The following is a 144,179-nucleotide window of genomic DNA, read 5'->3' on the forward strand; positions in this document are numbered from 1 at the left end:
ATCGGACAAAAATTGTGAGATTGGTGCACCATTTTACTAAAAATCGGACGCAGCTATATATAGGAGCTATATCTAAATTTGAATCTATTCCAACCAAAATTTGCATACATTAGTTGGGACCTAATTCAGTACTCTGTACAAAATTTGGCTTCAAGCGAACCAATTTTGCGAGTTTGGTGCACTATTTACATTAAATCAGACGAAACTATACATAGGAGCTATATCTAAATCTGAACAAATTTACTCCAATTTCAATAGGGTTCGTCCTTGGGCAAAAAAAGTGACATGTGCCAAATTTCATCCACATCGGATCATAAATGCGACCTGTACTTTGTTCACGGTCCTAATTAAAGACTTTTAAGTATTATAGATACACATGAAAACTACAAATTCTCCCCTTACCAATAGTAAAAGTTTCACGTCAATACATGCATTCATTGCTGAGCTACAGCTATTTAAAGTTTACTTTGTGTCAAAATATAGCGGCTACACGATTCTGTTTGCCTATTACCTGAAATTGAATAAATTAAGAAATTGCATGTTCACAAAAACAGATAAATGCGAGGATAGGTAGGTGTGTTACCATATTAGTCAGTACTTAAATTGTGTGGTTTCATGTTATTTTTCAAATTCTAAGCATATTTTTAGGCGTTACATGAAAACCATACCGCACACAAATTTGTAATGGACATCTTATTTCAATGTATGCATGTAAAAGTATGCTCATATTTGTAAACTAAATGTGAAACACACGATGAAACGAACGATCTGGCAACAATTAATTACTGACTTCTTCTTTTGCTTTTTAAAACTTGGAATTTCTTCATTTTTATTTTTTTATGGTAATAGGCAAACAGAATCGCTAGCAGCTATATTTTGACACAACATCAACTTCAAATGGTTATATCTTAGTAATGAATGCATGCATTGGCATGCAATTTTCACTATATGTTAGGAGAGAATTTGTAGTTTTTATGTGTTTAGATATTAAAACATTAATAAAATTAATAATTAACAAAATTAATTAGTTTTAAGAAACTGCCTATAAATTGCGAGATATTTGTGTTTCAAGAAAAAAATTAAATTAGATTGCTGTTGAAGTTTAGACTTAAAGAATTTAATTTGTTTTGGTGCAAAAATAAGGAGAATTGAGGGAATATGGAGGACATAAAGAACAAATGCTGCGGTAGAAGTCCAAGTACTATACGTCATGAGACGTTGTAAAATGTCAATACAATTTATGAAAAAATAATAATATATTTTAGATGTCCCTCTAAAATATATGGGGTCCTCAATATGTTTTTAACAGCAAGAAGTAAACCTAACCATAAAGTATATGTGCATGTTCTTTTTTAGAACAAAATTGTATGTCGATTTAGACATGTCCGCCTGTTTATGCGTCCGTCCGTCCGCCCGTCTGTTCGTCCGTCTAGAGCTATCAATGTTTTAGATAGAGATTTGAAATTTTGTACTGATATTGGTAGGATTTTTGTCATTTAAAATGAGATATATGGGTGCAGGTTTTGTAGTAGCTCCCAAAAACGAGTTCCGTGCAATTGTAAGTATTTTGAGGAATGATACATCATTTCCAGCCGAAACACTTTAATTTGTTTTTTTTTTTTTTTGGAGGATGGCATCTATCTGTGCATTTCATTTGTTACCGAAATTTGCCTTCAAAAGGGTTGTAATTTACTTTTTCTTGTGACCTATGGGCTACAAAATATCCTTGGAAAACATAGTCGAGATAGTCGAAGGACTTTTTAGCTTATTTTATATATTAAAAAGTAAATCTAATTATACATATTATACACATACTATTATTTTTATAAAAATATATTTTGTTCTTTTTGTTTACTCTTTTAATTTTAATATTCTGGTTCGATTAGACCAGCTTATTTATCCTGATTCTTCCAATACTTTAATGTCAGTTTAAGTGTTCACATTATCGAGAGTTCACTGTATATGTTTTTTTCAAAAAGTTGATCAGCTTTGGAAAGGTTTCAGATGAGGTTGTCCTATTGACCCCATCTTAGAATTTAATGTAGGGGGATGTACTAGGATTGGACCGATAAGTTCGGAAGAAAATATATATAGGAGCTATATCTAAATCTGAACCGATATTACGAAATTTAACACGCATCGTTCTAGACTTAATTCAGTACGCTATGCCAAATTTCGTGCAAATCGTAGGGTATATAGGGACTTTGGTGCAACATTTACCTAAAATCGGACGAAAATATATATAGGAGCTATATCTAAATCTGAACCGATATCACGAAATTTAACACGCATCGTTCTAGACTTAATTCAGTACGCTATGCCAAATTTCGTGCAAATCGTAGGGTATATAAGGACTTTGGTGCAACATTTACCTAAAATCGGACGAAAATATATATGGGAAATATATCTAAATCTGAACCGATTATCACGAAGTTTAACACACATTGTTCTAGACTTAATTCAGCTCGTTATGGCAAATTTTGTGCAAATCGAAGGGTATATAGGGACTTTGGTGCACCATTTACATAAAATCGGACGAAAATATATATGGGAGCTATATCTAAAACTGAACCGATTTTCACGAAGTTTAACACACATTGTTCTAGACTTAATTCAGTACGTTATGCCAAATTTTGTGCAAATCGAAGGGTACATAAGGACTTTGGTGCACCAATTCGTGCAAATCGGACGAAAATATATATGGGAGCTATATCGAAATCTGAACTGATTTTCACGAAACTTAACACACATCACTATGGACTTAATTCAGTACGCTATGCTAAATTTCGTGGAAATCAAAAGATATATAGGGGCTTTGGTACATCATTTACATAACATCGGTCGAAAATATATATGGGAGCATATCATAATCTGAACCGATTTTTAATAGGGTTCGTCCTTGGGCCAAATAAGTGACCTATGCCAAATTTCATCCAATTCGGATCATAAATGCGACCTGTACTTTGTTTACAATTTAACATGGACAGACGGACGAACGGACATGCATAAAGGAACCATGGGTCTATCTCGTTTCCTTTTGCCTTTTACAAACATATGAATAAAGACATAATACCCTGTACCACTATGAAGCATTGAAAAAGTATTCTTTAAAAAATCCACGCCTTCTATAGAACCTTGAAAAAATATTCTTTAAAAAATCAACGCCTTCTATAGAACATTGAAAAAATATTCTTTAAAAAATCCACGCCTTCTATAGAACATTGAAAAAATATTCTATAAAAAATCCACGCCTTCTATAGAACATTGAAAAAATATTCTTTAAAAAAATCCACGCCTTCTATAGAACATTGAAAAAATATTCTTTAAAAAAATTCACGCCTTCTATAGAACATTGAAAAAATATTCTTTAAAATATCAACGCCTTCTATAGAACATTGAAAAAATATTCTTTAAAAAATCAACGCCTTCTATAGAACATTGAAAAAATATTCTTTAAAAAATTCACGCCTTCTATAGAACATTGAAAAAATATTCTTTAAAAAAATCCACGCCTTCTATAGAACATTGAAAAAATATTCTTTAAAAAATCCACGCCTTCTATAGAACATTGAAAAAAAATTCTTTAAAAAATCCACGCCTTCTATAGAACATTGAAAAAATATTCTTTAAAAAAATCCACGCCTTCTATAGAACATTGAAAAAATATACTTTAAAAAATCCACGCCTTCTATAGAACATTGAAAAAATATACTTTAAAAAATCCACGCCTTCTATAGAACATTGAAAAAATATTCTTTAAAAAATCCACGCCTTCTATAGAACATTGAAAAAATATTCTTTAAAAAATCCACGCCTTCTATAGAACCTAGGGAAAATATTCTTTAAAAAATCCACGCCTTCTATAGAACCTAGGGAAAATATTCTTTAAAAAATCCACGCCTTCTATAGAACCTAGGGAAAATATTCTTTAAAAAATCCACGCCTTCTATAGAACCTTCTGTGGAGCATTAAAAATATTCTTTAGAAAATCCACGTCTTCTGTGGAGCATTAAAAATATTCTTTAGAAAATCCACGCCTTCTATGGAGCATTAAAAATATTCTTTAGAAAATCCACGCCTTCTATAAACATTTTTAAAAATATTCTTCCAGAAAATCCACGCCTTGTTGAAGAAATCTTCCCTCTGCCAAGTTTCTCACTTCAGCCTTCATTCTACATCATCCATCGAATTTTTCTTCCTTTATAATTTTGAAATAAAACACCTTGTCACAATTTTTTTTCTAACAATTGTTTTCATACATTTATTTGTTTGTTTTTTTTCTTGTTTTATAATGAAGTTATTGTTATTTTGTTTTACAAATTTTATTCCATAATTTACATATACATATATTTATATATACTCATTTACATATGAGTATGAAGGGGACCTTTACTTGACTTATAAATTACATAAAAACATTTATATTTAATAATAATTATTATTATTACTAATAGTTATTAATATAGTTGGTATTTTATATATATATTAAATATTATTGGTAATTGGTTCACAATGAGAAAATATTTATTTACATAAATAATAAAAAAGGGTGTAGTTTTTTATATACAAAAAAATAAAGTTTATTTAACAAATATTATTAACAATTACATTATATATTTATTTTGTTTTCATTTTATATATATATACTTTTGTGTGGTTATATAAAAATAAATACCTTTGGATTAATAATGAGAATAATGTTTGTAGTTGTTTGTTGTTTTTTTTTATTATTTAAGTTATAACAAAAAAAGGAGTTGTTGTTTTAGTTTTATTTTTCATTATATTGATGTTTATACAATTCGTCACTTTGTAGTATTTGAGGAGCCAACATGGGAACATTCAACATTCCCAGCCCTGGCTTTAAAGCTTAGGCTCAATTTTGTTGCTGTGAGCTTTAATAGGAAATTTGTAATACCAAATTTCAAAATTAGTTTTTTGCATTCTAATTCCTGTTAGGAAAACCTAACAGGAATACAAAATCCGATCAGTTACATTGTTCCCTTTGCATTATAACCACAAAGGGTATTTGGGATTTTTAGAAAATATATCTAGGGAAACACTCCCTACTTTAGTAACACACACATTTTCTCCAATTCCTAGATTTTTCATTTCCATGACTTCCCTTTTACAGATGTGCCAAAATTTCAATTTGTTCCCTTGAACCACTTTGTGTCACCTCTAAATTTGTGGAATTTTGACATTCCACTGTATTCGTATTGGTGTCAATTTCATTTTGTGGTGTAATGGTTACAATTGTCACCAAATCATCCTTCTTGTCGCCACCCGAAGAAGATTCTCTCTTTGTAATAATACAATTTTGATCCAATTGTAGGGAATTACGTTTCTCTTCTGACTGGGATTTGGACTGGCCATTAATTGTGGTTGTTGTTGCTGATGTTGTTATGGTATTATTTGCCGATGAAGTACCCAATCTTGCCTGTACCGTTCTCTGTTGCAAGGTGTTATATTCCGACAGCTGTTCCACACTCAACGGCTCGGGTATATCTTCATTGGCCAGCAAACGTCCCGATGGTTCTGTTTCAATGCTACGCTCACTGCTTATAGTACCAGGTGTGGTATTACGTGAACGATAACTGGGTGGAAAACTGTATTCTGAACCGCCAATGCTGCTTTCCGCACGTCCTGTTGTGCCAATGCCACCTGCACCGCGTATGGTAGAGGTTAAGGGGGCTCTGTAAAGAGAACGAGAGAGGGAGGAAAATAAATATCATTAGTGTCAGTTTTGTTTTGTTGATTTTTTTGGGGGGTTTCTTAACTTAATTTGCATATTTTATGTAAATTTATTTTTTAAACTTTTGTATATACAGATGTATGAGTCAGTACGTGTGTGTGCATGTGTTTAAAAGGATATTTGACAAAGAGCTAACTGTTTTTTTGCATATCTGGTTAGTATGGGTATGTGGTGAATATTTAATTTGCTTTGACACATTTTTCCACTCTAATTTACATATTGATTGATTATATATTGTTTTAGCAGTGATTTGGATAAATTCATAGGGTTGCCAAATAGCCAAAATAAGGAAAAAACAAAACTTGAAATACTAATTTCTTTTAAAATGGCACCCAGAATTTAAATATTTTAAACGTATCAATTGGAGTATTCAATTCAGGTTTCCAGAGTGAAAATATCTCTTTGAAGATTTGTTTTGTAATTACAGGCCCATTTTTTTGATAAGGGGTATGATATTTTTAGAGCCTTATTCAATACATTCTGATGGCTCTACAATTTTCAAGAAAATTGGCTGTTTGTTCTTATTTGTGTTTATGCTTGGTTCGATTTTTTTTTGGATCCTCGAAGTGCAAGTTTATTGGAGGTTAGTTTTCTTACTTTTTCCTTACAATTTAATTTTTTTAGTTTTTGGTCGAAAAAAATTAACAACCCTGAATGAGGGTATGTTTGGGAGTGTTGAATTGATTTTTTGCATATTTTTGATAATGACAGAGTGATTGATTGGCGTGTGTGTGGTAATATATAAAGATATTTAAATTTTTTTCTAGTCGCGATTTTATTATTTATCTGCGCATGAACATAAATTTTACAAAATGACAAGAAAACATCAGTAAGGAAAGTAGTAAAGTCCTAACAGACGTCGCGTTTTTGTTATATATCTATATCTGAACCGATTTCAGAAAAACTTGCTATAGACTAATTTATAGTAATTAAGTAGGTTGTGTCAATCGCCGCAGCTATGGATCTTTTCACGAAGCTTAGCAACATCATTGTAGACTTAATTCAGTACCCTATACAAAAATTCGTGCAAATCGAAAAATATATAGGGACTTTGCTGCATCAATTACATAAAATCGGACGAAAATATATATGGAAGATATAACTAAATCTGAACCGATTTTCACGAAACTTAGCACACATCATTCTAGGCTTAATTCAGTACGCTATGCAAAAATTCGTGCAAATGAAAAGATTTCCAGGGACTTTTGTGCACCATATACCTAAAATCGGGCGAAACTATATATGGGAGCTATATCAAAATCTGATCCGATTTTCACGAAACTTTGCACACATCATTCTAGACTTAATTCAGTACGCTACGCCAAAATTTGTGCATATCAAAAAATTTCCAGGGACTTTAGTGGACTATTTACCTAAAATCGGACGAAACTATATATAGGAACTATATCTAAATCTGATCCGATTTTCTCGAAACCCGGCACACATCATTCTGGCCCTAATTCAGTACTCTGTGCCAAATTTCGTGCAAATCGAAAGGCATATAGGCACCATTTGCCTTAAATCGGACGAGACTATATATGGGAGCTGTATCTAAATCTAATCCGATTTTCTCGAAACTTAACACACATCATTCTAGACTTAATTCAGTACTCTGTGCCAATTTTTGTGGAAATCGAAAGATATATAGGGACTTTGGTACACCATTTACCATAAATCGGGCGAAAATATATATGGGAACTATATCTAAATCTGAACCGATTGTTCCCATTTTCAATAGGGTTCGTCCTTGGGCCAATTAAGTGACCTGTGCCAAATTTCATCCAAATCGGATCATAAATGCGACCTGTACTTTGTTCACAAAAATACATGGACGTAAATCGACTCAGAAAGTGATTCTATGTATATTCTCAAAAAGAAACCATGTGTCTATCTCGTTTCCTTTAGCCTGTTACAAACATATGCACAAAGACATAATACCCTTTATTACATTGTGGTGAAGGGTATAAATATACTAAAAATAGAGTAAATTGCCCTTCAGTGATACCGACAGATATATACCCTCAACGATAAATACCATCTGCCAACATTATACAGGCATTATTTAAATATTAGGTTGGGGAAAAAGAAATCCATTAGGCCGGTCGTCAAAAATGTCGATAAGATCGGAGAAATTATCGAAGTTCACCGACATGTTAGCAGTCGTAACATCTTCCAGGAGCTAAAAATTGACCATAAAACAGTTTTAAACCATTTACACATAGCTGAATTCAAAAAGAAGCTCGATGTTTGGTTGCCACACCAACTAACAGAAAAAATAGGATGGATCGAATTTCCATCTGCGAAGCCTTGGTCAAACGGAATGAGATAGACCCATTTCTTAAACGGATGATGACTGGAGAAGAGAAATGTATCACATACGATAACGCTGTAAGAAAACGATCGTGGTCGAAGAGCGGTGAAGTACCTCAAACGGTGGCCAAACCAGGATTAACGGCCAGGACGGTGCTGCTATGCATTTGGTGGGGATTATTTATTATGAGTTGCTTTCATATAGCCAAACGCTAAATTATGTCAACAACTGGATCGTTTGAAGATAGCAATTGACCAGAATTGGCCAATAGGAGAGGTGCCGTGTTCCAACAGGACAACCCTAGGCCACACACATCTACAGTGACTCGCCAGAAACTTCAGGAGCTTGGTTGCGAACTTTTAATGCATCCGCAATACAGTCCGGACTTGACACCAAGCGATTGTCATCTTTTCCTTGCATTGCAAAATTTCTTTTATGATAAAAATTGGTATCTAGGGAGGATTGTGAAAACCGACTATTAGAGTCTTTTGCAAATAGAGTGCAGGACTTCTATGAGAGAGGTATTATGAAGTTACCTTTAAAATATCAACAAATCATACAACAAAACGGTGCATATTTGGCCCAAATCGGACATTCCGAAGCATGTTAAATAAAGTCATATAGTTCATATAAAAATAGTGGATTATTTCTTCGCCAACCTAATATTACGATGAGCAAACTTTACATATTCCGTTCGTTTCAAATAGGATTTACAATGTTTCGAAATGTTTTCCTTTGTGGATATAATCTATGTTCGGAACAAATATTACGTTATGTAAAGTTGGAATAAAATCGGTTACTCCCTGAGGGAGATGTCGGGCGCACCATACGGCCAGACAGAGAGACATTTGTAAAACGACTGCAAATTGTAGGAAACGGATTTGGTCCAAAGAAACATGGGGTCTAAAACCAATATTTCGATGATTGATGTTCTTTGTAGTAGCAAAGTGTATGTACCATCATTGCCAATAAGGCTAAGGCTAAATACTTAAAATCGATTGGGATATATTTATGTGTGTGCTAAGATGTGCCTTAAGCTCTGAGAAAAGTATGTAACAATGTCCAGACACTTAGTTTGGAAAATTGTTCTAGGATCCTTAACATATCGAAAATATAGCGGAGCCTTTTGTATGGGGGCTATTTCAAGAAATTGACATATTTTAAACATTTTCTTCTAAAATTTTTTTCCAGGATTCCAGAGTTACAGCCACATCGATGCGAAAATGCAAAGAATCTAACTTTTCGAATCTTAAAAAATTTGTCTTTAATTGTTTTTGTTAACTCTTCAAAACCCTGAAACGAAGAATTACAGCCACTTTGGGAGCCAAATGCGCCTAACACCTTCAAAATAAGAGAAATTTGTCTGTTAGTACCTTTTTTATGTTCTGAGCAGATTAAGTACCAAAATCCAGACACTCAGGTTGGAAAATTTTTCTAGCATACCAAAAATGTAGCAATACCTTCATATGGGGACTATTTGAAAATATAGACCTATTATTACAGTTATATGGTTGATATTCCCACGTACAAGAGTTGCAATATCAACATCCTTGCAGTTGTAGCAATGCGTATTCAAAAGGTAATAGGTTTCCGACAAATATTTCGAGGTGTAGGAAAGTATAACATCGAGCGAAAAAATAATGCATTCCTGTTAGTGCTCACTGAAAATCGTTGAAATTTGAAATCTCGAAATTGAACCCTTCCTATATCCTCAGTATTTTTTCTATTTTCTATAAAAACATCTAGTGAAGTGTTATTTTCGAAAAACTAGGCAAAGTGTATTTAAAAAAAACCCCTTTTTATCATTAAAATATTCTCCTATTATTGAAATCATCCTAATTGTCTGCCAGTAAACTTGAATACCTTACCATTCCCATCACATTAAACGCAGACATCTAATATTAAAAACCAACAAATAAATTCAATATTCTCCCCATTATTAATTCATTGTTCAGACAACTCTTATCGCATTCATTAGCCAACCTTTTCTAATTGAAATTTCTTACAATTCAACAACTGGCTAATTGTTCACAAAACTCTTTGCCGGCTGCAAGTGGCTGCTACAAGTATTCTTGTTCGAAACCTTTATTGGTTTTGAAAAGTTTTATTTATTTTCTTTAATAGGAAGAAGATTTACGGAGAACATAAAGATGGTTGCTGCCTTGTGGTTGTTTGTAGTAGTGTTACAAGTACTTCATCTTATCCTTAGACGATTAATATGAGGCTCATTTAACAGATAATTGCCACTTTGATCTTTCCTTCTGTCGTTTCTTTTTCCACCGAAAAAAATGCAAATGGTAATTAGGCCCAAACGGAACCATGGAAATTTTTGTTTGTTATGTTTGCTGGGGTACCATGGTAGCCAAGATTTTAAGATTCCTATTTTTTCCTTTTCATCTTCCACTTTGCCAGCAATTCCCTAAGAAGATTTTTTTGTTTGTTAAACATATAGACACAATTTCAACAAATGAGGCTGTTCGCTATTTAGTCTGTGATAACAGGAAGACGAAAAATAAAGATGTCGAAGATGCTGAAAGCCGTTTGACTTGATTCTGCCAAACTTTGTGTGTTTGGTTTCCTTGTCAAAATGTCTTAATTTTTTTGTTTTCCTTGAAGTTGTTGTTGTTGCTGGGGTATTGTATAATTTTTAAGGATAATTAGAGTTTAAAATACATTGTTCGCTCGCCTGCTCGCCCAACTATGAAAGTCAAATGACTTGTAATGAGTAGCATCTTTTTTTGGTGTCTGCCGTATTTTGTAGGCTAATTAAGTTGTACTTAGTGCAGCTCATTAACTATGGAAACGAGGAAATTGAATATTCTTAATGAGAGGAGGGCATCGCATAACAACAAGTTACAATTTCAAAGAACGAAATTTTACTGTGTCAGAAATTGTTGGGTGATATTTAATTTAAAATTTATATTTGGGGCAGTGTAACGAATAACATTTTTAAATTGATCTCCGGATAAAAGGGCGGAATATCAATTTTCTTAGGTTTAAGAAAGAAACAAGAAGGGATATTTTTCTATGTTGGATGATAGAGACTTTGGAGATATAAAAGGCATGTTTTAAAAAAATGTTTTCAATAAGCCAGGTAGTCTTCCCAATCCCTATACGACCAAAAGTCAGAGTGAAGTTAGGGGTTTTAGAAACAAGTAAAATGACGTCCAACTTTTCACTATTCGTACAAAATACCTTTGCACTATGCTATTGTAAATTGTCTGCTAATAGTCGCTTAAGCTTTGATAATATTATGTATCCAGATCCAGACACTCTGCTTAGAAAACTGATCTAGGCACCTTAACATATCGAAAATAAAGCGGATCTTTTGTATGGACACTATTTAAAGATATGGATCTATATTAAACATTTTCTGGGAAGAAGTTTTTATTCACCAGGAATCCGGAATTGCAGCCACTTCGGTAGATAACTAACTTAGGTTAGAAACCCGTACGAGGAATCTTAAAATACCAAAGAATGGGGTATAATTTTCATATGGGAACTATTTAAAAATATAGACTTGTTATCAAAATTTTCTGGGAAGAAATTTTTTTATTTGCCAGGAATCCGGAATTACTGTCACTTCATTAAGAAAATGCTAAAACACTAACATTAGAAATGCCGGAAAAATTATATGGGAGCTATATTTTTAATCTTCCTGTTCATCCTTTAAACTCCGAAAATTGGCGTTTATATGGACCCATATTGAAAATTAGGTTTTGAAGAAACAAGAAGGTGGTATTTTTCCAAGTGGGATGCTAGAGACTCTGAAGATGTAAAAAGGCTTTTTCGTAGGTAGTTTTATACATTTAAATATGTCAGGTAGTCTCCCCAATCAAATCGTGGCGTTATCCTATCTCGGGATTATACAGTGTAGGACCAAAAAGTCAGGATGGAGTCAGAAATGTGAAATATTATGGGCTGCAATAAATAATGCCCGCAACGTTTTTGTTTAGATTTTTTGACTGATATTTGGTACACGTATTCCTCAGTGGTTAAGAATAACACATTTTCAGCCACATTGAGAACAAACGAGGGCAGGCTGGGGTTTTCGTTCAGAAACTTATGTTGCATTTTTCTAAAATTGACACATTTTTCTCAGAGTATTCTTATTTATTATTATTTTCTCATAACATTCTTTGTTGATCCAGAAAGATCCTCTTTGCAGGAACTAATGATCTACAAAGGCCCGGAGACCGATGAAAACTGAGAGAAAACACTTTACATCGACGTCGTTCTGCTTTAGTTTCCACGTCATAATCATATAGCAATGTTTAGCAGCAAGTTAAGACGTGAAAATCTGTTGAATTTAAAAAAAGTTGTGCAAAGATCGATGATGGACGAAATGGCGCCCAATCAAAACAACTACCAAACATTAAATCAAATTGAAAAGCCTACATTGTCACAAAACAAGGGATCGAATACACACAATCAGTGATAATTCAATTCAATTCGCCACAATTTGAACATAACTATTCCGCCGGTAGATATTAATCTAAGCTCCGTACTGATTAAAATATATGACAATTTTTGTATATCCGGCACCATAGTGGGGTTTTTGGTAGGGAAAAAACTTCTTCTTGCCTGAAAATTTTCAATATAGGAGTACAAAATCGTCCTACCAAAACTTGTCAGTAGTGGTCCAATTTTTAAATTAGGTCCCATATTGCAACACATTTTTCTACAAAATTGGTGGTAATCGGGTATTTTGGATTCTCGTTGGGTAGAAAATGTCCCTACCCCTATTATAAATATTCGATTAAGTTTCGGGATAGTCCCTATTCGATTAACTTTCGGGATAGTCCTTATAAAACGGTGCCGCCCATTATTCTCTATTTTGAGGATTTTGGGAAAGTTTTTCAACCGAATTATTTTCGATTATTTGTTGTGAATGAGAGGAAATTTCTTCTAACAAAAATTAATATCGGTCCCTCCATAATGAGGGGTACCATTTCACCCTATTGGATATAATTATATATTTTTTTCAGTTCTCAAATAGTTTTCCTACCAAAAACTACCCGATGGTGCGAAATGATAAAAGTCATATTTTGCCTTCTTTAAATATGGGATGGGTAGATGATTAAGGGGGCCACCTGCGTACGTCCATGGTTCTATGTGCATTTTCCAAGCGAACTGATTATATTTTAGCGTGTCGAATTGGATCTAATTGGCGGCTAGACGGGTTTTTCACTGAAAATGTTCAATATAAGTCGGTAGACCCCATACAAGGATCACGCTGCATTTATGGTATACCCAAGGTCGTATTTTCGATACTGAGTGCCTGTAATGTAATATTTCATTTCCTGCTGGCATCAATTTATTTTTGCATCCCGATTGATATTAGGAATTTTGAATGTTTACCACAAGGCGGAAGTCAAACAAATTTGAAACCGGCCGAACCCTATGACCATTTGACTTGGTAGGTAAAAAACTTTATCACGAACAATTTTAGGTATTAGTATAGCCTACATATTCCCGGTATTTTGAAGGTTGTAACCTCATTTTCCAATCGAATAGTCTGTAATTTGGCATCCTGGGTTTTGGTATGTAAAAAAATGTCAGTATTCACGGCACCATTCGACTATTAGTATTTAAAATACCAAATACGCAGTTTCCAATCGATGTAGCAGCAATTAGACATTCCGGCTTATTATTAAAAAATATTTAATATAGGACCCTGTTTATTTATATGGGGTAGGGAAATTTATGTGGGGTAGGTGTCAACCCCATATAAATTTCCCAATAGATTTAAAATATTTTAAATGCCCACCTCTTGATGAAGGGTAATAAAAGCTATTACGTACTTCGAATAAATTTGAAGCTTAGTATATTCTGTGAACAAATTCTCCAAGCTGACAGCATAACATTAGTGTTCAAACCATAAAACATATTTACAAACATGCCAAATTCCAATTAATTCTGGAACATATTCATTTGTTCCAGAACTAATGGCAATGACATTGCAGCAAATTAAAGTGAAAGCATCAAATTTATTCCACATTCACGTTCCTTTTAAGCGAAACTTAAAAGTCATTTATATCCGACCCTTTCCTCCGCCGAAGTTTCAAGATTCATTTCATAAATTATCACCAAGAATATGGTACAGAAATGTTCGGGATTTATCTGATGGGTGGGGAGGTGGCTGGGTGCCTTGGTTTCGATGGAAACCATAAAACTTCAAAAGTCTGCGAAAATGAATATCGTTGGAATGTTATTGCCACTACGATGACTATTCTGCATACGTACATACATACATACACATACCTATTTTTGGCTATTGCCCTGGAATTGGTGGCGTAAACCATAAATAATATCACAACAACAGCAATGGAAAATGAATGCGAAAGGCAAAAGTCTTTGGGAGAAATGAATTGTGGTTATGTTTGTCGGTGGGTTTTTGGTTCCGCAGCAAAAGCAGCAGCATTCCTGATGTTGTTATTTAGGGTAGGTGTAAATTTATAGCATTTTCTCTGGCAATGAGGACGACTACTACTGACGGTGGGTGGTATATGCTGAACAATTTAACCACCCATATCGAACTGTAACCAAATCCCAACAATAATAACAAACTTTACAATTTTTTCTGCAAAACAATATTAACACCACAGCAGCCACAGTCTACAAAGTTCAAAAACAACAACAAACTTTGTTTTTTTTTTTTTGTTTTATTGTTGCTGTATGTTTTTCCTCGCCCTCTGTCTGCAAAATGTCTGTCCATTTTCGAGACTTTCTGAATTTTTGCTGTAATTTCTTTAACCTTCACAGCATGGAATTTTATTGTATCTTGATTTCAATATTACTTCTTTACACACACCTTTGAAAACTTTTCACTCTTACTTCTTTTGGTACACAAGAAGAAGAAGCATGAGCAGAAGTAGGATGGTGGTGGACGATATCATTTATTGTGGTTCCAAGTGCTACGTTTTCACTGTAATTTTGTTTATGGCAAAAGTTGTCACAATTCAACATTCAGCAAAATGAAACCGCTAAGCCAATTCAACATCTGTGTCGGGTTAAGATGACAGGCATGATTTGCAAAAAAATCTTAAAATTATATGCGTTTAGGAAAAAGTTTTATGGCGGGGGATTTTTAGTAATATACATCTGTCTGTTCTTTAGACTGACTGTCTGTGGTAGTTATTCGGAGGTAATATGGAATTTAATTTTTATTTTGTATGGAAGTGAACATTGTCGATTTAAGTTAACCTTCACTTAAGATTCGAGTTGAATTAATGCTTTATAAATTAACTACGATTCTGTAATTAAATATTATTATTGGTTAAAAATAGTTATTATACCCTACACAACTATGTTGTCAGGTATTATAGCTTTGTGCAGCCCCAAGATTTTGTAACGCCGCCAAATTGAGGTCCTAAGCCCAACTTTAAGTATACCAATCATCATATCTCGACTAGATGAGTAGAACTAGACATGTGTGTCTGTCAGTCCTTACGTCCATTATAGTTATGGACCAATCGTAACGAAATTTTGCATATATGACGGAGGAGGATAGGTTCTGGTCAAAAATATCCCTATTGTTATTGGGTAATGATCCCTTAAAATTTTGGGGATGAAATGGACCAACAACTTTCTTTTGGTCTGTTTTTCTGGACGCTCTAGAGCCCACAATTATAACCCCAAACTCTACCAAATTTTACACAGAGAGAGGGGATGGCCATTGAATAAGAATGCCAGTTTTGATGAAGACCGGTTTAGCGGTCCAAATGGGCCCAGACTTTTGTGTGAAAAGAGACAAAATTTGTATTCTATGGTGTGTATATTTACTCCTGAAAAACATAGACCCGAGAAGTTGACAGTATATCCACGAGTAGTGGCTGACCTTTAAATTGATACCAATTATGCTGTATGTATGTACTCCGATGTGGAAGTTTTACTTAAATAGTTACAGGGGTCTACGTATTCTGATATTGTTTAGTATTACTATTACCCCACTAGAAGGTGTAAATGTCGCGCTGATCGCTTGGAAATTTTACACGAAGTTGCGGTTGTGGTCAAGGATGGCACCTATAATTTTCGTTGATGTTGAGATAATATTTAGAGGGTGCCGATTCCGATTTTCTAGTCGCTGTGGAGACCATTGGCCATATGGATAACATCAGATATTTTATGCGGTGAAGGGGATCTGACCAAATACTTAGAACGACTGTTTAAATGATGATCAATTCATATTCTGAGGGTCAATCAAAGCCTAAAGTGACCAAATATTGCCATTCAGTGGTAGTTGTGTAGGGTTTTCCGCTCGACTTGACATTCTTGATATTATAATACTTGGCATTGAATCGGTGGAAAGAAACCGACATGCAGAAAATTCGGTTAAAACTTAATAAAAAGGGGCGGAACCATTCAAGTCTGATAAATATTAAAAATATTCAAAATACTGGGACCTTTACATGGAGCCGAAAATTCGGTAAAAAAAAAATCCGAAAATTAGTTCGTACCTTTATATGGACATATATAGCTAATTTTCCTCCTATACTTGCAATGGGAAAACCTTCAAAATACTTGTAATGGGTGCTACGCTTATATAGGGGCTATGTCAATTTATGTATATATGTAGGGTAGACTTCAATAAATCTTGAACCCTCAAGAACATCAATCTATAAGAAGACCTCCAGCTCTTCTATAAGAATACCTCCAGACCCTCTATAAGAATAAATCCAGCTCTTTTATAGGAAGACCTCCAGCTAAGAGGATCTCCAGCTCTGCTATAAAAAGACCTCCAGCTCTGCTATAATAAGACATCTAGCTCTGCTATAAGAAGACCTCCAGCTCTGCTATAATAAGACCTACAGCTCTTCCATAGGAAGACATCCAAAACTTCTATAGGAAGACCTCCATCTCTTCTATAGGAAGACCTCCAACTATTCTATAGGAAGACCTCCAACTCTTCTATAGGAAGACCTCCAACTTTTCTATAGGAAGACCTCCAGCTCTTCTATAGGAAGACCTCCAACTCTTCAGCTCTTCTATAGGAAGATCTCCAGCTCTTCTATAGGAAGACCTCCAGCTCTTCTATAAGAAGACCTTCAGCTCTTCTATAAGACCGTGTCACTAAATGCATGGCTTTATACATTCCAGTACAATTTTGGATTTAACGGCTATTAGGCATTATCTTTCGACTAATCGTTTAATCGACTTTTTGTATTGAAAAATCTAAAAAGTTCAAGTCGACTTTTGATCTTTGCAAAGTCGAATTTTAAAGATCGACTTTATTAATAATCTCAAAGCTCAAATTGCTCAAAAATTACTCATTGTAGAATTTTATTTTAGTCGATTTAGACAAAGAGAGAAATCGAAAAGCCTAAAAATTAATTTTTTGGTCAGCGACAAAAATCGAAAAGTCGTCTACATATCCCTAGTTTGGAGACTATGATAACTTGAATCTCGGCCTGTATGAACGTATTATCTGACAGGCGAAGTTACATTTCCGTTTTCATTTCTTCAATCAAAAAATACATTCCCGACTTTCCTGCTAGCCGGTAGCCATCTGTGAAACAACATTTGCCAGATCACATTTGTGCTAGGGTTTCGCTATCCCATGAGTCACTGTCCGTGGCAAGGGTTCTTTAGTTCACGCACAAACTAGTTCAATGGAAATATTCACTTAAAATAGCGAGTGAACCAGTTCAACCTACACAGACAATTTGGCTCGATCAAGAACACCGTCATCGAGCAAACTACATGAATATCGGCCTGGATATAATGACTTATAATTTTATTCTTCTAAACCTATATACAGATTTTGCCAAAGTTAAAATTAAATTGTGTAGTTTTACAAAAGAAAGTTACTCCCTCCCCCCTAATACCAATAATGCAATTTAAGCACATTCCTGGCTCATAGCGTCAAAATCAACACACACGCAAATATCCTGTAGACTTGTTTTCTCCACAAATGGCACGTCTGGGCATTTCAACACAATACATGTCTTTATTATGACAAAATAATATGCGTCATTATAATACCCAAAGCCAGTATGTCCAACAACATTTGATTGATTGTGCACCTAATGACCCTGGCAAATTTTGCAAAGCCACCCAGACAGCCGGCCACCCCAAAACAACACAATTGCTCTAAATTACGTTGTTTGTTTTATTAGAGAGCAGTGCCAAATTTAAACTGACCACATACAGCAGGCAGCTATTTTCTAAAGGCACTTTGTTGTCGGCTGCGGCTGCGGCTTCGTCGTCGTCATTGTCGTTGTCCTGGTCGGTGGTTAGGATATTTTATTGCTAACATTTAAAATGAATTTATCCTTACCTTAGCAAACTTCCGGCATGTGAACGATAAGTGGGAGGCGGTGAACTGCCACGAACTACGCCATTTTGGCGATCTCGATCCAAAAGTAGTAGTCTACGATAAAAGAACAAAAGAAAATTTGTTGGTATGTAAGAACAGAAAAAATAACATACAAAAACAATTTGTGTAAATTAATTGCCATTTTCTATAAAACATTTTTTTTTGGATTTTTTAACAACAACAATAATAGCAGTACTATTGTTGTAATAGCAACAACAACAAAAAATCAGCAAATAACCACAAAGACACCACTCACCGAACGTCTAAAGGAAACTCTATAATAAATGACACAAGGACATGCAATCATTAACAATAGCTGCAGCAAATTTCCTTCTTCGTCTTTCTTCTACTTCTTGCCGCTGCCAAAAACAAATGACCGACAATGAGAGAAGGAGCCACAGAAAAATCGTTTCGATTAAATTGGTTTTAAGGAGAGAGGGAGAGAAACCTCGATGTAACGGTCGAAGGAACGGCAACAATTGCTTTACAAAATCCATACAATAGGAGGACATCCTCTTCGTCTACGGTAAGCTTTTGTTGGTCAAATGACATGCAATCCACTTTTGGTGGAGGGGGAAAAAAGTACCTCCTTCTCGGGATTTGTTCGAAATTTACGCACTAGGATAAAAGAGCAGACGATGAACACACACATCTCCACCTTTGGTCGTTTTCCATGTGTTAGTAAATGTATTGAAATCCTTTTTAAAACCACATTATGTGGTTAGCCACATTTTATGGTGTAAAAAGTCCTGCTACTACTTTGTAGTTATATCATTTGCTGCTGTTCCTGTTCTTGCTATTATTTTCGGTTTTTTGTTGTTGTTTTGTTGCAAAGAGAGTTTAAGTTTAATGTCATTAAGCTGTCGACTTGGCAAGAGCCGAATACTCAATGGCAAAACTTTTGTCTACTACTAACCTTAAACGATATTCTTGCATACTGGCCTGATATGAAGGAGGCGGTGGCCTATGTTGAAACTCGGGATAGAGTAGACCTTGTGGTGCACCACCACCTCGACTACAGGGCCGTCGACCACATCTGCCCAAATCGACACTGGAGCCCAAACCAAGACAAGGCGGTCCACCGGGAGCAGTCATACGCCAGGCAGCACCACTAACTGTCACCAGGACCACACCAACACCTGCAAATAGACAAAAGGAAATATGAAACGGAGTTTTAAAAGGGGAATTTTGAATCATAGGCTTAAGTTAAGAGTTTTGCATAGGCCTAATTAGAGATTTGTTTTTTCTGTAATTGAAAAGAAGAATATTTTTTGAGGGATTTGTTATTGTTAGTTAACGGTTTGGGAAATTAGTATGACAAATATGGGGTTTGATACACAAGGGTCTATTAAATATAGTTTCTTCCGATTAACAACTAGGGATAAATAAATCGACTTTCGACCAATCAATTAATCGACTTTTTATATTTAAAAGTCTAAAAGTTCAAGTCGATTTTTTTTATTTTTAATGCAATCGAAAAGTTGAATAGTTCAAGATCGACTTTCGATCTTCTTCATAAATACTTGGCCCAAAAATTACATATTCCGGAAAAATAAAAAATTAATTATAAAAAAATTAAATTTTTAGTCGATTTTGCATTTATTTAAAAAAAACTATTGCAGAGTCAAAATAAAAAGCCGTCGTGGGCCTTTATAGAAAAGGGTTTACAACTTGAAAAGTTGTCGAGGTTTATATCGAAAGAGGCAGCAGGGAACGAAGCTTAATCCGGATCGCTACAACCAGCAATTCCTTCTTCCTACGTCTTCAGTTATTTGTAATACCAACAGCAGTACTGGAGCAGTAGCAGAATATATCCAAACGTTGCAGACTTTAAGAATTTAAGTATATGGAATTTGTATATCAGTTTAAATTTGTAAATAAAGCGAATTATTCTGATTTTGAAAGCTAAAACTAATTTTTTTTCTTCTGATGCATACCAGAATTATTTGCAGGAGGATAACTGCTTATATACGCTGATGACATCATTTGAGCAATATGAGGTCATAGCTTCCATGTTGAGAGATGACTAGAAAGTCCATAACTAGAAAATCACATGCAAAATCCGTTATAATCGGTTTTTTTTAGATAGGATCAATTAATCTAGGTATTAACCGATTATAAGTGCAAGTAGAAGTAATCTGGTATCAAATAGTGATGGTATAGAAGATACTTCAGAGATGACGGTATAAATTGCCAAGATTATGTCAGAATAGCAATTAATCGGCTGCAGAATAATAAAGCACCAGGTGTCTATGGATTACCAGCCGACTTGGGACTGGCAGTAAATGGCGAGAAGATCAAGCTGATGGTATCAACGCGCAACACGTCCAGTAGACTTGGATAAACTGTGGAACCTGAAAACTACAGCTTTGATCGATTTTATATACCTCAGTACAGCCATTAACAAAACTAATAACATCAGTTTTGAAATACGGAGAAAAATAGATGATACTATGGATGATACTATGGTCTGAGTAAGCAATTCAAAAACAAGGCCACATCTAGCCACACCAAACTCACACTCTACAAGACGACGATACTATCCGTGATTTTGTATGGATCTGAAGAATGTGTACTTGCGCAAGCATATGAGGCAGTCCTTGAAATGTTTTAGAAAAAAATTCTCCGAAAGATCTATGGCCGATCTCCATCGACGCTGAATATAGGCGTCGAATAAACCATGAGTTGTACCATCTATTCTCGGACAGACGTATCAAGCTGCAGCGACAACGCTGACTGGGTCATGTTGTGAGAATCGATCAGGATGCCCCAGCTCAAAAGGCATATAAAAGCGAGCCAACTAATGGCTCACGCAGAGAGGAAAGGCCAAGTGGAAGACAACATTTCGAAACATGGCCCTTCAAATTGGAAGAGGTGCACACAAGACCGGCGCGCCTGGAAATCGGTTTATGGAACAAATTTTCTGTCAGAAGTAGCTAAGTAAGTAAGAAATAATCTAAACTAATTTTTAGGAGAAGATCAATTTTTGGATAACAGATTTCTTTATGTTGAAATAAGATCTTAAATTCAAAGGAGCTACATAAACCGGCATTTTATACCGAGAAATTCTTCCTCCCAATTTCCTTATGTTGTACAATTTTTTCAAATACCTTCATTGCCATGTAATGATGTTCCATTCTTTCCTTGACATAAAATGTGTATGGGCGACATGAAAAATGTCTGGTAAATATTTTTTTGTTGGTGTGCATTCGCTTAATTTGTTTGACAATTGTTGAAATTTTTTGCGGGTAAATATTTTTTTCCCACGTTGTCAGGTTATACATCATACATACATCATAAAACGTTGTCAGGTTATACATGACAATCCAGAAGAATTTGTACATTAAACATAATAGATAGCAATCTTAAACAAATTGCGTGAGGGTCAAATTTAATGGTCGAGATGTGCTCTTAACGTTTAAAAAACAATTTTTGGATAGTAATTTGTTGAGTTAGTTTTTGATATAGTAATAATATTGAGTCCGTATAAAATAAACTTAGTTATTATAAAAAGGGTCCAACCCTAATTTAAGTATTTTTGTGGACCTAGACAGATTTCAAAACGATTTCGCAATGAATGAGTATTTTGTGGTTAAAAAGAGTAACACATCCCTTGACAAATGTTTTTAATACTTTCAAAGATTCGTTTGTCTTGGGGAAGGAAAGAAATGTGAATGGCGCCCAACATTTGATCGCTCAGAACCTTTTCTTTATAGTTATTAAATATGTAGATTTCACAATGGTGGTGTGTAAAATAAACCTACTTATTATGTATTGGGCGCCATTTACTCATTTTTTAGGACTATGTTTTTATAATTAAAATATCGAAATTCAGTAAAAATGTAGTTGGTCATGAAACCCTTTATGTTTGTCTGTAAATTATTTCCTATAAAATAAAAAGTATATTTATAGTATATTGCTGTGACCTTAACAGCATTCACATAAAATAATACCTAAAATTACACTCAACGTAAATTCCATTATACGAAAGACAAACTATTCGAACATTGTACACTTCCAAGCAATAAAAGTAGTTATTTATTATCTCAGTTGGATGATTTACAGAGTACGCATTTGAAAATAAATTTGAATGGCCTTCAGTTAAGATTGACAAAAATTTAAAACATTGAACGTTATAAATCCCAAAAAAACCAACACACACATTTTAGCCTTTTGAAAATACACATCAACTTTCGATGACAACAAAAAATGTATTTTCTTCTGACAAACCTTACATATACACATTCCACATATTTTATAAGCCACGACACATAAGACCTTCCCTTAACAGTCAGTTTTGGAAAAAAATACAGAGTGTCACATAAAAGTCAAAACTCTTCCCCGGAAGCTTGCAATTTTCCTTTCTAAACAATTTCCTGTTAGGTTTTAGGATAAACTGAAGAAAGAGAAAGAAAAAAAAGAACGAAAACTAACACTAAGAAATTCACAACCACAACAAAGAAGAAAAAATCGATATACAAACATGAATATATGTAGTTTATGCAGGGCAGGATTTATGTCATGAACTCCTGCCAGCCAGCCAGGTGATGACAAGAAAATATTATAGAAGAAATGGAAGTAACGAAAAAAAAAATTCAAAACCATTTGCCTGAAACTCAATACATTATATTTTTCCCATAACCCTCAAACAGTCAGTTGTTGTTGCTGTTATTCATTCATCTTTGGCTAACAACATTGGAGTTCAAAGTCATTTTAAATGTTGTCATGTTATCGTTGCTGTCGTTTTTTGTTGGATTTTTTTTATGTCGGTTGCTGCTGTTTTTGTATGAAAAAAATGGGAGTGTATGAAAAAAAGAGGAAATGCTTGCTGAAAAACATAAAACAAGGGCCATAGTTAATGGACTGCACAACTTCTGTTATTAGTCGATCGTTAGCCAAAAGGTAGACAAGGGCGTTTGTTTTTTTCCATGTTGTATGGTAAATGCAATTTTTGTTGTTGTTTTTTTTTCACTTTATAAACAAGGCAAATTGTGCTTGTTAAATGGGAAGTACAGGAAAAAATATTTGGGTATTATATTAAAACGGTTTTAAAAATATATCTGCATAGACGTCGACAAAATGATTTTAATTCAAAAATTTACTACAATATATTTTCAGTTCCGAATTTCTGTCATAAATTTATTGAGCAATTTGACAATCCGGATTCCGTAGGTTAAAAAACTTCTTCACAGAATATTTTCAATGTTGTAACATTGCCCCCACATATACGTATCCTGTCCTAGTCCAAGGCAGATTTTCGACCGATTTGACCTTGATTAAACATTTCGGGTTTTCAGAGAATAACAGACTTTTTTGACAGCACATTTTTTTGATATAACAGCCACACAACCTGAGTGACTGGAATAAAAAAATCGTTTTTTAAGGATAAAAAACCTCCTGGCAAAGCATTGACAACATGGTATATTTTTATACACTTCACCACACTGTGGTACAGGGTATTATGTCTTTGTGCATAAGTTTGTAACATGCAAAAATAATCGAGATAGACCCATGGTTCCTTTTGAGAATATGCATAGAATCACTTTCTGAGTCGATTTATGCATGTCCGTCCGTCCGTCTGTCCGTCTGTTGGTGTTAAATTGTAAACAAAGTACAGGTCGCATTTATGATCCGAATTGGATGAAATTTGGCACAGCTCACTCACTCTTGGAAAAAATCGGTTCAGATTTATATATAGCTCCCATATATATTTTCGTCCGATTTAAGGTAAATTGTGTACCAATATGCCTATATATCTATCGATTTGCACGAAAATTTGCACAGCGTACTAAATTAAGTCTAGAATGATGTGTGAAAAGTTTCGTGAAAATCGGTTCAGATTTAGATATATCTCCCATATTAAGCTTCGCCCGATTTTAGGTAAATAGTGCACGAAAATCCCTGAAAATCTTTTGATTTGCACGAAATTTAGCACAGCGTAATGAATAAGGTCTAGAATGATGTCTACCAAGTTTCGTGAAAATCGGTTCAGATTTAGATATAGCTCCCATATATATCTTCGTCCGATTTAAGGTAACTTGTGTACAAAAGTCCCTATATATCATTCGATTTGCATTTTGGCATATCGTACTGAATTAAGTGTAGAATGATGTGTGCAAAGTTTCGTGAAAATCGGTTCAGATTTAGATATACCTCCAATATATATCTTCGCCCGATTTTATGTAACTAGTGCACCAAAGTCCCTATATACCTTTCGATTTCCATGAATTTTGGTATAGGGTACTGAATTAAGTCTAAACTGTTGTTGCTAAGCTTCGTGAAAAGATCCATATCTACGCCGATTGACACAACGTACTGATATAATATAAATTAGTCTCTGGCAAGTTTCCCCGAAATCGGTTCTGATATAGATATATAACAAAAACGTGTCGTCTGTTAGGATACATATGTAGAATATATACAAAGTGGTGAAGAGTATCATATAGTCGCCCAGTCCGACTTTACTACTTTCCTTCCTTCAAGGTATGTCAGTTAGCACATCTGAAATATTTCATATTTCGGAACGAATCCTAAGCTCTCTCTATCTTTTGGGGTCAACATTGGCTCTTAAAGGGTTAATTTTTTATTTTTATATCCCATTTTCTTTAAAATGTTTTTATTTAATTTTCTTCAGAACATTTCCAAATATTCTAGGATATATTTTTTATTCATTACTTTTTAAATAATATATCAACTCCGAAGGGACTTAATATATACTTCAACATTAATAAAAAAATAAACCGACAAACACATTCTCCCAATTCCCATATGTAGTATATATACATATTTTTATAAAATACCTTCATTGTCATGTAATGATGTTTCTCTCGCTGACATAATCTTGTCTCTGGGCGACATGAAAAATGTCGTGTGAATATTTGTTTTTTGTTGGTGCTGTGCATTCGCTTAATTTGTTTGACAATTGTTGAAATATTTTGGTTTGCAGGCAAATGTACAAATGTTTTTTCCCAGAGAAGTATTTTTTTTACTTTCACACAAGTCATCAGGTTGTACATGATGAACTACAAGAATTTGTACATTAAATATAATAGGTGTGTAAGGGTCGAAGGGAGAGAAGGCAAAAAATTGACAAAAGTAATAAACCAAGCAGAAAGGAGATATAATTTGATAAATAGCTATATGTATCAGAAAGTTTGCCAATATTTATATACCCTTGCATTAATATCTCAAGATCATAAATGTAGTTAAACTTGACCGGAGCGAAATTTTTATATAATCCAGCTCACCACAAAAGGAAATTTTGTTTAGAAAATGCGAATAAAATTCTGAAAATACCGAAAATCGGGCTAGACTTTTATATAGGTGCTATATCACATATGGACCTATAATGATTATTATTTGCGCAGATTGATACCAACCTCCATAACCACGAACTGCCAAATTAGAAGCTCAATCTCAATTAGAATCTTTTTTCGTTATATATATACGTCACCAAATACAGAAAATTTTAAATGTTGGTAATATTTTAGAACCTGTAGCAATAATGATTATTTTCTGCGCAGATATATGTCAGGCTCCAAAACACCGAAATGCTATATTATAAGGTTCTAGGTTGGAAAATGCTGGTAAGCCCCCAAAAAAAAAAAAACGAAAATTGTGAGGAACCTTTATATGGGGACTATGTTAAAACATTGACCTATAGTAATCCTTTTTTGGAAATATGTTGACAAGCTTCAAGTCCACGAAATACCATTCCGGTTGGAAACAACCCCCTCAAAATACCGAAAATTGAGCCGAACTTTTATATGGGGTCTATGTCAAAAAGATGGACACATCCGTCTCTGTTATGAACACATGTTAAATTTTTTTCGATCTGGTAGCTTGTTCATATAGAAACAGGTGTTCAAAAAAGACGTATCCGCAATTTGTTTCCCGAACAAAATGCTAAATTAGAGCTGTTTAGAGGTGAATACCGGCACTGTTATAAGGGAGCTGTACAAAAAATAGACCGATATACCCCATTTGTAATACCAAACATCCAATTTAAATTCAATCGTTGTCGACTGATCGTGATTGTCGTTTAAAAACGCTCATTCCGTTTAAAAATATTGCAGCTATCTTTTAACAGATCCTGGGAGGATTCTTTCAACAGCATACATTCGATAAAAAGGTCTGATTGCATTGGTCCCTTTGCAACCGCTAAAAAGTTTTGTCTAGATGTATGCAAATAATTATAAAAAAATTGGGCTTTCGGAGTTATTCACAGATGACGAATCACTGATCTATACGTATTAGATCGAAACAAAATAGCAATCGACCGTGTATACCTTCAAAGGCGTGCCAGATCCAACAAAAGTTATCCATAAATGAAGTAAGAGCGACTTTTCTGTTTGATCAATGCCGTGCGGTCAATTCTGAGAGGTAAGTCGCAATTTGTTGGCCTGAAGTTTTCGAAAAAAAATTAGGAGAATGAACCAGGGTCTATAGTCTTTGGGTGACCAGTCTCGAACTATTTAGGGTTCTTCTTGTAATAGCTTTGGCTATGAAACTGACCGAAGGTAATGGTAGCACGGGTGTCAGGGCCCCTCGGTCTGCGAATCTAGCCCGGTAGTTGGTGTTGGCCCTTCGGGAAGCATCGTAGAACTTCGGTTCGACGTGGAGTTGCATTACAACCAGGTGCCTGACCCATAGAAATGCAGGAGTTTTAGCTGGGGTCCACCTCTCATCCAAGGATGTTAGCGTGTCCAAATAGGCGTGATCGCTTGATACCTGCATTTTGGTGTGGGGCGTTGATTGGCGCTTTGTATTAACTGGTGCTTACAGCATTCTGGTGTAGTGTTTAAGATAGCAAGATAGGTACCTACGTACTCAAAGAATCTCTGTACACCATGACAATACAACCCTTCACACTCCCCGTAAGAGTTCACAGCCCCTTTTTGATTGGTCATAACGTAGAATTTATGGGTCATTCGCCTTACAGCAATGATTTGGCGCCCGATGATTTTTTTTTAACTCCGGCACATCAAGGAAAAATATGTTGTAAACAATTAATCAACGTCGTCAGTCTGTCAATTTTGAATCGTACGCCGCAATTTGTAGGCTTCATTTTTTCGGAGAAATTCGAAAAACGAACTAGAGGATATTCTGGACCAGTTATAACGTGGATTTGATGGGACATTGGCGACCAATGAAGTCTTCTTATTCCGACACATCAAGAACAAATGGGTGGTCGACAATTTTCGTCGGCAGGAAATTTTTTTTAAAAACTTTAACAAATCAGGTTTTAGGTACCTTAATTAGTTTATATGATCATCTCCGAGAACTAAAGGCGTTGTCGGTGACCATAACTGGAACGTCATGGAACATTTCAAAGCGATCAGCGCTATATTACACCCTCTAGTGTGGTAATGGATTACTAAATAATATATGAATACATAAGCACCTGTAAATATTTAAGTGTAACTCCCACATCTGAGTACATATGACCATATAATTGGCATCAATTTAAAGGTCAACCAATCCTCTTGGATATGCTATCAACTTCTCGGGTCTATATCCTTCAGGGTATAGAATACAAATTTTGTAATTTTTCACACAAAAGTCAGGGTCCAGTTGACCCGCTAAATATAGACCGATGTTTATCAAAACAGGTATACTTATTCTTTGGCCCGATCTCCTTCTCCGTGCAAAAATTTTGTTTGCAAGTCATAATTGCGGCCTCCGGAACCAGAAAAACCGACAAAAATAAAGTTTCTGGTCATTTCATCCCCTAAACATTAACCAATCTTTACCAAAAACAATAGGGGTCTTCATTGAAATTTCTACATGCAAAATTTGTGAAATTTAATAATTATTTTTATTTTTATTTCACCCTTTTTTCATTCGAGAGATACCTGAATTTTAAAGCTTTTATTTTTAATACATTATTACGAAATTAAAAAATAAGATTTTAATATCAATGATATAAATATGTATCTCTTTGTTGTATGGTAACAACATAATTGTCCTTTAGCTGATGTTTTTCATATAAACATGGCAACTATTGGCAACAAAATCAGCAGCTACTCTATGTGAACACAATTTTTAACTTGTAATTGCAAAAACCACAAAAAGTTACAAACACACACACATCTATAGCATGTCCAATATAAAACTTTAAATACAATATATGAAAGTAATTTCATGCGGACAACTATAACGAATGTGTTAGCAAACAAACATGCACACACACACGTCCACACCTTTAAATATGAATCCTTGTTTAAAGCTCTGATATAATATATACTTATGTATATACATGTATGTATATCTGTATACGATATTTATGCATGTACATGGTTATTATGCATCATTTAGCTTGAGAATGACGGTCAGTTTAAGTGACATTGTGTGTTATGTCAATATGTTAATATAAATGTATGCCGTTACATGTGTAAATAAGTTTAACTACTATATTACGGGGACAGGTAGTAGTGGTTGTAATATGTGTGTGTTCTTCATATCTGTCTGTTGTGTATATGTACAGAGAATGTTTGTTATGTTGTTTTTTTTTTGCCAACAGCGTAATTAAGTGGGTACTTAATGGCTGGAAAAAACAACAACAACATGCTGAAAAAAGGTAAAAGTACTTTTTTCTACTCCTGTGTATGTGTATTTTAATATTTATTACCAAACAACTTTACACATTTCGCGGGGAGGGTGTGTGCGTGTGATTCTGCTTTCACATTAACATATACAGGCAATCACAACTACACGCAAACACTCATTAAACAAAACAAACATGCAAACAATTATACTCTTGCTGAAATGTTCCTCCAAGCTGACATGTCGAGCAAAAAAAACCTTAACATGTTAACATAATTACAATTTCACGTAAAAAATAAGAAGTCAGCTCCGACCACTACAGTGTCGCACAGAGAGTGATAATACATATTAAAAAATTATAATAATGTAAATAAATATGTTAAGCATTAACAAGTAGTAAAAATTATATAATTTTCAAGACGTTTGGTGACAATTTCTATTTTTAAATAATTTTCGAATGAAAAAAATTCTCAATGCACTGAGGAGATACCTGAAGTGCAGGAATAAAATAATCCGCTTTTGGAAGTTGAAAAAACAATGATTTGTGTCGATGTGTGAGAAATCTGTTTGCTAGGGTATACAAGATTTGTAGTTTCTTGTTCGTTTTTCGAATTTTTGTGAACAAAACAAAGTATTTGTGTATATCAAAATTATTTGGAAAATACATATGCGAATTTTGTAATACAAAAACTAGTCACAAACGAGTGGAAATTCGGCGGTTATTTGCAATGAACGGTGATTACGTTTTTTTAGGCACAAATAATGGTAACTTAAAGCGAAGTAGGAAAATAGTTGTGGTATCAATGAAATGTTTACATTTTTTTGGGAAAAATAATATCTTTCTCAAAATTATAAGAATTTTAAATAGTATTCAAAGCAAGGTACATGTACAATATCGAAAAAATTAACTATAAATGAAATTATGAAAAAAATCATTACATTTTTATCAGTCTATTTGGAAAATGTTGGGCAATAGGTTTTGTTCTAGGTTTTCATTTGGCGTCGTAACCAAAATTTATCTCGGAACGATTTTTCGAATTCTGAATATACATATGTCATATAGCGATCTCTCGTTATTAATTCACTCCTGGCATGTTCTGGCCCGATTTTCGCCATTGAACGAGGGTCGGCCACGATAAACCCAATCATGAACAGATGGTACTTTATCGCCACTAAGAAATTTAAATTCAGTGCATCGGTGCCGTGATAACCTACGTCGAAAGTTGTGAAGGCACAAAATGTTTGCCAACTCGATTTTAGAAATCTTTAAAGCACGGTAGTTAGTAAGCAACGTTTATGTTAAAAAATATCAGACTGAAATTTCGGAGTGTTGACAAAATGTAGTCCAGAAATATATATGGTAGTGTTTCTATAGAAAAAAATCTTGATCTGGATGTTTTTTATAAAAACATCCAGAGGAGTTCTGAGGATATTTTTGTAAACAAATGTTCTCAGATGTCTCAGAGTTTTATTTATAAAAAAGAGTCCTCATGGGCTGTGGGAAATGTTTTCTATACATAAGGGAATCCTAAGAATGCTGACAATTTTTACACCCTTCACCACACAGGGTATTATGTCTTTGTGCATATGGTTGTAACAGGCAAAAGGAAACGAGATAGACACATGGTTCCTTTTGAGAATATGCATAGAATCACTTTTTAAGTCGATCTATCTACGTCTGTCCATGTTAAATTGTAAACAAAGTATAGGTCGCATTTTTGATTCGAATTGGATGAAATTTGGCACAGCTCATTTATTTGGCCAAGGACGAACCCTATTGAAATTTAGACATTGCTCCCATATATATTTTCGTCCAATTTTATGTAAATAGTACACCAAAGTCCCTTTATATCCTTCAATTTACTCGAAATTTGGCATAGCGTACTGAATTGAATCTAGAATGATGAGTGGTGAGTTTCGTGAAAATCGGTTCAGATTTAGATATAGCTCTCATATTTTCGTCCGCTTTAAGGTAAATAGTGCACCAAGGTCCTATATATCCTTCGTGAAAATTGGTTCAGATTCAGATATAGCTCCCATATATATTTTCGTCCGATTTTATGAAAATGGTGCATCAAAATCCTTTAAATCCTTCGATTTGCACGCAATTTGGCATAGCGTACTGAATTGAGCCTGGAATGATGTGTGCTAAGTTTCGGGAAAATCGATTCAGATTTAGATATAGCTCCCATATATATTTTCCTCCTATTTAATGTAAATGGTAGACCAAAGTCTATATATATCTTTCAATTTGCACGAAATTTGGCATACCGTAATTAATTAGGTCTAGAATGATATGTGTGTTCAGTTTCCTGAAAATCGGTGCAGATTTAGATATAGCTCCCATATATATTTTCTTTCGTTTTGTTGAAATCGGTTCAGATTTAGCTATAGTTCCTATATATTGTTTCGTCCGAGTTTAAGTAAAGGGTGCACCAAACACCCAAAGTTAGGCAGATTAACACAACATTTTGCACAATGTACTAAAGTTAATATAAACTAGCATGTGGAAAGTATATATTTTCTGCCGATTTTATGTAAATGATGCACAAAGAACTCAAAATGTGGCCGATATGCTGTGATAAATTTCGATGAAATCGGCTTAAATTTCAATATGGCTTAAATAAATATTTTCGTTCGATTTTAAGTAAATGGTGCAATAAACTCCTCATGTGTATCAGATATATATCCATATAATCAACGAGTTTCCGATGGATATTTGCTGGATGGATCGATTTGATTAACATAATTTTGTCCCGTTGTAACAAAAATTTCTATATCTGACCAAATGAAAATTTTAGTATAGGTTCCACAATGACATGTGTATGGTTCCAATTTAATTGTACTGGTCCTTCAAAAATGTGACGTCTGTTAGGATTCATCTGTTGAATATACCCAAAGTGGTGAAGGGTATCATATAGTTGGCCCCGTCCAACTACTTTACTACTTTCTTTGGTGGTTCTTTATAGAAAAAGTTTTCAGAGGTTTGAGTATTTTTATATAAAATTGAGTTCGCGTAGGCCTGAGGATCTTTGTTCTATAGACAAAAAAATAGTCATCAAAAAACTTTATAACTAATAAAAATTTACTTAATTTCAAAATTTTCGTTTCCTTGATAGTATGTTCCCAACCATTTTAAATTTAAACCATAGTCTACTAATTTTTGCCAAATCATTTATATTAAAACCCATTTTCATAATAATAATACGTTTTGTTTCAACATCCAACCATTATTACAATTTTCATTATTATAGTTATTGTTATGACAATAGACGTCGACGAACGAAAAAAAAGAAGACAAATATAAAGAACGACATTTAACAATGGACTTATTGTTCGAATGGCAAAATGAACCAATTTGATGGTGGGCGTATTAAAACTAAAAACAGAAAAAAAACTCTTTTTGAATCTTCTACCACATGGCTTTCTTTGCTATAAATCTCGACTTCATAAACTACTCCCCGGCATTGTGACATATGTTTGTTTGTTTTTACGATGGCATTGATCTTTTTATGTCTTTTATCCAAACGGACTTTCTCTTTCACTGATTGTGTTTTTTTTTTCTTTTTTTATATTTCAACTAAAAGTGAAATATTTAGGCTCCCAATGATTCATCATCGATTGTTTGTTTGATTGCTTTTCGACGAATATTTTTGGCTTAACGTCTTAAAGATCGGTCATTCATTCATTTATGTCTTGATTCTTTTTTCTTCAGCTGTTAAGCTTTATAGATGATCATTTGTGTGTGTGTGTGTGTTTGTGTTTTTTTATTAAGTTGAAAGTTAATTTTTTAAGATTCTGCGTTTACTTTCTTCTTAAATTGCCTTTTATATTGATTTGGTTGAATTATGATTTTTTTTTTATTTGGCGAATGGTGAAATGTTTTGCCTGAGGAAAATTTTTTCATAAATCAAAAGTGATGAAAGAAATGTCTGGTCAGGAAATTTTGATGGAGTAGGGTAAGGCTAACTTAGTTTTGATTGGTGGATTCCTGAATTATTTAAAAGTGGACTAAACTCCAAGGGTTATACAAAACTATACATGTGGGTTCGGAATAATAGAAATATCCAAAAAATAAAAATATTTTGGCAAATAAGCTATGTTTTAAAAATTATAAGCCCGTATTTTAATCTAAGTTAAAGAATAAACATAAAAAAATTGCCCAATTAAGGAATAATTCAGAATATTTTATTTGCGAATTAGTAGAATAAAATAAGTATATTTTGCCCAAGAGGACTATACAAATTTATTTCCCTACTTATATTTTAAGTATCAAAAAATTAAGCTTAATATAGTCCCCCACTGCGAATTACCCACAATTACTCTAGCCATGGTCAAAAGTGACACACAAACACTTATTTCACATTTCACACCTCGATTTTTTTCTCCAAATGATTAAAAATACATTTAAAGCCAAACATTTCATGGCTTTGATGTGGTGTTACAACAATTATGCTTTAAAATTACAAGACAAGGCTTATTATCTTTATTAGCTAAAAAACACAGCTAAATAAAAATTACAATAACAGTTGACCAACTTTTTTTCCCACAAAAATTACTTAAAAGCGTCTGCCGATGAGGTGAGAAATTTTGGCCGTTCGAAATAGTACAATGCTCTTCCAACCGTTAGTTACCTACCACAACAATAGTTGAAGACACTGGTTAATGTCTCCGACGTTATGACCATTGCAGATGTTGTTATTTAATTTGGGTCAATATTTACTTTGGTTTGGTCAACACAAAGCAACATGGCATAATACATAATTAGACCAACAATTTTTATGGCAAAGAAAAATATTTAGTTTAAGGTAATTTAAGTGTGTAACCAACAAGACGGACTAAAATAAATAATAAAGGGTTATTATATACGTAATAAATATTTTAATTTTTTTTAGGGGAAAAAAAAACGATTTCTTATCGAAGAAAAATGTTCATTGAACTGACGAAATCCTCAAAGGACTGATGAATTTTTTTTCTGTATTTTTTCTATAGAAAAATATTCATCAGAGAACTGAGGATTTGTTTCTATAGAAAAAACAATCCTCAGAATACTGAGTACTCAGAGTACTGAAGAAGTTTTTTTCTATAGAAAAAACAATCCTCAGAGTATTGAGGATTTTTTTCTATGGAAAAACAATCCTCAGAGTACTGAGGAATTTTTTTCTATAATAAAAAACAATCCTCGGAGTACTGAGGAATTTTTTTCTATAGAAAAAAAATCCTCAGAGCGCTGAGGAATATTTTTGTACAGAAAAAACAATCCTCAGTGAACTAAGGAATTTTTTCTATAGAAAAAACAATCCTCAGAGTACTGAGGAATTTTTTCTATAGAAAAAACAATCCTCAGAGAACTGAGGATTTTTTTTTATAGAAAAAACAATCCTCAGAGTACTGAGGATTTTTTTTTATAGAATAAACAATCCTCAGAGTACTGAGGAATTTTTTTCTATAGAAAAAAACAATCCTCAGTGTACTGAGGAATTTTTTTCGGTAGAAAAAACAATCCTCAGAGTACTGAGGAATTTTTTTCTATAATAAAAAACAATCCTCAGAGTACTGAGGAATTTTTTTCTATAATAAAAAACAATCCTCAGAGTACTGAGGAATTTGTTTCTATTCTATAGAAAAAATATTTTCTTTCTATAGAAAAAAAATCCTCAGTGTACTGAGGAATCCTCAGTGAACTAAGAAATTTTTTTCTATAGAAAATAGAGTCCTCAGTGGGCTGAGGATTTTTTTTCAATAGAAAAAACAATCCTCAGAGTACTGTGGAATTTTTTTTATAGAAAATCCTTAGAGTACTGAGATTTTTTTTGTAGAAAATCCTCAGAGTTCTGAGGAATTTTTTCTATAGAAAAAACAATCCTCAGAGTACTGGGGAATGTTTATCTATAGAAAAAAACAATCCTCAGAGTACTGAGGAATTGCTTTCTATAGAAACAAGAGACCTAAGTACTCTGAGGAATTTTTTTCTTCATAATTTTCATTTTAATACCCCTTTAAATTTATTGGATTCAAAGCAGCCAGCCAGTCAGAAAAAAAATTAAATAAACATTAAAAATGTTGAATAAATGCCAAAAACTATAAACAAATTTATTTTTATTATGACAAGGGAGACGAAATAGTGTCATCACAGCCATCACCATTGTCATAAATATGGCGGCAATGTAATAAATTAATTGTCATCCCTAATGATGTGCCACAATTTACACAATGACATGGTTTGAATTGGACAACAATTGCAATTGTGCGGAATTTTGATGATGTAATTGTAATTTGGTTGGGTTATAGTTTGCAAAAATAAAACAGAAATATAGAAAATATAACACCTACCAATCATTAGCAATGCCGCTGTAAAATGTGAACTGGGTGGTCCGGCTAAACCGGTGGCACCCAATGCAGCACCGCCCAAAGCACAAGCTACACCGCCTAGGGCGACCACAGCTATTAAGGCACGTAGCGGAGGACCGGCAAACCATTGACCGCAGCAACCTTTTCCCGAACGTTCAGAGGGTGATCTGGAAGAAATAGAGGGATATTTGATTATTAATACAAATTTAATAAATTTTGAGTTTTTTTAAATATATATAAAAAATTGATAGGAGCAGATGCGAAGTTTACGATACTAATTCTGCTTTTGTAGAAGTAATTATTCATAAAATATAGAAAATAATATTAGTATATATACCTTAGCATATACCCATAAATGTTTTTACCTCAATTTATTCATGATAAAATTTATTGCATTGTTCAAAGGACAGTCAGCTTAGGTTCTTAAAATATTCGAAAAAAAAATTAAAAATAACAAAATTAGCCATGTATATTAAATTTTTCATAACGCAATATTATGCCATGTCACATTCCACATTTCATTTTTCGAACTTTCTGCATGAAACGTGAGAAAAAGTTCCCTTCGAGATATTAACTTCCTTGGCAAAACTTTCCTGTTTGTTACGATTCGCATGATTGAATTCCAACAAAGCTATCAGCTGTATCATATAATGTTCTATGGCAATGGCAACACCTGTACCGCAAACCCTATATTTTTTGCAAAACCTATTGTTTTTCATTTCCAGGACCAAAAAGACAATGGATTTCTTTTCTATGAAATTCAAAAACAATACCAACAATAGCAAAAACAGGAATTAATCTCATTTTCATCTAGATTTTATTGCAAAGTGTAAATTCGTTCATCCAAAGACACACTCACAGTCGGCAGCAGGTGGTTACCTCCATCACCTCCCCCCGTATACCTCAATTTTACAACGAACATTTTTCAGCTACACCCATCATCATGGATTTTTTTCTCTTCTGACTTTGTCGGAAACAATAAACTATAAACTGAATGCCAGACATGCCAGCACGTCTGTCTCGATTTGGTTCACCGGCCCAGACTGAAAATTATTGTTATGCACCGTTAGGTTTGCTGTCAAGGATAACAGACAGACAGACTGGCATACAGACAAACAAACAAATCTGCAGACACTAAAAACTCGCTGCCAGACTCCGAACACTCATCGTCATAGATACTAACTTTGTCTAGATTTGAATTCTTTGCATTGTCACATTCCCTCTCTCTAACTGAAAATCCTGTTGTTGGTATTGTTATGATTTCTTTAGTCCTACCTGCATATTATTATTTCGTTTGTAAGTGAGAGGGAACAACAAATTTACAAAAAACCATCTGTGACAATGATTTTGTGTTGTTTTTTCTTGGTCATAAAAAGTCGAAATGAAAATATTAAACATAAGTCTGCTGCAGATAATTTAAAGAGGGGGAGGGGGCTTGGAAATTAATATTTATATGAAGTGGGTAGTTATGGAGCGAAAACAGTGGTAGACAGATATTGGAAAAAGGAAAAATGACTTTTTTTTCGAATAGAATGACCTTTATGAAGAATTATTTTCGAGTCCAAGAAATAAAAACTTCGTTAAGTTCGATCGGCCTAATTTTATATATCCTCCATCAGGAAGTACGCATTCAAACTACCTACCTTAATATGGGGACAATGTCACTGAAAATTGTGTGCCATTTGCTTTTTGTAATTTTTAATGGCGTTTTGCAAATGTTAATGGCGATTTTTAAAAACCCAAAACGTAGACCGATATTGACAGCACATGGTAGAGTGGATCATGTATATAAAATCCTCAAAATACTGCAATTGAGAGGGAAAAAATATATGAGGCTTTCACCAAAGTACGGTATTATTTCGGGAGGTGGGGTGGTTGCTTCTGGTTCAATCATTGTATGAGTACTTCCCTGGAAGCTACACCTAAACCGGGACCCATATGTTCGGCGATTCCTATATGGTGTATTATGCCTAATCGAACCTAACATTTCGCATTACAATACCATCCCTCACACTAAATATTAAGTATACAGAAAATCGGTAGGTATCATTATATGGAGGCTAGGTCTAATTGCGGGCCGATATAGTTCATTATCGAACATGACGTTCTAATGTTTTATCTCGATATCCTCCGAAGGTAGAATGACTGCAACAAATGTCTAAATCGTCTTAGAATTCCCTACTTTCAAGGGTAAAACTGATAAACTGACAATTTCGAGTAATAGAATATCCCCCTGCGGCGGTGGAATGCGGTTATATATGCGAACAACCTCAAAACGACGAATAAATCAGTTAACTATTTAAATATAAATCAGGGGTTATATGGGGAAAGATATGCTACCCAATAACAACGCACAGTGCCAACTTACAGATAATTCGGCTCAAAAACGCGATCAAAACCCCCAAAATACCGAACATTTGGGGATACCATTATATGGGTGCTAGCCGTAAAATGGACCTATAATTATTTTTTTTGTGTAGCAATAGGAACCCAATGTATCAAATTTCAGTGACTTCGGTTGGAAAACGTGTTCAAGAACCCCAAAATACCGCATATAGGGAGGGTACTCGTCTATGGGGGTTACTCGAAAAAATTAACCTACATTTATTTTTTTATTTTTTGTGGACAGATCCTCCGAAAAATGCGCTCAAATCCTCCAAAATAATGAAAAATAAGAAAAAGTGGAGCTATTTTTATAATTTTTAGTTGAGAAATTTTGTACCCAATAATAACCCAATGTACAAAGCCCATATTCGAACTTAAATTGTATGCAGATAAAATACAACTCTATACAAAATGTTGGCGATCTATCTCAATTCGTTTAGAGGCTAGAGTGATTACGCTGGTCGAGAATATATGTACTTTATAGGGTCAGAATGATTATTTCGATGAGTTACAAACGGAAAACTAAACATAATATACTCTACATACAAATCAACTTCAGATGTCAGATGTACGACGGATGATCCATCAATTTTACGTTTCGGCCGATGAACAATGCACTGATTTTAGTCGCAAATCACACACAATGGTACGTCTTCTCTTTTCCGATTTTCGAAATTCTCTGAAGAATCCAGACAATATTCAAGCGGCCACTTTTGTCTAATAAATAGGGGTTAGATGAATGGTCCTAGATTTTTCAAACGAAATGACTATAATTTGTATGTTTATGCTTAGTTGTGAAATATATACATAAAGGTCCAGCCCCACAAGAGTTAGATTAAAGGTCCTAGCTGCATCGAAGAGGAGATGTGGATAAAAATTATAATTCTTATCCTGAAAGAATTTTTTGAGGGTATAAAGGTACCGTTCAAATATAAGTATTTCAAAGACCCTAGCCGGCTTATTGAAATGAAAAGGGATTATTATTTTTTTCTCGAAAAGGATAAATTTATTTCCTTAGAAAATGTTGAACTATACCACTTCCCCGTGTATCTCCTAACCATGATACTACCACCACCTCAATTTAAAGTCACAATTTTTATATTCTTTAACTTTGTTCCAATTAGCTAACCTTTAAATATTTAGCAGCTGTGACTATGTAAGGTGGTGCGTTAATCACCTTCTCGCCTAACAACGTTTTTATTTGGTTGACCTCAATTAGCTGGAGACGATTTCATGGCGTCGTAACGACATATATCAATGCAAACTTCAAACAGCCCCTCCAACATAGATAGACATGGAAAACATACAAAAGCCGACAAATACGCTTTGTGGATGTCCTATTGACGACATAGGCATGTTATCTTACGCTCCCCCCAATATACCAAACCTATTCAAGTGAGTGATAGACACACACGGGGACAAGCAATTGATATAAACCGACACAAACAGACAGTGCCGTTGCAAATATCTACTTTTTGGTTGTTGTTGCTGTTGTTGTTCCTTTCATGTCTTCCCTGTTTGATTGACTTTTTCGGTAAGAGAAGTATGACACAAATTGATATGAGTCGTTCAACACGTCATTTCATCAATGTTACCCTCATATGTACATATACACACACATATGTATGTCTGCTGCTTACATATGGGATTGGTTGTCAAACGTTTGTTGTTGCTGAAGATGTAGATGAAGAGATGCTCGCATCTCCACCAACAAGATTGACATGTTACGTATTTGTCTTCCTCATTGTTATGTGCCATAGATAGTGGTAGCGTCAAGACAAGTTGAGAGCATCATCTACTTTTATTCAACATCATTGTCCTCATCATCATACTGGTGGCCAACATCCAACATCATCAGCACATAGTGATTGCTAATTCCCTTATTTGTATGTATTTATATGGGGAGCGGTTGTGTTGATGAGATATTGTGTGAAATTTATGTCAAGTATTTGCTACCTTTTAAAGTTGAAGTCGAATTGGGTGTTTGTGTGAATGTGTGTAGCATACAAGTTTGATGTTTTCTAATGGAAACCAATTAAACGAACATCCTTTCGACGATAATATTCTGTAGCATTGTATATAGGGAACATATATTGAATGTGATGTACATTGAAAATTACACCTTAAAATATGCAGGCAATGAGATATATTGTCTTGGAAAGAGAACTATTCACATAGAGTCTTGTTCATTTAAATTAGCTTCATACTAAGGGAAAGTACAAATGTGAGAAAATAGTAAAGTAGATATTTTTTAATCAACTATATCATTTCCCTTTGGCTTGTATTGGGATCCCGGCACAGTAAACAGATAAGAAATAAAGTTTTGGAATTTTTTTATTGTTATATTTTTTTATACCCTCCACCATAGTATGGAGGGTATATTAATTTTGTCATTCCGTTTGTAACTCATCGAAATATTCATTTCCGACCCTATAAAGTATATATATTCTTGATCAGGGTAAAATTCTAAGACGATCTAGCCATGTCCGTCCGTCCGTCCGTCCGTCCGTCTGTCCGTCCGTCCGTCTGTTGTAATCACGCTATCTTCTGAAGGAATTGAGATAGGATGCTGAAATTTTGCATAGGGTTGTCTTTTGTCTGCAGGCAGGTCAAGTTCGAAGATAGGATATATCGGTCCACGTTTAGACATAGCTCCCATATAACAGTACCCCCCAATTTTCGGTATTTTGAGGTTCTTGGGCGCGTTTTTCAACCGAATACGCTGAAATTTGGTACATTGGGTTCTTATTGGGTACTTAATGTCCCCACAAAAAATTATAAATATAGGTCCACTTTTTCTGGTAGCCCTCATATAACGGTACCTCCTAATTTTCAGTATTTTGGGGGTTTTGATTGTATTTTTCCACCGAATTGGCTATAATTTAGTATTTCGAGTTCTTAATATGTACCAAATCTCTCCACAAAAAATTATAAACATATGTGAATTTTTTCGGATATCCCCCATATAAGGGTACCCCCCAATTTTCGGAATTTTGGGGTTCTTGAGCGCGTTTTTCAACCGAATACGCTGAAATTTGGTACATTGGGTTCCTAATAGGTTCCAAATCTCTCCACCAAAAATTATGAATATTGGTCCATTTTTTCGGATAGCCCCCATATAAGGGTACCCCCAATTTTCGGTATTTGGGGGTTCATGAGCGCATTTTTCAACCGAATTTGCTGCAATTTGGTAATTTGTAGTCGTATATGGTAACAAATCTCTCTACCAAAAATTTTTAATATTCACCCCCTTTTTGGGGTAGTCCCCATATAACCCCCTTTTTTTATATTAAAATAGTTATCTGATTTGTTCCGCGTTTTGAGTTTGGTTCTAAGTCTCTTTTGTAATCATTTCACCTGCGGGGGATAGAGAGATAAACAATTAGAACGTAAGGTTCGATAATTAACTATAGCCGCATTTAGACCTAGCCCCTGATTGGAAGTTCGAGAATTTGAACTAAGCTTGGAAGAAATAATAAGATGGGCAAAGTTTGGATGAAATCTAAATTTTCTGAAACGGATTTGGTCCAAAGAAACATGGGGTCTAGAACCAATATTTCGATGAGACACATTTTCACCGTGTTAAAGTCTATACACCCTCATTAGCCATAAGGCTGAGAGTATAATTATCCTTTAAAATTTTCTAAAATTTTTAATTATGGTTTACATAATCCGTTTTTAGAAATGTCGGTATAGGTCCACTTTTTGGTATGTTCCCTATATTTTCATTTCTAGTACCTGTCAATATATCTATGGTGGAGGGTATCCAAAGTTCGGCCCGGCCGAACTTACCGCTTTTTCACTTGTTTAATTCTAAATTTCCCCTAAAACCATAATTTTCATCATTAATAAAAATTAAAATTTTTTTTTTATATAGTCAAACTTTTTTACCCTTTTATCCCCCACATTCATGTATGTCCTTCCTTGTATCCTTTGTGGAATACTGTAAAAGCATGATAAGATTGTCAACAGTGTGTGTTGAAAGTTAAATTTTATTAAATTTATTTAATTATGTGTGATATACATATAGCCGTATATGACAAACGCTGTAACCAGAGCTACTATTAATGTCATCATTCTGACTGAATATGATATGAACATCAAGACACATCTGCATAGAAATGAACACTGATGAGCATTGTGAATATTTTCTGAAGAGACAACAAATGCGTAGTAGACGATGATGAAGGCAAAATATGTAGAGCTAATTAGGAATATATTAAGTGTATATTAGGGTGGTTTAGATGAACATATATAAAAACTAGTAAGTACAAGTGAGTTATTAATATAAACATCCTAAAATTTCCACCACAAGAGGAACTAAGTTATACTGTTGAGACTTCAGATGTAATGGATAAAGTGTGGGAAATAGGGAAAATATTAAAAAGTGGACCTATACCGACAATTGTACCAACGATTGCTATAAACCAAAATGTACACGAAATACAAATTTAAGGGAAACCAACCCATTCTCGATTTTAATTTTTCAAGATTTTCAATGGGCTGGTAAATCAATACCAATGCTTGTTAAGGTTTGTAACTTCACACATATATAATTGAAGATTTAAAATAGAAGAAAAATAATTTACAACAAATGTTTGTAGTTGTTTTGTTGTTGTTTTTTGTAATTAAAGAAAAGTCCTTATTTGTGATGGCGGGCATGATAACTCCTCACTGGAACATCGGAATCCGAAAATTCCAATTCCTTTGAAAAAAAATTTTGGAAAATCACCGATTTTTTACCAAAACCCAAGTTAAAAAATAAGGAAGATCTTCACCGATTTGCTTTATCCTAGTTCATACGACAGCTATATACTCACAGAAAAACGTGTAAAAATTTGAAATCGATTGGGTTATTAGTTTTTGAGTTATCGTGCCCGCCATTCGCAAAAAAATGTTTAGAGAAAAATGCGTTTAAAGTTTGAGAAGCCCTTCAGCCGTCACTTGATGCTGACATAATAAATCGGCTATATATTCAAGAGTTCTTGAGATTTTCATTTGAAAATTTGTAGGGACATTCTTTAATTAGTGTAGATTCGAATTATATCAACAACATTTTTGACCCCGAGAATGGGGGGGTCCCCTTAAGCAATTTTTAAAGGGTTTTTCTAAAACGCCTAAAATGTGGACCAATATTGACAACGCATGGCAGGTTGGAACATGTGTATAAAAATATTCAAAATACTGCTAGTTAGAGGGCAAAATTATATGAGGCTATTGCCAACGTAAACAAGATATTTTTTCGGTAGGTGGTGTGGGGGTTGCTTGTTTAATATGGCAATTTTCAATGCAGAAAAACATTTTTGGTATGCCCACGTTCTTGGAGGTTATACCTAAAGCGGGACCAATATTGATTACATCATGTAGAAATTGCTGAACATTTGGAGTTATCATTATATGAGGTGCTATGCCCAATTGAACGTAATATTTCCTTCCTTCATGCTGAACATAAAAATACCGCATTTTTCAAAAGCGCTTATAACCCTCAAAATACCAAAAATTCGAGGCTACGTTTATATGGGGCAACCCGAAAAAATTGGCCTACACTTACTTACTTAGCTGGCTTGTGACAGAACGGTTGTTCCATAAGCCGAGCTTAAAAATATTTCTAAGCGCGACGGTCTTGTGACAACATCCATGTTCCGAGATGTTGTCTTCTATTTGATCTTTCCATCGGATTCGTGGCCTTCCCCTTCTGCGTAAACCATCACTTGGCTCGCTTTTATATGCCTTTTGAGGGGGGAATCCTCATACATTCTCACAACATGACCTAGTCAATGTAGTTGCTACAGTTCGATATTCACCATTGACGCAAATCGGTCTATATATCTTCCGGAGAATTTTTCTCTCAAACACTTCAAGAGCTGAAAAACACACTCAGAAAACTCCAAAATATAGAAAACTGGGAAGTACCGTTATATGGGGGCTACCGAATTGTTTTTATAATTTTTATTGGAGATATTTGGTACCCAATAAGAACGCAAAGTGCCAAATTCGGTTAAAAACGCAGCCAAAAACTTTAAAATGTCAAAAATTTGAAGTATCTTTATATGGGGGCTAACAGAAAAATCGGGCCTACCAGAACAAGTGAATCCATATTTATCATTCTTAGTGGAGAGATTTTGTACCCAATAATAACTCGAAATACCATATTACAAAAACGATCTCAAGATCGTTAAAACTATCTCAAAAACCCCAAAATAAAAAATAAAAAATTATGGGGTACCCTTATATGGTGGTATGCCTTAACGTGGGCCGATATAGTTCACCTTCAAATTTGATCAGCCTACAGACAAAAGACAATTCTTTGACGATCTATCTCAATTCGTTTAGAGGAAAAAGTGATTACAACAGACAGACTGACATTGTGATAGAATTTTACGTTGATCAAGAATATAGTTTATAGGATCGGAAATAATTATATCTATGCGTAACAAACGGAAAATTAAACTTAATATACCCTCCTTTCTGTGGTGATACCCTACATCACATATTATAGGAAAAAGGGTCAGAGATACATCCCTGTTTAAAGCACTCTGAATTATTGTAAATTTATAAAAGACAACGAAAGGTGTTCCGATTTTTTTTTATTTAGGCGAACTCTTTTGAGGAACACATTCAATGCTGTAGTGGGTAGGAACTGTCTATGCAAGAAGTGGTTATTGGTTGTTATTCTGTGTCAATTGGACAATCTATGTTTCTCTATTGCACCGTTTATATTAAATCGTCCGAAAATATATATATGGGAGGTAATATAAATTTGAGCAGATTTCACACGTGTCAATCTGTACTTAATTACATACGCTATGCAAAATGTTGTCTCGATCGGATAAACAATGCGAACAATGTGGAATCGTATAAACTAAATTATCTAAATTTGATCATATTTTTCTCATTTCATAAGTTTCGTCCCTGGGCCTAATAAATGAACTGTGTCATCTCATTCGGATCATAAATACAACCTGCACTTTGTTTACAATTCCCAATAAATATCCGAAATAATATAAGTCATATTTTTATAGCTTCTTAAGAAGTTTTTTTAGTAATCAAGAAAATTTCCCTTCCATACGATTATTTCTCAACGACTGATTATATCTCATGATGTCAATGTTCTATATAATGTTTAGGATCAATGTTAATCTACAAAAAATCTTCATTGATATGTAATGCGTAAATATCGTAGGGGCCAATCTAATATACGAGTTATGCTACCAACACATAAGTGGAAAATAATATATTTATCAGACAAAGAGTTTCTTAATGACAAAACAGTGGAGGTCTGCCACATTCTCATTCTAAATATCAGAAAATATACAAAATATACAGCTACCCAACCAAGAATAACAAATCCTTACTAATTGCTTTATTGTCGCACATCTTGAATACAATAACAAAAAAAAATGTTGCTACATAATTTGCTCTTCCATTAAATTCTAGTCACCCTCACTCACTGTGGCAATCAGAAAATGCTGAAAACAAATGTATGGGACAAAGTACACAATTAAATTCAATTTAGTTCTTAACGCCTCTAGTTTTTTATGTTTCTCGACGACAACAAAACATTACAAATTGTCTTGTAAAAAAAAAGAACAAAACAAAAAACTAACATAAATTCCTATAAAAAATTGTGTATAAATGAAATTTTTAAATAATTGCTAGATTTACGATATTCATGTAAGTTATGACCATTTAATTATCGCGTGCTTCGACGAAATTTGTAGTTTCTTAATGTCTGGTCATTTAGAGAAGAGTGTGAGAGAGAGAGAAACAACATAACATGGACTTTGTATTACATTGTGGAACATTGAATGTTAGGAAGCTATACAAAATGGTTAGCCATAACTATTCTTTTTTTAATGTTGCCATTTTGTATATTTTTTTATTTCCCTATTTTCCTTGCGAATTGGCATGTCAGCGGAATTTTTTGGCTTATAAATTATAAATCTATGATCATTATCTATTATTAATTATTGATTTTTGTTCATTGGTTGACAATTTGAAAAATGAAAATAGATGACAAAAAGAAAAAAGTACATTTTTAATAAGAATAATAGCATGTGTATAAAACATAAATTATGATTTACATAAACATATATAAAACGAATTAAAAATTCGTTAATTACTACCGTGCCAAATTTGGTCCTAAGCGAATTATCTTGCGATCTTTATAAAAGAAACATAGCATAGAATCTAAAGGCTACAAGATACAGTAAATTACATTCACGTTTGAAGACAAATTTTTGTAAAATTAACAAAAAACAGTATGGAAAGTAGTAAAGCCGGGCTGGGCCGACCACTTTGGGTATATTCTACATATGTATCCTAACAGTCGACGCTCTTTGTTATATATCTATATCTGAACCGATTTCAGGGAAACTTACCAGAGACAAATTTATATTACATCAGTACGTTGTGTCAATCGGCCCTGCTATGGATTTTTTAACGTAGCTTAGCAACATCATTGTAGACTTAATTCAGTACCCTATACCAAAATTCGTGCAAATCGAAAGATATATAGGGACTTTGGTGCACCAAATCGGACTATTTACCTAAAATCGGGCGAAGCTATACATGGGAGCTATATCCGAATCTGAACCAATTTTCACGAAACTTTACACACATCATTCTAGAAATAATTTAGTACGCTGTGCCAAATTTCGTCCAAATCGAAAGATATATAAGGACTTTGGTACACAATTTACCTTAAATCGGACGAAGATATATATTGGAGCTCTATCTAAATCTGAACCGATTTTCACGAAACTTTGCACACATCATTCTAGACCTTATTCATTACGCTGTGTCAAATAGGGACTTGGTGCACCATATACCTTAAATCGGACGAAAATATATATGGGAGCTATATCTAAATCTGAACCGATTTTTCCCAATTTGAATAGGGTTCGTCCTTGGGGCAAACAAATGAGCTTTGCCGAATTTCATCCAATTCGGCCTGTACTTTGTTTACAATTTAACATGGACAGACGGACGGACTGGTGGACGGACATGTATAACTCGACTCAAAAAGTGATTCTATGCATATTTTCAAAAGGAACCATGGGTCTATCTCGATTATTTTTGCCTTTTACAAACATATGCACAAAGACACAATACCCTGTACCACAGTGTGGTGAAGGTTCCATCTCGTGCAAATCGGTTCAGATTTACACTATTTACCGATTTTAGGTCAATTGTATCCCTCAATTTGCACGAAATTTGGCATAGCGTCTAGAAATTTGGAATGAAGTCTAGAGTGATGTGTGTTAAGTTTTGTGAATAGCGTGTATCAAGTTTGCTATAAATCGTTTTCCATAAATTTGTCCCATGGTACGAAGACGACTTTAAATCGACTTTATAGGTTGCAGAAAGTCATGAGTATGTTCGTTCGAGGGAACATTAACATGCAATTGTAAGGTTACATATGTACAATATACCAGTGATGAAGGGTGTCATATAGTCGGCTCAGTCAGACTTTACTACTTTCCTTACTGGTTTATATTAAAATAATTAACAGATCTTTTTTGTGTGTTGGGGTTGTCCCCATATAGGTGTATTCCACCACAGTATGGGGAATATTCGTTATTAGGGATTGTAAGTTCTTACTCTACAAAGTATGGAATTCTAAGACGATTAGCCGTCTGTTGTAATCATTCTACTTTCGGAGGATATCGAGATAGAAAAACTCGAACTTGGCCAGAAAAACGTCAATATCCTTTAAATCATTTTCAGTCGTTACCTCTAAAAAACGTCACTGACCTTTGAAGAATATTACCAGACTTCGTCAACAAATATAGAAGAATAACAAAATAAGATATACAAACAAAATAAAATGTAGTGCATAAAAAAGATAAACATAAATGTTATGATTAATGTCTGCTAATTTTTTTTGGTTATTTTTCTTTTGGCGACAATGAAAACGACACCGATGACGATAATGATGGTTGGATGATATTTCTTATAAAAATCATAAATATTCAAATTTGTATTACAAACTAAAAGAAGAAAATTCATAAATGAAAACAATTATTTTAATGTCTGCAGTGTTTTAGACTATGGCTCTCTGTGCAAAAATAATACACACACACTTACACTGTGACACTGACAAAATTACAAAGAGCTTCTAAAATATCTAAAGGTCCTTGGAACATCAAGGATTCATGGCATGACACCATCATAATCATCATCATTCATAATTCATTTTAGAAAAAAAAATACAACAGAAGAAGATATGACAACAGCAAAGGCCAATGGTGCCTTTTGGAAAAGAAAACATCAGCAACAACTACAACAACAAAAACAAGAGTAGCAAAATCATGTCTATGATAAATGATAATTTTACTTAAGAAACATTTTTGCTTTGCACCCTTGAAGGAGTCAGATATTGTAAAGGGCAATGGAGCTGCATGTTTTGTCACCCAATATCGAATGCCTTTGGGCCACAATGACACTTTCTTTTTGGGTCGTGGTGGGGAGGTTTACAGTGTCAGCATACTAACACAGAGTAATAAATTTTCCAATGTACATGTATTCAGCTGAGAATATTCACTTTGAAAACTTCCAAAACATAAATAAAATGTATTTCATTTCAAAACAGTGAGTGAGTGGATGGTATTTTGTTCATAAATAATGGTTTGTGGAGAAGTGGCGTACGAGCACGAACAAGTGAATAATTAATAAACATCGAGAGAGGATGGGGGGAAAACAGAACTTTGAATGTGAAAATATATTGTCACATCTGTCATCAGGTAAAATGAATTGGCCATATCAATAAAATAAGGCGATTAATTAATTTTGCATTTCAAATAACTCGGCTCTAATAAATTAGATTTTGTTAGGGTAAAATGGGGTGGGGGTAAATGAAAGAGTTGAGATATCAACAAGTGAAAAAACGTTAAGTTCGACCAGGCCGAACTTTGGATACCCTCCACCATAGTTATTGACCTATACCGACATTTCTACAAATTATACCCTCAACCTTATGGCTAATTAGTACGTATACACTTTCACACGGTGAAAATGTGCCTCATCGAAATATTGGTTCTAGACTCCATGTTTCTTTGGACCAAATCCGTTTCAAAAAAATTTGATTTCATCCCATCTTATTATTTCTTCCAATCTTAGTTCAAGTCCGAATTTGGGGAATATCGGTCCATGCCTTCTGGTACCTCTCACACAGGGACTACGGCTAAACCTAAATTCGGGTCACAGTTCACATATAGTTCATTATCGAACCGTACGTTCTAGTTTTTTTATCTCGATATCCTTCGCAGGTGAAATGATTACAACAGAGTGTTAGAACCAAACCCAAAACGCGGAAAAATCAGATACACCTAAGTCTGTTTTACACGGTAGATTGGTTCCAGAAGAAGCCGTGTAAAAAAGACATTGATTGTTTGTACGCGCTAAAGGGAAATTCGCTTAAATCTTTAAGCTAGTGTTCGCAAACTATCGATACTATCGATGGTTTCAGAATTTTTTTCTTTCATAAATACTTTTTTGTGATATGAACATACCTCGCAAAAATTAAATTTGACAAAAAAAAAATAAAATCATCTAAAAAAATATAAAAAATTTCAAACCGTGTTATATCAAAACCGTGTACAAAAAGACCGTGTAAAAATAGACTTAGATGTAATTATTTTAATATAAAAAATGGGGTTATATGGGGACTACCCCTAAAAGGGGTTGACTATTAATAATGTTTGGTAGGGAGAATACCAAATTTCAGGGAATTCGGTTGAAAAACACGTTCATGAACCTCAAAATACCGAAATTTGGGGGTACCTATATATGGGGGCTACCAGAAAAAATGGATTTATATTTATAATTTTTAGTAAAGATATTTGGTACCCAATATACCAAATTTCAGCGAATTCGGTTGAAAACGCGCTCAAGAACCCCAAAATACCGAAATTCGGGGGTACCCTTATATGGGAGCTACCAGAAAAAATGGACTTATGTTTATAATTTTTGGTGGAGATATTTGGTACCCAATAAGAACCCAATGTACCAAATTTCAGCGAATTCGGTTGAAAAACGCCAAAATACCGAAAATTGGGGGTACCCTTATATGGGGGCTACCCGAAAAAATGGACCGATGTTAATAATTTTTTGTGGAGATATTTGGAACCTATTAAGAACTTAAAATACTAAATTACAGACAATTCGGTGGAAAAATACGATCAAAACTCCCCAAAACACTGAAAATTAGGAGGTACCGTTATATAGGGGCTACCAGAAAAAGTGGACCTATATTTATATTTTTTTGTGGAGACATTTAGTACTCAATAAGAATCCAATGTACCAAATTTCACTGAATTCGGTTGAAAAACGCGCTCAAGAACCCCAAAATACCGAAAATTGGGGGGTACACTTATATGGGAGCTATGCTTAAACGTGGACTGATATACCCCATCTTCGAACGTGACCTGCCTGCAGACAAAAGACAACCCTATGCAAAATTTCAGCACCCTATCTCAATTCCTTCAGAAGATAGCGTGATTAGAATAGACGGACGGACGGACATGGCTAGATCGTCTTAGAATTTTACCCTGATCAAATATTCATTTCCGACCCTATATAAACTTTATAGGGTCGGAAATGAATATTTCGATGAGTTACAAACGGAATGACAAAATTAATATACCCTCCATACTATGGTGGAGGGTATAAAAAATGCTTGTGGATAGAAGTGAGCTTTGGCTTAAGAGGTTGTAACACCAATATTAGATTTCAATTCAAATATTAGATTTCAATTCAAAATTTAATTATGGCGAAAATCGGTCGAACTAAAAGACGTTTGCACTTTTTAGTTGTCTGCTTCATTTTCAGGGATAGGAACCCTTTTAAATTTACCTTCAAAATTTGGAGGTCATAATCCATGCAACTTCTGTACGTATTCCAGCTAACTATTTTTTTTATTATTCAAAACAATGTTCTATTTTGTATTTATTTTGTGCGTTTTCAACTTCATGTTTGCTCTAAGATCTTATTTGAAAATCTAATTTCGTAATTCAACTGACCTTAGCCAAAAATTTTATTTTTATTTTATTGTTAAAGAACTTAATACATCACTGAAGATTTCTTTTGTATTTATGTAAAAGTCTGTGTGTATGCTCATTTCAATTGTTAAGTAACTACAACTAACCTTGAATTCGACTTTAATTCTATTGCAAAGTATATTTAAATTTATTTCACTTAACAAAAAACTAAACGCAATGTAAAATTTATTTTTTATTTTTTCTAACAAAATTTTATGGTACGGTTGTCGGATTAAGTAAAGAACAAGGCACGCCACACCACACCAACGAATCCAACAACCTGAAACCGACACTAAGCAAATTAAGTATGTTATACTGCTCCTCATATAGGTATATATTTACGTACGTATAACTGAAAAAACAAACAAATAATAATGGCCTACAATTAGTCATGAACATGAACAAACAAACAGACAAATGTACTCGCACCCAATTTTATATTTCAAATTGAAATGCAAACGTCCAAGCTGTCGGTCGGTGAATCGGCCGGTCGGTCGTTCGGTACTCGTCCATATAGAAACAAATGAAATGAAATGTGGTTCAAGGTTGGAGTATTCGCACTTTATTTGTTTTAGTTTTTTTGTAAATACTGAAACTGAAATATGAATAACGAGGCATAATGCCAGCCAGGCGAACTAACCAGCTCAATGTTAAGTCGAAAAAAACTAACTAAATAATACATACATTATTCAATGGCATTAATTAACTTTAAATTACCGTTCTTTTTAACTGGCAAATGAACACAGAATGTCTAAGTCGTAAATGCATTTTTAAATGAAATTATAGGTTGGCGGAGCTAGAATTTCCATGGGAGGGGGATATTATAAATATATAAACTAGTATGACCATATATTAGAAAAATAAACAAATTAAATTTAAATAGTGGCACAATATATAATTAATATTAGAATTGTAGTTGTTTTATAAATTCAGTTACTTATTTTCATCTCACTTGCTGTTACAAAAATACATTTTCTGCATACCCTTCTGTACCTAATTTACCTATTAGAAAATTTTGGAATTTTTTAAGCCTTGGCCCTTTCTGTTTGTTTTCCATTTGCTGCAAATGTTTTGCCTAATAAAACTGCATTTAGAGTCAATAAATTTAATGTGTTCCCTTGCAGGGGGTCTTTAAATGAACATGCCTGACCCCCTCCGTTTAATTTTGGTGAATGTACAATTGCCTGCCATTATGAAAATTTATAGTTTTGCGTTTATAGTGGGACTAGCGATATATACGAGGGTCAGATGGTAAGGAATATAAGTTTTATTTCATATATATGTAATGACAGAGTTATGCTCAGATCTTATTAGGTATTCTGGGGATGGATATGTAATATGTATAGGGTATGGCCTTCTATTCTCTAGAATAATAACTATTCTATGAAAATAATTATTCCAATATATATTCTTTGAATAAGAGCTTTAATATATATTCTTTGAATATAAGAGCTTTAATAGGTCCCATATGGGTATAAATGTAAAAAGAAAACATTACTCAAACGGAATTGCTCATAGGTTTTCCAAGATTGTCATATGACCAGAATTGCTCATGAAACATTCAACCCTTTGCATTGAAGCTCTTTCTCCATAGGTTTTCGCAATGATCCGTTAGTCGTTACATGTGACGATAATATAAACGCCTAAAACGACACGACCCTTTCTTTGCGATTTTTGTTCCTGATCTGAGGAATTATTTTCTATAAAAAGTGTCCCCAGTGGCTTGAGAAAGTGTCCTCAAAGACCTGAGGTTTTTTTCATAGAAAAAAGTGTCCTCAGAGACCCATGGATTTTTTTTTTTAAGAAAAAGTGTCTTCAGAGACCTCAGGATTTTTTTTTTCTTTTGAAAAAAGTGTCCTCAGAGACCCGAGGAATTTTTTTCTATAGAAAAAGGTGTCGCCAGCGACCTTGGGATTTTTTTTTGGAAAAAGTGTCTTCAGGGACCTCATGATTTTTTTCTTTTGACAAAAGTGTCCTCAGAGACCTGGGGAATTTTTTTTCTATAGAAAAAAGTGTCCTCAGAGACCTGAGGAATTTTTTTCCTATAGAAAAAAGTGTCCTCAGAGACCTGAGGAATTTTTTCTATGGAAAAAAGTGTCCTCAGAGACCTGAGGAATTTTTTTCTATAGAAAAAAGTGTCCTCAGAGACCTGAGGAATTTTTTTCTATAGAAAAAAGTGTCCTCAGAGACCTGAGGAATTTTTTTCTATAGAAAAAAGTGTCCTCAGAGACCTGAGGAATTTTTTTCTATAGAAAAAAGTGTCCTCAGAGACCTGAGGAATTTTTTTCTATAGAAAAAAGTGTCCTCAGAGAACTGAGGAATTTTTTTCTATAGAAAAAAGTGTCCTCAGAGAACTGAGAATTTTTTTTCTATAGAAAAAAGTGTCCTCAGAGAACTGAGAAATTTTTTTCTATAGAAAAAAGTATCCTCAGAGAACTGAGGAATTTTTTTCTATAGAAAAAGTGTCCTCAGAGAACTGAGGATTTTTTCTATAGAAAAAAGTGTCCTCAGAGACCTAAGGATTTTTTTTTCTATAGAAAAAAGTGTCCTCAGTCTACTGAGGAATTTTTTTCTATAGAAAAAAGTGTCCTCAGAGACCTGATGAATTTTTTTTTTTATAGAAAAAAGTGTCCACAGAGACCTGAGGAATTTTTTTTTCTATAGAAAAAACTGTCCTCAGGAACCTCAGGAAAAATTCCTTAGGCCGCTGAGGACTATTTTTTCTATAGAAAAAAGTGTCCTCAGCGACCTCAGTTTTTTTTTATAGAAAAAAGTGTTTTCAGCAACCTGAGGTTTTTTTCAGTGTCTCAGAGACTTAGGGATCAGAGACTAAGGGATTTTTTCTCTAAAAAAAGGATTTGAGTTTTTATGCAGGATCCAACGAAAATAAAACCTTTTCATGACCTAATGTTCACGCAATATCGAGTGCATAGCTCGAAATGTACAATGTCGTGACGATCTTATAGTTCATGCAAGATATTCATTCGACTTTGAGCGATCGTTGACCACGATTAAACTCCAGGTTTTACACATTAATTTTATATGGTTCTGGGGAAATTGTGTATACTGCAAAACTCCCACTATGTCAATGTAGTACAGCCAATTTGGTTGAAAATTCGGATGAAACCTTCAAACAAACTGAAATCTGGAGGGAGTTTTAAATTAGGGTTATGTAAAATAAAATGGACCCATATGAAACATTTTATGCATAGAAGTAGGTCATAATCTGAGTACACGATAGACCACATGACAGCCACTTCGATTGGAAAAAGTGACTTTAACCTTCAAGGTTCTGTAGGAACACATATCCTTTCCGTGGACTTTTGCAGGTCGTAAAAATTCTGATGGTCATTTATGAATATACTATTTTTCTAGGTTGCTACTGCATTTGAAAAGCCATCCACAAATATTTTAATACCCTAAATACGAGTACAAATTTCTCGGTCCCGATTCTCCAACCTTTTTTCTGTAACTACACCTCGTATTTTAATAAAATCGCACTGGCGAATTCATTTTGCATAAAAGGACTAATGATAGGTTTTAGACAAGACAAACAAACAAAACAAATTGCAACAAACACGGACTCATTTTCCAGCAATTATTTTCTTATTTTTATCGAATTAGTTCGCATAGATATTAGAATGGTAAATACAAACTTTATACCTACAATACACGTATCTACATATATATAAACATTTAAATGACAGGCTGGGTTTACTAAAACAACATTTGGTTTCGCTAGTTTTTATTTTTGGAACTAATTGCCATTGGCAGCCTACTTTCTTCTCTAAACGGATGGGATATGTGATGCTATACTAAACAAAAATAAAATCCAACAAATAACAGGAATAAAAAAAATTGATGCGACGATGGTCGAACATTAACATATAACGGAAAACCTTAAGACGTACAATTTATGGTTGGGTTATTTTTATTACAACAATGCCTATGATAGCAGAGGAACACGAAGCAGAGACAAAAATAAACGTATCGTCATGGATGATAATACATGGTTCCATAAAACGAAGGAGCCGAAGATCACAGCGATCACCGTTGCCCAGCTCAGTGATCATCATCAAATGGTGAAAAGCCGACATTTATCCACACAACGAAATGGTACAATCGAATCCATTGACCATTGAAACGCTTCGTTGTTCCTTTGGTCGGTTCATTCTTCGTCGGTCATCCATTGCATTTCGAATTTCATACCCAACCCCATTCATCTAAATAATCCACCTCTCATCATGGTTAAAAGAAAATTTACAATATATGCGTTTTGTGGCCGACCGAGGGAACGACCATATGTTCAAATGGATGGATAGTTGGTTGGATGCATACCACCATCGCCATCATCAATGTTTGCCGCATAAGTGTAGAACGGCATTTTCGTCTGAGGTGAGGTCGAGAGAGTTCGTGATGAACATTTGCTTGAAATAGGAGGGAAGAGAAACCCTGCTTGTTTTTCGTAAAATATGAATACATTTTCTTTACGAAGTTTGTTCGTTTATCTGCCTTTACCACGCAATGTGATTTGTTTCCAGCTAGCTATACCACCACGCTGCCAGCCATTATCGTCCCATCCTATTTGTAACAATGTTCATTCAAGTGTAAACTTTAAGATAAGTGGTAAACGACGATGAATAAAGCAGACAACAAAATCAATGACAAAATGCAACTTACATTGTTTTGTTGTCGTGGTTGTTGTTGTTGCTATTGTGGGATACGCTGACAACGAACCAAGAAACGCAGAAAATGGAAATTTATTTCTTAAATGAAACAATAATAACAACAATCGTAAGCGTTACATTTCCTTGTATTGCGTTGACATGACAATCGTTATCATCATCACCATGACCATGATGGCGATGATGATGATGACTATCATCGATTTGATTGATTTGAAAAGGAAAGCCATGCTTCTTACATCTATAGGGAAACAACAATTCAAGGGATAGAAATTATGTTACGTTGATGAGATAGGTGGGTCGTTGTTCTGTTATTAGCGGAGGTTGGTTAATAATGTTTCTTACCAACCATAAAAAAAATGCTTTGCATTAGGGGAGATCGTTGCGTAGTACCATTTCATATTCGGAAAAATAATTGGTTGGTAATTGATTACAAAATTCAATTTAATTGGAATATTTATTAGGTGGAAGTGGGGGAAGGGAATTCAAAAGAAAAGGAGGGGAGTATTGTATATTTAACCAATAAGGGAAGTTCAAAATTCGGACGGTGCCGACTATATTATACCCTTCACCACTTTTTGTAAATACAAGAATTGTTCCTTCAATTTCTATTATAAGGTACAATCAGATCTAATCTTGTCGTCGGGAGAGTCCAGACTTGAAGTCTGACAAAATAAAACCAATAAGGAAAGTAGTAAAGTCGGACTGGGCCGACTATATGATACCCTTCACCACTTCGTGCAAATCGATAGATATATAAAGACTTTGGTCCACCATTTACATAAAATCGGACGAAACTATATATGGGAACAATATCTCAACTTGAATCGATTTTCACGAAACTTATAACACTTCATTCTTGACCTAATTCATTACCCTATGCAAAATTTCGTTCAAATCGAAAAAATTGGACGAAACTATATATGGAAGCTATATCTAAATATGAACCGATTTGCACGAAACTCATCACACGTCATTCTACATTTAATTCAGTACGCTATACCAAAATTCGTGCAAATCTATTGATTTTCAGGGACTTTGGTGCACCATTTACCCAAAATCGGGCAATATTATATATGGGAGCTATATCTAAATCTGATCCGATTTTCCCGAAATTTAGCACACATCATTGTCGGCTTAATTTAGTACGCTATGCCAAAATTGGTGCAAATCTAACGATTTTCACGGACTTTGGTGCACCATTTACCTAAAATCGGACGAAAATATATATGGGAGCTATATCTAAATCTTAACCCATTTTCTCCAATTTCAATAGGATTCGTCCTTGGGCCAAACCAATGGGCTGTGCCAAATTTCATCCAATTCGGATCATAAATGCGACCTGTACTTTGCTCACAAAAATACATGGACGGACGGATAGACGGACATGCATAAATCGACCCAGAATGTGATTCTATGCATATTCTCAAAAGGAACCATGTGTCTATCTCGATTCCTTTTGCCTGTTACAAACATATGCACAAAGACATAATACCCTGTACCACAGTGTGGTGAAGGGTATAATTACATATCATCTAACGTAAATATATTTGGGATCTATATCTAAATTTGAACCGATTTGCACACATCATTCTAGGCGAAAAGTTTTGGAATAGTTCAACTCTGAGCCAAATTTCGTGCAGACCAAAAGGATATATTTTTTAATGAACATAGTGCACCATTTACATAAAATGTGAAAATATGTATGGGAGCTATATAAAAATCTGAAGCAATTTTTGGAAACTTACTTTGTGCCAAATTTCGCATTTGGTAAATTTGAACTTTGGAAGGATATATTGGGTTTTTAGTGCACCATTTACATAAAATTTTAGAAATATATATATGGGAGCTATATGTCAATTCTAAATTTGCAAGGAATTTAGCAAGAGATTTCGGAAAATAATTCAGTATGTGTATGCCAAATTTCGTGCAAATGGTTATAAACATATATAGGTGCCTTGGTGCACCACTTTACATATATATATATATATATACATATATAATATATATATATATATCTAAATTTGATCTGATTTTCAGGAAACTTAGCACACATCATTCAAGACTCAGTTTGGTACACTATGTCAATTGTCGTACAAATCGAAGGATATATAGAGACTTTAGTGCACCGTTTTCGTAAAATCGGACGATAATAACAATAGCATGCATCATCTCAGACTTAATTCAGTACGCTGTGCCAAATTTCATGCAAATCGAAGGATATATAGGGGCCTTGGTACACAATTTACATAAAATCGGAAAAAATATATATATGGGAACTATACGTAAATCTGAACCGATTTTCAGGAAACTTAGCACACATCATTTAAGACTCAGTTTGGTGCACAATGGCAATTGTCGTACAAATCGAAGGATATATAGGGACTTTCGTGCACCGTTTTCATAAAATCGGACGATAATAAATATGGAAGTTATACCTAAATCTAAACCGATTTCACCAATGGGACATGTACTTTGATTACAATTTAACATCAGTGGACGGACAGGCGGACATGCGTAAATCGACTCAGTTTCCTTGTGCCTGTTATAAACATATGCATAAAACATAATACCCTGTACCACAGTGTGGAGAAGGGTATAATAAAATCACCGAACACATTTGTGAAAATTTATAATATTTAAAAAATATTCCTTGCGAAAACTCTCTAAGAATCTGAAAACGCTTTCTTAACTTCCATTTTTTTTTGTATTTAATTACTCCGATGATTCCACATTTTTCCTTGGCAAAAAAATTAATAAATTTTGTTTTTATTATCTACAAAAATTTTTCATTTCATGATAACAAATGATTACAATAAATTTCTATATATTTAATGGCAAAAACACGCATACATTTATCCAAACTTTCCATTTCATTACCAAAAACAAAGTGGAAATAATAATTCAAAACCCAAAGTAATCATTCAATGTTGTGATGATAAATCTTTATTTCTGGTCTGCAAACAGTTTCCATTCAAATAACAAAGAAAATACATTAGTCAAACAAAATTTAAAAACTCATTTTGACCTCAAAAGGCAAACAAACAAAAAATCAAAAATAAATAAACTATAAACCACTATTTTACATACACACACACCACACTCTCCCATTCACATGGAAGAGAAATGAAAGCATTTGGTTCTTGGTGCATTTTGACTTAAAAACATGAACTCACTGACTGCATCCATTCATCCATCCATCCAATTTTGGAGTAAACGAAATTTTAAGTGAAATGAAAACGAGGAAGAGCAAAAAAAAAACACACGAAAATAGTATGATAATAACCACAACAAATCATAAAGCCAAAACTGAAATGTGCCAAGTCTTCACTGACTGCAGTGCTCTGATGCACTCACCAGCAAATAGACAAATAAACTGGCAGCATATGGGAAACCATCATCACCAGAAAACCAGAAGCGTATAACAAATGAATTGGAAAGGAAAAAAGTGACCTCAATCTAATGGCGGCGGCATAAATCTACATACTTATATATTATTTTTTAATGTGGAGAAGATGTTTGTGGTACAGGGAGGTAAGCAGATAGAGGAAGCTAATATGTTGGAGAACAATGGCACATTCATTCATCTATCCATCCATCAGCCATGTGACCGAGTGGCCAACAATGCCAACATTCAAGTGGATGGTTATAAAAATTCAATGCAGTAGAATGTAGGGATGCAAATGACACAGAATTATGGCTGCATTTATAATAAGTACTTATGTGACTATAAGTATAGACAAGTGTTGAGACCAGGGATGGTCCGTGAGACGAATTTTTAGGTTTTCGACTGTGAAAAAGGTGTAAACGTCGAAAACGTCATATACCTGTATAAAATGTAATAAACGTAGTAAACGTCATTTATATCAATATTATCAGCATATACAGTTATTTTCAAGAATATATTTTATTTTTACATATATCTGACAATTCCTTACTAGAACTGATAAAAATTTCTAAATTTTTTTGAGAAGAAAATTTTGAAATTTTATATCGATTTGAGTAAAGCATGCGTAATTACCAAATTGATTAATGGAAATAGCTATTTTGTCAAAAACCTAAAGGATTTAGGTAGGTTTCCGACGTTTCTGACCTATGTATTATACGTCGGAAATGTATGTCATTTACGTCACTGTTTCTGACAGACCATCTCTGGTTGAGACGAATAGTGACTTAAATGAGAAATTAAAAGAAAATGTAAGATAGAAAAGAAATTTTTTATAATCGGCAAGTCAAACTATAAAAAGTTAAAAAAAATTAAAATATATTTCAATCCCTAAAAATTCTTTAACTGATGAGGTTTAGGTCCGAGATGAGGTCCGAAACTATAGTCTTCCCTGCCTTATGCCCTAACCAGAGGCAAAGTTCTTTTCTACCAATTATTTTCAAGCTTTAAATAATAAAGTGGAATTTTTGTAAATATTATTTTCAAGTCTTAAGTAATGACGTGGATCTTTAAAAAATAGTTTTGAACCCTTCAACAGAGGCGTGCATCTAAAAAATGGTAGTGAAACGTTTAGCAAAGGCGTTGATATAAAAAATAATTTTTATGACTGAACTAATATTAATAAAAATCAACCTTATATATAGACTTGGATTTAAAAACATATATTGTAGTCTTTCGAACTGGAAAATAGAAATAGGCGTGAATTAAAGAAAATAAAAATATTGGAGCTATATCTAAATCTGGGCCGATTTTCAAGAAACAGACAGCATTCTAGGCTATGGGAGCAATATCTAAATCTGGACCGATTTTCACGAAACATGACAGACATCACTCTACGCTCAATAGGGACTTTGGTGCACCATTTACATGAAATCGGTCGAAACTATATATGGGAGCTATATCGACATCTGGACCGATTTTCTCTAAACTTGGCAGACATCATTCTAGACTCAAACCTTATATATAGACTTGGTTTTAAAAACATATTTTTTAGTCTTTCGAACTAGAAAATAGAAATAGGCGTGAATTAAAGAAGATGGAGGAATTTTTTTAAATATTATTAGTTTACCTTATATATATTATATATATATATATCATTTTTTCAAATGCCACTTATAAGTCTAGACTTTCAAAAATAAATTTTCAAGACTTAAACATACGTTTTTTTTTCTTCATAAATATTTTTCGAGCAATACTATAGACGTATTATTTAATATTTGTATTTAAGTCACTATGACTCTCAATCGTTAAAAAATAAATATTGTTAAGTCTTTTAATAAATACTTTGTTAGAGAAAAATAATTATATATATATATATATATATATATTAAACCAATAATGCATTAATATGTTATGTGAACATTTGCATAGGCAGACAATATGGAAAAAGTGTATAATTTATATATATATATATATAATCCACTTATAAGAGACAATATAAATAAAGTATAACTTATTTCAAATGACCTAATTTTGCCGTATGATTTTTTTTGATATATTTGTTTCTATATTTTTGCAATTTTTACCATGAGTATTTATCTAGACTACTATATATTGGGGTTAATATATACTTTTAATCATTTAAATAAAAAAGCTATCATGTAGCTCATCTCGAAAGAGAAATAAATAAAAAAAAAACTATAGATGAAATTTAAGAATTTAATAATTTGCTTATATTGTCTATAAGTACTTTAGTTGTTGTAATTGTTCCTTCGAGACACGATATTATAAAATTGTAATCTATACTACTACAAAAATGTTCTGCTGAGCAATTATGCATTCATTCAGTTGTAAAAAATGAATTCTGACAATGTAATGTTCAATTGAATATTATAATATAAAATGAAATGTTAAAAAAAAAAACAATTTGCTATCATCGTAATAATCATTGTCTAAACACCTTCAATGCAAAAACGAAATCAATCAAGGACGAACTCTCTAAATCAGTATTATATTTAATATGTGTTTATTATATTTGTATTTTTTATTACATAACTTTTCTATGCAAACAATCATTTTCGAATCAGAATTGGAATTTTCATATTCCGCAATATATATATATATATATATATATTATATTTCCTAAATATTATTATCTCCCATTAAAGGTTCTCAGTAAATTATTTAAATTTTATATATATGTGATTATTTTATTCCGGAAAAAATTAAACTTTCCTTTTTTTCTTTAAATACAGCGATTAATTTATTACCATTCTGCTAATGAACTTAAAACAAACTTAAAAGCAAAAATATAAAAAAAAACATCCTCTATAAAAGCAGCTTCCTTTTTTCACTTGACCTGGTTCTTATCTTTCAATGTAGACAGCAGTTTTTTTCCATCGTTTTTTCCAAAGGAAAAATAATTCTATGCAGGCTGTTTGTTAAACTGCTGAAAAAAAATCTGTTTCTTTCTTTACAAACTTATCTAAAGTTGACTTTTACAATCATTTTCCAACAGATAAAAGGAATGCCTTTCACTTCAACGCATAATATAAGCACAAATACAAGCACACACACACATACCCACTCAAACACATTTCATCACTTTATTTTCAATTTTTCTTTTCTTGGGCTCTCAACTTACATCCTGGTCGAAAAGAAAAAAAGAAAACTAAGCGACAACAAACAAACATCACAATAAACTAACAAATGTCTAAAAAAAAACAACAGACGGCCAGCTAGTTGAAAAAAAATTAGAAGAAAATGGGAACAATCTGTTAAAGAGCTGAACATAAACACAACTGGCAATATCGTTGTTGTCGTCTTCATCATCATCATGGACGACAGTATTAGCATTAATATGAGAATTAAAACAACGACATCACTACTATCATCAACAGCAACACTATTGCCTTCATTAGCAGAAACAACAACAATGACAACAGCAACAGCAGCAGTCAGCATCAGCAACATTTCCATTGTCGTCCTCTCGGCATCAGCATCATTGTCATCCGTATTATGGTTATCATGTGCGTCAGGCACACTCATGGTAAACACGACATCGCCACTTCACCATTATCCATGGCATGTGAGTGAGATATGGTGAAGAGCACTGAAACATGATTGCCGTCAACTTTTCCTATATGCAAGCATGGAGGCACTGGCAACCAAGCAACATACTCGTCGTACATACATATGTTAATACTGAGCCACCATTACTGAGCCTCTGTATGTCTATATGTATTTTACTTTCCCAATGCCAATTTACCCATTGTATGTATTTTGCAAAAGCATTTTCAAGTTTTCACAAATGCAGTTTTTATCTTCTGCACACACACACACACTCATGAAAACTATCTGTACGAGATTTTTATTTTCTTAAATATATAGAACTTTCAAGCTGCGCCAAAGTCCTCAACAGCAAATTGTCCTCAATAGTTTAACGTAATCAGCTTAAACTGTTATATTATGGGAAAGTTGTTATTCTGCATAGCTAAAGCTAGAGACCAGTTGATGAGAAATGTCGTATGAAATTTCTGAACAAAAATTAAAAGTTGATATTTAGATGGTCATGAGAGAACTGGGTGTAATCTTGTGAATTGATGAAATATTTGAAATTATTATAACTGTTTGGATTGATAATTAAGCTCAAATCGAAGAGTAGTGAAATTTTTCATTAAACATTTAACGGCTGTAGTTCTATTAACAACGGGCTATTTTTATTTGAAATTATAAAGCATTGCTTCTTTTAAATTACAAAAGGTGTGGTGTGTGAATAGTCTGCTATAGGAATTGAGCCAAAAGTTGCTGTTGTGCCACAGAATCATTCGCCGTGTTGGTAGAAAAAGGGGTCCTTGGATATTTTTCCACCAGAATACTTCCATAAATTCCTTAAAAACTTAGTGTCAACAGATGCAAAGAAAATTTGAAAATATACGATCTAGTGGTTTATAACATTGTCAGAGGTGACGAATCATGGATCTATGCGCAGAAGCCCGAAACAGAACCAGGGTATTAGAAAACAGCCCAAATCCAATGAAAGCGGTTCGAGGAAGAAAATAAAACGTAATTTTTTCCCACCGCAATGCAAGCTGTCACACATGGCTTTAACAGGGATTTGGTTTTTTGCCGACCGTACAGTCCTGACATGACACCCAATGGTTTCTCTTTTATTGGTGTTTGGTCAACGATTTTCGTAGCTGGAAAATATTGTTGAAGCTTTCAATAACCATTGTTTGGATGTCAATCGGAGAAATTCCGTTATATATTACTGAAAATGGGGCGGGATCTTTATATGGAGGTTATATAAACATAGTCCTATAAAATTTTCCGCAAAAATATGTTTTACCCCCAATATCCCCAAATAAAATAATATAGCCATTGCAATGGGAAAAGCCTTCAAAATATTGGCAATGGGGGCGACACTCCTTCAAGAACTCGTGACACCATATTTCAGCCACATCGGTGGAAAATGCAGTCAAAGCCTTTAAAATATCGAAATTGATCGAAAACATTAAGTGTGAGCTACACTAAAACCTAAACTGATAGTTATAATTTTTGGTCGGAAGATTTAACAGCCCATGAGGACCTGAATAATTAAATTAATTTAGCTAAAAGACTTGATCAAAATACAGAAATTTGGTTTATTGGGTTATATGGGGGCTATCATAAAAATATGGCCAATATTGATAATTTTTGGTGGGATTGGTTTCTATCCAGTGAGAACTCAAAATACCAAATTACAGGTGATGAGGATGAAAAACGTTCCCAGCTCTGAAATACCGAATATTGGGGGATAGGAAGATTTAACAGCCCATGTGGACCTGAATATTTAAATTAATTTGGCTGAAAGACTTGACCAAAATACAGAAATTTGGTCTATTGGGTTATATGGGGCTATCATAAAAAGAGGGCCAATATTGATAATTTTTGGTGGGAATGGTTTCTATCCAGTTGGAACTCAAAATACCAAATTACAGCTGATGAGGATGAAAACCGTGCCCAGCTCTGAAATACCGAATATTGGGGATAGGAAGATTTAACACCCCATGAGGACCTGAAAAATTAAATTAATTTGGCTGAAAGACTTCACCAAAACACAGAAATTTGGTTTGCTGGGTTATATGGGGGCTATCATAAAAATATGGCCAATATTGATAATTTTTGGTGGGAATGGTTTCTATCCAGTGAGAACTCAAAATATCAAATTACAGCTGATGAAGATGAAAAACGGGCGCAGCTCTGAAATACCGAATATTGGGGGGTCCCATTATATGTGAGCGTGCTCAAAGGTTTCAATATACCGAATATACCCCACTATATTCGAATCCGAATCATAGACCAATATTTAAAACATTGCAAGACAAAATCGAGGATGGAAAATTCCTCTTGGGGATGAAAGACCTTGGTGAGTTTATGAAAAAAACCTATAGGTCCTAGGTCCAAGTTCGGAGATATGGCACACTATGTCGGGAGTTCATATTAACAGCGGGCAAAAATGGAAGGAGTTGACGTAGGTGGATGAAATTTTGAAAAAATGCTTATTATTGGCCTTGAAAGCAAATGACATATAATCGAAAAGATGGGACTAAGATTTGGTATATCTCCCGAATAAATAAAGGATCTTGAATTTGCGCTATAAAATCATTAATATTCAACCAAATTCGATGAAAATTGGCATTTTACTTCTAATTTGGATGAAGACAGTTATAAGTGTTGCAATTTAGCAGTTGGTCCACGTTTCTAACTCGATTCCTTGTGTGTCCTTTTCATCTTTAATTTATTAAACATGACTCCAATCACGACAAGATGTCAAATTTTTATCCTCGCAATATTCTGCAAAAATTTTGTTCATAATATTTTAGATGGCGAGAAATCGAAACCTTTCATGTATGTAGTTCAATAAATTCAGAATAACTTTTTTTAATTTTTGAAAGCTGTCGTTTTCACCCATATTATTTGCTGAACACATATATTTTTATGCCAACATCTAAATATTTGAAACGGATATTCGGATACATGTTATTACATATTGCTATTACATATTGAAACGGATATTCATATAAGAGGTGTTTGGATTTTACTAATGTGGACTTGGAGATTAGATCCAAAAACCATTCCAAATGAATTTTCATCTTCCCTTTACATCATATTAGAGGAATATTGAGTCCACTACTGGATATCAATTTATATTTTTATCCATTATTAAACTCAATTCACATTAAGACATGATAATCCCCACTATTACACAAAATACCATGTTCCATACGTCCAACAACCCCCTCCTCAGCACCACATTCTTCAGTGTGTAAATAAAAACATAAAAATACATTTTCATTAATTTCATAATTAATTTTGTTGGATTGTATTGCATTATTTTTTCTTTCTTAGTATTGCATCATATAAGAAGATGCGGAAAAATATATCCAGTTGTATTTATTATTCCTTCGTTTTTATGATTACCGACTTTCTTTTTAATTAAAAATCTTCTGTAAACATAAATCTTATGGTTGGAGGGTATGTTGTCTGCCCCTCCATCTCTTTTTTGGTTTTCTTTACGTTTTGTGGGGCTTTTTTTGTTCATTTATTGAATTTTTTTGCTTTCATGACCATTAAATATTGAATGTCTGCAGTAAATTGCTAAGAGGCTGCAGCGGAGAGAGAGGGTCTGAGAAAAGGGGAAGTAAAGTGTGTAAGAGTTTTTTTCTCCCCCAGCAAATCTGCCAATATCAAATAAAGTAATTACTCAACTCGTTACCACTTAAAGTGTGTACACATTGGCAAATAGGATGTCCAACCCCCTTCCTTAAGAAGAAAAGGGAAGACAGCTACCAACGACGTTGCCCAACAATTATAAGTAAGTAATCGGCATCGTAATGTGAACATATATACGCACACACATAAGGACATAATGTTTCTAAGTAGTGATGCGGGGTATGTACCCGTTGTGTGTACTCTTCCTATCTAGAAACAATTATATTACCAGCTATTCTCCTGAGTAAACGATGAAGAGGTCATTGAGTTTGGCGTTCGAAAAGATGCCGGAATCTAATACCAATTTACCATAAAACGCACACACACAGCAACAACAAGATGAATATTGCTGCAACGACAATAAAGGCAAAATCATTTGAAAATGGGAATCGGAAACGAAATTCAGGAAAGAGTCATTAACTCAGAGTAGACGAAAACATGAAGAAGATGCAATTGCAATCAGGGTTGCCATTAGGTTATTTATTGGGTACATAATTTGAGGATTTGACAACTGCCAGGAACTTATCACCGAAATCTAAATAAAGAGAGACATTGAACTTTCACATTAGTACAACATTGGTTGTGATATGTGATTAGGAATGTCGAGTACCTATAATGATGACGGATCTACAAATGGAGCCTATATTAAAATATGGACCTTTTAATTATTAATTATTTTTTAGGATGTGTTTTTGGCATCTTCGAATCCGAAAGGCCAAATTATGGCCAATATGCGAAATTTATGAAGGCCTTTCCATGAGTCTCTTAGAATTTAGGTACAAAAACAAAGTCGGCGAAATGGATTCGAATTTTTTACATATGGCGGATATGTTAAAATACGATGAGGTTCCTATTCTCTGAGAAACCGAAAATGGGTCAAAGGTGCTAAAATTTAGAAATTGTATCGGGACATGTATATGGAACGTAAAACAAAAACGTGTCTGGAGGTCTTTTGCCCTCTGAGAAAATGTAGATCGAAACTTAATAATTTCTAAAATCGATGTCGAACTTGAACTTGCAATGATTTTCATTTCGAAAATGCGGCTGAGGCCATCAAAATATCGAAACAGTACACATGGAACTTATTTTTAGATGAGTTCACATTTATCGAAAATCTTCTGCCTGTTTGTCATTTACCCTCCGAGCATCACAAATGCAAAAGTACAGCCCTTAGGTGGGAAAAAGAGGGTCAGATCTGGCTATTATCTAAAATCGACTGGGACCTTGATTTTAATTTTCGATAACCCCAAATGCCATATTAGGTAGGAAATTGCGGTAGACATGAGGGTTAATCTTCTGAAAGGTGGTCCTGTTTCCCAAATGTAAAATTAACGCCTCGTAGTCGAAAAATCTGTAAATTTGTAAAATTGGTCTCAAATTTCAAAATTCTTAATATCATAAATCCTCTGTGATATTTTCCTGCCGGGAGCCCCTTTATTCTCTGATAACCGAATCAGACAAATTGTAGAAACATAGTGCCGAAAATTTGAGAATCCAAAATACCAAATTACAGTCTCTTCGAAAATGTTGCTAATACCTTCATAATATTGAAAGAATTACACAGATTCGGTATAAATATAAATAGTAGCTGGCCTAGTTGAAAGTTTTCATACCTTCTTATAACCCTCATTACCCTACAATGGCAACCCTTCCACTGTGAGTGTGAGAATAAATTTTGTAATTTTTTTCTCCCCATCCCTGTTGCAATCGAAAATTCAACATAAATCCCAAAACAAAAGGATTTGTTGCGTGCCAGTGTGTATGTATGTGTGTGCATGCGTGCGTGTTTGTAATTAAGGAATTAGTGTTGCCAATAAGATTTTTCTTTGTTTTTATGATTATCTGTCTGCTCTTTTCCTCCATGCCCACCTCTCGAACTTAATTGTTGGGGTATAATTTCTCTGGCTTCCTGCCTGCCCTACACCATTCTCAATTTCATCAATTTTTATGAAGATGTATAGATGAGTGTCATAATGGCTGCACGTGACTGTTTTAGACATTTTGAGATATAAACTTTTTTTTATTTACAACAACAACAATAACAAACCATAGCTGGTTGCTTAACTTGGTTAACGATTAGAGAGAGGAAATCAACTCATTTTTGTGGGTAACGGTGGTGACGTTAATGGCCATATTGATGAAAACACAACACAGGAAAAAAACGAAGAAGAAGAGTAGCTCTTAATGGGGTTGGAACACATACATACAAACAAAAGTTGGCAAAGAATTGCGAACGCTCACTCATAAAGAGATTTATGTAATTCAAGGGTAATTTTTATGATTACATAAAACATTGGAAAAGAAAGATTTCCGCAAGAATGGGTGAGTGTGTACTTGATATGTTTGCTGACTAAGAGTGAGTGTGTGTGTGTGAGTTTGTTTTGTGAGAAATCGTGTTTGTAGAAGACAGATGAGCTAAATATGATATATTAAATTATAATTAATAAGGTTTCGGAGCTAATTATGTTATCAACTAAATAATATCCAATTATAGTTTACAAAATACCTCAATTATATCTCTAAATAAATTATTTGTAAATAGCATGAGTAAAAATTAGATATTTCTAGTTATTGGATTGTCGAGCGATATTTCCAACTCAGTTCCCTGATAATAATCAATTCAGATGACGTTATGTGGCTTTACAAAGGTCGTATGTTGATAACTTGTATTTATTCCGCCCTGATGCGAAACTTGCATATGCGAATTAAATTCAAATTTATCAAGATTCGACATTTGTCTTCATTTTAGAGCAGATTTTTTCAAAGCAGATTTTTGTTGTAGCGATGGATAATTAATCCACACACCTACAATTCATTCCATGGTATACGCATATGCAAGTTTTTATTTTTTATTTTATCTAAACTAATTAAAGAGAAATTCCATTCATTTCAGATAAATTATAGGATTTCCATTCCAAAAGTATAGAAGATTACATACCAACATTACATTGCCAACATAGAGGAACAGTACCTATTCGCTAACATTTTTTTAACCAAACCTCAAAGTGACAGCTCTATGTAGTCGATAGGCTCGCGAATTATATATTTGATTTCTTGAATTAAGCTGGACTGTTGGTATAGACTATAACTTTCAAATGGAGAAGAAGGTTCGAAGTATTGAATCACAAGATTTCGGTGGCCGATTGCGATAACCTCTTCTAGAGATGATAAGGTCCGAACATTTTACACGTAAAATTATATAGACTTATGGCCACCACTCGCAGCTAATCTTTAACTTTCATGTGGCTCCACACGAAGAAGTCGTAAGGTGTTAAAAAAACCCAAGATTTCGGTATTCAATTGTGAGCACCTGTAGAAAAATTTTTGTTCCGTAAAAGAATCAGCCAGACGACCATCATGACCAGGCTCATATAATTTTCACGAAATTTTGCATAACCAAACCGCAAAATATCCTAAAAGTCTTACGAATTATATTCTTAATTTGAATCGCCGCTGGGCTTTTGACGTAGACATTATCTTCCACGTAGCCCCAAAAAGTCGCAGGGTGTTAAATTACAAAATGTCCCTACTCAAGAGGTCAAACGATATGGAAGGTTGTCCAGATTAATATAATCCAACTTCTATAGTCAAATTAGGTACTCAAAGAAAAAATACTTCCTTATGGAATAAATCTGTTAACATGGGTCAATGATTTTATATAGCATGTTAAAGGTCCTAGCATCTACTTCCAAATGAAGTACACACTCATCAAGGCCATTCCACCCGCATAAAAAAATTTTGCGTCACCGTGCAAAAATCCCCAAAAAAAAAAAAAAAAAAAAAACAGTAAGGAAAGTAGTAAAGTCGAACTGGGCCGACTATATGATACCCTTCACCACTACATATATATCCTAACAGATACATATATATAGACCGATATCAGGAAAACATTCTAGACTTTATTCAGTATGCTATGCCAAAATTCCTGCAAATAAAATCATTTCCAGGGACTTTGGTGCACCATTTACCTAAAATCGGGCGAAACTATATATTGGAGATATATCTAAATCTGAACCGATTTTCATGAAACTAGACTCAATTCACTACGCTATGCTAAATTTCGTGAAAATCAAAACATACATAGGGTCTTTGCTACACCATTTACCTTAAATCGGACGAAGATATATATGGGAGTTATATCTAAATCTTAACTGATTTTCATGAAACTTAGTACACATCATTCTAAACTTAATTCAGTACGATATGCCAAATTTCGTGCAAATCAAAAGATATATAGAGACATAGGTACACAATTTACCTTAAATCGGACGAGGATATATATGGGAGCTATATCTAAATCTGAACCGATTTTCACGAAACTCAACACACATCATTCTAGACCTTATTCATTACGCTGTGCCAAATTTCGTCCAAATCGAAATATATATTGGGACTTTGGTACACCGCTGTATCTAAATCTGAACCGATTTTCCAGAAACTTGGCACACGTCATTCTAGACTTAATTTAGTACGATATGCCAAATTTCGTGCAAATCGAACACCATTTACCTTAAATCGGACGAGGATATATATGGGAGCTGTATCTAAATCTGAACCGATTTTCACGAAACTTAACACACATCATTCTACACCTTATTCATTACGCTGTGCCAAATTTCGTGCAAATCGAAAGATATATAGGGACTTTGGTACATATTTCGATGTGTTCCATAGGTTATGATGAATGGTATGAAAATAGAGGAAGTCTAGCAGACTTTTAAAGTTCGGCTAAGCTAGTAATTGTATACTACCTATATCATGGCGGAAATATCAACATTTACAAAAATAACCAGCATAAAGCAACACGCCATAACTCAAAAACTTGGCCTAATGCGAATTTGTCCTTCGGTGTTATTAATATACTCTCAAAGGCGTTTCCACCCATAAGAGATTTTCCACGACAGACCATGACCTCGAATTTGTGTCACAGTTAATGCTTCTTGCTCATGGGAATTTTAATTTTTGCAATTCATTTGTTTAAACCAGGTAGGTTACGTGAAACTTCTAATTAGAATACCAATTCCCCTAATAGTACAGTTTCCTGTTGTTAATCGGTCCTTTGTAAATTTTTTGGGCTATCTTCATCACCAAGTGGGTCATTTTGTGATGAAAGATTATCCTAAAATTTAATCCTTCCATAAATTTACTCCGGAGATGGAATAAACTATTTAACACATATTTAACGTTAAAAAATCTTCTAGATTTAGTAATTAAATATGTCCTAGATAACATATCCACGTATGTCCTCTTTAAGGACAACGATTAAAACTGTTAAATTGTTTGTATTGTGTTTAGAGGCCAGACTTTATGCTCCATTTACAAGGCATATGACCACAGCATGTAATGAAAAGTAGAGAACAGAGACTTAATTAGAATCACAATAATTGCCTATGTTAGTTGGACTGGTCGGTAGGTTGGTCGGACGGGCGGCCGTTCATTCGTTCCAGTCGCATTCTTCTAAAGTCACCTAAATACCGCTAATGAATATGAATATTTAGTACAGACCGGCAATTAGAAAAATTACGCCGTTTGTAATGTCGTGCTAGTGGTCATATCTTGTGTGTGTGGCTGTGTGTGTGTGTAATTACAACCGAGAATACAAGCAAAAACTTCTTATGTCGTCTGTACATTCCATTGTAATGAAAAGAAGAAAAACAAATGACATTCACCCAATTGTGGAACATATATATACATAGTTGTGGACTTACAGACAGACACACAGACGTCCGATAGACAAGAGGTTGGCGAACATACATAGAAGAAGAAAAAACGCACATTAAAAATGAAAGCAGTTCATACAAAGCTCGAGAGAGAGAGAGACACAATTCCATAATAACAGCTATAACTGAGTGACGTTGACGCAGACGACACTAAATAAAGACGGAGGCGGCAAAGGGAACATCGACCATACATTGTGGCTTTTGGAAGAAAAACAAAACATGTTCGTAGAATCAGAACTACACATGCAATGATGGCCCTCTTTTTTTATTATTGTATGGCTATATCTAAACCACGTTTTAGAATTAACACGAACCCCTTGAATACAAATACTTCAGTAGTTGGCAGAGTCTTTGGTAGTTGGTGTATAGTTAAAATCGAGAATAATAATAACAACTACAACAACGACATAAAATGTTGTATGGCAGAAGCTAGAAACAGAATAATAATACCTATGGAAGGTACCTTCATAGGTAGGAGAGAAGAAAAATATATTTAATGGTTGTAAAATATACAAACTCACAAACATACGTTATAATATGTTTGTATGTCTGCTGTAATTATGTATGGGAGTAGACAAAAGAATAAAATAGTTTTTTTATTTCTGCTGCTGTTTATTTCACACATTACTGACCCACAAATTGTGGCGGCATAGAAAAAACTCAAGCGATCCAACGACACAAAAAAGCACAACCTCAGCCAACAAAAATGTGAATCGCAGCAAACAAAGAGATGCTACCAACCAACAAATCGTCACATCGTCATGCCACATACATAAACACTAGAAGATACTTCGACATGGCTTAGACTTAGACCATTATATATGAAAGTACGTGCCTATACACTGAGAAAAGTAGTTAAGTATGTCATAGTTTGAAGAGGTGGTTGGAGAGGGGGGAAGGAAGGTAATATAATTTAATGGCGTCTGCATGTCTGGTGTGTTCAATTGATTTTGTTGTTGTAAAAAAATATTGGTATTTTTAAAAACGGTTGTGAAAAAGAAAATTGAGAATATCTCAGGTGTGGATGACAATTCAAAACTCATGTTATAATAGGACCTTCAACACACCGAAAAATACTTGAGAAAAATATGGTTGAAATTGTCAAAATATATAATAGAGTTGGTTACCGTTATATGGGGATATAATAAAACGGAGATCAAAATTTTTTGGTAGTTAGTTTTGACAGGCAATGTCAATACAAAATACCAAAATTACAGCCAATTCGATTGGAATACGTGCCCAAAATCCTTAGAATACCGAATATTGGGAAGTACCGTTATATGAGGGCTACCCTGAGACTTGGGACAATATTAAGAATTTTTGGTGCGCATTTGTGTTATTCAATGAGAACTTAAAATACCAAATTCAGTGGAAAATTTGTCCAAAATCCCTAGAATACCGAATATTGGGGGATACCGGTATATGGGGGCTACTCTGAAACTTGGTTCCATATTAATAATTTTTGGTACGGATATGAGATATTCAATGAGAACCGAAAATACCAAATTACAGTCAATTCAGTTGGAAAACTTGTCCAAAACTCTCCAAAATACGGAATATTGGGGGGGTAACGATACATGGGGGCTAAACTGAAACTTGCGTCAATATTAAATATTTTTGGTATTAAACATTTTGGTTGTTCAATGAAAACCCAAAATACCAAATTACAGCCAATTCGGTTGGAAAACGTGTCCAAAATTGCATAGGTCTATCTTAAATATTTCGATCTCTATCGTGATTTCAACAGACAGAAGGATGGGCACAGGACAGAATTTTCTTCTGATCAATAGTATATCTACTTTATGGGGTCTCCAGTAATTATTTTTCGAGGTGTTGCATACCTTATGTTGGAGGTTATAAAAATGAAGGGTAGTCTATGCAAATCGTTAACCCTTTGTGGCCCGAATTTTTTTCCGTTAACATAGAACAATTTTCTGTTCAGAGATTTAATGCAAGTATCCTAAATAGGATATGAACGAAATTTGACATCGCTACGTCCTTGCATTCGGGAGATACAGTACAAACTTTCTAAAAAATAAAAGTCCAATATCAGGAAAACCAAATGCAAAATCGACGGAAAAAATGCTTTGAATTATTCTCTTTATTTATTTTTATAAGAATTATAAGTAATTCTAATGATAGAATTCGTATAATTCGAATACGAAGCGATTTAAATAATTTGGACTGTATACACACATTAGTACTGTACACATTTTTGCCCTCTTCGACATATTGAAAAGCTCATAACTTTACAACAAATTTGAATTTTTTAGATTTTTCTTTTGATATGTGTCGTCCATAATTAGGTCTTGACGTATGAGATCCAAAGAATATATATCTACTGGCTACATATTAAATATAAGCTCTAAAACATTTTGTTGCCTGTGGGCAACATTGGGCCATAAAGGGTTAAAGTTGGGCTAAGCTGGTTTACAAAAGGAACGATGGAACAATGTTTACAGATCTACATGTATACGGTGTACACATCCTGTTACTTAATGACGAAATTCCTTAACCTTCAGGTGAAAATGGAATGTTAAAATTCCAAAACTCGGCTGACAATAAAATGTTCAAAACTCGGCTGACAATAAAGTTCCCCATTGGCGGACGATTTTAAATATTTTAATAACCTCTACCCTATTTCGACTTCTCAAGGAATTAAAAAAACTTCCCTTTTTAAATAACCTCCATAAAAAGATTCAGATTCATTTCAGGTACTTTTAGGTATCAGCTTTATCAAGCCGGGCCGCCCCCTGCGTTCGTCCACGTATTGAAGGCCCATAATATAATTGTTTGTTTTTTTATGAAGAGTCGAAGCACTATTTTAACTCCCACAAGGTTACTCAACGCTTTACGTCGGATGACCCACCAATTTCAAGTTTTGGCCTTAAAAATTGCGGTATTCTTCTTATAGAAGAGCTGGTGGTATTCTTCTTATAGAAGTGCTGCTGGTCTTCTTCTTATGGGGAAGAGCTGTTGGTCTTTTTCAAATATAGATGGTCTGGTGGCCTTATTCTTATAAAATAGCTGGTGGTTTTCTTTTTGGTTGGAGTTCTTCTAACAGAGAAGAGCTGGTGGCCTTATAGAGAAGAGCTTTTGGTCTTATTCTATAGGAAAGCTGATGGTCTTCAAAACGTATGAGAGCTCATATCGACGCCTCCGAACCATAGTATACTAAGTCTGAAAAGTGAGTTTTTCAGTAGAAGCTTTCAAAGTATGGAAGTTTCTTTAATCGCACGTGCCATGCTAAGTATTGCTAAGATTGGCCGATGATTACCAAAATTTCAGTGAATTTAAACTAAGGACCGTAGTATCCAAAAACGTGAATAACTTTAAAACATGCTAAATCGACGTAGCATACTATGGTTCGGAGCCGTTGATATGTCTTTTGTCGAATATATCAGGAAAATAATTATATATAGTGGAATTTCGTTCTACGTTGCTAAAGCGGAATTTCTTTCACATCACAAATTTTCCAAAAAAGACAAATTTAGTGCTAATTAAGGGCTATAAGTCGGATTATCGATTTGTTCGTTTTTCGCTTTTTTTTTTTTTTTTTTTGTTAAAGTATTTCACCAATTATTCACGATTTATAGAAATTAACCCAAGTTTGACAAATGGATTTTTCAATCAGTGTAAACAGCACAACACATGATTGTACGCCAAGTACTACTAAGTACGTTTATGCAAAACTTTTCAAACTTTCCAATGGCAGTTGTACTGACTTTAGAGGACCCTTAAAAATATGAATATTGTATATAATAAGCTATAATAAAAATCGCAAATAATATATACCTTATATAATAATGCAGGATAGTATAAACGCTGATGAAGGCCTTCTATTTATTTTTTCCAGTGTGTTATTGTAATTCTAATAGTTTTGCTTCAGTTTTTTTTTTTTTGCCGACATTGAAGTTCACTTTTTCGCCTTACTTAAATATCAAAACATTTTTAATATCAAAAAGTCAAGAAGCAGAACAGAATATTTTAAAATTCCAAAGTCTAACAACTTCAAGACGAGTTGCAGCTCCGCCCTAACATGACTTTATGAAAAGAAAGCTAAGAAGTTTTAAATGTCAGAGAACAAGACCAAATAAAAATAAAGAATACAAATGACAGGTAATTTCAGTGGTCATTCGTCAGATAGATACTCACCAACCAAAGAGGTACCCGTTCTGTTCAACCTGCGCACATGCTAAACATTTTTTTTCAATTTGGTGTTGTAGTGCATGCCATATATGTTTATGTTGTTGTTTTCCTCGACAAGTTGCCATAATTTAAAAACACAACAACAAAAACTTCTTAAAGCTGGCTCTAATTTGCCATAAATGGTTTCTGAGAATTTCATGAATATACTTCGTCACACGCAATGTCTTAACAAACAAAAACGTGATTGAACGTTCGCTTCTATTAAATGGGAATATTTTGAAAACAAAATAAATAAAAACAAGATGCTTTCAAGTTCTGAGGAATCATATGATATTAATTTTAAAAGCCCTTTTCGGGGAGTGGGAAGAAGAGCCTAAAATGATTTTAGTGTTATTGTTTTCGAAAAAATCACACTTTTTTTAAAGAATTTAAGATAACAATCAACGGCAGGTAGAAAACAGTAATACCAAAGTTATTAGAATGTTGAGATATCATAAAGAAATAAATACGAATTTTAACATAAAAATAAAAGTTTTCATAAGAACATAAAATGAAAAGACAGCAATCAATCTGCATCTATAAATGACCGGTGCTTTTATACATTGTTGCTATCCTATATCGTAAGAATATCTGATGCCATTCCATTATTTTGCCATGCTCCGGACATTTACTTTATTCTATTCTAAGTAACGTTTTTGTAACTTGCTTAAGATTTTCTACAAAGACAACCGCCACTGGAAGTGCTCATAATTTATTTAAATAATCTTATCGATATTTATTTATTTTTATTATGTTTGTTCTTCATCGATTCACTCTCAAAGATTGTAGATTTCAAAATTCTCACAAAATAAAAAAACACATATTTCCTTTCAAAATTTAGCATTTGCCTCGTTAAGATAACAAACCGCAAAGATAACATTAAAAAACTCTTCGAAAAAGTTATGGCAGCCAAGGAGAAAAAAAGAAAAACACATTGATGCTTAGAATTTCAATACAATGAAAGAATGCCAAAAAACGAACACATTAACATCTTACCAAAATAAAAAGGAGCCTTTTTTGTGAACCAAGGAAGGAAAGCATTCTAATCGACATTAGGCCTTCGTGTAGATCAACAATGTATTTGAAAATTTCGCGTAGCAACAATAGGTAGGGTGATGGTTCTATGGGATGGGTCCATGAAAATTATAACATGACCAAAGGCCATTTGAGGACGAGGAATGCTGAAATATTCAAAGCTTTATATACACCCTGATTTTTTTTCTTTCTGGAAGGAATCAAAATAAGCTTAGGTGCATGTTGTTGTTATGGCTCTTAATTTTGGAAGGCGATGCTAAGGATGTTGATTTTTCTTTTACAAATGTTGGGTATTTCGTTCGGCTTGCTAAACTGGCATAGCATAACGTGTATCGTATTGGTATTGTGTACTACAGATATGCCTACAAAAATGTGGTATGGGGAAAAGAAGGGAGTAGTTAATGATGTAGAAAGTTTATTGAGTACAGAAAGGTCTCCATTATAGAAGCACTGAAAAGATTCTCGTCTATAGAATCATGGAAGATTTTCTGCTACGGATGTCATGTTACAAGCCTTTAGAAGCCTCCCTGTTAGTAGAAGACTTGTAGTGACTTCATTGCCTAGAGAAATCCTTTGGAAGACCAAAAGGACTTCTTATAAAAGATCAGAATCACCAGAAGGTCTTCCTATAGAATACCACATGATTTTTTATAGAAGACCAGAAAGTTTTCTCATAGAAGACCTGAAGGCCTTCTCATAGAAGACCAGAAGGTCTTCCTAAAGAAGGTCTACCTATAGAAGACCCGAAGGTCTTCCTATAGAAGACCAGAAGGTCTTCCTATAGAAGACCAGAAGGTCTTTCTATAAAAGACCAGAAGGTCTTCCTATAAAAGACCAGAAGGTCTTCCTATAGAAGACCAGAAGGTCTTCCTATAAAAGACCGGAAGGTCTTCCTATAGAAGACCAGATGGTCTTCCTATAGAAGACCAGAAGGTCTTCTCATAGAAGACTAGAAGGTCTTCTCATAGAAGACCAGAAGGTCTTCTCATAGAAGACTAGAAGGACTTCTCATAGAAGTCCAGAAGGTCTTCTCATAGAAGACCAGAAGGTCTTCTCAAAGAAGACCAGAAGGTCTTCCTATAAAAGACCAGAAGGTCTTCCTATAAAAGACCGGAAGGTCTTCCTATAGAAGACCAGATGGTCTTCCTATAGAAGACCAGAAGGTCTTCTCATAGAAGACCAGACGGTCTTCTCATAGAAGACCAGAAGGTCTTCTCATAGAAGACCAGAAGGTCTTCTCATAGAAGACCAGAAGGTCTTCTCATAGAAGACCAGAAGGTCTTCTCATAGAAGACACGAAACACGAAAAATTAAAACAGGAAGTTTTTGCAAAAGGTCGGTTGTGATCTATAGAACCCCTATAGAAAACAGGTCTTCTATAGCAGAACTGTCGGCTAAGTTTTTCTGTACAGTCGATGCGTATGAAGTCTCTTATCAGTAGCATATCATCTATCCCCATTGTCTGCCCTACGCCATATCCTACGATTTCTTATTTTGCTGTAGTTTTTTTGTCGTTCTCTTCAAAAATTGTATACATAGATGATAATGTGGTATAAGTGCCAATGATGTTGGGTTTCGCCTGACTGGGTGTAACCATCTATTTGGTCTAGTGTTGATGGCTGCCGAGATGGCGATGCTTATGTTTCTAGTTGGTTCGCTGGCTTGCATTGCATGGTGATTGCCTCCGCTACACTTATGATATCTGTATTTTTTTCTTTTTTGGGTAACGGCTACTGCCTAGCAAATTTGAATGCGAGTAATTTCATGTTGGGTTTCTTTTGGCGATATGAAACGGAAGGAAGGACTGGGGTTTGCCGGCATCGTACGTCCGTCCGTCCCATAAAACACATACAAACAATACTCTTTTGAATAAATAGTAGATTTCTTGGTTGGTTTTTCTTCATTGCTGTGTTATCGTGAGGGAAATGAATTTGCGTTTTTCATCGTCATTTGCTGTTTGTATTTTCCTTTGGCAAAGATAGTCGTCGTTACATAGGCATGAGAAAATATGTCTATATCAGCCGTACAAACAACGCACATTGATGTATGGACGACACATGGATGGATGGTGGGCTATGTGATGGTTTGCTTGGTTCCTTGGTACAATGGTTTATTGTTGGTCTGCATGCCAGGCTAGCCTAGCCTCCTGTATGATTTTACGAAATGAAGAAACATTGCCAAACAACATCCATAAGGATGTTAAAAGGAAACTATTATGAGTATTCATTCTTCGGCAAACTACTATGGCCGCCCAGTGTTATTATGGAAAGTAATAACATCGAAGCAAGTAAGCAAGCAAGACCATTTCTCATCACCTACAGCTAACATTTACACACATTTACGTAAATGAAACGCAATGGTAGAACAAAATCTCATTTAGTTTTACGATTGCAATTCCGCACAATACTACAACACAAACACACTAAAAATAATGATATTTGTAGCATTCTTCTTTATTGTTGTTTGAGTTTCTTTAGTTTTCCGTTTGGCATGGTGTCCTGTTTTCTACTAATATTGAGGCCTTTGCTGGTTCCCAAACAACTTGGGTTTCTTAACATCGTCATTCGTAAATTTAGTATCCCAAAAATTGAGAAAATTGATGCTTAAAGCATGAAATGCCTGCAGTAAGTAATGCAAATTTTTCAAAAAAAATCCTGAAACACTTATTATTGTAGCCCCAAAAACACGACCAGCAGACATTTAAAGCATTTTTCTCTATATTTCGTGTAGAAAATTTTTCTTGATAAGACCTTCTTTAGGAGTTGAATTTTATGAGAGGAAACATAATGTTTTTTGTGCACAAGAATTTTATGAAATGCCAACGATTTAAATGATTTTCAACACCTCATGTGCCAACACCGAAAATTGCCCCAATTTTATGGGAGTGTGCGAAATATTTGATGTTTTATTGTGTCACATTTTAAAATAGTCATAATAGGAGCTTCTTCTAATTTTTTCTTTTTAGGTTTTTTTTCTGAACAGCAAATTCAACAATAACTCAAAATGTGAGGAAAATCACGTTCATATGTCTTCGCTTTATGTGGACCAATTAATTTAGTATTTTCTCACGCCCGTCTAAATCGGACTCCACTGTATTCAAGAAGGGATAGTGGAAAAGTAGTTTAACACACTATTTTACTATTTTCTATTAAGGGGACCGCCCCCCTTCTCGGGGTCAATTTTTTTATTTAATTCGAATCTACATTAATTCAAGAATGTCCCTACAAAATTTCAAGTGAAAATCTCAAGAACTCTTGAAAATATAGCCGATTTATTGTGTCAGCATCAAGTTACGGCTAAAGGGCTTCTCAAACTTTAAACGCGTTTTTCTCTTTTGCGAATGGCTGGCACGATAACTCAAAAACTAATAATCCAATCGATTCCAAATTTTTAAACGTTTCTCTGTCAGTGTATAGCTACCGTATGAACTACGATAAAGCCAATCTGTGAAGATCTTCCTTATTTATTAACTTGGTTTTTGGTCAAAAATCTGCGATTTTCCAAAAATATTTTTTCAAAGGTCCGCCATTTTGTTAATTTTAGAGCGAAGTCAATAATCCTAGTTCATACGAGAGCCAGACATGTACTCTTTCTAACACTGTTGGAATTTTCGGATTCCGATGTTCCAGTGAGGAGTTATCATGCATCATGCATTAGGACTTTTCTTTAATTACAAAAAACAACAACAAAACAATAACAAACATTTTTTGTAAATTATTTTTCGTCTCTTTTAAATATATGTATATATATATATATATATATATATAAATATATATGCAAAGTTACAAACCTTAACAAGCATTGACAATCTTGAAAAATTAAAATCGAGAATGGGTGGGGTTCCCTTAAACAAAATTATTGTAGTAAAAAGCCCTCATCTAAAGGCGTCCCTTTTTAAAAGCATATGGAAGACATCCTATCCACGACATGCTTTTTTTGCAGCACCTATCCACCGTCCACAGAATGTTTCTAGAAGATATGCTGCATATAGACTTATCGAAGGCTTCATGAAAGTCTCCTAACCATTACATATCGCCTATTGAAGAAACATATAGAAGTTATTCTGTCCATAGAAATCTTATATAAGATACCCTGCCTATAAAAAATCTTAATTAAGTAGCATACCTTAATAAACCCTTCTGTGTAGAAGTCTTCATCCTATAACAGAACTGTTCTCATTGTCTACGCTATTCAATAAAAGAGCTTTTATATATAGAACTATATAGAACTTGGTCTTCTGTCTTTTCGGAACAAGTAAAAGATCCTTTGTCTACACTATTTCTGGAATATATTTTTCTGTGTATATCTGTATTTATCAAATTTATTAAGGACACTAATAGGAAAACTTCTGTCTACTGTAAAATCCCTCAAAGCGCCCTGCTTCACACCTGTTTCAACGAGATTTTTATCTCTATATAGGACTCGGGATCTTAGCTATTGGAAACACGCATACGTTACTCAGTTCATATAAAAACACTGGTCCTTTAAAGGCCTCTGAAAAATTGTATATCTATAGGAGACATAGTTGTCTTCTGTATAAAGAAAATTATAGAAAGTCATCTTCCTTCGATTTGATTTGTATCCCGCCAACGGGAGAACTCTGAGTTTGTCCATAGAAGTCCCACAGATGACATGTTTATAGGAAACCTATAAAAGCTATTCCTTCTTTGGAAGACCTACAGAAGGTCTTTTTTTGTATTAGAAACCTATAGAATTTCTTCTGTGAATAGAGAACATATATAAGACCCTTTGTTTATCGAAGACCTACATAGAAAAAACTTTAATGATAGAATGCAAGTAAAAATTCGTATAACCATTAGAAAAAAATTATTTTTTCTGAAAGATGTAAACATTTCATTAATGTCACAACTATTTTCCTACATAACTCTACTTTACCACTATTTCTCTCTTCTCTCTCTTTTGACCAAAACAAATAAATTCCTTCCATGAAAAAGGACCACTGCCACCACAACCACGATTCATTGCTCGGCTGTGTGTTTCCTCGGCATTCGTGTTACAAAATTCACATATGCATTTTCCAAATTATTTCGATATAAATGTCAAATACAATATATGCAGCAAGTGTTGATACGATCAACAAGCCCAACCGAATGTTTAACATTGTGTATGAGTTTTCTACTAACGCAGAACATGTATTTTGTCTATTAGAGGTATTCTGTCTATGGAAGATCTATAGCATATATGTGGTCTATAGAAAACATGTAGAAAGTTTTTTTTTTTATTTTTAGAAAAACTATAGAATGTCGTCCGTGTAGGTTAGAAGCATAAAAGGATTTCTGTCTATGAAAGAACTGAAGAAGGTATGCTGCATGTAGAAGGAATTTTAACTGGTAGATGGTTTAAAAAAAAAATAAGATTTTCTCCCTATAGATATCCTACAGAAGGTCTCTTGCGTTACAAAATTCGCATATGCGTTTTCCAAATTATTTCGATATATATGCGTATAGGAGATATGTCTATGTATGACCTATAGGTGATATGTGGGCTATAAAAGAAATGTAGACGGGTTTTTATCTTTAGAAGAACTATAGCATGAATATATTTGGTGTATAGAAGAATGGATCTTCCATGAAAGGATTTCTTTCTATGGAGGTCTATGAAAGAACTTTAGAAAGTCTTCTGCTTATGGAAGAAAGACATATGGAAGGTGTTTTAACTGGTAGATGGTTGAAAAACGATTTTCTGCCCATAGATATCCTGCAGAAGGTTTTGATCATGAATATATTCCCTATGTGAAGAAAATATATAGATCAAGTTCATTTTTTGAAGATTTTGCCAGAATTTTCTATACAATCTGAAATTCTGGGACAGTCAAAGATGCCGATATTTTGCTTAAATCTTCATATAAAGTTCCGCCACATCTTGAAGGTCCTATACACATTTTCAAACGCATGCGGATATAATATGGCATTTCGATTTCTCTAAGGAGAAAATACCTTCTAGAAAAAAAAATAAAATTTGAATGCTATAGCTTCTATGGTAGGGAACGTGTTCCATTTTCCATTTAAATATCCAAGCCGCGGTACCAAACTTTTTTTTTTTGTAATTGGAAATTTCGGTTACTCAAAGCATAAACAATTTTCTGGAAGAAAATTTTCCATGCAGGTCCATTCTTTGTTAGAGCACCCATTTAAGAGTCCCGACTAATTTTAGATGCTTTAAAGTTTTCAGTCTCATTTTTTAAACAAAGTGGCTGTAATTCTCAGAGGATAACCCATCATATTGCAAACTATTTTAAATACTACTCCATATTTTTACATAACCCCTGATAACTTTTCCATTTTACAAATTTTTCCATTGTATGTAATCTTCCTCTGCAGAATTTTATATTGATCATGCCAAGGCAAGGCTTAGTAGCAGATGTCATATGACCTTAAGTTCTTTACTTAAAATTTAGTACACTCACAAAAAAATTCACGTTTCTATTTGTCCATAGACAAATTCTATTACAAAATAGTATACGACGTATTAAAATAGAACCCACCTCTACTTTAGAAAGTTAGAATAATAATATATTCAACTTAGAAATGCTCTACTTTTTTTTCTTGTTATTTTTTCTTCTTCGTTGTCTTTAATTTGTGACAAAAACCAATAACCTCTATGTTAGAAGAAAACACATGTTTTGTTTGATACGAAGAATACATGGGGACAGAATAGATGGAGGCAGCTAACATTAAGGCCAACACAAAAGAAGTTACATTAGAACAAAACAAAAATTTTTCAGTGGCATGGGTGAGAGTACTTTGGCTCTTTTTTTTGTTGTATTTCACCTTGGCGTGAAATGTTTATTCACCGTTTGTTTTTTGTTTGCTTTCATGTCAATACAATACGTCGTCATCATCTAACAGCATAAAATGTTGTATGAATGAATTAGAAAGTCTTTCATTGAATTTGCATAGTTTGAGAGAAGCTTTCCGACCCCAAACACCGAACAAAAGCCAATGAAACAGAAAGCCAAAACATTTTTTTTCTCACAAGATCACGATTTTTGTATTTCACGTCTAATCAAATTCAAAGGCTTAAATGATGGTGTTGAATGAAATAAAAATATAGCTTTGCGAATTACTCGTCTTATATTCAATGTTATTCATATTTTTTTCTTTTTTTTTCGCAAAAACACAATCCATCTAACACCTTTATGGCAATTGCAAGAAAAATTCATTTCTTTCTCCAAAAATTTACATATCACCCGGTATCAGCTATCATCACTTTGCGACCTTAATATTCATTCAATATATGAATACCAAATAGAAATCGAAAGCGACATTGAAATTTATAAAAGAAAAAAGATTATCATTGACAGCCAACATTTGGCATTTGTTGGCGACATATATCGAATATCCATCGACGTCATATTTCGCCGGTATGAATTTGTGTCTTCTTTCGTGGCCTTTTGTTGTCGTATTTATTTGTTTTCTTTTTTTCTTGCTTCTCATACTCATTCATTCAATACACGTTGAATTTTTTTATACATTTTTCAGTGATATTCATAAATTCTGTATATGGGTATTGAACTGGTCTCAGTGTGATGGCATACTGGTACACCTAGTGTCATACCATTTGTCATAAAGCAATTTGCCATTTTTTGTTTACTTTTTTTCTTCTTTTGGGTGCGAAAACGTGTTCAGGTGACATTCAAATAGAAATGTGGAAGGGAATTTAAAATTTCATACTGGTACACTGATTAACATTAAAAAAAAAACATACAAACAACTGAGGAAATAATGGATATAAACTTAAATGGGAATTTAGTGAATAAATGAGCATTAAGTCTTGGTTCTTATTGTCATAGAATAAATTATATAATAACAAATTACGTAGTAAATTCTAAAAAAATACTACGTAATTATTTTTTTCAGAAATATTTGTTGACAGGTGTTTTGTGAAATGAAAACTGTTACGGCTGTAATAAAAATTATTCTGTCCAGTGGCATAATCCGAAACAAATTAAAAATTCCTTTAAGTGCGTAGCCAAATTATTATTATGGGGGTTCTACTGAAGATATACAGTCTGAAGATACCAGAAGGTCTTCTGCCTTTGGAAGAACCATGGATGCTCAACAGTAGGTCTTCTATCACTGGAAGACTTATTAAAGGTTTGATTTTTAGCTATTGATGAATTTTATCAAAAATCCATCTGTCTATAAAAGACCTGCACAAGACCTTTATCTAACTGCATAAAAATTCATGAGAAAACCATAAAAGGAATTTTGTATATTGAGAGCCTACAAAATATTCAGGGTCTGTAGAAGACCTATCTTAGATTTTCGATCTATGGAAGCTCTGCAGTAGTTCTATCTCTGGAAGACGTATTGAAGGTATAGAAGTTCTATGAAAGATCTAGTAAATGTATCCTGTCTATGGATGACCTGCAGAATATATTCGGCATAAAGAAGACATATGTCGTTTTTACATGGACGATTCGTAGAAGGAATTCTGTCTATAATTTGTCTTGGACCTGTGCTTTTTCTTACATTTTCGGATTATGGATCCTCTGTAGTAGGTAGTCTCTCTCTCTCTCGCTCTCTCTCTGGAAGACGTATTGAAGGTCTTTTGTATTTGAAAAAAAAAAACTTTAGAAGTTCCATAGAAGATATTTAACCCTTTGTGGCCCAATGTTGCCCACAAGCAACAAAAGGTTTTAGAGCTTATATTTAATATGCAGGTATATATTATTTGGATTTCATATGTCAAGACGTGATTATGGACGACACATATCAAAAGAAAAATCCAAAAAAATCAAATTTTTGGTAAAGTTTTGAGCTTTTCAACATAGAGAAGAGGGTAAATTTGTGTACAGTACTAATTTGTGTATACAGTCTAAATTATTTAAATCGCTTCGTATTCAAATTGTATGAGTTCTGCCATCGGAATTATTTTTTATTCTTGTAAAAATGAATGTAGAGAATAATTTAAAATGATTTTTATGTCGATATTGCATTTGGTTTTCTTGATATTGGACTTTAATTTTTCCGAAAGAATGTACTGTATCTCCCGAATGCAAGGATATATCGATGTCAAATTTTGTGCATATCCTATTTAGGATAGTTGCATTAAATCTGTGAACAGAAATTTGTTCTAACATTGCGGAAAAAAATCGGGGCTCAAAGGGTTAAGGGATATATGATTTTTTATTAAATATATTTTTTTCTGTGTATGGAAGTCCTGCAGAGGGTATTGACGAAGAGAAATGTTGGAATATTTTTACAAAAAAAAAAAATGAATCAGACCCATCCTGCAATTTATGGATAAAAACAACATGCAAAAATGAATGGACAAGAGCAAAAGCGAATAAAATATTTTCTTCGACAAAAATATTTAAATTTATCGAGGAACATGATCGTTTCTGGCCATGGATATCTAGCTACAGCTTGATCTCTAAAATAAGGACCCTAGGTTACCTTCCAATATTTGGTATATTGAAATTTTGGTAAAGTCTTCCAAACCTAATTGACTGTAATTTTGTAATTTATGTTTTTTTTCTACAAAAAAGTATCAATATTGCTCCAATTTTTAGGGTAGTCTCCATATAACAAAACATCCCGAATTTCGATATTTTTAAGAGTTGGGGCACATGTTTGAGCCAAATTGGCTGCTAATTTATATTTTGGAAGATCATTGATTAGAAAAATGTCCCTAACAAAAATTATTAATATTGGCCCACAATATTCGGGTAGGCTGCCCATAACGATACCCCCCAATATGTAATGTTTTAGGGAATTTGAGCACGTTTTTTGCAACCGAATTGGCTATTATTAGTTTTTTTCAGGTTCTCGATTCAGGTGTCAAATAATCCTGGCAAAAAATTATGAAAATCGGTTCATTTTATGATATGTGGAAGGCTCTAGCCATGTTTTCCCACCGATGTGGCTGTAATTTGATATAAATGATTATTGAAGGCTGTCACACAGATATACAGGCAATTATCATTGAGGGTCCATGTTTTGACATAGCCACCATATAAGGGTAGGACTCCTTCGTAAGAGTTTTGAAGGCTATTCCCATTGTAGTGTCTGTAATTTGGCTTTACGTGATATTGGAGGGTAAAACGCATTTTTGCAGAAACTTGTCTACATAGGTCGGTGTTTTAACAGTGCCTCCATATAAAAGTGCCACTCCATTTTCGATATTATGTTTGTTAATGGTTAATGGTTTCAAATAGCTCCCATACAAATATGCTTTTTATTTTTTGTATGTTGAACTACCTTCCCCAGTTTTCAAACCTCAGTGTCAGTAATTTGAAAGGTCCCAACCGGTTTAAGATATTGAAGAATAGGTATTCCATGTATAAAATACCCTCAGAAAATTTTCCAGATATACAAAGGTTACTATATACATTTTTGGCCAAGGTAATACTAATTGTGCTGGGCATTCAAAATTCCTAGAATCGGCCAGGATTTTTATAACGGGACTATGCCAATGCATTATGTGGCAGTTGGTTGTTCATTCTACGAAAAAATGTTCTTTCAAATTTCTTCAACATTAAACGGGACATTTTTATAGAGGTTATTTATTTTAGGAATTTTGAATGTACGCTGCGTGTTGGAGGTTGAGTATAAAAAGTTCGGACCGGTCGAACTTAAAATTTGTTTACTGTTTTTTTATTTTAATTCTATTGGCCCTTTTCATTCTTATAGGGTTTGGTATGTTAATACGGGATATATTGGAAACTTATAGTCTATCGTTTCCTGTATACGCCGTATTAATATGAATCTGAATTTTATAGTTTATGAAATCATATATCCTCATTGAAAAGATTTCTAATCTCTTGCAACATTTGCGAAGTTCTTACATTATATTTACCATTTCCACTTTCATGTTACACTCCATTAATCACGATCAATTGTGCTTACCTGTAATTAAATTGAAAAGTGAAAAATATCCATTAGCGATTAAAAAATAAAAAAAATTTTCATTTTAAAATGTTAAGTTAAAAAAAATAAAATTCTCAATTAAATGAAAGTTCGAAAATCACAAGAAAACAAAAACACCAACAAATTCAATGGAAAATCCATTTCACAAAGAAAAGCAAAAAACACGAAATTGTAGACTACTAAGTTATTTTAAATGTTTTCCATCAGTTTCAATTAGTTGTGAAAGTCACGTTTTTCAATATTCAATAAAATTTCATTATCCTTTTCACAAAAAAAAAGAAAAGAAACATCTCCACTGTTTCTTCCTTCCATTATCATTCGTGCCGCAGCAGCAGCAGTCAGAGGCAACATCGTTTGTGTCATAGCAGTGGCATTGCAACAAAAACCGTACAAAGTGACAAAGCAAAACATTGATAAATTTCATTATTACAATTGTAATCTTCAAAATACAATTTAGCATTTGTCGGCAAACGAATCACAGAGTTTGTCTGTGATGCCATACCAAAAGAAAAAATCGGAAAAGAAACGAACTGAAAACAAACCATTCATCTGTCTCCAGGCCATGTGGATCCTATGTAACCATTTTGTAGCATTATGCAAATTCCAAAAACTATCAACCAAAGAAATGATTGGAACGGCACAACGATGGAAAAAATACAAATCGATAGCTAGCAAATATACCAACGATGACAGTCATGGAAAAACTTTACCATAAGGAAATCAAAAGTGAAAAAATAGCTAGGAAATGGAGTTTCATTTCCGTCCCGCACCATTTTGTGTTTTAGTCTCAGTTCTCACTCCACAACTGCTGGCTGCTGCTGCCGTCTCGATAGTTAATGTCATCGTTTTGGGTACAACAGTAGCATAAATCTTATAAAGTAGCGAAGCCATCCCTAAACCATTCGACCAACCAACAACAGCCAATGGCAAATGAAAATCTTTTAGAAATTCTTTATGTCACCATCCGGACCATGTTCGCTGCCGCTGTCCCTGCTGCTGTTACAATGTACCACGACCAAAGGAACTTGTTCTTGTCGAGATATCACCATAAAACATTGTTCGAATTATCATCATCAATACTCCCTGGGTGTGTGTGCGCGTCCGACCAAAGCAGAAGAGGACGACTGTGAAAACGTTTGCGATTGCCAGAAAAAACGACGAAAGAAAGATTTTATTTTTCTGCAATTTATTGGAGTATTGGGAGGGAACATGGATCCGCTTAAGATATTATCACAAAGAAACTATGACGGTACGGGTTCTTTTCTGAAACGAACAATTTTTCTCTGCTACTATTTAACTGCGTAAATCGAATTTGTAATTTTTTTTTTTGTTCAATCGCTTTGCAATATGACATTGATAAAAAAATAAAATAAATGGAATTGAAGAACTAGCCCGGATGCGTTATTGAAGATTTTCTTACAAGTTGTGCGATAACAAATTTGTATAGGAATGGGAAATGTCATAAAGGAAAAACTATTTTAGCGAACACTTAAAATATTTAGGGAAGGTTAATAGGAAATTGATTTTTTTCTATTTTTGTAAAGGTTTAATTTATTGTTAAGGAGCATTGAGATTCCAATAAAAACCAGTAAGGAAAGTATTAAAGTCGGACGGGGCCGCCTTCACCACAGATGAATCCTAACAGACGTCGCATTTTTTACAGGACCCGTAAAATGAAATTGGATCCATAAACATGTCATTCTGCAACCGATACTAAATTTTTCATTTGGTCAGATATAGAAGCTATATCTAAAAACAAACCGATATCAGGAAACTTAACACACATCATTTTAGACCTTATTCATTACGCAATGCCAAATTTCGTGAAAACGGAAAGATATTAAGGGACTTTGGTACACCATTTACCTTAAATCGGCTGAAAATATATGTGGGAGCTATATGTAAATCTGTACCTATTTTCAGGAAACTTAACACACATCATTCTCGACCTAATTCATTACTCTGTGCCAAATTTCGTTCAAATCGAAATATATGTAGGGAGTTTGGTGCACCAAATACATTAAATCGTATGAAAATATATATGGGAGCTATATCTAAATCTGAACTGATTTGTCCCAATTTCAATAGGGTTCGTCCTTAGGCCAAATAAGTGACTTAACATACATCATTCAACTCTTAATTCAGTACGCTATGCAAATTTTCGTGCAAATCGAAAGATGTATAGGGCATTTGGTGCACCATTTACCTTAAATCGGACGAAAATATATGTGAGAGCTATATCTAAATCTGAACCGATTTTCAGGAAACTTAGCACACATCATTCTATACTTAATTTATTACGCTGTGCCAAATTTCGTGCAAATCGAAAGATATATAGGGACTTTGGTGGAACATTTATATTAAATCGGACGAAAATATATATGGGAGCTACATCTAAATATGAACCGATTTTCAGGAAACTGTGCCAAATTTCGTGCAAATCGAAAGAGACATAGGGACTTTGGTGGACCCACCAATTCATTACTCTGTACCAAATTTCGTGCAAATCGAGAGATATATAGGGAGTCTGGTACACCAAATACATAAAATTGGAGTAAACTATATATGACAGCTATATCTAAATCTGAACCATTTTTCACGAAACTTAACACACATATTACTAGGACTAATTCATTACACTGTGCCAAGTTTCGTGCAAATCGAAAGATATATTAGGACTTTGGTACACCATTTATCTTAAATCGGCTGAAAATATATGTGGGAGCTATATCTAAATCTGAACCGATTTTCAGGAAACATGACACACATCATTCTCGAACTAATTCATTACGCTGTGCCAAATTTCGTTCAAATCGAAATATATGTGGGGAGTTTGGTGCACCAAATACATTAAATCGGACGAACATATATATGGGAGCTATATCTAAATCTGAACCGATTTTCTAGAAACTTGACACACATCATTCTACTCTTACTTCAGTACGTTGTGCCAAATTTCGTGCAAATCGAAATATACTTAGGGACTTTGGTGCACCATTTACCTTAAATCCGACGAAAATATATGTGAGAGCTATATCTAAATCTGAACCGATTTTACGAAACTTTGAAAACATCATTCTAGGCTTAATTTAGTACGCTGTTCCAAGACAGACGGGCGGACGGACATGCATAAATCGACTCAGAAAGTGATTCTAAACATATTCTGAAAAGGAACCATGTGTCTATCTCGTTTCCTTTTGCCTGTTACATAATAGCCTGTACCATAGTGTGGTGAAGGGTATAAATATCAGGACGATTCGCAGAAACTATTCCATCAGTTTAAGAGAATATTTTTCCGAAAAATTAATTTTACCCTCCAATACTCCGTAGTCCCAAATTAAAACCACAACGGTGGGAAAATGCTATCAATTATTTTCACTTGTGTTTAGTGGCGCCCAACGTGGGTCAGATGGATAATTAATATAAATAGAAATGGATAATTTAAAGAAATTATTAAAAATTATTGGATGTCATCAAAAGACGTAGATTTATCAAAAAATACTTTTCGATGTCCACAAAAGACGTGGATTTATTAAAAAGTATTTTTAGGTGTCCTCAAAAGGCGTGGATTTATTAAAAAGTTTTTTTGGATGTCCTCTAAAGGCGTGGATTTATTAAAAAGTGTTTTTGGATGTCCTCAAATGGCGTGGATTTATTAAAAAGTGTTTTTGGATGTCCTCAAAAGGCGTGGATTTATTAAAAAATGTTTTGGATGTCCTCAAAAGGCGTGGATTTATTAAAAAGTATTTTTGGATGTCCTAAAAAGGCGTGGATTTATTAAAAAGTGTTTTTGGATGTCCTCAAAAGGCGTGGATTTATTAAAAAGTATTTTTGGATGTTCTCAAAAGGCGTGGATTTATTAAAGACTATTTTTGGAGGTTCTCAAAAGGCGTGGATTTATTAAAGACTATATTTGGAGGTTCTCAAAAGGCGTGGATTTATTAAAAATTATTTTTGGATGTCCTCAAAAGGCGTGGAATTATTAAAAAGTGTATTTGGATGTCCTCAAGAGGCTTGGATTTATTACAAAGGGTTTTTTGGATGTCCTCAAAAGGCGTGGGCTGTCGGTAAACCCTTTTTTCCATACATACATTTTCAAAATTATTATTTTTACACCTGCAACTTAACAAAGCCATGATGATATCCCATTTTCATTTTGCTCACCATACGAACAAGAAAAAAACACACTCTCAATTCGTGAATAGTTTGTGGGCGTTGTGAAAGTTTTTCAATCTCTCACATACATTTTCCAGTTATGGCAAAAAGTTTTGAACGAAAATTGCTAATTTGATGAAAAAAAACATTTCTCTGTTTGCCGGCTTTGTTTTTATTTTTTATTTTATTTGCTTGTATGCCTAAAATGATGACATTATTATATACTACGTAACTGCGGTCGTTGGCGTTTATGTCGGAGCTTGTTAGTTATATCGTCGTTGTTGTTATTGTTGTTTTTATTTTAATCATAAACCACAATCACTTTTAATATAATTTATTATGTAAATAATCCACAACAATTTTTACCAAACAAAGTACAGGCAATTACGTGGACGCATGCCGTGAAATATTCAAGAAAAAAAAGAGACGAAATGAAACGAATTGGTTTTGAAACTATGGGAAAAGTTGGCGCCGCAATGACAGTGTTTCCATAGATATTATCAAATCAAAAACAACAAACGTTTAATGGTTAATGTCAGTGAGCTTTTTGAAAATGAGGAGGCGAATAATTCATAACGTGCATTAAAAGAAATGTGGAGATGTTAATAAGATTGAGAAAAATCATTGAACTTGCGTAAATGGCGCCCAACGTGGGTCAGACGGATTACTTAAAGAAATATAAATTTAAAAAAATGTGTAGAATACAAAAAAGGATTATATGTGCTATAAAATACTTATTTTTATTCGTAGTCGGTGGCGCCCAACGTATAACAAACGGATCTTTATGAACTTGCGTCAGTGGCGCCCAACGTGGGGCAGATGGATAAATTAAAGAAATATAAATTAAAAAAATGTGTGGATTAAAAAACCATTTATTTTCATTCGTAGTCGGTGGCGCCCAACGTATAACAAACGGATCTATACGGACTTATGGACTATATCAGAACAGAATATAGACAATACAGGATAAATACTTTCAGATATAAAATCTATCAATAAGTTCGTTTTCCCTTTAAAGATGTCAATGACCACTGTATTTTGATATCATTAACATTAAACCATATATGTATGTAGTTATATATATATTTTAATTTTCTGACCAAATCAGTTGAGACATTTAATTTAAACCAATTTTGTTATTCCATTATCATTATCATAATGAATTTGTTGACTTCTTGCAGTCGCAACAATTTAATTATGGAGATTTTTTTTATTATGACCGTGTGTGTGTGTTTGTCATAGTTCGCCCTCTAGTATTCTGTAAAATGTCAACGCATAATAAAGTCATCGCCATCACCCGGTCCAAACAGCATCCTCGGGTGGTTTGATGCTGACTTTTTGTAAAAATATTTGCGTAAAAAACTCATAAAAATGAAATCACGACAAAATCACATTATAATTTATAATTGTTCATTTAAATTTATAATTGACATGGACAGTGGTGGGTTCTCGTGTGCGCGCATGTGTGTGTGTGTGTTTATGTTTAATTTTTTATAAATTTAAAGTATATTGTAAGTGGCAGTGCGGTAAAAATATTTTCAATTCCCGTACAAATTTGTAAAACATTTTTTTCTGCTCCACATATTTACTTTTGTATATTGAAATGAAACCTAACAACAAAACCATTAAGAATTGTTTTGCGGCTATTTATTTGTCCCGCAAAAATGTTTTATATATGCTTATATACGGAATTTAATGTGGTCGTAAAGGTAGAACTCTGCCATAATCATTATTCATGCATTACTTTGATTACAATATGGTGGTATTTATGATAACATGTGGTGCACACCCCATACATATACGTAATGGAGATTGGCATGACAGAAGTTTGGGATTTTTGTGATTGGGTTTAGATTTGAAAATAAAGGATCTTAGCAATATTAAAAAAAAGAAAAATAATAAAAACTTCATTATCAAACAGGGGATAGAAGGTAAATCAGACTAAGGTTACACAAAAACAATCTAAATTAGTCCCGAAAATCAAGACTTTGCCCGACTGGACCGAAAATCGAGTTAAAAAGGCACATTTTCAGTCAGACCGCTTAGAAAAATATATATTTGTTTAAATTAGGACTTAATGGTAGGGTATATTCAATAACTTGGAGGAGGTTTTCGACATATCAAATATAAATTATAGCAAAATTATCTAAGCGATGATAAATTGTTTCAAAAATATATATATATATTTTTTTTAATGAGTTATAGCTGTAATAAAAATCAGAATATATTCCATCTTCGGGTTGAGAATATAAGCAAGAAATCAATGTGTGTGGAAGTAAAGTTGGGAGTCTCTCATGCATGTCAAAACACCGTTAGCCTTCAATAAATCGAAACACTGCAGATATTCATTCCTATATCCTATAGACAACCTCTTGTTTGTGGAGATCGTCAGCAGATCATTTAAATATGAAATATCTTCAAAACTGCTTCAATACTGCTTCATTTAACTTCAAAAGACATACAAAATGCATTGTATATGAAAAATTTAACTTAAACATGTCGATAACCACTTGATTGCCTATGAAAGACCAAAATGTCTTATATTTGGAAAAAATGTCTAGAAGATAGACTTTCGGCAGTCTTCTATCTATACCAAAAACTGCCGAAGGTCCAGAAAAGGCCTTCAGTGAACATACTATCCATAACAAGAAATACCTCCATTTATAGTCCACAATTTGCACATACGGAACTACAGAAATAATTCGCTTTAGGTTAGGAGGTCAGGGTGAGAACGGTCTTCTGCTTATTGGCTTTTATGCCCTCTTCTTCAGGAGGATACCTCCAGACATTTTTTGTACAAAGAAGATCTCCAAAAGTACCTCCATCTAAAGACGATAATCTTCACGGTTTATAGACACATAAGGATATATATATATATATATATATATATATGATATAAAAAACATGGCAAGATGCTCTTTCTTTAAAATAATTACAGAAAATGCAGGAAGCCTTATAAGGATTGAAAAATGTCAGACATTAGAAGGATTGAAAAATGTCAGACATTTTTTGTACAAAGAAGATCTCCAAAAGTACCTCCATCTAAAGACGATAATCTTCACGGTTTATAGACACATACGGATATATATATATATATATATATGATATAAAAAACATGGCAAGATGTTCTTTCTTTAAAATAATTACAGAAAATGCAGGAAGCCTTATAAGGATTGAATTCTTTGTATGCATTATCTCCAGGAGAACTTCAAGAAGACTTCCAACATTAATTACTGTTTCAAGTCGGTCTATAGTATTAAAAGAAAACCTACAGGTGGTCATAAACACCAACAGATGAATTATAAATTTTCTATGCACATGAGACCAAATGTTTTCAAATGGATTCTAATAACAATAAATCCAGCTGATAATATTTTTATAGAGTGGTGCCAGTTTGTACTTTATCTGTGGGAGTGGAAATATATTTCCTGCTGGAGACCTTATACGTCTTCAAAAATTATTATATCTAAAATAAAAGTCTGAAAAATCCGAAAACGATCTTCAGATAAATAACCAATATTTCTATGACCGAAGTAATACCTGCTGGAGACCTTATAAGCCTTCAAAAAGTGTCATACCTAACATAAATGTCTGATATGTATGAATATTCAGAACCAAAAACCAACGACCAATACTTCTCCGAAATATTGAAGTGTTGATAAGACTCGTTTTAAATATTGTGAATATGTATTTTTTTAGAATAACCTCCGACGCCCTAATGTTCAAGATTAATCTCCGATATATTTCTATATACGAAAACCTTCTATATACGAAATATGGAAACATTCCTTTTTTAAATATTGTCGCCGATGCCTTTTTGCAAGAGATTTCGTTTTTTTTAATATAGCAAACATATATCCGAATATATTCTTAAAAAAACTTATATTTTATCAAGCCGAATTTTTTACATCAAATTTTTAAAATTATTTCTTATTCAATTCTTGAAAAATAATAGATTAAAAACTTTAAAATTTATATATCTGAAAACTTCAAGAATATTTTTATGAGCCCTACTTCCTGAATTCTGAATATTATTTTTAAAAGGTCCTGGATGCATTTATCCTAACGAGTTCTCTGTAATTTGTTTATTTCGGAAATATCCTATCATGCCAAATTGGTGTCCATTTAAATTTCTTCTATGATTACCTACATAAATATTATGTGTATATTATATACACAAATGTTCGTATATGTATTTGCTGTTGTTGTTATTGTGTACCAAAAAATAAACCATTAAACAAACATTAACATCATTTATTTTATGACTTGCAAAAAAACGGTGGAATGGGAGCTTTATATACATGAAGAACTTGTATCCTTCTATTATAGACATTAGTGGTGCTCCCCATACACCAGTTATGCTCCTCTGGCTCACTCCTTCCTTGTGTTAGGGAAGTTTATGATTATGACTATGTTGAGGTGAAATGTGCCGAGAAAATTCAATCATAAATAATGCAAAATTGTAAAGGGTTATAAGATTGGTAGTTGAAAAATAAACATTAAAAACATCTAAAAAATTTAAAAAATAAATATATTTTAAAATAAATAAAGAAACAAGAGTAAAAAAATTAAGAAAAAAAAATGTATAAAATAAATTCCAAAGTTTGCCAAAACCATGTTGAAACCTCTTAGATTTAAAATCTGCATGTTTGGCATTTGTTTTACTACTTTTATATATTCATTTAATTAACTTCTAAACCTCCTTTTTAATAAACCCACCTCCTCCCTTAAAACAGTTTTTGCGGTTATTGCAAACATGTACATATATCATAATTTCTTAATAAAAATAAATATCTAACACATAAATATCGACATACAAAATTGTACACTTGTACATATGCTGGAATCCGTAGCATTTTTGAAAAAATGAACATAAATATTAAAAAGTGTTTTTTCTTCTATAAACCACATTCATAAAAATCCCATTATGTAAATTGAAAAGCAAGGATGGATGTGTATATTTTATAATAATAACGAGTGGGGAAGGGAGGAACCAAAAAACGAAAACCATAAAGATATATGGGCTTGTATTACATTTATTAAAAAAAAAAAAACAACAACAACAAATGCCACACATTTGCCACAGGAAGATGCAGTATTCCCATTGAAAGAGAAAGGGGTGCCATATTCAATAACATATATCCACATATTTTTTATCCACTAATATTAAAAAAAGAAAAGGAAAAAATAAAACTAAATGGGAAATAATAAAAATAAACAAAAAAAAACACAACACATTTGAAATAAATCCACTAACCTAAATTTCAGATATTTGAACACAAAAATATTCTTAAACAGATGACAAGCAAGAAAAACAAATCCAATCAAAATCTTGGTCAAATTAAAATTGTTCTACTGCTGAGAAAGGCATAACCCAGCAAACTATTTTAGAAGCAAAGGTCTTTTGGATGGCAATGTGAGAAATGAAAAATGAAATATTGTGGGATAAATGAATTTTAATTGAAAGTAACTGGTGTGAGGTGTCCAATAAGAGGCATTATTTATGTATTCAAATCGCAATTTGGATTGCCTGTGTCCTCAATTTGCCCACGAACTCTCAAAATGACGCTGAATTTTTGCCTACGGCAATCAACTTTTCTAGATATAACAAGGTTGTTTCCCCTTAGGAAATGTTAGCTGCCAGCGGATTGGCTTGAAACATCATATTTTTGAGGACCTCTAAAGGACCATTTTTTTGAAGATCGTCTACAGATCACATACATATTCTACGGTTTCTATCCACAGATATTCTTAACAAGACTTCGAGAAAGGTATCGAGATATATCCTTTTAATTTAAGAATACCTCTGTAAGATATATTTACAGGAATTTTCCGTTGGAAAAATCTTTGTCCTTTGGCAACTAAAACACCATATTTTTGAGGTGGGTTAATCTGAGTGGAGATTTTCTCGAATTTTCTTTTCACATTTATAGTAGCTCTCATAATAATGAGTAGATATCAAGAATAAAGCCAATCGACTTTTTGAATAATTATACTTCTAATAAAAAACTATACTATTATATATATATATATATTTGTTTAAAAATATTCACCTCTTTTAGTTTGCGGGGTTATCATATTAAAATTTTCCCATATGATATAGACAAACATCTGCATTTTAACGAAGAACAACATATCGTTTACATTGCATATTGGAAGAAGAAGGAAAACAAAAACAAAACTGTGAATTCTTGAAATTTTATAAATATTTTTCTTTGCCTGCTTTTCTCCATAAAGAAACCAACATATCCCCATTTGCTTCCCATCCCCATCCCAAACAAATCACCTCACACATAGCATCTTTGAAATTCTTTATAGAAATGCAAATAAATTGTCTTCCAATAAATATTGTCATTTGTTTGGTTGTTAAGAAAAGGGGATGACAATAAAAATTTATTTCTATGCAAATTTTATTTTCTACATAGATTTTTTGCAATAAAAAAAATAGTTAGAAGAAGGCACACAAAAAAAAAATAAAGAAAGAAATGAAGTGTAGCCAGTTTGAAAACTACTTCAAAATAAAAAATAACGGGGAAAAAAATAATTCGTTTTGATTGTTTCGCTAAAGTTTTTAACGACGAAGAGATGAAGAGAAAATCAAATAAATTGAAATTGGTTTTATGTGTAATTGAATCGACGAAAAAAAATGTGTGTAAAACAGAATGAGCGTAAAACAATAAAAATAAATCCAAAGAAATTGAAATTGACATCAACAGAATCCAAGTAAGAGGTAATCAATAAAAAAAGAACAATAAGAAATTATATGTGGCATGAAATAATTGCAGGAAGAAATTTTATGGATTCCAATCAGAAGGAGGGAAAAATGTGTTTGTTAAGGTTATGCCATCAAACAATTCGCTAAAATATGTGTGGGTGCAGTCAAATTGAATAAGGAACTTTCTGAAAATTATTTCGTCCTTCCAAAAATTATTTCAAATTACCACAAGACGTTATATGTCCAAATATCCTACAAAAATTAAAATATTCTACAAGAAGAGAAATCTATATTTGTATATTTTTATCGCCCTTATCCACTTTTAAACCAACCGGATTTTTCAATTGGATTATCAAAATTAAAACAGCTTTTTTGTTCCCCAAAAATGTTCATTGTGAAATTGATTGCTTCAGTAGTTTGTCCTGGAAAGTTTGAGGGGTTTGCAAAACTTACGTCTCTTGCCCACAAACTGACGTTCATGTGTTGTCATGTTTAAAGCGACTGTATAAATGAGTTTGCCAACAAATATGAAATAAAGTTCCACGAAAAGAATACATTGATGAACTTAGTCCTGATTTACAAAATCAATAAACTTTCAGAACTTAACTATTTATATGGCACGTTGAAATACTGCCTTAATGAACTCAATAGCTAATAGACGTGGCAAAAAAAATATAATTGTATCGCTGAAAAATGCTACAGGGCGTGAGCTGACAATATAAGTCCATAATGTATTCGATATGCACGCTAATGGACATTGGGTTCCTGACAATTTAATAATAGCTAAAAAGGCTAAACATTTTTCAGTTTCTACAGACGTTTTAAAAACAATGGAGCAATCGACCTGAAGGTCTTCGAATACGATCAAAATCCAGCGGAAGGTATTCGTGGTAAAGGTACTTTGTCATTTTTGCAACCGTTTATTGGATTACTGTTTCTGTTGCTAACAACCGCCGACTTTCCACTCACTCGATTGTGACTAGTTTTGCATTCCATTTTTTCTTTAGTTCAGACACTCTTACGATATAAATGCTAATCAGACAAGTGTTGATACGAACCCAAAATACCAAATTATAGAGTACAATTATATGGGGACTACCAGCAAACGTAGATCATTTTTAACCCTAACATTGGGGGTACCGCTATATGAGTATGAGGTATACCAAAACATGGACCGAAATATCCCATTTTCAATACCAATCATTCTAGGAGTATTAACAATGTATATGCAATAAGTCAAGAATACATATACCGAAGACACCGATGAATATTTCGTCAGCGTAGTCAACGACTATCGAATTTGTATTGAAGGTGCCTCCATCGGTGTGGAAAAAGTACTTCGATAATTGACTTGTGGTGGATCAATTTTTTTTATAAAATTTGTTTATTTTTAAAATTGTAACCGATCGTGGGGAGGTACCAGAGAAGGTGGACGTATATAGCCGATAGTTGCATTAAATCTATGTTTAGTAAAAATATTGGGGTCAATACAGTTTATACCACACAATATTCACCATTCGCGCATATGCAAGAGTTGACCTTCTGTGGGGAGGTACAAGTAGACGTTTGGTAAAAATATTACGATGCATTATCTATGGATCAAGTCGGATAATCTACTCACTTCATATGATTTTTTTTTAATGTTTGATCCATTTTCTAGTCGAAGTACCAGGTGGACTTCGTACCTGATCCAGGTTTCTTAAAAATTTGGATGACATTTGATATTCCGTTCGCTTCATAAGTTATTTAAAATGTTCCGAATTTTGGCTTTCTTTTGTTGAGGTGTTACTATTCCCTATTCATGCTAAAATTTGATCATGTTGTGAAGGAGGTAACAGAAGGAGTGGGCCAATATTCCTCATCCTCTAATTTCATGTAATTTAGTTAGAAATTAGATCCCATAGATCCCATCTTCGTACCTGATCCAGGTTTCTTAAAAATTTGGATGACATTTGATATTCCGTTCGCTTCATAAGTTATTTAAAATGTTCCGAAAATATTTTGGCTTTAATATATTGTTGAGGTGTTACTATTCCCTATTCATGCTAAAATTTGATCATGTTGTGAAGGAGGTAACAGAAGGAGTGGGCCAATATTCCTCATCCTCTAATTTCATGTAATTTAGTTAGAAATAATATAATGTGCAAAAGTTTGAATGAAAGGCTTTACTTCCTTCGAAAGTTATCGTGCACACCCGACTTCTATTTCATATTGGTTGAAACTAATTTGGTCTAAAGAAACTTGAGGTAAAAGCCATCTTTTCGATGAAACGCATTTTTGTTGTATAATATTGTATCCCTGGTACTCGCAAGCCGGGGTACATACAATTTTTTTCATATTTATTATACTTACGTAGTAAGCGTCATAAGTATTATTGAAAAACATACCTGCAATAAAAGAAAATATATAATTAGCAATTATAATATATAAATAATTAGTCAATATTAATAATTAAATTTAAAATATATATGAAAATGTTATTTTAATGCATGTTTCGACCTATCAATAAATTGAAACTTTTAAATAGGGTCATCTAAATATTCCAATACATTTTATTATTCCTTAAAAATCTTTGTTGTGCAAACTAACTGAACTTATGACCCGCTTATTGTATTCCAAAGATAATGATTTCGATGTGTCTGTGAAATCCTCATCTGCTGTTGCTTCTGCCATTTACTAAATGTCAATTCAAAAATAAATCCTTGCCTGTGGCAACGAATCCTTAAATCAAACACAAGCTTAGCTAAGAAGGACCCCGAAACAGAAACGAGATATGAAATAAGCCCTGCAAGGATTTTGATGTCTTGCTCTTGCTATTTTGTTATTTACATCTTCGTTCAAATCAATCAAACACTATGAGTTTAACTTATGTCGCCCCGATGTAACTAATGCAGCACATACAACAGCATGCATATTGGAATAGAGAACATGTCGACTGTGTTTTATGGTTTGGAAGGAAACAGAAAAACAACAATAGAAAAAACTATGGCAAAATGGTTTTCAATTTTACTTTCTTTCTTTTTGTTGCTATTGCTATTGTTGTAGTTTTTGTTGCTTAGGTTTCAAATTTCATAAAAATTGAGATTTAAATTCCATTTAATGCGAAAGTCAGTCGCTGGCAAACTTCGTTCGCCCTCAATGTCGATCTCTGCTGCTATCCTGCATTCGGTAAATATAGCCATATAGCTGAAATTGCAGCAATATGGATCTGATAGCTAACACAACAGCTCAAAATAGTTAAATCACTCATGTTTGATTGTATGTCGGTGTGTGTCTGTCTGTCTATCGAAATATGCAAGAGTTGTTGCAACAATGTCTGCTGTAAATCATTATAGGGAGCTGCTGGATGCTGTTGTTTGGTTGCCGAGTTATTGCAATGGTATTGCCAACGGCTGATGTTCCATTTAAATGAATTGTCCAAACCAAGAACGAATGAATGGAGAGAAACAAAAACAAAGTTAGAAATTTCGTATGCTTGACAACGAATTTTTGATGCCCTTTGGAATTTAGGATATTAGAGGGCATAATAAACTGGGGGAAAACAGTCCCAGATTTGGCAAAAATTTGCATTAATTAGAAAAAAGTCAAAATATGATCATCGAGTCGGTCGGGCCGAACTTTTTATAACCTCGACAATGTAGGGTGCACTAAAAATTCCGGAAATCCGGCGGGATCTTTATATGAGAAATATATTGTTGCAACTTGTCTGATACTAGTTTTTTATGCCCTGGGAATATAAAATACCAAATTTCTGTCAATATGGCAGTAAACTGAACTAAGAACATCCAAATATCGAAAATTAGCGGAACGTTTGTATGGGAGCTAAAGCCTTCAAAATAACACAGGTTATGTAAAAGCATTGACCTAATCTAAAATTTTCAACTTTGACGTTTTTATTCCTTCAAGAATACGGGTTCCCAAATTACAACCACTTCCTAGGAAAAAATCGTCTAAAACCTTTATATGGAAGCTCGGTCAAAAAATATTTGCTCTCACCAAGAACACGGGTAGTAATATTACAATAAAATTGATCGATATGGGGAAATATGACAGGACATGTAACTATATCAGGAAAGGCGTTTTTCTCCCACCGAAAGTACAGAATGCTAAATAACCACTTTGTTAAAAATGAGGTAGAATTGCCAAAACATGGACCTATATTTAAAATGTTTTGCAAAGATGTTTTTTTTCTAAAAGAACACAGAATTCCGCATTACAGTCACTTCGTTGGAAAAATGCGCCTAAAAACTGAAAATGCCGCGAAACCTTCATAGGGAGCCTATGTAAAACACGGAACCCGGTATGTGAAATCCGAATTTCAACTTGAAATCCTTTGGATCGAATAATTGGGCTGTGACTACCATTATTATATTTTTGGCACAAACGATATATCAAATTTAAATACCTCCATAATAAGTACATCTAAAATTTCCAAAAACAAAAGACAAAAAACCCAACACCAACACTACACTTGTATAAATCGTACAAAAGCAGTCCACAGTCAGGGCATGAGATGCCATTGCTGCAATTGTTTTTTTCTTCTTCTTTTTTTGTGAGAGAATATTGAAACGAGTAGAAAACTATGAAACCAATCAATCGCAATCCGTTCACATTTTTCGATATTCGTTGGCATATTTCAATGTTTTATTGGTTATAGCTCCTGCTGCTGCTGTCGATGCTGTGGCCGTGGTTGTCATGACAACCAAACCTGCAAAGACCTCACTCTTTCCAGTCAAAATGAAACAATAAAACAAAACTATGGAGAAGAAGAAGAAGATGACGGATTGAAGAGTTATCGGAAGCCAGTCGGGTAACATAACAACTAATGCAAATGCTAAAAAAAGATCTGCAACAACAACACCAACAAGACGAACACAAAACAATGCTATGCCAGAGGGTAGATATTAAGCCAATTTGCGTTTCTGTTTTTTTTGCAGTTTTAGTTGTTTTTGGATATGGATATTTTTTTGGATATTTTGAATATTGAGTTACCAACAGTAACCGAATATGGAAGAACAAAGTTTGAATTTTTGGAAATTTTTGAAGTTACTGACACCTTGTTATCACAGAAAATTTTAAGTGTAGATTATTTTCGTCGTCAATATTCGATATAAGTTCTTGATCGGAATAAAATTATATGCGAATTTAGCAATATCCGTTGTCACGCTACAGACGAATTGGCGATAGTTTTCACATCCTCCTACAAAAAATGACATATGCCATTTTTAAAAGTCCTGACCGATTTTAGGTATTTTGAATGACATCTTGTGGGTATCAAATGCTCCGCCTATCCAAATTGTAAACTCATCATCAGACTAATCATGAAAAATATCAGAACGTCTGGAAATTCTAAAAATTTACTAACGAATTTCGGAGTCGGTGACCAAATAACGTTAACACAAAATTTAATTTTGGTCGTAATTCCCCCACCAGTATCCAGCCTATAAAAAGTGTAAGGCAAAGATTTTGTCGAAGTGTACCGTTAGTGTACGAAATTGCGTATCGCCCTGACTTCTTGTCCAATTTTTGCGTATGTAGTTTATAAAAACGAAAACCGAATAACTGTTTCATTTTCCACATCACATGTGTTATGGATGCCTTCTTGCTACTTCAGTGCCCTTCAATTGAGATTATGGAATTTAAAGGTAAATCTTATGTTTTCCCAAAAACTAATAGCATTGTTCTGTTCAATGTCTGATCGGTAGGAGTGAGTATTTGGTCGTTAAACTATTTTTCAAAATGAAAATGGAAAACGATTTATTTTTGCTGTTGCTGATTGTTTAGACAGATTGGTGGAATAAGAGTTATTTATAGTTTTATTTATTGCTACTCTGTAGAGGGAGTTATATTTAAAGCGAATTTTTAAAGGAGGTATACAATGTGAATAGAAATAAATGAAGTAAAAATGCTGTTTTTATACCTACCACAATTAGGATGACAATCAAAATATCTAAAATTAATGGGGGCTCCTAGGAAAAAAACTAATATTATAATAGGACCTTGAACATACCGAAAATACGTGAGAAAAAGATGATTGAAAATCTCAAAATATATAATAATGGGGCTACCGTTATATGGGAGTTATAATAAAATGGAGATAAACTTTTTTTGTAGCTCATGAGTATACAAAAACCAAATTACAGCCAATTCCGATATGGACAATATTAATAATTTTTAGTGCCGAGACGGCGTAGTACCAAAATACAAAATTAGAGCCAATTTGATTGAAAAACGTGTCAAAAATCCCTTTTTGGGGGATACCGTATTATGGAGGTAACCCTTAAACATGAGCCAATATTATTTTTTTTTTAGTTGCTTGGAAAACCTGTCCAAAATACCGAGTATTGGGGAGTACCGTTATAGGGGGCTACCCTAAAACATGGGTAAGTGTTAATACATTTAGAGATATGTGTTATTCAATGAGAACCCATTGTCCAAAATCCCCAAAATACAGAATATTGGGGGTTACCGTTATATGGAGGCTACACTACAACGTGGACCGATATAATCCATTTGCAATACCAAACATCCTAGGAGTATTACCAATGTTTGTGCAAAATTTCGTGATTCCGGTCAAGAATATATTAAGTTAGTAATAAAGAAATCCATTATTTTTATATGAACTATAGGACCTTTTTTAACATGCTTCGGAATGTCCGATTTGGGTCAAATATGCACTGTTTCGTTGTATGAATTGTTTGCCATTTTAAAGGTAACTTCATAATGGCTCTCTCATAGAAGTCATGCGCTCTATTTGCAAAAACTCTAGTAGTGGAGTTTTACAATCCTCCCTAGATACCAATTTTTTATCATTAAAGAAATTTTGAAATGCAAGATAACGATGATAATCGCTGTATAGCGGGTGCATTAAAACTTCCCAACCAAGCTTCCGAAGTTTTTGGCGAGTCACTGTAGATGTGTGTGGTCTAGCGTTGTCCTTGTGGAACACGACACCTCTCCTGTTGGCTAATTCTGGCCGTTTTTTGTCAATTGATATTTTCAAACGGTCCAGTTGTTGGCAGTAGAGATCAGAATTTAGCGTTTGGCCATATGGATGCAACTCATAGTAAATAATCCCCATCCAGTCCCACCAAATGCATATCAGAACCTTCCTGGCCGTTAGTCCTGGTTTGGTGCTTCATATCTCCAGTCATCATCCGTTTAAGAAATGGGTCCATCTCATTCAGGTCCATCCTATTGTTATACCCTACACAACTATGTTGTCAGGGTATTATAGCTTTCTGCAGCCCCAAGAGTTTGTAACGCCGCGAAATATTGGTCCTAGACCAACCTTTAAGTCAACCGATCGTCATATCTCGACTAGCTGAGTCGATCTAGACATGTGTGTCCGTCCGTCTGTCCATTATAATTTGTAAACACGATACATGCTTATGTATTCAGATATTATTTAGGAACCCTAGAGGGCGGAAATATAGCGCACATCGCTTTGAAATATTCCATGAGGATGCAGGAATGGTCAAGGGCAACGCCTGTAATTTTCGATTTCGATTTTTGGATGAAGTGGACCGAAAACGTAAATGTTGTGCTTTTTCGAGTCGACCTATAGGCCACAATTGAGGCCAAACATCACAACAAAACCCACGGTGAGGGGAATCGGGACAAGAAATTATAAGGGCTGTACTGAAAATTAATAATATTTGTTGACCTCTCGCGATATATTGTCCAAGCTCAGAATAAAGAACCACACACAGTTAGATTTTCGTGGAAGTTGTGTAGGGTATTATATGGTCGGCCCCGCCCGACTATACTGCTCCGCTCACTGGTTTCCTCATATAAATGTCTCTCCTAATATTATTCCTATTTTAATGGTCCTAAACGCAATTCCAACCGCATTGGCTCAAATTTTGTATTCAGTGTTCTTGATGAGTACACAGCTTCCTTGCCGACATTTTTACTACAGGTCCCCCAATGAAAATTTCGACCCTGCCGAAGTTAATAATGCTCAAGTTACAAAATTCTTTATGAAATCTTGTTGACTACAGACTTTTCACACTATTTGCTTCATTAAAACTCCAAAATATTCGACACTTCCTTCCCTACTTTCCCTTATTTTCTGCTATTCGATATTTCCTTTTTGGAAAACCCAATTATACGTATTTTCCCTTCTTAAATTAAATGCACCCTTTTAAAACATCCACTTATTTCATCTAACTCCATAATTGATGTTGACCAAAAAGCCCTTGTCAATCTTTGTTTTTCTGTTTCCTCAACAAAAATTATCCTCTCTGTAAATCTCGGCTAATGTCTAATGACAGAAGCTTAAAAAAAACTCTCCCTTATTTGCCACACTTTGTTTTCGATCCCAAACCAATACTCTAAAATAACTTTCAATGTTAATTAACCCAACAATTTTGCGTCTAAATATACTTAAGTTCTTGAAACAAAAAAACAACAACAACAAACACCAACAACCGACAACAATTTCAGACTCATATGAGCACATCCCTGCTGTTATCCTTTGTAATGGTGGCATGAATGAATGAATGGTTGCAACCAAACAGTAAATCTGCCATTAACTGTGTTTTCGAAACGAAATCCCTCCTCCAAGTTCGGTTTTTTCTTTTCATTGAACCAGTGAATTTGTTGCCTTAAATGGTGTGAGAAAAACGAGGGTGTCCTTTTCTCTTTTTGTATGGAAACGAAGTGTCGATGGCAACCAAATCACTGCTGTATTCTAATAAGTCCTCTTTTTCTGTGCTTATGTTTTGCAAATCTACTGTCCCCCGTTTATCATTGCCAGCTCATCTTTGCTTATCAGTGGGTGGTGGTGGTGGTTTATGGGCGTCCCTGCATACTGCCGTATCAAGTAACTACTCTTACGATTCTATTTCTCAGTCAGTTTGCTCGGCGATGAGGTATTGGGTTGCTACTTTGTTCTCTTCCTTCTAATTTATTTTTTTTTTTCGTTTGGTGCTTCAACGCAAATTATAACTATGGCAACAAAATGTAAAATCCAGGCATTGTGCATAACCCCAAAAATATGATAGACAGACTGACTGACATACAAACATACACTGACTCGACTCTCAACACATCAAGGCTTGAATTGGCATGGTTAGCCGCACGCACACACAAACACACACTCGCAGCAGCACCCTTACGGCCACCTCACCAGGATGTCGGCTTATCATGATGCAAAGAATATTAAATTTCCGAACTTATATTAAATTTATCTTTATCTTCATAATTCAGTTACCAAAACAACCAAACACAACAGGGCAAACCAAACAAATATGCGAACACACTCCCAACTCCAGGCTCAACATCATACCAAGGAGAAACAAAAAGAGGGTGTGTATGAAAGTATGTATGAGTATGGGTGTTTACGTATCCTAACAACACCAGAAAAAGAATAATAATAATGGCTGGCAACAACAGCAGCAGCAGAAACGGCAACACAAGAAGTATTATCTGACAGCAGGAGTAACACTTAAATGTATAAACCGTGCAAAAACCAAATAATAAGAAAAAAAAAACACAAAAACATTTTAAAGTATTTTTAGCCAGAAGGGATGAAATCTATGCACGTTTTGGAAAATACGCTGCCAGAAAATAATGTATCAACAGCAACAATGCAAAAAAAAGATATAAACACCCAAATATTTAAAAGTGCTTTACAGAATAGAGTGGAAAACAACAAAAAGTGAAGGGAGATAAGTTAGAGAGGTGTGGTTGGAAAGTATTTTAAAATTTTGAAAATTAAAATTATTGGTATTTAAATTGTCATTTTATATCCTATGGAATTAAAGGCGACATTTTGAAATATAGAGACTTTTTCTATAAAATAAAAATATGTTACATGGGGATATGAGATATTATTTCAATCGACAAAACTAGCAACTGACGTCTGCGATTTTTTCTATATAAAAATAGAAACTGTTTAAAACAGTTTTATGGTCGATTTTTAGCTCATGGGCGATGTTACGACTGCTAACATGCCAGTCAACATCGATTATTTCTCCGACCGTCCTAATGGTTTTCTTTTTCCCCAACCTAATACTTTTTTCTGTAGAAAAACATGGCTCTGGTGTCTGTGAATTTTCTTTTTAGAAAAATATGACCTAAGAGTCTGTGATTTTTTTCAACTCTTATTTATTTTATTCGATTCCTTTGCAATTTAAGCCAATTTACAATTCATGAGGCCAATTTAAAGTTAATTACAAAGATTCCACCTTATTTCATAGCTACTCAGTTTCTATAGAAAAAAATAGAACCCGATGTTCTAATAAATTTGTTTGTTCTATAGTAAAAAATAGGTCCCAATGGTCTGTAAATTTGTTTCTATAGAATACATTAGAACACAAGGGTCTGTGAATTTGTTTCTAGGTAAAAAAGGACCCGATGGTCTGTAAATTTTTTCCATAGAAAAAATAGGACCTTGAGGGTCTGTGATTTTTTTCTATGGAAAAATAGGACCCTGAGGGTCTGTGCAGTTTTTTCTATAGAAAAAATAGGACCCTGAGGGTCTGTGATTTTTTTTATAGAAAAGAACAGACCCTGAGGGTCTGTGAATTTTTTTTTCTGAAAAAATGGGACCCTGATGGTCTGTGATTTTTTTGTACAGAAAAAATAATACCCTAGGGTCTATGAAAAATTTTCTATAGAAAAAATAAAACACTAGGCACTGTGAAATTTTTTCTATATAAAAAATAGGACCCTGAGGGTCTGTGAATTTTTTTCTGTAGGTAACAATAATATTCTAGGGTCTGTGAATTTTTTTCTATAGAAAAAATAAGATCTGAGGGTCAGTGAATTTTTTCCTAAAGAAAGATAAGACGTGAAGGTCAGTGCATTTTTTATAAAGAAAAAAGTAGGACTTGAGTTTCTTTTTTTTCTATGGTAATTTTTACCATAGAAAAAAATCAGAACTGTGCGCCTGTAAATTTTTTTCTATAGAAATTTATGTTAATTGGAAATATAGAACATTGTGATTTTTTCTGTAGAAAAAATGCATTCAACTGTATATTATTTTCTTATTATATTTCTTAAATTTGTATTTAAAAAAAACATTTTAAATAAAAGATTTCAAAGTTGTCTGCGTATGAAATTTTATAAAAAGTTCGAACATTTTATTTTATTTTCACATTGACAATTTTTATAAAAATCTTTACAAGTTTTTAACATTGTTGAGGTTCCAATTGTTAACCCGAAATGCTATGATTGCATATTATTAGTATGCATTGTTTAAAAAACAATGCTCTACATGTTGGCATGTCATGAAAGTTTTATCTTTTTATAAATAATGTTACAGGTGGCCCTTGAAAAATGCGGAGAAAAAATCCTTCGAATTTTAAAAGGAAAAGAAATATTAATTTAAAAAATATATTTATATATTTTGTAAACTAAATATTTTATTCAAATGATTAAAAATTCAAATATAAATTTTGATGGCCATATTATCATTACACTTATCTCATTCCTCAACGCACACCATGTTCCTTTACATTTATCCTTTATTTCCAGTTTTTGGTAAATGAAAATCATATGCTGCCTCCTTCTTCTTCTGGGGGAAAACAGAACGTGTTACTGTTAAAATTAATGTTAGTTATGAATGTAGTCATGTAGTAGTTTGTAGCCCAAACTCCCAAACAACAGCAATGAGAGCTATAAAAAATGTTGCTGCTTCCTACCCAGAAGTGTTGACTGCTGCTTGTATTGTATTAATATGCAGAGCAAGTTTTTTGGCAAAAAAAAAAACATTTGAGCAGAAAATAACAAGAGCAACCAACGATCGTCCGACAACAACAACAACCCGGCAATAATAAGAACAACACAACATACCACAAATCTTTGCTCTTCCTTATTTTTTTGTTCAACAAAGTTGCTGAAACAAATGAATGTGTTTATTTATCCCTCCCCAGTATCTCGTTGGTGATATCTTCATGTGGGCTAAGAAAAAGTGAATAATTTAAAGGGGCCTCAAATGGGGCCTTAGGAAGAAAAATATGCAATGAACGTTCACAGACCCTCAGGTCCTTGTTTTTTTTCTATAGAAAAAAAATCACAAACAATCAGGGTCCTATTTTTTCTACAGAAAAAAATTCACAGAACCCAAGGTCATATTTTTTCTATAGAAAAAAATCACGGACCTCCAATTCTAGTTTTTCATAAACATAAAAAAAATCACAGACCCTCAGGTCCTAGTTTTCTCTATGGAAAAAAATCACAGACCCTTGGGTCCTATCTTCTTTCTATAGAAATTAATTCACAGACGCTCAGGTGGTAGTTTTTTTTATTGAAAAACTTCACACACATTCTGTTATTTTAACAGACCCTCTGTTTTTTATAGAAAAAAAAATCTATAGAAAAAATGCACTCTCAAACCACCGGGTCTAAGTTTTGTTTTTGGTGAAGATTTGGCCTTATCGATTTCCAACCCTGCATTGCGGATATATGACATGGGACACCAATGTATGCCTTGCCACTTATAACTCTCATATGTAAATATATCACCCAGTAGAAATATATATATATATATATATCACACACTTCATACTACATACGCAACTCTGAACGTCAACACCGATGAAGACTACAACGACGACGACGACGATTATAATGGAAAACAATCTTTGCAATTGCATTTTTGTATCTTCTGGTCTGGCTGAAGAGTCTGGGATTTTAAATTTTCATTTCCTTACATTCATACAACCAACAACAAATAAAAGGCATCCAAAGACAATGTTGCTGTTGCCACAAAACCGCCCATTGAAGGCAAAGATGAAGACAACGACATCGATGACAACGGCAACTTGCAACGGGACGGGACGGAGAGCTGGAAAACAAATCAAAAGCTTTAATTTGTTGTCTCTCGACATAAGAGAAAGTTATTTCGTCGCCAGTTGCATTGTGACTTGTTGTGTGAATGAATGGCTGGATGTTGATGTTGTTGTTGTGTGTTGCAGTTTCTGGTTGGGGGTTTTCTTCATCTTCTCCTGTGTATTTTTTTTTTTGCTTGCTCTGTGGTTGCCTGATTTTATTATTATTTTGGTTTTCCGTTTGCACGATGTATAGTTTCAAATTTCAAGTCGTTGTTATAGCAGCAGCAGCATCACCAACAGCATATAATTTGTTTCTGTTTTGTGTGTTATTTTCGAAAAGGAAAAATGTTTACTGTTTAGCTAAGATTTATCTTAATAATAGCTTCAAGTTTTGTAGATGAATGGAGATTAACCCATTGGAAGTAATTTTATAAAAGGATATTTTTTCCCAAGAATAATTAGCAATTTAAATTTAAATGGGAAGGGAAGAAACTTACTTTCAATGTGATTTCAGACTTTATGGTTGTAGTTGTTTTCCTTATAGAAAAAAATTCTTAGTCCCTCGGGGTTCCATTTTTCTATAAAAAATGCTCAGAATCTCTGGGTTCTATATTTTCCATAGAACAAATTCTCAGACCCTCAAATTTCTATATTTTCTATAGAAAAATCGCCAATCCCTCGGGTACTCTAGGAAAAGTTCTCAGACCCTTAGGGTTCTCTTTTTTTCTAAAAAAAAATCTCCGACCTTCAGGGTTCTACTTTTTTTCTAGAGAAAAAAATTTCAAACCCTATGTTTCCTTTTTTGTATAGAAAAAGATTCATAGACCATCTGGGTCCTATTTGTGTACAATATAAAATCACAGATCTTCAGAGTCCTATTGTTTCTACAGAGAAATATTCTCAGATCTTCAGTTTAATTTTCTTTCTATAGAGAAAAATTTCGGACCTTCAAGCCTTATTTGTTGTGGAAAATATGGTTAGATCCTCTGTTGCTATGTTACCTATAAAAAATTAGCGACCTCCAAAAGGCCTATTTTTTCAAATAAACTCACAGAGTCCCTCAGAGTCCTATTTGTTTTTTATGAAAATAATTCGAAGAAGCTCAGGGTCCTTTTTTTGCTATAAACAATTCACAGACCCTCAGGATGGGTTTTTTCTATAGAACAAATTCCCAGTCCCACTGGGTTCCATTCATTTATAGAAAAAAAAACTCCCCAAAACCCTCAGGGTCCCATTTTTTATAGGGAAAAATTATATAAGAAAAAAAATTTTCTATAGATAAAAAATTTACAGCCCCACAGGGACCTATGGGAAAATTTTCACAGATCCCCATGGGACTATTTTTTATACAAAAAGAGACTTTCAGGGTTTATTTTTTTAGAAAAAAAAAATCTCAGAAGGCAGGGGCCTATTTTTCCTATAGAAAAAAATTCTCAAACCCTCAGGACCTCTTTTTGCTATAAATTCTCATACCCTCAATTTCCATTTTCTCTAAAGATAAACAAATTATCATTCAATGTGGTCTTAAAATAATTCGAAAACTCAGGGTTCTATTTGTGCTATAAAATATTCACAGACCCTCAAGGTCCTATTTTTTTCTATAGAACAAATTCCCAGTCCCAAACCCTCAGGGTCCCATTTTTTATAGGGAAAAATTCTTAGACCCTCTGGTCCTAAGTTATCTATAGATAAACAAATTACAGACCCCAGAGGGACCTATTTTTTCAATGGGAAAAATTTTACAGATCCCCATGGGCCTATTTTTTCTAAAAAAAATTCTCAGACTTTCAGGGTTTATTTTTTTAAAAAAAAATCTCACAAGGCAGGGACCTATTTTCCTATAGAAAAAAATTCTCAAACCATCAGGACCTATTTTTGCTATAAATTCTCATACCCTCAATTTCCATTTTCTCTAAAAATAAATAAAATTATCATTCAATGTGGTCTTATTTTTCCTCTAGGAAAAATTGTAGACCCTGTTGGTCCAATTTGTAACATGGGTTAATCTGAGTTGTCCATAGCCTGTGCGGTTACTTTCATAAGTATCAAATTGCATTTGCTTATTATGTGGCTGCTGTTAACTAATTGAGATTGTTATTTTTTGAGCATGGATTAGGGGAAAAATTACAACAACACCAAAGAGAAAGACGACAACAACATAGAAATCTAACAAATATCTGGAAACAAACATGAAAATATGAAAAGTTTTTGTGGATGATTTATTATTTGGAAAATGTATTGTGACACAAAAATAAAGCGAGGCAAAAGCCAACATCCAGCAATGGCTGGCCTCAGTCCCCTCCATTATTATCGTTATTGTTATTATGACAGACTGGCAGGCCAAACAATTAGATGAAGCCTGGCTAATGCGGCTAACACTAAACCAATGTCTGGCTTAATATGCCATATAATAGCTGGGAAATTAATTTTCATAGAATATTACGTCAAAAGTACCAACTATTCTCCAGGGAGTGCAATAACAAATAAAGATGTTGGGTTCGTGGATTTTCTGATTTTATTTTTGTGAAAAATTAGGGGTGGTAGGTTTTCTCTTTTTTAGAAGCTGCACTTGAAGTGATTCATTAATTTCGAGTTCATGGTTGTGTCTAGCCTTTTGTCATCTGTTTAAAAATGATTTGTTTATTTGGCGTGGTGGAGAAAAAAGTAACAACAATGATGAGGAAATCATCAGGATGGCGATGATGATGACGATAGTGAATGAATGAAATGGAAATTTTGTTGTTATCCTTGAGGGAAATGAAATAAACTACTTTTAAGGTGAGGGAAGTGTAGTTTAACTCGTAGACATACAAATAAAAAAAAAATTGAAATGTGAAAATTTTATAAAATAAACCAGTAAGGAAAGTAGTAAAGTCGGACTGGGCCGACTATATGATACCCTTCACCACTACGTATGTATCCTAACAGACGACACGTTTTTGTTATATATCTATACCTGAACCGATTTTGGGGAATCTTGCCTGAGACTAATTTATACAACGTACTGATAGCAAAAACATTTTAGACTTAATTCAGTACCATATACCAAAATTCATGCAAATCGAAAGGTATATAGGGACTTTGGTGCACCAGTTACAAAAAATCGGACGAAAATATGTATGGGAGCTACATCTAAATCTGAACCGATGTTCACGAAACTTTGCACACATAATTCTAGACTTAATTCAGTACGCTAAGCCAAAATTCGTGCAGATAAAAAGATTTCCAGGGACTTTCGTGGAGTATTTACCTAAAATCGGGCGAAGATATATATGGGAGCTATATCTAAATATGAACTAAACTTTGCACACATCATTCTAGACTTATGTTAGTACGCTGTGCCAATTTTCGTGCAAATCGAAAGATATATAGGGACTTTGGAACACAACTTGGACTTTGGAACACAATTAACCTTAAATCGGACGAAGATATATATGGGAGCTATATCTAAATCTGAACCGATTTTTATGAAACTTGGCAGACATCATTCTAGACCTTATTAATTACGCTGTGTCAAATTTCGTGCAAATCGAAAGATTTTGAGGGACTTTCGTGGACTATTTACCTAAAATCGGGCGAAACTATATATGTAAGCTATATCTAAATCTGAACCGATTTTCACGAAACTTTGCACACATCATTCTAGGCTTTATTCATTACGCTGTGCCAAATTTCGTGCAAATCGAAAGATATATAGGGACTTTGGTGCACCATTTACCCTGAATCGGACGAATATATATATATATATATATATATATGGGGGCTATATCTAATTCTGAACCGATTTTTACGAAACTTGGCAGACATCATTCTAGACGAAAGATTTTGAGGGACTTTCGTGGACTATTTACCTAAAATCGGGCGAAACTATATATGTGAGCTATATCTAAATCTGAACCGATTTTCACGAAACTTTGCACACATCATTCTAGACCTTATTAATTACTCTGTGCCAAATTTCGTGCAAATCGAAAGATATATAAGGACTTTGGTGCACCATTTACCTTAAATCGGACGAAAATATATATGGGAGCTATATCTAAATCTGAACCGATTTTTCCCAATTTTGTGAGCTGTGCCAAATATCATCCAATTCGGATCATAAATGCGACCCGTGCTAGTGTGAATTTTACACCTTCCATTTGTAAGACGCGTATATATTTGTTCATGTCATCTTATCCCAATTGATGATTGTATTCTCTCATTACCACCTGCCATTATTTTCTAATCCAACATTTTTTCCGGTTCTTTAATCAAAGTCGGATTTCTTCTTATATGAATCATATTTCGTTTTGTATTTTTATTTCTTTATTTTTTTTTCAAAAAGTGTAATTAATATTTTCATTTCACATGGATCACGTATGTTCATGTAACATTTGTAATTCATTGTTATAAACAGTCTCGTCTCTCTTTACCACCATTGGTCTATGCATATATCTGTCTATTCTATCCATCCATCTATTTGCTTCAGCATATATGAGCTACAAAAATTTATGAATTATGGCTGCTTGTTTGGTTTTTTGTGTGTATAACACCGATGCTAATGATTATGTTTTGTTATTTAAGATATGTTATTACATGTGAAAGGAATGGAAATAAATTAGGGTGTAATGGGGGTTTTATAAATGGGGATATTCTTTGTAATGCAAAGGAAAAGTGTGCAATTTAGCTACGCCTCAATATTTCCCAGATTTTACCTTGTACTGAAAAAATGTAGCTTTCTATTAGAATAGCGTAGGGAAGTATATTCCATATTTTCTATTTAATATAGAACTAATGAAATAACTGTTCTTAAAATCTAGAAAAATAATACCAATGTTCTTTTTAATCTTTTATATATTTTTAATGTCTGAAGTTATTATAAAATTGTAATTACTTCGATTTGATTTCGAATTATATGTACCTTTTCCATTACACCCTAATATACCCGATGTTATTTTCATTCATCACATTCCTCATACATTAGTATATACATGTAATTTTTTTGTGAACCCAAACCATTTCCATTCTAATTGAGTTGAGGAGGGTGTATATTAAAAACTTCTTATATCTCCCTTATTTGCTTGTCAAAATAATATTCATCATTGTCATCACCATAGTCAAACGACTGCTGCTGCTCCTGATGATGATGAGAAGGAATGTTGCTATAATTGGTATTATTTTCATTATTGTCATTGCCATGGTAGATGGGATAACATGGAGATGAATATACATTTCATATAATTTTCTAGGATATCCCTTTTGTTATATTTGTGCTGTTTTGGTATTTGGTTAACATTTTAAACAAAAGGATATAACTTTTTAATAAGGATATATTTGTTAAGGGTTGCTTGGGTGCCTTCAGGCACATGGCAACTTATAATGAAATTAATATGTGTTAATATTGCCTAAGGAAACATAATATTATTTTAATTAATTTTTTCTTAAGATGCTGTTAGCATAGTTAGAAAAGCGTTGAGGCTTTGCAAGGACTTAAAAAAACAGAAAATAAATTAGCCTATCATTCTAAAAATTTGTTCGAACCCCAGAAAAAAACCTATAATCAGTAAACATAGTGATAAAATGTCCGGCCTTAAAAGGCAATTACAAATATTTTTCGATTTCTCTATACACCAAATTCACTGACCACAGTTTTTACTTAGTTTTTCTAAGTAAAAAAGTTCACAGACAGGATCTTAATTTTTATATTTAAAACAAAAATCACAAACCCACATGGTCCAATTTTTTCATTTATTTATTTATTACACACACACAATTTCCTATTTTTTATTTTTTCTATACAAAAAAATTTAGGCCCACTGCCGCTATAGAAAACAAAATTCACAGACCTACCGGGCCATATTTTTTCCTACAGAAAAACATTCTCAGAACCACAAGGTCCTATTTTTTTCAATAGAAAAATTTCAGAGGGCGGCAGTTGGCCTTTTTCTACAAAAAAAAAATACTCACAGAACCACAAGGTTTTATTTTTTTCTATAGAAAATTTTCACAGAAAATGATATACAAGTAAACGAGTTGGAACGACAGACCCACATGGTCCAATTTTTTTTATTCATTTATTTTTCTATAGAAAGAAATAACCAGACCCATACTCACAGAACCACAAGGTTTTATTTTTATTTATTTATTTTTTTTTTTGTTATAGAAAAATTTCACAGAAAAGGATATACAAGGACACGAGTTGGAACGGCAGACCCACATGCTCCAATTTTTTTCATTTATTTTTCTATACAAAAAAATTAACAGACCCATATGGCCCAAATTTTTTATATAAAAAATTCACAATATCTTATATTATTATATTTTCTATAAAAAAATATATTTTATATATTTTCTATATAAAAAATGGGATCGTATGGCTCTAAGAATTTCTTCAATAAGAAAAGGAGTCTGTTGGTCTGTAATTTTTTTCCTATAGCGAAAATGGGGTCCTGCATTTTCGCTATAGGAAAAAAATTACAGACCAACAGACTCCTTTTCTTATTGAAGAAATTCTTAGAGCCATACGATCCCATTTTTTATATAGAAAAAATTCCCAGAACGGCAGGGTCCTATTACAGAACAAATACTCGCAGAACCACAAGGTTTTAGACGAAAAAGACATACAGAAAAATATTCACAGAACCACACGGTCCTGTGTTTTTTTCTAAAGACAAAAATCACAAAAAGGACATACAAGAAATCGAGTTAAAAAGAACGAAATGTTCTACAAAAAAAATCCTCATTCGATTTTACTGAAGAAATGCAATATCAAACCAGTAAGGAACATAAAAAAGTCGGACGGGACCAAATTTATTTGGTGCACCATTTACATAAAATCGATCGAATATATGTATGACCGAATATAGCTATATACAAATCTGAACCGATTCCAACAAAACTACACGTACGTCAATCTGTTGTAATTTCAGTACGCTGAAGCTATCTCTTCGGACAAACATATGGAGTTTAGTGCAACATTTATAATCGTTTATATAAAATCGGTTGCATATATATGGGAGCTATATCAAAATCTGAATCGCTTTTAACAAAACTACGCATACATCAATCTGGGCTTAGTTCAGTACACTGTCCAATATTTTGTCTTAATTGAACAAACCTTGGGAGTTTGGTTTTAGATAAAATCGAGCGGATATATATATATATATATATATATATATGGGAGCTATATCGAAATCTGGACCGATTTTCATTAATTTCAATAGGATTCGTCCTTGTACCAAATAATTCACCTGTGCCAAATTTCACCACCAATGCGACCTGTACTTTGTTTACAATTTTACATGGACAGACGGACGGGACCATTTGTCTATCTCGTTTACTTTTGCTGTTACAAACCTATGCACAAAGACATATATACATACTATAGAAGACATGAATATCTCCGAAAATTGACCTATGGCGATTTTTTTTCTTTCTGGGGTTTTCATATACTCTCCAAGGTCGTACATCCCTAGGAATTTTCCATACTCTAGACCATGACCTCGATTTTTTCGCAAAATATTATCAGTCCATACACAGAATTATAAATTGGTGAATATATTGCTTCAAATGCCCAGGAGTTCGAACAAGGGATCATTGACGATTATTTACTCCTCTCCTGAGGTAAGTTCTATTTCCACAGATGCTTATTGTATTCACGGGTTGTTCAAAATATTTATTTACTTTGGTTTCCTACTATTCTCAAGAAAAAGGAGGGAAAATTATCAAGTCTCAAAACATAGTACTTCCAGAATTTAGAATCCAAAAATTTCCACAATATTACATAAGCTAGGATTATAGTATAACACTAACAATACCAAGTCATTTTAATGAGTTATTTTTGAGGGATGGCCAACCCACTCAACAAAGCATAGACAAAGCTTCTCATACATTATGTAGGTTATTTGCCAATACAGTTAGACACCTGCTTACGGTCATCCACTGCCTATAACAGTTCATGTATTATTCTAGACCATTTTACTCTAACCTACCTTTCTAGTTTTGTTTAAAGGCTATTTTGTTATTATTGTTATTATTTATAAATCATTCTGGTATCTATAACTTTTTACCGTCATCATCAACATCGTCATCATGAGCGTCGTCCTCCTTGCCAAACCAATGCAATAAACTAGAGCCTCTCTCACACAACAACAGCAACCACATAAAGCGCCTCCAAACAAGTTTCTATTTGTCTTAATAAACCGTTAGGTTTTCCTGTTGCGTTCGAATTGAAACAAAAAACGATTTCTTTTTTTTTTTTTTTTTTTGGCCAAGGCAAGTCGTTTGCTATAACTAACTTTATCTAACTGGTTGTTACTCCGATGGTTACTTGTTGTTGTTGCGTTTTTTTTTTTTTTTTTTTTTTTTTGCTAACGATGGTTTTTTTACCAAGAATACCTGCTGCTGTAGCTGCAATGAATGCACCATGAGAGTAGTGCCGACTGATGGTGGTTGGTTGTGGTGGCGGCATATGGCAACAACACAACAGTTTAAACTAGTCATAAACAAAGCCGGCCTGACCTGCCAGTATCATAAACTAAACTTGGTTGTTTGGTCTTGGCGTATTGGTTGCCAAACGGCCAGGCCATTCAGTCAATAGTAGAAAAACCACAGAAACTCACATACACCCATCCACAACATGTCTTCTCCAAACAACAAACAAGTTAACGAGTCTCTGCAATATTTTTTGCAAATCGAAAATCAAAAGTAGGTGGCTCTTGGTCGCAGCAGAGCCACGGAGATTACACTCACTCTGCCGGCATTACCATTGATCAAACCTCCACCACCACCACTACTACAACGACAACAACTAGTAATCGTACTAGATTGCTGCGCATGACCAATGTAGTAATGGCAAAAAAACGAAAAGAAAATCCAACGAAAAACAAGTTAAAGAAAAACCAAGTCACAGTCAAAGACCCAAGACCCAAAACATTCGTTAGTCACTGAGCGAGCCACTTACTTCAGGTACAGGTACATGTATGCGTCTCTATGTTCGTTCAATGTAGGTGTTTAGAGTGGTTAATTGTCACAATTTATTTATTTTTATGCCCGCAAATGATGTGGGTTTTTATATGTTGAACTCAAATCGCTTGTGAAGATCGTTAAATGATCGTTTTAATGTATTTTTAGCCATTTAGGTTTTTCGTTGAAGTAATGTGGTCGTTAACTGGTGATCGTTGAAGGAAATAAAAGTTATGACCATTTTGGCCATAACAGTGAAGTTTGATGTTCGTAAGATTTTTTTGTAAAATGTGGGAAATCGAAGCGTTTTGTGAATTGCATGTAAGGAGGAAATGTGTGAAAAAATAATAATGATCATATTATTTATCACTATCATTGTTTTTTCCACATAACTGCTTCCGAGTTAATAGTTTCTTGCCTTGATCAGTTGGTTTATACTATTAAAAGAGAAATCAACATTTCAAAACATGTATTTTAATTGTTATTTAACAATGTTATTTTCTGTATTATTATAATCTACCGTTAATTGTTGCCCTTTGCTCATTTCATCGACTCGCTTAGACACACACGTTTTAGTTATGGCAACATTTTTTTTTATAATTGATTATTGCCTGTTATGGCTAATTATATTAGCTTTATGCCAAGAACACCATTAATGGTAACAAATTAAGTTATCGCTAAAATGATAGCATATTGAGTTTTTATACACAATGTTACGGTAACTATAAGATATGACCTTGTCTGGCGATTTTGAATTCTTTTTATTTAATACTTAGGTAAATAATGGAACTAGCTGTCGATTTAATGTGGTTTTTATTTGTTGAGTGTAAGGAGTTTAAAAAATGAACTTCAATTCTGAATGATAAAAGAAATATCTAGAAATTATTCTGTGTACAGATTTGTGGCGTAAATGTAGTATTTAAAATCATGATTTTCGGGGTCGGAGTCGAAAAATAACTCGATACCAAAATAAAAGAAGAAGAAGGGTGCACAATTTACATAAAACCGGAAGGAAAAATAAATGGATATGGGAGCTATACCTAAGTTAGAACCGATTTTCACGAAACTTAGCACACATCAGTCTAGACTGAATTCAGTGCGCTGTGCCAAATTTCGTGCCAATCGAAGGAATCTCAGGGGCTTTGTTGCAATATTTACGTAAAATCATACGAAAGAATATATGGGAGCGAAATCTAAATTTGAACCGATTTTTACGAAATTTAGTACACATCATTCTAGACTGAAGTCAGTACGCTATGCCAAAATTTGTGCAAATCGAAAGATATATGGGGGCTTAGGTATACCATTTACATAAAATCGGACGAAAATATGTACGAGAGCTACATATAAATCTAAATCGATTTCGACGAAATTTAGCACACATCATTCTCGATTCAATTCAGTATGCTATTCCAAATTTCGTGCAAATCAAACGATATGTAGGGACTTTTATACACCATTAACATAAAATCGGAAAAAATATATATGAGAGCCATATCTTAATATAAATCGATTTTCACGAAACTTAGCACACATCATTCAAGACTGAATTCAGTGCGCTATGCTAAGTTTCTTGCAAATCGAAAGATATATAGGGACTTTGGGACCTATATCGGACGAAAGTATATATGGAAGCTATAGCTAAATTTGAACCGATTTCCACGAAACGTGGCATACATCATCTTAGACTAAATTCAGTAAGCTATGCCAAATTTCGTGCAAATCGAACGATATATAGCGACTTTGGTACACCATTTACATAAAATCGGACAAAAATGTATATGGGAGCCATTTCTAAATCTTAACCGATTTTTCCCAATTTCAACAGGGATTGTCTTCGGGCCAAATAAATGAGCTGCACCAAATTTCATCCAAATCGGATTATAAATGCGAACTTTACTTTGCTTACAATATAATATCAAACCATTCCGCTTGAGCAACGTACACAGATCAACTATGATCTTTAGAATTCAGCTCCACCAGCGTATTTTTGAATGACAATGTATCGATAAAATATAGGGTTGAATAGAAAAACCAAAATTACAAGTGTTGAAATTTTAGGAATATTTTTTGATAACTTTTTGCTGGACGGAAGTTGAAATCAGCATTTGAAGTTTTGTCAGAATTCCTTAGACGCTTAGTTTTATTATATGTATATAAAAACTAGTGAGCGAAGCAGTATAGTTGGACGGGGCCGATAATATGATACCCTACGCAACTACCATTGAGCGCCTGCGGATCTATATTATGAGCCTGGGTAATATTTCGCGGTATTTGCACTCTTTTGACCGATTAGAGGCCAACAGCTCCTTTTCGGCATATTTTCCGGAACATGTTTTCCGGGAGTGAACACAATTCCCCACAAGATTCAAATTCAGTTATTTTGCCCAATAAAGTTTTGGTTCATAAGTAATTGGTATTAGTTGGTCAGATCGCCTTCGCCATGGAAAATGTGTGATGTTTGGCTTATAATAGTGCCGTCCAGAGCGACTAGAAAATCGGAAAAAATAAAGTTTTCGGTCCATTTAATCAACGATATATCATATGATCATCAAATAAAATATATATGCGTTGTCCTGACCATGTTACTCGCCTACGCCGATGACATCGATATAATGGTTCGAACACTGAGAGAGGTAACAGTCAGCTTTGAACAAATCGAGAAGGAGTCTGCCAAAGTGGGTCTGGCAGTAAACGGCGAGAAGACCAAGCTGATTGTATCAACGCGTAAGACGTCCAGTAGACTCGGACCAACTGTGGAACTTGAGAACTACAGCTTGGAGGTAGTCAAAGATTTTATAAACCTTGGTACCGCCAACAAAACAAAACGAATGACATCAGTTTTGAAATTCGGAAAAGGATAGTGATGGCCAACAGATGCTGATGGATCTGAAGCATGGGTACTTGCGCAAGCTGATGAGGCAGCTCTTGGAGTGTTTGAGAGAAAAATTCTCCGAAAGATCTACGGGCCGATCTGCGTTGACGGTGAATATCGACGTCGTATGAAGCATAAGATGTACCACCTATTCTCGGACATTGACATTGTTAGACGTATTGAGCTGCAGCGACTACGTTAGCTAGGTCAAGGATAAGATGGTCTTTCAAATTGGAAAAACTGCGCAAAAGACCGACGCGCCTGGAAATCTTTTTTGAGCTCGGCTTATGGAACGAAAGTTCTGTCACAAGCCAGCTAAGTAAGTTAGTCGTGACCGTAACCGGAACCTCAAACAAAATTTAGTAACTATCAGAACTACACTTCCGCCCACTAGTGTGGTAATGGTAATACACCACAGAATACACATTTTGACGTTTCATTTGACCCGCTAAATATTGTCGGATATTCGTCAATACAGTCATGTATATGGGTTCTCTGGAGCGACCAGAAAAATAGACAAAAATAAAATGTTTGGTCCATTTCATTAATATTTACCGATCATTACCATCAAAAACAACAGAGGTCTTCTTTGGCTCGAACCTAACCTACATGCAAAATTTCGTTAAGATTGGCCTATACCGTGTTTACAAATTATGTTGAACAGACATACATATGTCTTGATCAACTCAGCTAGTCAATATATGACGATCGGCATACTAATAGGTGGATGTAGGATCAATATTTCGCAGCGTTATAAACTCTTGGGACCACACAAAGCTATAGTACCCTTACAAAATAGCTGTGTAGGGTATAAATATGAATCAAAACAATATTGGACTCCGTACGAAGAAAGAGTGACCCATTTCCTAACACACGAAATGTAGTATTCCGAACCATTTGTTGTACATAATTTTAAGATCACACCATATAGCAATCAAAACTTAACAAATCATTGAGCCATAACTATAACAATAAATTTCTTAATTTTTGAAAAATAATGCTTCTTTATTCCTATCTAAGAAAAATGGGATGCAAACTGAAAATAGCCACAACAGCTGATCATTCCGACATACAAAATTGGAGTCAAGAAGTCGGACGAAAAAATTCATGTATGCATAAATTTTGTTAACAAAGCGAGGTCAAGCATAACCATCAACACATTTGGCCCGATGATTTGAAACATGGCTAAAGTGTATGTGCGGAAAATCAAAAGGAAACAAAAATGATTAGAGAACAAATGATTTTGATTTTCTAAAAAAAACAACAACACACAGAATTTCAACATCGACAACAATGAAGAGTTTTGATTTAGAAATCACATGAGCGTAACCAGAACAAATGCCATGGAAAATCAATTTGTCAGTGCTGTTTGCTTCATGGCATGCATACATGTGGCAGAGGAGGAGGAGGTGTGTGTAGGTATAAGCATTGCCAAGAACATGTAGTCAACCAAAAACTGAGAACATAACCTCCGCCACCTTTAATAAATATCACTCAGATGTATTTTAATTAGCGTGATTTTGTTTCTTTAACAATGGAATTTTTTATTGGGTTTTGAAAAAATAATGATTCTGATTCTTAATTTTGAATAAGGAAATTGTCTGTTGGGGAGAATCTGGAACATCGGAATCCGAAAATTCCAACGGTGGTAGAAAGAGTACATGTCTGGCTATCGTATGAACTAGGATTATTGACTTCGCTCTAAAATTAACAAATCGCCGATTTTTGAACAAAAACCAAGTTAAAAAACCAGTGAGCGGAGCAGTATAGTCGGACGGGGGCGACCATATGATACCCTACACAACTACCACGAAAATCAAACTTTCTGCGGTTCTATATTCTGAGTCTGGGAAATATTTCGTGATAGTTGCACTTATTTATATTTGGTCACTTTAGGTTTTTGTTACTTTGACCCTCGGAATATTGGCCGATCATCATCTAAACAACCGCTTTAAGTATTTGGTCAGATCCCCTTCACCTTGTAAAATAAGTGATGTTCTGCTATAATAATTGCTTCTAGAAAGACTAGAAAATCTGTCAAAATTAAAGTTTTCTGTTCATTGCACCCCCTGAATGAAATCTCAACTTCACCGAAAACTATAGGCGTCGTCCTTGACTATAATCGGAACTTCATGTACAATTTCAAATCGATCAGAGCGACATTTCCGTCCTCTAATGGAGTAATAGTAATACTAGACACATAGTCACCTTTACCTAATTACGGATAACTCCCACCTCAGAGTACATACAGCCAAATAATTGGTATTAATTAGAAGGTCAATAACTCCTCTTGGATATACTATCAGCTTCTCGGGTATATGTCCTTCAGAAGCCCCCAAAATAAAGATATTGTAATTTTTCACACAAAATTCAGGGTCCATTAGACCCGCTAAATATTGACCGATCTTTATCAAAACAGGCATGTTTATTCTTTGGTCCCATCCCCTTCTCCATGCAAAAATTTGGGGTGTTTGTGCAATAATTGCGGCCTCTGGAGCGAACAGAAAAACCGACAAAAATGTTTTTGGTCCATTTCATCTCCTAAATATTAATCGATCTTTTCCAAAAACAATAGGAGTCTTCATTGGCCAGAACCCATCCTACATGCAAAATTTCGAGAAGATTGGTCCATAGCTGTGGCCTGTATCGTGTTTACAAATTATAATGGACAGACGGACGGACGGAGATATGGCGATCGGTATACTTAAAGGTGTGTCTAGGAACAATATTTCGTGGCGTTACAAACATTTGGGGCTGCACAAAACTATAATACCCTGACAACATAGTTGTGTAGGGTATAATAAGGAAGATCTTCACCGATTGGCTTTATCTTAGTTCATACGATAGCTATACACTCACAGAGAAACGTGTAAAAATTTGGAATCGATTGGGTTATTAGTTTTTGAGTTATCGTGTCCGCCATTCACAAAAGAGAAAAACGCGTTTAAAGTTTGAGAAGCCCTTTAGCCGTCACTTGATGGTGACACAATAAATCGGCTATATCTTCAAGAGTTCTTGAGATTTTCACTTGAAAAATTTTTGACCCCGAGAATGGGGGGTCCCCTTAATAAAAAGTATAATTAGTTTAGATTTGAGTTTGTGTTGTAAGGTCTGATTACTTAGGGTGAATCATTTCATATTCTTCAAGATCGTAAGACCCCCATAGATTCGAAATGTTATTTATCGATGAAATTCAAGAAATTACCCCATGTGTGGCAAACCAAACCAAAGTAAGATTTGTTTTCAAAACTTCTTAAATTACCCAATAACAAATGATTACATAACAGCTATGCATGTCCTCGTTTTAAAGATAAAATTAATGATTTCTCTGTCTGTCTCCGTTTTGGCATTTAATTAACAAATCATCAATCATATTTTTCAATTTTTCTTTTCAAAAGATTTTAAAATTAAAAAAAAACGAAACGAAACGAGGAGAAAAATAAATATTTAAACGTATGAAAAAAAAAGAAAACAAACCATCAGTTTTGTTAACGCACCACATCATCGTTTTCATTCTCAGTACATAAGCTGATGATGGCGATGATGAATCTCTTATCTCGGTGGCATCACTGGTGGTGTGAAACAAAAAACTGATTATGGGAAGAGAGAGATATATAAGCAATCGACATGAGTATATCTCCAAACTGGTCACATCCATCAAAACAACTTTGTGAAAGACAGACACAACAAACATACATCCCAGGCGTTGATTGGTGTTTTCACACATTCATCATAACGACGAGACATGTGATTTTGAATATTTTTTTTAATTTTTATTGTATTTCAAACTTATTATAGAATGTCCAAAGTTTTGGGTGAATGTAAAAACGTATACATTTTAGAGTTTCTTTGTTTCTCAATTTTTTCTTCAAATAACAATAGAATAAAATTATGCTGATTGTCGGTAAAGGGGGAAGTAATATTTATTTTTTCATTTATTTGAAAAATTTTCAAATACATTGTAAAGAAATTATGCACGCACATGCTGATTTCAGTTTCTATGGAATTTGAAAATAAAATTGTTACGCTGTAAACAATAGACAATTGATGATGTTGGTGTTTACATGCATTCGAACATAATAATGTGTTGTAATAATTGAACAGAGTTGGGAGTTATAAAATCGTTAAATGTGCATTGTCCTATTGGAGCTGATGGGAACTTCCTCCCGCCTTTGGTGTAGGTGTCATCAACATTTATCAAATTGACGTTTTTTTTTTTTTTTTTTGACTTTTCGACATAACTAGTATTTGAAGATAATTACATCTCTGATACTTACTGAGATAAAGATATTGGAATGTGTACATACCTGAAAGCAAACAGAGAAACAAAATTTATTAGAAATTTGAAAAAACAAAATTGTCCAAAATAAATTAATATATTTCCTAAGAATGTATTTTTCCTTTAATACTTTTTCAATATCAGGATATACCTCCGCAGAACACTTTACATATATTAATATATTGAATTGATATCAGAACCAGTGAGCGAAGCAGTATCGACGGACGGGGCCGACCATATGATACCCTGCACAACTACCACGAAAAATATGGAATGAAAAATAATATTGCATTACGAAAGAAGAATAACCTATTTCTTAACATACGAAATTTTTTATTCCGATTTATTTGAGTACCAAATTTTCAGATCTCACCATTTAGCAATCATAACTTAACAAATCATTGAGCCATAACTATAATCATAAATTTCTTAATTTTTGAAAAATAATGATCCGTTGTTCCCCTCAAAAATGGGATGAAAACTGAAAATAGCCACAACAGCTGATCATTCAGACATACACAACTGAAGTCAACCCATCGAAAAAAATTCATGTATGCATAAATTTTGTTAACAAAGCGAGGTCAAGCATAACCATCAACACATTTGGCCCGATGATTTGAAACATGGCGAGAGAGTGTGTTTGTGTACGGAAAATCAAAAGGAAACCAAAATGATTAGAGAACAAATGACTTTGATTTTCTAAGATCAAATGATTTTGATTTCCTAAGAATGTATTTTCCCTTTAATAATTTTTCAATATCAGGATATATCTCCGTGTAAAATATGGCACGTTATACATATAATAATAGAGCGACTAGAAAATCTGACAAAAATAAAGCTTTCGGTTCTTTGCATCATCTCAACATTAATGAAAATTATAAGCAACGCCATTGACAATAACCGGAACTTATGTAAAACTTCAAAGCGATCAGCACCCGAGGATATACTATTAACTTATCGGGTCTAAATATATACACCTCGGAATATAAATTTTGCCATTTTTCCGATCCGACATTGACAGATCTTCATCATAACAGTCATGCTTTTTTTTGGTCAGATTCCCTTCCTGGTGTAAAAGGGACCCGAAAACCACCAGAAAGGTACCGAAAACAGACAAAAATAAAGTTTTTGGTCTATTACATTCACCAAAAACAATAGGGGTTTGCTTTGACCACATCCGGTCCACCATGCCAAATTTCGTGACTGTGTCATGTATCGTTTTTACAATTTATAATGAACAGACGGACACACGTGTCTTGATCGACTCTGCTAGTCGTTATCAGTATACCTAAAGGTGACTCTAGGAACAATATTTCTTAGAGCCATATCTCATATGATTTAAATATTTTTTTAAATTTTTATTCCAAAATTATTGACAACTGTTTCTATTGTTAAGAACCACAGACACTCTTACTAACCACTGTATTGGTGTTACAAAATTCGCATATGTATTTTGTAACAGACAAAAGGAAACGAGATAGACACATAGTTCCTTTTTAGAATATGCATAGAATCAGTTTTTAAGTCGATTTACCAATGTCCCTACACATCTTTCGATTTGCACGAAATTTAACATAGCGTAATGAATTATGTCTAGAATGATGTATGCCAAGTTTCATGAAAATCGGTCCAGATTTAGATATAGCTCCCATATATAGTTTCGTCCGATTTCATGTAAATGGTCCGATTTCATGTAAATGGTGCCCCAAAGTCCCTAAATATCTTTAGATCTGCCCGAAATTTGGCACAGCGTAATTAATTAGGTCGAGAATGATGTGTCTTAAGTTTTCTGAAATCGGTTCAGATTTAGATATAGCTCCCATATATATTTTCGTCTGATTTAATGTAAATGGTGCTCCAAAGTACCTATATATGTTTCGATTTGCACGAAATTTAGCATAGTTTACTGAATTAAGTCTAGAACGATGTGTGTAGAATTTCTTGAAAATCGGTTCAGATTTAGATATAGCTCCCATATATATTTTTGTCCGATTTTATGTAAATGGTGCACCAAAGTCCCTATATATCTGTCGGTTTGCATGAAATTGGGCATAGAGTACTGAATTAGGTGCAGAATGATGTGTGTCAAGTTTCGAGAAAATCGGTTCAGATTTAGATATAGCTCCCATATATAATTTTGTCCGATTTTATGTAAATGGTGCACCAAAGTCCCTATATAACTTTCGATTTGCACGAAATTTGTCATAGCGTACTGAATTAAGGCTAGAATGACGTGTGCAAAATTTCGTGAAAATTGGATCAGATTTAGATAAAATTCCCATATATATTTTCGTCCGATTTAATGTAAATGGTGCACCAAAGTACCTATATATGTTTCGATTTGTACGAAATTTAGCATAGCGTACTGAATTAAGTCTAGAACGATGTGTGTAAAATTTCTTGAAAATCGGTTCAGATTTAGATATAGCTCCCATATATATTTTCGTCCGATTTCAGGTAAATGGTGCACCAAAGTCCCTATATATCTTTTGATCTGCACGAAATTTGGCATAGCGTAATGAATAAGGTCTAGAATGGTGTGTGTAAAGTTTCGTGAAAATCGGTTCAGATTTAAATATAACTCCCATATATATTTTCGTCCGATTTCAGGTAAATGGTGCACCAAAGTCCCTATATATCTTTTGATCTGCACGAAATTTGGCATAGCGTAATGAATAAGGTCTAGAATGGTGTGTGTAAAGTTTCGTGAAAATCGGTTCAGATTTAAATATAACTCCCATATAGATCTTCGTCCGATTTAAGGTAAATGGTGCACCAAAGTCCCTAAATATCTTTAGATCTGCCCGAAATTTGGCACAGCGTAATTAATTAGGTCGAGAATGATGTGTCTTAAGTTTTCTGAAATCGGTTCAGATTTAGATATAGCTCCCATATATATTTTCGTCTGATTTAATGTAAATGGTGCTCCAAAGTACCTATATATGTTTCGATTTGCACGAAATTTAGCATAGTTTACTGAATTAAGTCTAGAACGATGTGTGTAGAATTTCTTGAAAATCGGTTCAGATTTAGATATAGCTCCCATATATATTTTTGTCCGATTTTATGTAAATGGTGCACCAAAGTCCCTATATATCTGTCGATTTGCACGAAGTTTGGCATAGAGTACTGAATTAGGTGCAGAATGATGTGTACCAGGTTTCGAGAAAATCGGTTCAGATTTAGATATAGCTCCCATATATAATTTTGTCCGATTTTATGTAAATGGTGCACCAAAGTCCCTATATAACTTTCGATTTGCACGAAATTTGTCATAGCGTACTGAATTAAGGCTAGAATGACGTGTGCAAAGTTTCGTGAAAATTGGATCAGATTTAGATAAAATTCCCATATATATTTTCGTCCGATTTAATGTAAATGGTGCACCAAAGTACCTATATATGTTTCGATTTGTACGAAATTTAGCATAGCGTACTGAATTAAGTCTAGAACGATGTGTGTAAAATTTCTTGAAAATCGGTTCAGATTTAGATATAGCTCCCATATATATTTTCGTCCGATTTCAGGTAAATGGTGCACCAAAGTCCCTATATATCTTTTGATCTGCACGAAATTTGGCATAGCGTAATGAATAAGGTCTAGAATGGTGTGTGTAAAGTTTCGTGAAAATCGGTTCAGATTTAAATATAACTCCCATATAGATCTTCGTCCGATTTAAGGTAAATGGTGCACCAAAGTCCCTATATATCTTTCGATTTGCACGAAATTTGACATAGCGTACTGAATTGATACTAGAATGATGTGTGCAAAGTTTTGTGACAATCGGTTCAGATTTAGATATAGCTCCCATATATATTTTCATCCGATTTTAGGTAATTGTAGCACCAAAATCTCTGAAAATCATTCGATTTGCCCGAAATTTGTCATAGCGTACTGAATTACGGCTAGAATGGCGTGTGCTAACAAATGTAGAATATACCCAAAGTGGTGAAGGGTATCATATAGTAGGCCCAGTCCGACTTTACTACTTTCCTTATTGGTATGTTTGATGAATTCAGTTGTGAGTTACAGGGTATTAAAAAAATTGTCGTGTTCCACCAGGACAACGTTAGGTGCATATTTGGTCAAAATTTGGCATTCCGAAACATGTAAAATAAAGTCCTATAGTTCATATAAAAATAATGAATTTATTTTTCCCCAACCTAATATTTAAAGCTCATCTCGTTCCATGAGTTCGAATTTATTTATTGAATTTAATTCAACAACTCACTGTTACACAATGTGTATTTTTCTCATATGAGGGCATATCTCTGTAAAAAATAAAGACATTTTATATGAAATATATTTCATTAGATGAAGCCCATCCGCTATAGACAAAGACTCATAACCCCTCATACAGATGCTGTTGTTACCCAATATGGAATTATTGCTTTATTATAACACAAGCACATGAATCAGAAATTAATACAACAATAACAAAAAGCCAACAACACATAATAGGGAGCTATTAATCTTGTAAAATATTTGTGGAGATCTCTAACTATGATTACCACAAAGCAGACAAAAAAGGAAAATGAGCAAGCCAACAAATCAAAAGGCAATGGGCATTCGGAACAGCTGGAATCACAACAACTTCTAACCTAACTTTTAATGGAACTAAAATGTTTATTTTATTTTTGTTGTGGTTGTTGTTAAATACATTCCATTTATCTAAGTTGACAATTTGAAAAAAAATACACACACGAAGATGTATGTCGGATGATGTCTCCTAAGTATGTCATGCCCAGGAATATAAAAAGAAGACCACAAGAAGAAGACGACGAAGAAAAAACAACTCGACAACAGAATTCCATAAGAAAATCAACAGTTATTAAGAAAAAAATTAAAGTGATACAGCGAACACATATAATTTTATCTGTCTTTTTGGATTTTTTTTCTCAAATTGTGTTCTAACAAAAAGAAACCTAGAAATGCTACAATGTTACATCTAAGAAGACAGCAGCAGAAATGAGCAACACCAACAATGCTAAGCAGTAAAGCGGAAAAAATGAACATCAACGGGGAACACCATAAACGACAGTAACACAACACAACAGAACAACAGCAACTATGTTGTTTAAGAAGATGACAAACCGACCAAGCGAGCGACCACTTCTCACACTCCTAATGGTTTTTCCACTTAAGAGATATTTGTCATCTTATCATTAGATCTGGTAAAATGGAAAAAATAAATAGAATGAAATAAAATAAAAATATAAAATACACAACCAATGAATGAGCATCCGCCATGGCAAAAGAAAAAAAAGGGGGCAGATCAAACAGCATTGTCAACATCTCTCGGTAGAGATCTAGAAGACGAGACAAGACATGTACTTAACGACATGATGCTCGACCAGCAAAAACAAAAAAAACCATAACAACTTTGCTAAGCGTTTGTTCGGTGTTGTAACCGATTTTCAATTGTAGACGACATTGCAAGCACACATCAAATGCAATTTACTTGTAAATAAGAACACTATCTTTATGTCTGTCTGCCTGTATTTCTGTCTATGAATCTATCTTTTTGTCGGTCTATCTGTCATTTGGTTAGTTTTTCTGTTTGTATTTACAATTTCTCTGCCATGTGAAGACGTTGTCGATGTTTTGATGTGTGCGCTCTTTTTGTGGTTTAGAGATATCTTTGGGTTCTAGATAATGATATGTGGGGATGCACTGCGAAATCAACATATAAACATACTGAGGGAATTTTTTTACAGAGAATATTGAGTAAGTCGTTTTCTATAGAAAAAAAAAATTCCTCAGCCTTTTTCCCAATAGAAAAAATTCCTAAACTTTGAATGAAGAATTTTTTCTATGGAAAAATCTGTAGCTTAGGAAGACTTGTCATCAGATACTTAGATAGAGTTTCCTATAGAATCTACTATTTTATATAGAAAAAATCCTCAGGTATTAAAGGCTTTTTCGATAGAAAAAATCAGCAGCTACAGAGGAAGTCTATTTTCTATAGAGACTTTTATCTATTGAAAAAAAATCTTCAGTTACTGGACATAACTTTAAAAAAAATCTTCCGATAATGAGAAATATTTTTCTATTCCTCCACCATAGTATGGAGGGTATATTAATTTTGTCATTCCTTTTGTAACTCATCGAAATATTCATTTCCGATCCTATAAAGTATATATATTCTTGATCAGGAAAAAAATTCTAAGACGATCTAGCCATGTCCGTCCGTCTGTTGTAATCACGAATACGCTGAAATTTGGTGAATTGGGTTCTTATTGGGTAGTAAATATATACACAAAAAATTATAAATATAGCTCCACTTTTTCTTGTAGCCCCCATATAACGGTGCCTCCTAATTTTCAGTATTTTCGGGGTTTTTATCATATTTTTCACCGAATTGGCTGTAATTTAGTATTATGAGTTCGTAGTAGGTACCAAATCTCTCCAACAAGAAAAATATAAATTTAGGTCAATGTCTACTAAAAATTATAAGTATAGGCCCATTTTTTCTGGTAGTCCCCAATTTTCGATATTTTGAGGTTCTTGAGATCGATTTTCAACCGAATTCACTGAAATTTGGTACATTGGGTTCTTATTGGGTACCAAATATCTCTATTAAAAATTATAATTATCGGTCCACTTTTTCATTTCAAATACCTGTCAGTATACCTGTGGTGGAGGGTATCCAAAGTTCGGCCCGGCGTTTTTTCGCTTGTTTATTTATCATTCCCTCGCATAATGAGGAAGGATTTTTTCTATAGAAACAAAATTTTCTCAGGTATTGGGAAAGACATTTTTCGATAGAAAATAACCCTTAGCCACAAAGGAAGTCTTTTTTCAATAAAAATATGGGGCTTCTTATAGAGGATTTTTTTCTATAAAAAAATTCCTTAGAATTTTTTCTAGAACAAATCCTGAGATATTTTTAAATAGAAAAAATCCGAGCAACATTTTGTCTATAGAAAAATCCTCAGATATTTATACTGAGGAACACTTTTATATCAAAGATACTAAAAAACTTTTCCATAGAAATCATTCCCTCTGATAATGAGGAAGAATTTTTTCTATAGAAAAAATCCTAAGGTAATGAGAGGGAATTTTTCAATTGAAAATTGTCTTCAGCCACAAAGGAACCCGATTTTCAAAAAAAAAAAATCTTGAAAAATAGATGTTCTTCTATAGAAAAGGAACACCTTTTTTCTATAGAAGAACATTTTTCTGATATTGAAGAGCACTTTTTTGTATAGAAAATTTTTCTCTGATACTGAGGAACATTTTGCTATTGAAACAAATTTCTCAGATGCTGAGTAAAACTTTGTCTATTATATTTATTTTGCAGACACTGAATAAGATTTTTTTTCTATTGAAAAAATTTCTCAGATACTGAGTATCACTTTTTCCTACAGAAAAAATCCTCAGCTACTGATGAAGACTTTTTTCTATAGAAAAATTTCTCTAAACAATTAGTAGAAAAGAAATCCTCAGATAATGAAGTAAAAATCATTTCCTCTATAAAAAAATCATGAGACAATAAGGATGACTTTTTTCTATTGCAAATATTCTTTCAGAACCTGAAGAAGATTGTTTTCTAAAGAATAAATTCACTCAGCTACTGTGGAAGACTTTTTTCAATAGAAAAATTTCCTCAAAACAGAAAAACATCTTCAATAGAAAAAATACTCAGATAATGAGGTAGATTTTTTTGTACAGAAAACATTTCCCCAAATAAAGACAAAATGTTTCTTTCTGTAAAAAAATCCTCTGACAATGTCGATGCGTATTATTTGAATTTTTTGCTGAATCTGAAGAAGATTGTTCCTAATGAATAAATTGTCTCTGATACTGAGGAAGACTTTTTTTTATTGAAAAAACTTACTGTAAAAAGAACCCTCAATTAATAAAGAAGACTTTTTTCACTTTTCTACAGAACAAATCCTCAACCATTGAGGAAAACTTTTGACTATGACTTTTCTCAATATCCTCAGCTACTATGTAAGTATTTTTTCTGTAGTAAAATGTACCCTCTTTCAATAGAAAAAATCTTCAGATAATGAGGTGGGCTTTTTTTCTATAAAAGCATTTCCTCAAATACAGAGGAAATTTTTTTTTCTATAAAAAAAATTCTGCAGATAAAAAGGATGGCTTTTCTCTGCAGATTTTTTCAGAATCTATAGAAGACTTTTTTCTTAAGAATAACTTCTCTCAGATACTTAGGAAGACTTTTATAGAAAAATCCTAAGCTCCTGCGGAAAACTTTTTATGTAAAAAAATCCTCCTCTATTGATTAATATTTTTCTATAGAAAATAATTCAGGAGCTACTGAGATAATGAAGAAGGTTTCTCCATTTATCTCCTCTTTTTCTCAGTGTATTTCTCACTATAAAAACGATAATATTTCCTATACTGAAGACCACATTTCATCTATTAAATGGCAAATGATATTTGGTTTCTGTTATGTTTTCTAAGTTCTCTGGTAAGTTGTTGTATTTGTGTCTTACTTTTTGTTGTTGTTTTCTTAATTAAGTTTTCTTTGGGTTTTAAAGCTGTCTACTACTTCATCATACCGACGATGCCAATGATGTAGGTGGTAGCGATGGTTAAGATTATATTGGCTACTTCATCATCATCGTCATCATTAGCTGTGGCAGCATCAACAAGACACACCATGTGTTGTGTGTGTGGCAATGCGAGAGTGTCGGAGTATTGGTGCCCTTGTTTATTTTGTTCATTTGTCTCTAAACAAATAAAAACACTTTGACAATCTATCTCTCTAAAGACGTTCTTGAGGAGATTGTCAGCCAGTCAGCCTGCCAGCCTGCCAGCCAAATCAGCCCTCTAGTCTTTACTATAAACATTAGATGCTATGTTGAGCTACTCAAAGATTTCCGAGATTGTTGTTGTTGTTTTAGTTGTTGCTATTGGTGGTTTTCTTTCTGTCTTCTCTGTCTGGCATGTCATGACACTAGAAGCGTAAAACACAACATCTGGAGAAAAACTCGAAACGAAGGTAAGGAAATGCAATGTGGTTGTTTCGTTTTAGGTTATTCTTTAAGACAACTTTGTTGTTTTTTTTTTTTTTGTTTGTTTATATTGACCCCGGGAAAATTTTATCTGGTCCATAGAAATGGAAGTCAATATTATCGTTGTTGTTGTTGTTTTGTTTATTTGTGCCAAATAGTGCATTAGATGCGGATGGTTTGTAAATATTTGTGCAACTAATGGGGTGGTAAATCTCAAGGTGTTAATTTTATTGTGGTCAGTAATGGGGAATTGAACAAAACAAAATAAAACTCATAAGAACCGATTTTTGACAAGGAAATAAATTATGAACGAAATATTATTCTCCTTATTAAGTTCCTAACCAATTTATTCGACCCAGAAATGTGTCCTTCTGTGAATCACAGCAACGGATTTCTTTCAATAGAAAAAATCAGCAATTGATGTTTTTTTTTCTACAGAAAAAGGTCTTCCTCAGTAACTGAGGATTTTTTCCCTATAGAAAAAAATAAATAAATAATAAATAAAAATATTTCTCAGTTACTGTCTTTCTCAGTAACTGAGGATTTTTTTCTATAAAAAAGTCTTCCTCAGTAACTGAATTTTTTTTTTCAATAGAAAAAGTCTTCCTCAGTAAATGACGAATATTTCTCTATAGAAAAAGTCTTCGTAACTAACAGTAACTGATGCTCAGTAACTGACGATTATTTTTCTGCAGAGAAAAGTCTTCCTCAGTAACTGACGAATTTTTTTCCTATAGAAAAAAAGTGTTCCTCGTTAACTATTTTTTTTTCTATAGAAAAAAGTCTTTCTCAGTAACTGACGCATTTTTTTCTAAGAAAAAAGTCTTCATCAGTCACTTGACCAATTTTTTTTTTCTCTAGAAAAAAGTCTTCCTTAGGAAGTGACGAAAAAAATTGTTCCCCAGTAACTGAGGATTTGTTTCTATAAAAAAAGTTTTCCTCAGCAACTAAGGAATTGTTTCTATAAAAAAGTCTTCCTCAGTAACTGACATTCTTTTTCAATAGAAAAAAGTCTTCCTCAGTAAATTACGAATTTTTCTGTATAGAAAAAATTTTTTCTATAGAAACCAATTTTCACTTGACCATTTTTTTCTATAGAAAAAAGTCTTCATTAGAAAGTGACGAAAAAAGTGTTCCCCAGTAACTGAGGATTTTTTTCCTATAGAAAAAAATCTTCCTCAGTAATTGACATTTTTCCAATAGAAAAAGTCTTTCTCAGTAAATTACGATTTTTGTCTCTATAGAAAAAAGTCGTCCTCACTACCAGATGATTTTTGTCTATATTAAAAAAGTCATCCTCAGTAACTGACAAATTTTTTACTATAGATAAAAGTCTTCCTCAGTGACCGGCAATGTTTTTTTTGTGTAGAAAAATAGTTGAAAATGAAAAAAATCTTCAGCAACTAATGAATTTTTTCTATAGAACAAAGTTTTCCTCATTTTTTTTTTTTTTTTTTTTTTTTTTTGTCTATAGAAAAATTTATTTTCCTGCCTCAGGAAGTCTTGTAGGAAAAAGTCTTCCTTAGCTACTGACGTTTTTTATAGAAAAAAGTCTTTCTCAGCTACTATTGAAGATTTTTTTATAGAAATATTTATTTCTGAATGTTTTTCTATAAAAAAAGTTTTCCTAAATAGGATGAAAAATCTATGGGGTTTCGGATGATCTATTAATTCCACGCTTCAGCCGGATAAAAATACTCTAGTTTGAGCCGATGTGTGACAACTCGTATTGCCACACAGGTTCGTCATATCTTCTTCCTTTTTTCGAATTTGCAGGAAATCGGACGAAAATATATATGAGGATATATAGTAGCTATATTTAAATCTGATTTCTGTGCATTGTTCAAAATTTCGGCAATTGAAAAAAAATTAGGGAGTCGGTGGTGTAAAAATCGATCAAAAATCTATATGGAAGCTGTATCAAAATCTATGCTGATTTCAAGAACACCAATTTTTCATCTCATTCGGATAAATAACGCGATCTGTAAGGGATCTATCTTGTTTAGTTTTGAATGGAAATCAAATATTTTCTGGAGGGAAGAATTGCAAATTGTCTGCAGAAAAAATGCCTGTGTCCCGAATATGTAATATCTCCTTCGCTATTTTGATCCATTGATGGAGATTAATAAATTCTGTAGAAAAAAAGTGATCTATAGTTACGGTGGAAAAAAATCCATCTCTGTTAAGATAATCGGCTTAAATTGCCAGATATTTAATACCAAAACTCTAAAAACAACAAAAACTGCGATTAGTTTAAGCCAACAAACAAACCAAACAACCAGCCAGCTAGCTAGCCAACTAACTAAGCAAATAATCAGTACCGTTTTCTAAAGTCAAGAAAGAAAGAAAAAAACAGCAACAAAACTGGAAAGTAGTTTGGTCAGTTTTGGTCTAGCATTTTCTGCCATATGATTTGTTTCTCCTCTTCACTGTTTAGTTTTTTTTTTTTTTGGTTTTTTTGCATCCATGTTATTCCAGATTTAAGCATTTTGGCAAAAGCGTAGTTAAGAGTTGTGGCCAAAAAAATGCTGCAGAGGGGTCCAGTCAATGAGTCAATTTGAAATTTTGTTTTGTTGTTGTTTTTCAATTTTTTTTTTTTTTCTGAGAGCTCTACTCTGGCTGCCGATTCTAGACTATTTCGTTTTGTTTGCCAAGAAACCCATTATTTGCCATGCTGTTCCGTAACAAACAGTTAATCAAGTTTGACAGATTTCCGAACATTAATCATTTTTTGTAAGTCAAAAATATGGCAATAAAATTTGTGTTATTCGGGGAGGATTACAAAACAATTGTTTTGGCATAGTTTGCCAACAAAAAATTTGGGCAATAAAAAATGCAAATAAAATGCAAAGAATTTCGAAGTTTATGCTGCAGTTGAAAGATATATCCTACTTTGTCCTTGAATTTTATGTCGCTTTTCCTTAAAAAAATTCCTACAAATATAAATTGAAATTAAAACCCAAATTTAAAACATTTTTATTTGATTTTTTTTTGCAAGGTTTTAGAACAGTCTCCTGACATTTAAATGGCAGGTTTTTAAGTGATCATTATAAGAAATATTTTTTTGCTCCGCTTAATTAAAAAAACTCTCCTTGCCCCTGACTCTGAATATTGTGGGCTTGCTAAAAAGTCACTTGAGCACCCCACAACCTTTTTTTCATTTACATTTCATTATTTTAAAATGTTCAACAACTTTGTCATAATATTTTTTTTTTTCTCTTGTGCGATTAATTTAATTCAAGTAACTAACTAAACAACCTGTCAATATCAGCAACTTGAAATGAAAATGAAAGTAAAAAATTAAAAAAAAAACAACCAAAGATCATTGACATTAATTCAAATGGCCATGTATTGGCCCGTGGCTCCGCTTTGCCATAACATCAATTTTTCATTACAGACTCACACAGACACACACACTCAATATTTAACTGCTTTTGATGTTGTACTTCAAAACAGTTGCTAATGAATGACATAAAATAAAATTGTACTTCCAATATTTAATGAGTATTTTAATTTTAATAAAGCACAAAAAAAAAGAAAAAAACCGTATATAAGAAAACTTTATATTAACTACTCAATACTAGCAAACTGGCAGGGAACACACAAACTCACGCACATAAAATCTAATTACAAAGTGTGTGTTTTTTCTTTGATAAACTTGTTTTTTGAAAAAAAAAAACGTACATTGTATTTAATAAAACTAAAACACATCGAATCGGTGGAACGCAAAAAAATATCCAACACTGAAGAAACGTGCATGCGTGCAACATGTTTTTTATGGCATTTGCGTTAAGTTTTTTTTTCATCTTCTTTCACGTTCGTCTCGTTTTTCACCTCTCTTCTTTTTAATAATCATAAAAAATCGTATATAAAATGGTATTCAAAGTAAGCCATTTTCTTGACAGTATGAGGTACGGTAGGGTGGGAGGTAGAGAGGGGCGGGCGGTTAAAACAAAGTAGAAAATAGATTGAAAGTAACTGTGCATCTCTTTATGTTTTGTTTTGTGTTTTCCCCCCATTGAGGAGGACAAAGTCAAAGAGATGGAAAATTTGCATTGACATGCAAAAACTAAAAACAAAAGATTCAAAACTGAGAAAAATGCACAGTGAAGAAGATCAGAAGGTATATTACAGACCTACTGGAACACTTGAAAGTCCAAAAATGGAAGATGTTTTTTTATACAAAACCCTATAAGAGAAGGTATATTCCCGACCTACCGGAACACTTGAAAGTCAAAAAATGTTATAGAAGGTCTAATTTATGATAATATTCTCAGAAGCAGAGGAAGACTAGAAAATAAAAAAAAACGACAAGGATGACTTTTTCTTGTGAAAAAATGAGGACTTTTTCAATAGAAAAAATATTCAATAGCTGGGGAAGAGCTTTTTTCTTCTGAAACCAAGGACAACCAAAAATGGGGAATTTTTTCATAGAAAACATTTTTTCATTAGCTGAGGAAGATGTTTTTTTTTTCTATAAAAAACCATATAAGGGAAGCGAATAACATCAATCCATACACTTGCCTTTGTGCAAACTATGCTAAATTTAATTTTATTCGGGCAGATTTCGAGTCGTTTTCACACGCTCTTCGGTATACCGCACAATTCAAAATTTAATCTCAATCAGACGCTTTTCGAAATCTCAACAAAACGCAGTAACGTCATTCTGGTCTCAATTTGATACGTTGTGCAAAATATCGTGTCAATCGGACAAACATTAGGAGTTTGGTGACCAATTTGCCTAAATCGGACGAAAACATATATGGGAACTGTATATAAATCTAAACACATCATTTTATACCTAATAAATAACGCTGTGTCAAATTTCGTGCAAATCAATAGGGTTCGTCCTTGGGCCAAATAAGTGATCTATGCCAAATTTCATCCAAATCGGATCATAAATGCGACCTGTACTGCGACGGATATTCGTTAATCGTCTCAGAAAGAGATTCTATGCATATTCTCAAAAGGAACCTTGTGTCTATCTCGTTTCCTTTTGCCTGTTACAAACATATGCACAAAACCGTAATACCCTGTGCCACAGTGTGGTGAAGGGTATAAAAATATTCAGTAGTTGGGGACGATGTTTTTTTTTATAGAAAACCCCTTCAGAAACCAAGGACAACCAAAGATGAGGAACTTTTTCTATAGAAACCATTTTTCATTAGCTGAGGAAGATGTTTTGTCTATATAAAACCCCTTCAGTGGACAACTTTTTCGACGAAAATATATATGGGAGCTATATCTAAATCTGAACCGATTTTCAGGAAACTTAACATACTGTGCCAAATTTCTTGCAAATCGAAAGAAATATTAGGTCTTTTGTGCACCATTTACAATAAATCGGATGAAAATGTATATGGGAGCTACACTTAAATCTGAACCGATTTCCACGAAACTTGGCAGACATTATTCTAGGCTCAATGCATTACGATGTGCCAAATTTCGTACACATCGAATGGTATATAGGGACTTTGGTGCACCATTTACATAAAATTGGACGAAAATATATATGGGAGCTATATCTAAATCTGAACCAATTTTCACGAAACTTGGCAGACATTATTCTAGACTCAAATCAGTACCATATGCCAAATCGAACGATATATAGGGACTTTGGTGCAGCATTTACATTAAATCGCGCGAAAATATACATGGGAGCCATATCTAAATTTGAACCGATTTTTTTCCAATGTCAATAGAGTTCGTCCTTGCGGCAAATTAATGAGCTGACCCAAATTTCATCCAATTCGGATCATAAATGTGACCTGTACATGGTTTACAATTTAAAATCGGCAGACAGACAAATAGGGATTCTATGCTCGTTTCCTTTTGCCTGTTACAATCATATGCACAAAGAAATAATACCCTGTACCACAGTGTGGTGAAGGATATAAATACTCAAAAGCCATATAACATCCTTAGGGAAAGTCCTCATTATCTGATTTTTTCCTGTAGCAAAAATTTCCCTTAATTGGATGGATTTTTTTTATAGAAAAAAAAAAACACAGCAGTTGAAGAAAAATATATTTCTGAATGGCTGAGGAATAATTTTTTATATAAAGAAGGTCGACATAGAAGCTTTCTATAGAAAATAGTAGTCAGAATCTAAGAAGATAACTTGTTTCTTATAGTCAGTTATTATACATGGAAGAAGAGTAAACGTTCTCCTCATATAGAACACAGTATGTATAGGTAAACCTATATATCTTCTTATGAAGTACCAATAGGCTTTCATATAGAAACCCAATCGGTATTCTTGCAGAAGACCTACATTTCAAGCCTTTGGAAGGCGAATAAGCTTTTTTCTAGAAGGCCCAAAGGTCTAATTTTTGACGGCAGGAGACCTCATTTTGGGTTACAAAATCCATTTTATTTGTTTTTCATTATTATTATTATTATTTGTTTTTTTTTTTTGAAAATCTCTTTAAAGTGTACGCGAACCACTGTGCACTGTCATGCAAACCATTTTGACTAATGGAACCCGCCGTCGTACATTGGTGAAAAGACCAAAGTTAAGAAAACAACACAAAGCTCACGTGGATTTGCATAAAAATCAACGGTTATTTTGCAGTCATAGTAGAATACTACTGCGCCAGCAGCAGCAGCATCTCTTCTACAGATGCAGACAATGACTGAAGTTGTAAAACAAGTTTTAATTCATAATAAGAAGACATAAACATAAGACACAACACAACCACCAACAACAACTCGAACGTCATTATCATCATCTGCATGCAATCACCGTCGTTGTGGCGTTTACACTAACCAATCCAGCAGAGAGATGCTATTTACCAGTAAAATCTAGAATGGGTAAAGCATGGTTTGGATTTTTTTTAATATCCAATATAAAGTAGAGGTTTTCAGTGGGTCCAAATATTCTTTATATATTTCATTCCGACAATATATCAAGCAACTAAATTAATTAGCTTGAAATAATGTTCGATGGTATATCGCGATTAAGGACAATATTTGCGATTGAAACAATTATTTTTATGTTTGATGTGGCAAAGAAAATAATATACCAGCATCTGGGTCTGTAATTGGGTCCTGGCACTTATAGATCAATTTCCGGAGATTTTAGTTAATTTTTTTTAAACCTTTTGAAAGATAACCTTAAAAATTGTATGGTATTTTTTGAATACTAATTTTCCAACACATACTTTTTAAATTTGTACATTGGAATTATTCACTTAAATCCGAACCCATATCATATGAATGTATTGGTGACGATGAATCATCGTCGTCATCGTCAGCATCGTTTGACCACAGATCCAGCAATAAAACCAGAAACTATCTAATGTTAATCAACCTGCAACACTACTAAGAACATCTGACAAAAAAAAAACAATAATGCTAATTCAAAACGAATCGAATTGAATTGAAAACAAAAGAAGAAAAATGAGTTTAATGCGTATCCAAACAGCAAAGACAGGTAACAAACTTTGGAGAAACCAATTTTACCATAACAGTTAGATAGAATTTGCCTGTTAAACACAAATTTTAAAATAGGGTTGTCAAGTGGCAAGAATAAAAACGATGCTAGGGATAAAAAATTATCATAGAAGTCCCTCAAGCA

The 144,179-nt window shown here is 33.7% G+C and overlaps 1 protein-coding gene across 1 annotated transcript; it reads right to left on the reverse strand.

The window, feature by feature from the left end:
* Positions 1-5,125: 5,125 nt before the first annotated feature.
* Positions 5,126-62,321, reverse strand: LOC133325828 (uncharacterized). The gene is made up of 7 exons (XM_061534548.1): positions 62,065-62,321; positions 55,503-55,628; positions 55,383-55,427; positions 35,260-35,444; positions 19,298-19,520; positions 18,343-18,435; positions 5,126-5,693 (listed from the first exon to the last, which is right to left on the reverse strand). The coding sequence occupies exons 1-7, from the start codon at positions 62,319-62,321 to the stop codon at positions 5,126-5,128; spliced, it is 1,497 nt and encodes a 498-aa protein (XP_061390532.1).
* Positions 62,322-144,179: the final 81,858 nt, after the last annotated feature.

The sequence above is a fragment of the Musca vetustissima genome, unplaced genomic scaffold (assembly GCF_032173495.1).
Source record: "Musca vetustissima isolate MV318-11 ecotype Yass unplaced genomic scaffold, APGP_CSIRO_Mvet_v1 utg5215, whole genome shotgun sequence".
Taxonomy (NCBI): Eukaryota; Metazoa; Arthropoda; class Insecta; order Diptera; family Muscidae; genus Musca; species Musca vetustissima.

What these genes read in the sequence shown, in the direction of transcription:
- LOC133325828 (XM_061534548.1), bottom strand. Translation starts at nt 62,321, where the DNA reads ATGAGTGTGCCTGACGCACATGATAACCATAATACGGATGACAATGAT. An exon ending in ATATTGCCAGTTGTGTTTAT is followed by an intron (nt 55,629 to 62,064) that starts GTTCAGCTCTTT and finishes GTTTCCCTATAG; the next exon opens with ATGTAAGAAGCATGGCTTTC. An exon ending in ATGCAAGAATATCGTTTAAG is followed by an intron (nt 18,436 to 19,297) that starts GTTAGTAGTAGA and finishes CTTTTATCGTAG; the next exon opens with ACTACTACTTTTGGATCGAG.